Source organism: Eupeodes corollae, chromosome 3 (assembly GCF_945859685.1).
Source record: "Eupeodes corollae chromosome 3, idEupCoro1.1, whole genome shotgun sequence".
Classification (NCBI taxonomy): domain Eukaryota; kingdom Metazoa; phylum Arthropoda; class Insecta; order Diptera; family Syrphidae; genus Eupeodes; species Eupeodes corollae.
This window is the reverse complement of record NC_079149.1, coordinates 82,310,623-82,454,801: the sequence shown is the minus strand read 5'-3', so window position 1 is coordinate 82,454,801 and position 144,179 is coordinate 82,310,623. Positions and strand designations below refer to the sequence as shown.

Below are 144,179 nucleotides of genomic sequence, written 5' to 3'. Positions count from 1 at the left end.
ATAGTTGAGTGTTCTGTACACCGATCAGTAAAAGGATCCTCTTGCTTCACTTTCATACTCATTCCTGCAGTTTATATCTGTGTTGTAAATGGTCTCGTAGAGTCTTTGTTTCCAGTTATTGGGAGGCTCTTGGTCTAGGCTTAGATCGAAATTATACAAACGTGCATGATCGAGCCACTGATCATACCATAAAACTTTTCTGCTCACTGTTATCATCATGATCTTCTTCGGAAGTTGACCTTTATAATGTAATTAGACTGTTTTAATGTAGGTATAACGGTGATAATCCAGTTTCCAGGTTCAACGCATAGTTTGGTGTGTTCGATGGTAGACTTTATTAATATGTGCGATTAAAGAAATTAGAAATTTTCAACATTTGACAAAATGTAAAACAAGAACTTGATAGGTAATGAGGAAGTTTTGTTTATAATATTTCAAATGAATTTCTAAATTTATTACTATTAAAGTAAAGACAAATTAAAATATTTGGGTTCATTGCCTACCTTTAACGGGTGTTTTGTTTTAGGCGTATGGTTTTCAATCTGAAAATAAATTTTTGAGTTGGTCGTTTTGATAGTTGTCACTCGATTTATGCTATGTTTGGTTTGCCATTTTTTAGTAAATATAGTTACTCCTGAAACAATCAATTTGTTGAAGTAATCTGTCGGTAGCATTGCTCGTGCGATTTAACACAACTGAACTACTTTTTTATTGGCTTTTGTGAAATTCCTCGTCTACGCAAATAAGCCCGAGATGATTTGCTCATTGAAAGAGAAAATTCGATACGTTATTGCACATTACTTACTTACTTAAGGTGGCGCTACAGTCCTGTGTGAACTATGGCTTCACCCAACAAACTTCTCCATCTAGCTCGGTCCCTCCAGTTTCGCGCTTCAAGTTGGGTTAGGTCACTTTCCACTTGTGTGCGCCACTTGATGCGCTCTACGTGACCCAGCCATCTTAGTCGTTGGACTTTAACTCTTCTTGCTAAGTCTACGTCGCTGTACAGCCCGTACAGCTCGTCGTTCCATCTTCTCCTCCACTCCCCTCGATGCATACGGAACCGTATATCACATGAAGAACTTTTCTCTCGAACCGACCCAAGGTGCTTTCATCTGCTTTTGTCATAGTCCATGCTTCTGCTCCGTATAGCAGGACGGGGATGATGAGGGTTATAGCGACACTATGGACCCTCGAGAGCGGACTTTACCACTCAATTGCTTTCTTAGCCCAAAGAAACAACTGTTTGCAAGAGCTATTCTGCGTTTAATCGCAGGTTTTCTGCGTTTACAGCGGAGCCTAGGCAGACGAAGTTCTTGATGGTGACGTTTTGACCAAGACGTCGGTGTTGTATGTCCTTTCTTGACGACAGCATGTACTTTGTTTTGCAATCATTAACTGTTAAACCAATTTTTGTTACCTCTGCCTCAATACCGATTATGTCAATGTCATCACCATATGCTAGTAATTTGACAAAGTTTTGAAAGATAGTGAATCTAGTGGACGTGTGAGCTCTGCACTATTCTTTCAAGTACGATGCTAAAAAAATGTCATGACAGCGCATCACCTTGTCTAAAACCTTTTTTGACATCGAAAGGTTCTGTTAAGTTGTTTCCAGCCTTTATGGAGCAGCGTGAATTCTCCATGGTCATCCTGCATAAACGGACGATTTTGGCAGGGATGCCAAAACTAGACATGGCTCTATGCAGCTCGTCGATTTGGTGTTCTTGGGTTTTTTTTCTAGGATCTGCCGTAATGTGAATATTTGTTTGACTGTGGATTTTCCTGGACTAAAACCACACTGTTAAGCACCTATCAGGTTGTTGACGATGGGCTTCAGACGTTCACACATTAGCAGAGAAGATTTTATAGGCGAAGTTCGCCTATCGTGTTCGAAAATTTGGACTATCTCTCTTCTTAACATCATTTACTTATATTTAATACCTAAGTACCCTTTAGACTTACATTTAAAATATTGTTTACAACAAAAACTTATTAAGTATTTACAGTAAAATCTTATTTAATAAGTTACTGAGTGAAGGACCGCTAAAGGAAAGAAAGCTTAGGTGATTTCTGAAAAATTAAATTCACAAAAGACAATCGTTTTATGTAAGCTATCATAGGTTCAATCATATCTTTAAGGATTAAAGATATTTTATAATATAAAGTGAGTAGGTACCTAGGTATTAAAGAGTTTTGCAAATTTGTATCCTTAATTTTGGTAGGCCAACAGAAATTAAACTCAACATTTACACACAACTTGGCTAAGTTAGTAGACAACGAAAGACAATTGATGAAACAAATTTCAAGTTGAGATCGTAACAACAAAAAAAGTAAACAAAGAATGTTTACATGAAGTTAAGTCTTCTTTTGTCGATTGCTTATGCCTAAAAGGGTGGCCGAAATATGAGCGACTTATGTTAAAAACGTAGAACTCATTAATGTACAGTGTATCATTTTCATATTCGTACCCCTTCAATAAAAATTTTGAATGTTTTCCTCATCCAAAATGGCTTCAAATACAAAAATAATAACAATATGATATATCTTATAGATAACTTCTATATTTGGTACAATTCATTTTTCTTTAAAAATTTAAAGAAAAGAAAAAACTACAAACTACAGCAATACTGGGTCAATTTCGTAAACGTACCCAGTTTTAATCAGTCAACAAATTTGGCTTTAATATTTTTTTGCCATAACCTTTGGAAGTATTTACAGCTAACAGTCGTCTTGGCATTGACTTTACCAATTTTTCAGTTGTTTCCGAAGTTATTCGTGTCTATTCATAGAGAATTTTCTCCATAATGTCGTTTTTGTTCTTAATGTTGCATTTGCGGATTCTGCGGTCCAGTTCGTCCCATAAATCCCTTACTGCAATCAAAGAGAAGCAACATTCGGGTTGCATTCGCCTTATCTTTTGGGTCGTTATCCTGATAAAAAGTAAATCTGTTTTCTAGACCCATTTGCGCAGCATTATCTTATAAATTCGTCTTCAGGACATCGATTTAGATCTAATTCCTTCAATTATGTGCAGTTTCCCAACTCCAGCTGCTGAAAAAATAACACACAATTAGCTTCCCACCACCATGTTTAACGGTTCCTCGAGTGTTTTGCGGAAGGTATTCAGTATTGGGCTTACCCAAACAAACCAAACCATTTGTCTGCCATCCGATCCATAAATATTGAACTTTGACTCATCTGTGAAAATAACAGTTTTCCAGAATTCAAAGTGTTTTGTTTGATATTCTTTGGCGAATAGAGCCGTTTAAGTCTGTTGACATGGCTAAAAAATGGTTTTTTGGGCGATACTCTTCCGTTGAAACCATGTTCCCGTATGCAATTCCCCAACGTTTCAGTGAAAAATTATTTTCCAGGGATTGGTGAAGATTCTGTACCAATTTTGGTGCACTTATCTTTGGATTTTAATTATCCTCTTGCCATGCGTGTTGAAAATACTTCTTGTCGTATTGCGAGGCGAGTTTTTAATCCTTTTTTCCTTCATAAACCGGTTAACAATACTTTAAACCGCTGATTTAGCTCGATCAACTAAAGATAAAATCTGTTTATATGATTTACCTTCTTGGTGGTATTTTACAATGAGGTCTTGAAGTTTCACTTGCTTCTCCTTTGTTGTTAAATTCTGAGACAAATTGTATAAAACGCTTTTACAAGTTCTAAATAACTTTAGAATACTTTAAATAATAGCACATGAATTGACAAAACGCATTTGATTAAAAATGCAGGAAAAATTAAAGCTGCTTGGCAACTTAGAACGAAGCGCACGAATACGAAATTGATCTTGTTTTGCAGTAGTTTTTATCACTTTAGCATTTACTTAGTAAATAATTTTTATTAACTAAGAAAATTTGATAAAATATACCAACCCTTGGTTTCCTAGTGGTTTCATGACGATAACTAAGTGTTCTGTAAAAATGTAATTGACACCTTCGGCAGGAAAAAAACGTTAAAATTCTACGCGATGTTTTGTTGGACCTTCCCAATTGAAAAGAAAGACCATTTGGAAAGTGCCCGTACAGATTCCAAGTTTTGATACTTTACTGAATAACATATATCGAAAAACACATCTTCCATAACGAACAAATCTCCGTTCCTCGAAACAGGCTACTGGCCTAAAAACATTTTTTCATTTCGAGTGTTTGCTTTTTGTGACCAATTTTTATTTTACCCACATTTCTATCTAGTACGTTGCACTGATGTCAGATCCTTGTATTTTTGAAAGATCCTATTTCTGTAAAGGTTTCTTAATTTTGTATATCAATTGTATTGTATTTTTGTATTACCATAACTAAATTCCCACATTTTTTTATTGTAACTGCATTGTTTATTTAAACATTTCTATTTTTCTTAGCTTAACGTTTGAAGACACTGGAGGCGAAATTTACCAACAACGAGTTACTTATACAAAATCAATTCAACACAACCATGAATCTTCTCATGGACTGGCATCTTCAACAACTGTTGTAACCTCCCAACATCATCGTAACGATATGAACTCAAGTGCTGGCAGCACTGAGCAAAATAACGCAGGATCTAAAAGTTCTGCACCAAAAAATATCTTAGAAAGTGAAAAGCGCATACGAAGGGAAATTGCAAATAGCAATGAAAGAAGGCGCATGCAGAGCATAAACGCTGGATTTCAAAACTTGAGAGCATTGCTACCCAGACATGAAGGAGAAAAACTTAGTAAAGTAAGTTCATATTGAAACATTTTTACAAACAGTTAACTTTACAAATTATTGATTTATCATCCATCGAATTTGTAATAATCAGGGTCTTTAATTTATTATTAGTCAAATAATCACAATGTCCTAACAGACTGACAGAACTGAATAAATTAAATGAATACAATTTAATATATTTCTTAAGGTTAATTAAATTTTGTAAAATCATTGTTCTAAGTCAAAATTCTTATGAAATATTAAGAGTGAAATAAACGAGCTTAGGTTTGTCCTTGTTCGTTTACAATATTGATGAACTTGGGTAATATCAGTCAGTTTATAATGTACTTACATTGGACATACAGTTACTCACAAAATGATAGAAATAAGTCATATTAAAATACTTATAGTTGTAAGATGTAAACGATAACACTAATTTAATTGACTGCAATGTTTTGTTGCTGTTAAAATTGGGCTAGGAAATCATGTGTTAACTATGGTATCAATAGTATCAAGGAAGCAAAGAAGTTGAGTAAAAACAAACACGCAAATGTATAACACTCAGGTTTGTTATATTAATGAATTTAGTTAATTATTTAACACATCTTTTGTATAATATGGTTAGAAAAGGTAAAAGCTCTTCTTTTGGAAAAACTCAAAAGGAAATTGCAGAATTGTTAAGTATTCCAAAAAAGAAAATAGAATTCGGGGGTCAGAAAACGAAAATCGAAAAGAATTCAGCCCGAGTTTCTTAAAAACCATGAAAACATCTTAAAGAAAATGGTCAGAAAAAAATGTTGATGAAATTGGATCTTAAGCAACATATTTTTTTTGGAAGAATTGAATAAAATTAGTTTTTCAACAACACAAAGCTTGGTTTATTCAATGTAAAAAATGGAAATCCAACGAAGTGAAGGGATTTTATAAAAATCCAAGGAATAAATGATGAAAGGAAACGCTTTTACTTTTAATTACAAAATACTTTTAATTGAATATAAAATAATAGAGAGAAGTCTAGAACAATCCAAAAGCGAGAAGCGCCAAAAAGGGAATGAAACAATTCAAAATGTAAGAATACTAAATGGTGTGTTTAGATAAAAGAGATACAAGGCATGTTCAGATAATAGATACAGAACTGAATTTTAAGGTTGATTTGCAGTTCATAATTTCAACACCCTTTCTTGAACAAAAATCTATAATTTAAACAATTCCAAAATTATTTTTACAAAAATTAAATTTGTTACCACATAATGGTTTCGTTAAGGAGTCTGCGACCATTTGCTCCGTTGGAGTGTACTGCACAACGATGTTCTCATTTTCAATGTGATCTCGAAGAAAATGGTGACGAATGTCGATGTGTTTTGTGCGCGGACGAAATCCAGCTGTTGATGCAAGATCCACTGCGCCTTTGTTGTCACAGAATATAAGAGTCGGTTAAGATATAATTGATGAATCGATTTCAGCTGCCAAGCTTCGAACCCAAAGCACTTCTTGACAAGCTGCTGATAGTGTCATTTATTCGGCTTCGGTTGTCGACAACGCCACAGTCCTGCCGCCTTGCATTTTCAATATGTAGCCACTAACTGAACGCCTATCATCAACTTCGTTTGCCCAATCTGCATCGCTATATGCCAATAACTCGGAGTCATCATTTTTGGAGAATTCGATTTTAGCATTGATTGTGCCCTTTAAATAACGCATGATCCTTTTTACAGCCTTCCAATGTGCCTGACCTGGATTCGACAAATATTTACTTACAACACCCACTGCGTGAGCTATGTCTGGCCTCGTTGCTTGTGAAGCATAAAGAAGACTTCCCACTGCTTCTCTATATGGGATATCTTGCATCTTAACACTTTCTTCTTCATTTTTCGGAGATATGTCTGAAGTTAATTTTTGATTAGAATCCAAAGGAGTCGTCACTGGATTGCAATCGGTCATTTTAAGCTTTTCGATAACTGCAGTCAAGTAATCGGATTGGTCTATCCAAAATTTTCCTCTAACTCGATCCCTCGTAATCCTCATACCCAAGCATAATGAAATTTCGCCGAGATCTTTCATCTTGAATGCTGCCCATCAGCTTATCCTTGGTATGCTTCATTTGATTGATATCGTCAGCGAGAATTAATAGGTCATCAACATAGACCGCAACTATTTGAATATTTTTACTTGATGTGTTGATATAAACACATTGATCTGTACGCGTCTGCATATAACCTATAGACTTAAGAACGGAGTCTATCTTCTTGTTCCAGGATCTGCTACCTTGTTTGAGACCATACATTGCCTTGTTCAACCTGCAAACTTTATTTTTCTGAGATTCTACGACGAAAGATTCAGGCTTCTTGATGTAGAGATCCTCATCTAAATCCCCGTGTAGAAATGCATTCTTTACATCCATCTGGTGAACGTGGAAATCATATCTAACAGAAAGAGCAAATAATAATCTGATTGTGTTATTTCTTACCGCAGGCGCATAAGTTTCTTGGAAATCAATGCCTTCGACTTGTCCACATCCTTTCGCTACCAACCTAGCCTTGAACTTCTTAACTTGTTTGTCATCTCCGGGTTTGGTTTTAAATACCCATTTTGCGTTGAGTATCTTTCTATTCGGCGGAGGATCTACCAAGGTCAATGTATTATTTTCAAGCATTGCGTCATACTCATCTTGCATAGCTGTCTTCCAACATGACGCATTCGGTCCACTTAGAGCATCTTCAACGGAGATAGGATCGACACGATCATTTGTCACAGTAAAATAAGTGATGTAATCGGGAAATGTCCTGGGTTTTTGTGGTCTTCTTGATCGCCTCTGTGGATTTTCTTCTTCTGCTGGTTCGCTTATTTCGACTATGGTTCGGTCTTGATCATCACTGTCTTCTTCAGGCGAACTGTCCCTATCTTGCTTCAAATCATCTGTACTGGCTGGTTCGATAATGTCATCTGGTACTATCATCTCACTGTTCACAGTCTGTACACACCAACACCTTCTTCGTAATGAAGCTCCACCTACTTGTCCGTTTTGTAAGGCTCCCATCGACATCATTCATATTTTGAACAACTGCCCAGCTAGAGCAACTAATACAAACGCTACACCAAATTTTTCCGTCTACGAAGCCCTATAACACCCTAGTCAAGAAAATATTCAAAATATGCATAATTTATTCATTAAATTAAAAATTGACATTTAACTTTATCATAACTAACTTTTAAGTTTACCTCAGAGCAGGAAGTTTTGTAACTTGTGGTATTGGTTTCGATCCCTGTACTGCCTTTTGCGAGGAATCGACAAATTAATTTTAATTTAATTTTAAAAATTACTTAGTAGTAATTTTCCTTATTTTTTTCTTTTCATACAACCAAAGGAAAGGTTTTGTTTCATTTTAATTGTTTCTTAAAAGTTTTAGAATAAATAACTATTTAAAATAAAAAGAAAAACATGTCTTGTACGTGTTTTCTTCTTCGATTTAATGTTTAAGTCAGGAAAGAAATTTAGACCGATAAGTTTGTGAGTAACTGTAGGTAGAAACATTTTTTAAATTGTTTTCATAAAAGAAATTGCTTTGATGAAATTATTTGCTAAAAACAAAACTTAAACATTATTTTTCTTTTTAGGCTGCCATTCTCCAACAAACTTCCCAGTACATATGCGATCTGGAAAATCAGAAGACTCAACTCCTAGCCCAGAACAGTCAATTGAAACGTACGCTTGGCCAACATGAATTGTCTCTCAGTGGATATGGAAGTGGTAATGGTCCATCTAACACCGAAGAAGGTTGCAGTGCTATTAAAAAACGTAAGCTTACTGATAATGTAATATCGCTGCAACAGATTTCTGATTCCTCTGACGAAGGTCTTGGATCAGTCTCGCCGGAGCCAACTACACTTCTCCAGACTGGTACTAACCCATCAAGTGCAGTACCTTTAGGTTTGGCAAAGGCGGCACATGGAAACGCCTACATAACGCATAGTGCAAAAGAGTTGCTTGAATTGAAGAAACAATTAGAAAAGGAACGCCGATTTCGGGCAGTAATAGAAGAAGAACTTCGTTTGATTAAAAGACAATTATATAACGACAATTTTATCACAAGAGAGGTCATCGAGCATACAGACAATGTCCATGAGGAAAACGGTACGATCTCGTACGTAGCACTGAATGAAAAAAATGAACCATCAGAAGTTGTGGTATGCTCTTCAATTGAAGAAGTAAACGACGATTGCACCGAAATCATAAGTGATGAAAATATCCACGAAGAAATTATTGTGGCACATGAAGAAGACATTAAGTACGACACTTCTGCATTGCAGCCAATACTGCAAGCGGCAATCAAAGCTCAACCAAAAGTCGAAGTTGAACGAATCAATGAGACTGTTATGAAAATCAACACCACAGAGAGAGATCTCCAGCCATCTCAGAAAAAAGGCAGTGGAAATTCTATTGGATTAACACGATCGCGGCAAAACCTTGAGACGATAGTTGAGGCCATTCGACATCTAGAAGGTGACCATCTGTTCGGTGAAAGCGCTGCACATCAAAAAAAAGCACAAAAATCACAAGAATCTCCTTTGGCATTGACTACTAAACAATTAGTATCTACTGTATCTTCTGCTGTTCAGCCACACCACCAACAACAACAGCAGCGCAAAACAATTGCCGAATTAAGTCCGTTCCTACAGATAAAGAATCCAAAAATGGGGTCAACTAACATCGTAACTATCGTAAGAGGAGGACGATCAATTTCATTAACTCCAAGCTGTGGAGGAGATAACTCCTTGTCGATATCAAGCGTGACAAATCCATCCACCCAGAATATCAGTACAGCAAATAACATGCCTTCTAGTAATAACAGCAGCAATAGTAATGCTAATAGTACGAGCAACATTATCCCAGCGAATAGTGCTGTCATACCAACGGCAATAGTCAAAGTTCAACCAACTTTGCCGACAGCCACATCATCTCTACCCATTGCTACACCCCCATCACATATCACAATAACAACAGCATCACTTAAACAATGTCGACCGGGTGTCATAGTTGCAAAGCAAATATCTTGATTGCATTGCAGTAGTAGGAGTCATATGAATAAAAACAGTATGATGAGTACCACCACTAATAAAGATACTAGAAGTAAAGCTGGAGTTAGCAATAATATTAGTAATATAAATAAATATAAAAATAAAAATATTAGAGATAATATATCAAGCAAAATCCACAGTTATAATAAAGTCAGTGATGTAAAAACTACAACTACAACTACGCATGCAAACAAAATCAATGGCAACGCTACACGTGAATGTAAAGTTATTAATAAAAGTTATGATTATGATACTACTTATACAAAAAGTAAGGAACATCAACCTGTCGACGGAGGGGATGGTGATGACTTTAATGTTGAAGGCAGCAGCAGCGGCGGCGGAAACAATATAATCAAGCTTATTCCTTCTCCGCCAATAAGTATATCTTCAAATACTAATAACTATAATTTTACTCTATCAACCAGCAACATAGCATCATTTAGATCGTCCTTCATTTCAAATTCGTCGACATCCAAATCGCAACAACATCAACAGTATATACAACTCAATAGTAACAATAAATCAAAGAAGTCACATCAATTCCCGATTCCATTAAAACTTTGAAGATCCAGACAAAATAAATAAATAAATTAAAAAAATAAAAATAAAATAAAATAAACGCAGAAGGGTTTTTTACGTATTCTATAAATATTATATTTATTTTAAGAATTGTAAAATGATTCAATCTTTAAAAAACAAAAACTCACATTTAAGAGGTATACAAAAATTAAATAAAGTTTAAACAAATTTGTTTTTGTTGAGAAGTACAAACTATTTTTCTTTCTATCAATATTTTTGGATTGAATTAATTTGAATGTGTTGGTACCATATTAGGACAATTATTAATTGGGTTAATACAACAAACCGTACCACTCCCTCGAATTAAATGTTTACGAAAAGTATAATATTTGTTGCCATTCTGGAAATAAGCCCATGTGAACAATTTATTGTAAAAATTAGTTTCAATTGGAGCTATCAAACCTACTGTCAAAATTTAGCTAATGTATTGCTAATAGTATGCATGTAATAGTAACTTAGGGAACAAAGCTCTCGTTATGAAAACTGCTACAAATAATAGCAGCTTATATTTATCTACTTTCTAGGAATATGCCTTGAAAGATAAACAAAAAGCTTTTGATTTTTTGTAGTTAATTATACTCCTGTCCTTTTAAATAAAGGATAATTGGATTTGACAGCGAGTTATGGCCTGCATACACAGGATCAATTATCGATTTTTAACTAACAGCTCTATTACGGTTGTCAATTATCAATACGCTAGTTGACATTTTTCAATGAAATTGATGAATTGGTATTATCGTTGTCAGCAATGAAACTTTTTGATAAACTGAACGCTCTTCAGAAATTAGATCTATTGTGAATGATTAAAATTGACAGTCTTGGTATTATGGTTGTCAAAAAATTTGTTAATTATCAAATTATCAGTCAATCACAAATTCCTTGTTGATAAAATATTTTACGGACCGCGAAAGCCAAAAGCATGTCTACTATTGAACTATTTTTCGCTGAAAATGAAATTGAAGAAGAAAATACTTTGGAGCAAGCAAATATTCGAAGAAAACTAAGCGATGCTTCAAATCCGATGGATTTAGCTGAACATATGTATGTAGATAAAAGATCTTTTTTAGTTACATTACAAAATCTGATTTGGCTCACTTTTAGATTCATTCAAAACTTTCGAAAGAAGCCTTCCTTAATGTATTTTTAGTTATGAACGACGAGTTAAAACCAACGAAAAGACAACAATCCATCCCAAACATACTAAAATTTGCAGCTGTTATTGGTCCGAATAAAGATTCACAATAGATTTTTGATCTTTGTTCACAATGGATCAAAAAATGATCAACTCGCGTTCATAATACCAATTTATCAATTAATTGACAAAATGTTTCAATTGTCAATTAATTGATCTTTGACAACCGTAATAAGGCTGTAAGATTCTGTATCTCTTTAAAAAAAGGACTTTCATTTTTATTTTTATAAATTACTATGTGCAAACCTTGCTTTATGCATTTTAAAGATTAGACTAAGGTAACACAAAGCTACAAGTACTAGTAATACAAGTGAAACATATACATAATATTAAAAATGTAGCAAGATTTCTTTCTACAACTAAATAAAATCAACAATTTTAAAGATAATTCAAAACTTGTAGAAATGAGAAGGTGTATTTAAATAAACAAAAATTTAAACTGGATCGAATAATATTATTAAGTCGAACCGCATTAAGTTTTGTTTTGTAAATCAATCAGGATTAGAGTGGTGCCTTTAAGTCTTCATTTTAAGCTGAGTGTCTACATGCGTAGTAAAATATCTGTTTTCTACAACTGTTTTTTTTGTGTGTTAGTATTACAAGTGCCTAAAAGCACTATTGGCTAGGCGCCACAGACTATTCAATATTTTATACAATAATTTAATTAAGAGCTGATGCTTGTTTGTTTAAAATTCAATTCTATAGTTGGTGCACAAGGGATTACATTCCTGTATTTATTGCTGTTTATCAGCTTCGGGATCCCTTTCCCTGTATTTCGACGGTAATTTTTCATATTTTTACTTGCGACATATAGGAAATATATGGCAAGTATTGCATTCGAAAAAATTCGAACTAGAGATTGTAATTAAACATGACATTTCAACGGTAGAAAAGTCGAAAAAAGGGGGCCTTCCGATTCCGTCCGTCTGTCTTTCTTTCGTCGCCTTTAAAATTTGGAAATTAAGGTTTTGAACAGATTCTTGTTGACATTTCTTTAAGAATACTGATAACAGTATTCCATATACAATTTTTTGTTGATTTTTTTTTTAAATTTTTACTAACAGTTATAATTTTAATTGGTCTTCTCTTAAAATAAAGAAAATGTTTTTGTATTGCTCCAGAAGGGTACTTCATTGAACTGTTATTTCGTTTTAAGTTTCCTCAAAAACCAAGGAATTGATTTCAAAAATGATTTTTTCTGCACAAGCTCATATCGAAAATGTTATTGTTTTTTTTTAATTTGATTTAAAAAAATATATTAAATTTTATTTTCGAAATTCAATATATAGTAAATAAATAAATTGGGTGGCGCAACAGTCCATTGAGAACTAGGGCCTAGTGACTTACAACTCTCAACCATTCCCGTGTGCGAGTAATGTTGTCAGGAATGGAACTGTAGGTCCCAGCATTTTTTCATGACAAGAGTTACTCTTGGAGAATTTGTCAATTCTTCGCAAGAGGCAGTACCCGTGAAAAGACTTTAGATGGCATAGGCAGGGATCGAACCCAAGACCTCTGGCATGACAGTCCAACGCAGTAACCATCATGCCCCAGGTACTATATATTTAATATATAGTATTTGGTCTTTATATTCCACAAAGCCGGCAGAGTTGCAAACAGGTTGACATTTTCTAAAATAATACCCTTATTATGGTTGGTGAATCGAAAGTTCGAAGTGAGGTATTTTCATTAGAAAACTAACACATTCGACATACCATGGTTGGCCAACTTTATAATTCGAGTTCGAAATTCAGTGCTACCATACAAAAACAAATAATAGGCATAAATAAACGTCAATCATGAAATTCCAATAAAACTGTAGGGTTCATTAATTGATAATTTTAATATTTAATTAAAATGAAAAATAAACCAAAATGGTAAGCAACATAGATTCGTTTTTTTTTGAGAAAATGAAAATTACAGAAAAAAAATTAAGAATGCTTCGACTGCGTAAGAATATTCGAGACAACTCTTCTTTCTTGGAACTCCCTATTCATCTCTATGTACAACAAATATTTTGTACCTACCGGAAGTTCTTTAAATTCTAATTAATTCCTTAAGTTACAGATCATATTTTCGGCTGAATAAGGAAATGTTTGTATTCGTATTAAACAAGTTGGAAGGCCAATTTAAAAATACAAGTACCTCCTTAAACCCTGCTATACTAAAATTAGCTTCTGCCCTAAGATTTTTTTGCTAGTGGGAGTTATCAGAGCAGCATATAAAAGATTTTCACTAAGGCCTGTATTAAAAGAAGTTGTATGTGCATTGAAAACAAATTATGTCCAGCCTGGATCAGTCTCAACATGTCATCCATAGAGAAACAAGATACACGAAATAATATTTTTAACGGCCAGGTTACCAGGAGTAATAGAATGTGTTGACGGAACCCATATAGGAATCGTTGCTCCGATTGAGTTGCGACATCAGTATCTTAGCAGAAAATGATATTACAGTTTAAACGAAATGAGTTTTTTCCCCGAGAGAAGCTTTCGGTTTTTAAGGCGTGTGACCATAAAATGTATATTCGTTATGTTGACAATAGATATTCTGGATCAACCCATGATACCTTTTTATGGAATTCCAGTAATCTTAAGTCAGTTCTTGAAACGTGGTACCAAACAGGAGAACATTCAATGTTCCTTGGTAGTATAAATATCTTTATTTAGTCGTTCAATAGTTATTCTTTTCCAGTTGAGGGTTGTAGCAAATTGGTACCAATATTCTATTGATTTTTTTTAAGAACCAAACTCGTCAACACCCCTCGCTGCATTCGGGTTCGATTCCATCAGTTCGACTAACTTTTCGTACTGATTTTTATAAGTTCTCTTGCAGCTGAATAAATATACATTGATTCATGTTATTTTATAAAAGAAATGTAATATGTATATGAACTTACATTGTTTTATTTTCCGACATTTCTTTTACATAAGATTCGACCATTTCTCACACAATATAAACGTTCTACAAATAATAACACGAATGACGCTAAATCAACGAACATTCTATTGCGACAATAGAGTGCCATACATCTTCGACATAACATGACATGTATGACATTTAAGGCGAATCATAATTTCTCAATTCGCCAACGGTAATACAAATTTCTCACACTCACACGTGTATTCAATCGACTCGCCTATGGTAATAGGGGTATAAATGTTCTTTTAACCTCTTCAAATTTCAAAATTAAATTAAGCCCCAAATCTACACTAAATATTATTATAACACCATATCATCAAGCAGTAAGAAGATTCCTCGACGCCTTCCCAACAACACCGATACAAAATTTGATTCCCGAGGATGGACTCCCAACCGCAGAACATCGAGTTAATGAACTAACATTTGAATTAACCTCAAAACTGGTCTTCTCTAGTAACTAAGTTATTGATGCCAAAATTGCACAGACAATAAATCAAAAATGCATGAAACGAATTCCATCAACTCTTAAAATAGTATTGAACAAAACTAGTTCAAGTTTTCCCACCTGTTTTTAGGGCCTAAGCGTTTGGTATCCTGCAGTCAATTACAACAGCGAAAATACTATGAAATACTATGATCTGCCTTCACAGTATATCCGTTTTTCCTGCTATATCCAATCCAAATAACAACGATGACCTAATAATTGAAATAAGGGACCATACCATTAAGTTCCCAAACATAAAATTAATGTTGGTTCCCGGCCATACTGATATACATATGTGGCAACGAAGAAGCAGACCGTGCAACTAGGTCAACGAAAGATTCAACCGTATACAATTGCAATATCTTTACTAAACGTGACAGAACAAATTTCACACGAAATTTAATGGAAACGAAACAGCTAAACAGCGATAAATCTCATTTTCAATACCCTAACATCCCACACAAGAACATCTTCTTAAAAAACAAAACCCTCCCGTATTCTTCTGACATTCAATTTACAACATTCGTTAAAAAACTGTACCGAAACAAAAAAAGAAATAAATGCAATTTCAAAAAACTTAAATATAATAGAACTTCAAATTTAAAAAATATCCAAATAATAAATTAACTCATATGTAATCTCCAATATAATTATGTTAAATATCAGAGCTAATAGTCCTCGCACTCGCAGCTAGGTTCTATACAAACAAATTGTAACTACCAGATAGCTTTTAAGTATATGCTAATAAATAATAATAATTATAAAGCGTTCCCTCTATATCAATATTATTGAACAATATATTGCGCAATATTGTTGACTGGTCCCCCACACTAAACAATATTTCGCACAATAAAGCATTTGACAGTTCTTTATTTGTGCTTCAACATCATCCTCGATGATATGGCAAAGTTTCATAAACTTCGATTAATTCCACTATGAATCTGCGTTCCTCTTTTTTATTGTTATTGTTTGCCATTTTGACATTTAATTTAGAGAGATTATGGCTATGAAAATTCAAAACAAATGATAAAATATTGTACAAACACATCCACAGACTATACAATAAATTTGGTTGCACAATAAATATCAAAAGGATTTTGATTTTGTACAATCCTATTGCATAACCCTTCAATATGAGCCCTAGACTCTCAATAATATTGTGCAATATCAAATATTGCACATTAATATTGATAGTCTAGGGACCGCTTAATAAATTAACAAGTATTTGGCAATTGTACCCAAAGACGATACAACATTCTATATTGTGCAATAAACATCAGTTGCAAACATGAGTTGTTAAATACGGTGATACTAGTGTTGTCCATATTTAAACTTTTAGAAGCATGACTGAATTTAGTATGTGGACATAATCCACAGCGCACAGTTTATCTTTTATTCAAAATATTGGACCTACACCAGAGGCCGGAAAAACATCCCAAATCATTATTTCCCCTTCTTCTTTGTCGATTTTTTCCCACACATTTTTCTATCGGAGGCAAACATATTGGTCTTCATTTCATCCGACAACAAAACGTTATTCCAAATAGAACAATGCAGGTGTTTGTTTGCAAAAGCAAGTCTTTGCATATTGTTTTTTTCTTTCTAAAATACGGCACTTTTCTTAGATTTCTTCTTGGAAGACTTGTTTCTATTAGTCGGTTTCTTATTGTTATAGCAGTCACTTGTCCGTTTAATTAATTTTTGAGTTCGCTTGAAGAACGAAGTGATTTTTTCTTGCATATTTTTACCAACAGTGTATCAAAACGCGAAGAAGTTTTTCAGGGCTGTTGCGTGGCAAGAGGAGGTGTGGAGGTGGTTGAAGTGGAAGGGTAGAATATGGATTAGGTAGGAAAAAGAGATAGGAAGATTCGGAATAGGTTAAGTGAGATTGTTGAGCTCCGGAGGACGTGGCCGGCTTGCGGTGCACGGCGTCAGCTCGTCGGACTGGGGGAGATCTTGCCCCCGAAACTTAACCTCGCCTGCAAGTAAAAACATATATCAAGCCAAGGAATAAGGAAAAGGAATAAGGGCCAGTTATAGCTATCATTGAAATCGATCCGGATACATTTTTGAATTGATATTTAACGATGTTTCCTTTTGATTAGAAATGAAAATTATATACTGATCAATTGGAAATTACCCAAAGAATTTGTTTTTTCAGGAAAAATTATTGCGCATTTGTTTTTCTAAAAATTTATTTTTCTATTTTCCGGACGGAAATTCATTTTCCTGAACAGCGGATACTTCCACTAATTGTGTTCCACTAATTTGTGTTCCAATTTTACACAATTCCAATGACAGATTTATAAGGGTAATAGTCACGAACCGAAACCTGTAAGGACGATCAGTGGAACATCGTAGTAGAACCACAGTCGATGTTGAGAATATGGAAAGATCCCTACTTTACTCAACCTAGGCGACGCAGATGAACAATTCCGCCTACCCGACCTAGACGAAGTAAAGATAGCTTTATTTAAACTGAAGTCAAACAAAACTGGTGGAGCTGACGGCATCGCTGCCGAACTATTAAAAGCAGCAGGCGATGACTTGGTAGGGAGCATGCACCAATTCATCTGCGAAAGAAAGCATGCCCAAATTGCACCAACTACAGAGGCATAAGTCTGCTGTATTATGTAAACGTCTGAAGATGTTCGTCAACAACCTGATTGGTCCTTATCAGTGTGGATTCAGACCAGGAAAGTCCACTATTGACCAAATATTCACACTACGGTAGATCTAGGAAAAAATCCAGGAGCTTCAAATCGATACCCACCATTTCTTTATCGATTTTAAAGCCGCGTATGACGGCATCCATAGGGAAGAGCTCTAAAGAGCAATGTCTAGTTTTGGCATCAAGGTCGGAACAGATCTCACCGATGCATTTGATGTCAAAAAAGGTTTTAGACAAGGCGATGCTCTGTCATTCGGAGTCTTCAATATCGTACTGTAAAGAATTTGCAAAACTCAACCGTCAATACTAGAGGCACAATCTTCCAAAGGTCCATCCAATTACTCGAATGCGCTTAAGATATTGACATAATTGGAAGATCAAAGCGTGATATCAGTGGAGCGTTTTTGAGCATTGACGGAAGCGAAGAAGATGGGTTTAGTGGTCAATGAGGGCAAGACCAAGTATGCGATGTCATCAAAAAAGAACATTTAACAACGACGTCTTGGACAAAATGTCACCATGGATAGGTATAACTTCGAGGTAGTTAAGGACTTTGTCTACCTAAGCACCGCTATTAACACAGACAATGACACCAGTGCTAAGATCAAACGAACAATAACACTTGTAAATCGCTGCTTCTTTGGACTTAGAAGGCAATTGAGTAGTAAAGTTCTCTCTCGAGCATCTAAAATTACCATCTATAAGACACTCATCATCCCGGTTTTTGTCGCTGAGGCCTGGACCCTGTCAAAACTGTACGGGCTGTATAACAACACTGACCTAGATAGCAGAATTAAAGTCCAACGGCTTAGATGGCTGGGTCATGTAGAGCGAATGGACATCAACGCTACAGACCGGAAGGTCTTCGAATCTAATCAGTAGAGGAAGACCGCGACTCAGGTGGTGCACGCAGTTGGGTGAAGACCTCAACCAACTTGGCATGCGAAACTGGAGACAGCTTGCTAGGGACCGAGCTGGCTGGAGACGCATGTTGGTTGAGGCCCAGGTCCACCCCGGATTGTAGCGCCACCTTAAGTAAGTATGTAATGACAGATTTCTGTCAGTAAAAGTATTTCGGTGGATTTCATTCAGCATTTTTTTTTTAATGACAGACATTTTTAATGATAGCTATTAACGACCTGTCAAGAAAATTCCAGTGTTTTTTTTTCAATGATGAAAACCAATGATAGCTTTAATTGTCTCTTAAGAGGCCGGTTCACAGTTTCACCGAAAAATGCTTACTGACAGAAATCTATTTTTGATAAGACTTTTTACTTGCAATACAGTTTGCTTTCATTTAAATGCTACCTATGAGTGACATGACTCCTCATGTACTTTAAAGTGTAAACGATTGTATGGGACAAATCTTCTTTTGCACTCGTATAGTTAGCAGAACACTTAAAGAACTCGGCATTTGCAAAACCACTGGAGCAGTTAGCATCCACACTATTGTTCTAAAGAGGTGCTCTTCAACGCTGGAAAGCCAGTGCGTAAGCTTTTCCATCTGCCTTATACTCTATAGATGGCCTTCGTAGAGATAGATCCACTGGTGGTTTATTTCACCGAACAGTGAAACAAATCTTTACATCGTTTTGGACAAAGCAAGGCTATTTCACCTGATATATCAAAGGCATTGGATGGATTTTGGTATCAAGCTCTCTTATCGAAAATGCGCGCATTTTGTTTCGATGATTTTTTTCTCGTTGGATTAGAAATTGCCTTTCTGACCGTTCAATACAAGTAGTATTGGATGGGTTCAAATCTTATATTCACAAAATAAATACTTGTGTGTCCAGAGCTTCGTTTTGTCTCCAAAACTCTTCCTTCTTTCTTTGTATGATCTTTTGTCTGAAGTATCTAACCTACTTAATTATTTCACAATTACGGTACACTCAGTTTTTTATGTGAACTATAAATGGATTCCATCTCTGACAACAGTACTCGCACACAGGAATGATTGAGAGTTGTAAGTCAGCTCTTCAGTTCTCAACGGACTGTTCCCAGTTCTCAACGGACTGTTGCGCCACACAATTTATTTTTATTTTTTTACCAATGGCATGATTGTTTGATACGTTCATTCCATTTTGGGGAATCAAAAATCGTGTAGAATTTTGTGCTTCGAAAATTTTCGCAGGAGCCTTACCCTCTCCTAGGTTAAATTAGTTTTGGAATCCTTAAAATTCTGTTCTCAGATTTCTCACAACAAAAGTAAAAAAATTGTATGACAAATTGTGTTTTATATCTGAGAATATGAAAACCTCTGAGATCTCAAAAATATTATTTTGACATCGGCAACGGCCTAGTCACTAATAAAGCTTCGGTTCCCATCATCACCGTAATCAAGCATCAGTGAGCGTGGTTAGTAGAAAGATGGGGGACAGTCTCGAAACCTACCGAGTGCTGTTGTCATGTGTTTCTTTCTTTCTGTTGTTCTTTCTCTTCTGTCCTTCTGTCTTGTATTAATGTCTTGTGTTGCTATCACCTTGCATAGCCTAGTTGCTCAAGGTGCTGTGTTTTCTACTCTGCGCATTTATGTGCACATAAGTGTGGAATGTAATGTAATTATTTTGACAATTTATTATCTTCCCAGATTTCTGACAGCAAAAGTGAGAAATGTGTATAAGATATTTTGTTTATATTTCCGAAAATACGGAAATCTTTGGAATATAAAGTGACCAAAGGCCGATTACAGACTTCGATAAATAAACCACTTTTGAATTCGATGTATTATTTTTTACATTTTCACTGTGGTAGGAAAAAATTGACATTTGATTTAAGCATCTTGCACATGAGCTACAAACTACGAACGAACTGTGGATGTTCGCATATTTTGACTTTTCTTCCACATAAGCTTTATTTCTTTTCGCGGACAGCGACGAATTGTCAATTTATAATCACCTTTTTCAACAAACCAAACAAGATTGGTATAATTTTGAGGTTAAGTTGAGCACGAACAATTTATTCGTTGCAGTGTGGATGGTATGTGGAACGCAAATAGAGTTTAACAGTTCGTAGCAACCACACTGCAATTCGTCACTATCCAATTGTTTTTACAAAATTATCTTGTTTTAGAGAACAAAATGCAATTCCTAACATAAGTGTCAATTGGTGAAATGAAATGTGTAAAATCCCGTTTGTTCGTCGATTTTGACATTTCTTTCTCATGAGAGTTTCTAATTCGTCGCGAATGAAGTTTGACTTTGACAAATGTTTTTTTTTGTGTTTATCATTATTGTGCTTTTTTTTTTAAACAAACGATTGAGAAAATGCGGTCGAAGCTATATTTGTTTAAAAAAAAGTTATTGGTGTCCTTGTTAATAAACAAAACAAGAAAAACATTTCATTTGCATCCATTTAATGCCTTTACCTTTTTACAAGGAGCCACAGCCGAACACCATTCACCACCGAAACCAAAACAAAAATTAAATTATGTAGGTTAAGTACGTGCGATTATTTTAAGGGTCTTGAACATGAGAGCGAACAACGAATGGACGAACAAACGTGATTTTAAATATTTCAAAAAGTCAATTTCAAACAAAACGCATTTAAATTACGCAATGAAATTTACTATTATTTTAGGATAATAAAATTTGCATTTTGTTCTCTATAATAAGACAATTTTGTAAAAACAGTTTGGTAGTAACGAATTGCAGTGTGTTTGCTACGAACTTTCAATCTCTATTCGCGTTCCACATACAATCCACACTACAACAAATTCGTTGCGAGTGTGGATAATGTGGAACACGAATAAAGTCTGACAGTTCGTATCAACTACAATTTTTTTCGCTACGAATAGATATCTTTTCTTAATATATGACTAAGTTTTTGTTAAGAATTTGTGTGGAAATATGTCTTCAAACGTTTATAAACTCACATTTTGTAAATTATTCGTCGTACGTTGGTTGGTCGCGCTCACCTGAATACTGCCTGAATGTCATTCTACAAAGTGAGAGTTTCGATTTTTCAAAACAACAGCGACAGAGATATATTGCTTTTCGTTAACTAGCTCTATTATCTATTGGAAGGCTTACTTTCTCTTTGTCATCTTTTAAATCTACATTGAATGGTTTCTTTGTCTTTTTATTTATGGCGTTACTCATGTTAAAAATAAACTTGAATCTTCTTATGTGTGTAAAATCAATCGTGAAAAATTTAATATTATAAATTTTTGTTTTAAAAGTTCATAGTTCAAGTGAAGTATTCTATAGAATTTTATAAATTTTACGCTTCAATTTAATTTCAAAAGAGTTTATATAAAAATCACAAATATGAATAAATACGACCTTTTTTTAGAACATTTATAACTAAGAGCGAATGAAGTGTAGAAGGATCCATTAGAAATTAAGTGGATTATTATTTCTCATAATAGTCTTCATCAAAACAAACAAATTAAAAAAAGAAAAAACAATTCAAGTCAAATAACTCTGTGGTGTGAATTATTTTTAGCAAATGAACTTGTAGCAAAATATACTCTTTTATAATAAACAAATAACGACGCGTTTTACTTACATACTTAAATACCTATACCAAATATTCGAAAAAGAGAATTTTCAATTGATTATTCCCAAACAAGAATAGGTACATAAATATATTGAAAAGAAAATATCACTACAGTGTGATGTACGATATTCTACAAATTGGAAAAACAAGTGAAATTAAAGCCACTGCGAAAAAAAGAATTATAGTGCATCCATCTACGATGTTCAGAAACTTTTGCGGACCCAACAGAATAAATAGTTACTGCAGACAAAGTATCCCTGCAATAATTTCAGCTGCTGTCCTCACGACGAGACAAACCAGAAGTTTAGTTTGAATTTTGTTTCTCCATTTGTTTTGTGCCGATTAAAATCGAGGAAAGTTTAGATTTATTTTGAAGATAAAAAGTAAAATTCTACTAATTCTACTTTCGTGCATCACAAAAAGTTTCAAGTAAATACTAAATATACCTAATTTACGATCAAAAACGTTTTCCCCAAAAGAATATTGTTCGTAAGAGATTCTATTCATATCAAGGGAGGACTTTTGTCTTTGTTTGTTGTTTTAAGTGCGAGAAATCAAATAATCGTATTTGATCGTGTTTGTCTTTCTATAGAATAATTGAAAGGAAACAAGTAAATATGAAATTACTTGAGAGCTCACGGTTTGAGGCAATCAATAATGCCCTATCAATACAAACTGGGGACAGTACTATTTTTGGACGCATAGAGAGCTACTCTTGCAAAATGGTGGCAGCGGATAAGACTTTGTATAAGCGGTTCACTTCCGAAATTCATGGAATCGGTCCGCATGATTTGCAAGCTTTGTCGCCGCCTCAGACTATAGCAGACTTATCGCCGAATTTCAATAGGAATAGCAGCCAGTCAGGAGATGAAGGCATAATTTTGTGTGACACCATCTCAAGGAAGACTCTGTTTCATTTAATTGCAACTTTAAATGCTGCTTTTGAGCCTGATTACGATTTTACTGACGCAAAGGTAAATGATACACATTTATTAAACCAAATCATTTTTCTTTATTATTTTTGAAAAAGTGTATAATAAATAAAATATTTAGTTTTTTTTTTCAAATTCAGTTATTTTATATTATTTGTATGTTCAGTCCTTGTCTAGCTTTACAGTCGCATTCCTACGTCCTTATTTTGGTGAACTTTTGTTAAAGTCTAAAATACAATAAATGGAATTAACTAGTTTTGAATCCAAAAGTTTGTCACACGAAGGTACAAGGAGAGCAATGGTACACCTAAAGGTGCGTGTCCTTTTTAGATTACTTCTGCTAGTTAAATCTCGAGAGCAACTCTTTTTTTTTGTTTTGTTCCTACTATACATAAATGATGTATGCAAAGTTTTGAAGCATTGTAAAATAGTCATGTTTGCCGATGATGCCCTAATATACATCGTGGGTAGAGATGTGTCAGCTTTAACTCAGCAACTACAAGAAGATCTCGACAGCATAAGCATCTGGTTCAAAGCTAACAAGCTGAAGACAAATGTTCAAAAAACGAAGGCGATGATATTTAAAACGCAGTGCAATATAGACTTAAGTATAGACAATGAAAACATAGAACAAGTAGATCAAATAAAATACTTAGGTGTGATAATAGATCAGAATTTAAAGTTCGATAAACATGTGGACTATATTGTTAAAAAAATATCCAAAAAAGTGCAATTTTTTCGAAGAATCAAAAGTAAATTAGATTTCAATGCATCTATTAGAGTATATAATGTTATAATAAAACCACATTTTGAATATTGTTCATCTGTATTATTTCTGTTAAGTCAAAGTAACATATATAGACTGCAAAAACTCCAAAACAAATCAATGCGAATAATATTAAATTGTAATCGTTATACAAGTATTTTAAATATGTTAAATCGACTAGAGTGGTTAAGCGTTAAACAACAGTTAGTAGTAGATGTTCTATTGTTTGTTCAAAAAATGAGAATGGGAGATTTGCCTAGCTATTTTAGTGATTTAGTTAGATATGTGGGTGAAGTCCAACCATATCAATTGCGAAATGTAAATAATTTGCGACTTCCTAATTATAGAAACACAATAACACAAAACAGTGTAATATACAAAGGCTTTCAAATTTTTAATTCCTTGCCAGAACATGTTAAACTGGAAACAAATTTTAATATATATAAGTGCAATGTAAATGAATTTGTCAAAACTAATTTTTAAGATATATAATAATTGTATTATAAAGTAGCTTAATTTATTTACTATAAATGCTAAATAAAATCAAATCAAATCAAATCAAAATCAAACTCTCGGGAGACAGTCCATTTGAGAACCAAATTTTAGAAGTTTTTCTATCGCAAGCTCTCTGCTAGAATATTCATAGTTTTCTTGCTGAGAGTACTCTCATAATCGTGTCCACTTGATAGATTTCTCCTGCTAGCATATTATCAGTTGGCCATGTATTCTATCCACACTGATAACTTCCCACCCCGTCTGTCGATTTGCCTTGCTTAAAAGGTCTGTAGGTTTTCGTGTTTTGTTAAAAAAAAAATGTCAGTTGAATTATTTAAAAATTACCAACAACATTTTGCATTTGATGTAATAGTTCGATTTCAAAACCATTTTTTGTAAACGAGATTTTTAGCCCAAAAACAATTTTTACCAATTTTAGTTGCATTTGATTTTATTTCTTAAATAAATAAATACAAATTGGATGAATGAATCTAATTTAAAGTCAATATCTTCTATTGTTCACGAGATATCGAGAACCGAATATCAATTTTTACCAAATTTGCGTACTATTTTTTGTAGATTTTATTTTTTACGAAATTTTTATAAAAAAAAACTACAGGGGTGGAATCGGCTAAGGTGATTGTTAGTAAATGACAATCGAAATTATCGAATTCGATCTACATAAGGTGATAGTCAAATTGATACCTAAAAAGCTATCGCAAAAAATGTGATAGACGTTTTCAAACAAATTTGTTGATTCCGAATAGAGCTACCAGACGCTTTCACAAAGGACTGGAAAATTTTCGTAGTTCACTTTGTTTCTTTTAAAAAACACATTCCTGTGACCGACAAAGCTTACGACATTCGACATTCAAAAAATTGATAGTCAACAATCACCTTAGCCGATTCCACCCCAGAATATCGATAACAATATTTTCTGTGAAATAAAAAAAGTTTGAAGACAATAATTTTGATATATGTCGAAAGTAAATTTTTACCAAGTTTTAAATAAAATAAGATAAAATAAGTTGGAAGCCATAATCTCAAATTTTTGAAGAGTTATTCAAGTCAAAATTCAATTTTTAACAACTTAGAGCATTGTTTTTTTAGGTTTTTAGTTTTTATAAACAACTGTCAATTCGATTTTTCTCAAAATTTGTTAAAAACGTTATTCTTCGTTGCACAAAATTGTTTTGGAGATAAAATCATTTTTTATTCGTACAATTTTCGAGGTGACAATTTTTTTTTCAGTTTTTTTTTTTTTTTGATTTATATAAAAAGCTGTTAATTGGATTTTTTTCATAAAATATATAATATAAAATTTAATTCAAATCTCTAGCGTTTTTGGTTCGTGAGATATTTGGGGTTAACCAACATTTTCAACTTTTTTTTAACTGCTATTGTAAAAAAACCACCCACTCAATTTTCTTGAGATCCCTTTCCACATCTTTCTGCATTATTATCTGTATAACAACATTTATTTGAAGTCCATATACTTTACTAGTTCTTGAGCTATAGACGTCGAAATACCTCGAGAATGTAGGAAATGTACGTACAGACGCATGCACAGACATCTTTCTAAAAATCTTTCATTTCGACTCTAGGGATCTTGAAACGTCGAGAAATGTCAAAATTTTCAATTTGACAAATCGGACCAATTATAATAACTTCTTATGGGAAGTTAAAAATGTGTATTCAAATCAAATTTATATAAAAAAAAGACATAGTTTCCACTGCTTCGCCATGTTTACTCTCGACAGCTAATCGCAAAATACGAACTGTGTTTGTTGGTATTCTGCGAGCTTATCTCGGATAGTGGTAAACACAATATGTGTGCACTTGCGAGTGACTTTCAAAAAAAACGAATGTCGAGAGTAATTAGTCAACTCTCCGCGAGCTACTCTTCAGAATATGTCCACTTGCGAGATCTCTTTCAAGAGCAGCTTGAGAGGGACTCGCAGCACGCTTACTCTCAAATGGACACGCACCTTAAGAAAGAATTAACACACTCTACAATAAGAGGATGAACAGTTTCGATGGTTTTCAATATTCCATTAATTCTTTTCTATTTGAAAAAAGATTGAAGTGCATTTGAAAGTTCACGGAAACAGGATTAGTTGGCCAGTTTCCAAATTGTCAACTATAAATAAAAAGCCAATTTTAAATTGAATTTTAGACACTCAGTGTTTTTTTAGTATTATTATCAATATTCCTCAATTTTTTTAACAATAAACTGAAAATAAAGTGTTCAACATTGTTGTTTTTACTTTTGCTGGAAAAAAAAACTTAAAAACTTAAAAATGATTCTTGGGAACATTGCGATACCTATGTAGAGACATGGACATTAAAATAGACACAGAGACAGTTGCTAAGAGTAAACCCAAATTAAAACAACAACATACATTAGAAGTAGTTTTAACTGTTATCAAAAAAAGTTAGAATTTCTTATGCAAAAAACATGGGTTTTATTTTTTTTGCTTGTTGATTGTTTGAAGATGATCGTTTCTTATTCAAGGCTGAGTTTTTGATGGACATTAAAATAGAAACGCATTGGAACACAGAGCTTAATATATTTCAATAATATTACAATTAATTCTAAGGAAAATATGGGTCGCGGTATGCATTGTTCCCTAGAAGAGAAAGCTATCATTTTAGTTCTAAAAGGTCAGGAAAATAGCCGGAATAATGAAAGATAATTTGCGCCTCAAAAAAAGATCCTTACAAGTCTTTAAGGGAAATAAAAAACGAACTACAGCTTTCAATAACTTCCATAACTGTTCGTAGAAGACTTGTTGAAGCTAACTTGCTTAGAAGAATCGCAAGAATGGTGCCCTTTCTAAAGAAAACAAAAAATAACAACGCGGTTTAAATTCGCCCACGTTATTCTTGACAGTAAATTAACGTTCTGTGACCATTATATCTTTATAGTTAAAAAAGCTAACAAAGTTCTAGGTTTTATTAAACGTTTTTCTCGTGACTTTCGTGTCCCATACGTCTTAAAACTTCTTTATGTATCATTTGTAAGGCCAATACTTGAATACGGCTGTGTTATATGGGCACCATACTATTCAGTCCATATTGACAGACTTGAAAGTATCCAAAAAAGATGTATGCGTTTTTATCTTCGTTTTCTTCCGTTTTCCCAAATATTTACACCACCTCCTTATTCTCAGAGACTTTTGCTAATAAACCTCCCTACACTTTCACAACATAGACAATATCCCCAATTTTGTTTTATTTTAAAATTAATTAATGGTTCTATTATATCCGCAACAGCTCCGAATCGTCTAAATTTTAGCTATAGTCAAACTAGCATAAGAAGACAGATACCTTTATGTCCGATCTTTAGCAGAACTAACTATTGTATGAATAGCCCTTTAAATCAATTGATTTCAGTCTTCAATAAATTTTATAATTTAATTTCATCTGTTAATGACAATGTTAAAAGTAAACATTTTAAAGAAAGCTTTTTTAATTTGTTATAGTATTTGTTTATTTCTATATTAATTAAAATTTTAAATTAAAAATTATGTAAATAGCTATAAGTTTATATTAACGTTAGATAATTAACGGATTAAATAAATAAATCATTTTGATTGGAGTGGGCCACAAGGAGGCACAGTTTTTTGTGGATGGATGAAACAAAGATAAATTTGTTCGGAAGTGATGGCAGACAAACCGTTAGAAGGCTTAATTCAAAAGAACTTAATCCAAATACATCCAGAAAACGGTCAAGAATTGTGGCGGTAGTATCATACTTTGGGGTTGATTTTTTTTTTGGTATGACGTTGGACCAAAACATTTGAAGGATACGTTGCTGCCTTATGCGGATGAAAACCTGCATCTCAAATGTGATCTACAGCAGGACAACGGCCCTAAGCACACATTCAAATGTGCTCAAAAGTATTTTAAGGACCAAAAAATCAGCGTATTGGAGTGGCCATCATAATTGCCTGACCTAAATCCCATACAACATTTTGGGGGAGATTTAAAATGTGCGGTTGGGAAACATTTAACAAAAAATAAAGCCCAACTGTGGAGGATGGTTCAACAGGAGTGGTACAATATTTCAATTGACAGATGCCGCCGATTATTTGAATCAATATTCAACAGATGTCACACTGAAATTAATACTAAGGGTCAAACTACCAGATCTTAAAATAATTTTTAATCTATTTTAATGTCCACGAAATTTGCTCCTTTTTTATACAATTATGAATTTAAAATAAATTAAATTACATTTTAATGAGTAATTTTAGTTTGAAAGAAAAAAATGAAGACCAAACTTGAAAAAAAAAATCGTTTTTAAGTCAATAAAAACTTGAAATTTTAAAACTCTGTTTGGTGTTTCTATTTTAACACTGGAGTACACGCGCCCTATTTTTGTACACCAATGCACGCGTGGCCTACTATGGTAGACCATTTAATAATGTTAATAATTTTTTATTTTGAAAACATATAAATGAAAAAAATATTTGTACGTAATATTCATTTAGACTTAAACATTTAATAATCATAATTAATGAATTTTAAGTTGTAGTGTAAAGAAAAAAAATAATTATTTCAATACAAAAAAAAAATAACAAAAATGGCAGTTCAGAGATCAATAGGTCAATTTTTTTTTGTTAATTGTTAAAAATATATACAAAAATTAATTTTCGTAGCATCGAAAACACACTACAGCCTGGTGGTCGGTACAAATCCATTTGTGGCAAGTCTTGCATCATTTTTTGGTGGATCTATTTCGGGCCCTGGAACATTCAGCGCATCTGCCCACTCGCCCCATCTTCGGTGCCAGCTAGTGCTGTACCTGTTCAGATTTCCCTAAAAGCATCCCAATTCTAGTTCTTAGTTGCCTAGGAACTGTTTCAATCGATAGCCGGTTATTTAGTAACGGTTTTATCAGATTTTATGACAAGTCCTGCAAAAAGGTACGCCTCAAAATTTTTTCATGGCTCACGTTCATTTGGTTGATAACAAGAGCGTTGACACCAGCAATATTCATCAAATCAAAAAATACTGTAAGTGGCCATAGGCGGCAGTTCCGTATAACACTGTACTGCTTGCACATTTTATCAACAACGTCAACACCACACTTCGTACGATTATAAAAAAGTAATTATTTCTGGTTTGCATTCTTCATGCGTATCGGGATCAATTGCTGCATCGTAATGCATTGTTAAGAGTAATGTGACCGACTTGTTTCTTTTTGCGACATATGAAACAAGTGTCACGTCTTTCTGAAATCCAAAAATTGAACTCTTGATTTCTCTAGCTTTAGAAGCCTTAAATTCCTTAGGTATTGCAGGTCTATTAGATTTCATTGTACCCACAACTGTGATTTTCTTCTGCAACAATTCCTTAGCTAGAGGTAGGTTCGTAAAATAATTATCCATTGTAACATTACAACTCAAACCGAAAAGTGGATCCAGAAGTCTATGGACAACATCATTCACCCTGTTGGACTTTTGAAACGGACCTTCAGGCTGTGCTCCAACGTAGATTTCAAAGTTGTTAAATATGGAAGCTTTGTATCCACTACCATGAAGATTTTTATTCCGAATTTATCTGGTTTGTTGGGTATATACACGATAAATCCGCAACGACCTCGAAAACCCACAAGTTGTACATCCAACGTCAAATAGTCACTGGGAACGAAATTATTGCAGCAATTTACAGTGAACAAATCTACAACTTTTCTTATTGGGGCCAATTTATCAAATTCTCGGCGTTGAGCTCTGTCAGTGACGTCATCAAATCTTATAGTTCTCAAAAGAAAACGAAATCTATTTATTGACATCGCCGTGTATACTATTTCTAATGCCGTGCCTTGAAAAATCTTTTAGGTTCCGACGCCCATTTCTGGATACTCCAATTACATACAACAACCCCAGAAAAGCTCTCATTCCAATAGAGTCGGTGGGTTTAGCATCCCGGTCTCTTTGTTGTTTTTTATCTTGCCAATATATATATTAGTGCAACTTACAAGAATATCCATAATGTCCTGTGTAAAAAATAATTCAAAACTCGACACCGTATCCTTGGCTTTCCTAGCTGCTTCTCCTTTTGGGCCTGATCGTATTACCCGAATGTTATGGGCTCGAGTTCTAGTAGCTGGTGGTACATTTTTTGACCAAATTGTACCATTTGGACATTTGTAGACTGATGGTCTTCTACCAAACAATTCCGCGAGCGGTATATTCGTCAGAGTCGTCCAATCCACTTTCGAATTCTTGAATGTCCACCTCACGCTCACGAACCAAGATTTCAAAATCTGGTAACGGTCCTAGTTCCTCTTCTTCACTGTCAATTGGATCATCGAAGACATCATCTGTCTCCATCTCCAAAAGCCATCTATCTAGGTCTTAATTACTCATGATGAAAAACTTTTATTTTTTAAAAAAAAACAGAAACAGAAATCAAAACAAATTGGTACACGAATACTCGAGCGGACTACTATGGTAGACAATTGACTTTGGCATTTAATTACATAACAATGCAATCGCGAACACATGAAGTGAGATACTGACCTGTTGACAAATTTAGTTAATAAGACTTATCTGAATTGACACTAATCTGACATAAAAAACTTTTAAGTTATGAGACAAATTTTACTGTGGTGTACTATAGTAGGCCACGCGTGCACTCCAGTGTTAATGTTATCTAAACTGAGATAAACCTTTGGTAGAAACATAGCAAATCTAATTATCTTTTCTATTGTTTTCTTTAGCAAAATAAGCCCAGTTAGTCCATTTTCACTAGCAAAACTAAATAATATCAACAGTAATAGATTGATTTTTTTCCAATGGAAAGAACACATGATTCCAAATGCCCATGCCCAACGAACACAGCCATCGAGATACAAATGCAATATCAATCGTACCAACATAGAAGAACGAAATCCATAAGATCCATTCGAGACTCGTGTTAATGTCGAAAACCCACCCGTAGTAAGATTCTACTTTAACTTTTATCGGTAGTATTCATACTGCGGATATTGTTTTTGTTATTCGTGTAAAATGCTACTATACTATTGATATATTTGTATTATAATAAATTATAATAATCATTATATTTTCAATAAAATGACATAATTTTCTTTTAATTTCTTTACAGTCACATGAATTCAGCAAAGAACCATCTGTTCACTGGGTCATGAATTCAGTGCATTCAAATTTGTCTGCACTTGCTGGAGATCAATATCAATTGCTCCGTCAGTCGTTATGGTCGGCTATTGATGACGAGATCAATATAGCAGAATGTGACATTTACAGCTATAACCCGGATTTAAGCTCTGATCCATTTGGAGAACCTGGCTGCTTGTGGTCCTTTAATTACTTCTTTTATAATAAGAAACTAAAGAGGATAGTATTCTTCACATGCCGCGCTGTTAAGTAAGTAAATATATATTTTTATACCAAACATTATTTTGAATGCATTTAAATTATTTATGTTTTTATTTGTTAAATATTGCAAGTGGTCATTTCTAAAGAACTCCTAAAAAAATGCATATAAACACAAAAATTTATCGCCCAAAAGTCTTCGAAAATGCCTAGACCAATTTTTGAGGATGTTTTTTATTAAGAGACAAAAAAGCTTATTTGTAAACTCGGTCATCTACAAATACTTAAGATACCATAACCTATTTAAATCATAAAACCTCTAAACTTAAATTGATCACTGTAGGTATTGCAATTAGAGGTCCAGGTTCTATCTTCCATTTGTTGAATTTTCCATCATTTTGACCTAATGGTTTAATAGTACATAAAATTGTGAACAGGAACTAAAAGAAAAAACTAAACCATTTTCGGCAGTAACTGACAACGCCAAAATCAGCAGCATGTACTATCAAATCGTTAAATAGCCTACGGGCAAAAGCCAATAAAATCTATGCTAACTTGACCAATCACCCTCATGATGTAATTGATTTCACTGAGGCATGGCTATGTTAATCAATTCTTGATTCTAAACTTTGTGATAGCAACAACCAAATTTAGCGCCTTGATCGTAATTCTAACTTTGATTACAAAATTCGGTAATGTCCACTCTCCTCGATGACTTCGCACAATCTTCACTTGAAATATTATGCATAATGTCTTATGGTTTCCTATACGTAGTGACCAAATGCACCCGGTATTGTTCCAACCGTTGACATAACTAAAAACATTGATCAAGTTGGCTTACTCGTCAACTATCAATCAGAATCTTTGAACTCATTTGATTTGCCAGAAAGGAAAGTCATGATACTAGCAGCAAAAAATTTACTTTACCGTTTAATCGAAACAACCAATCTGAAATCGATATTGACGTCAGAAATAGTACCCGGAGTTTGTTGGAAAATCTATCCATAGTATAGTAGGATTTTACACGAATAACAAAAACAATATTCATAGCATGAATAAAACCCATAAAAGTTTGAGTAGAATATTACTATGGATGGGGTTTTATACGAGTCTCTAATGGATCTTATGTGATTTCGTTCTCAAATTTTGGTCAGATTGATATTGCATTTGTATCTCGATGGCTGTGTACGTTGAGTAGTTGTTCATTTGGAATCATGAGTGTTTTCCATTGGGGAAACAAATCTATTACTGTTTTAGTAATAATTATTTAGTTTTGTTAGTGAAAATGGGCTTATTTTGCAAGGGAAAACAATAGAAAAGATGATAAAGTTTTGCTATGTTTCCACCAAACGTTTATCTCAGTTTAGATTTAATCTTTCTGGTGTTTCCACCGCACAAAATTTAAAAATGATTAAGTATGACAGCAATTTCTAAAATGCAAATGGTTTTTCCATGTTTTCGATGTGTGAAGTGCAAGTGAGATAGTTTGATTCGTGTTAAACAATGAAGAACTAAATAGTTCAGCACCATATAAGAATCTGCTACCAACTCCATGTCCATTTTTTTTTGTAATTTGATTAAAACAAAACTATATTTTTTTTTACACAAACATGCTATTTGCAACAGACCATAGTGCATTATCTGTAAAACCAACTTCTCCACACAGGTTTTTCTTCTCAAATTTTGACTCGACTCCGATCTCCGACTGGAATCAAGCTCATTTCAACTCGATTCAGTTATATAAATAATTGAGACGAGCTTCAAGCTCGCTTCAATAACACATGTTTATGTAGTAGTCTACGAACAAACCCCCTCCTTGAAGCAATTGTTAAATTAACTTTTTTAAATGAAATCTCAATTTCCAAATATTTTCTTACCATTTATTTTTGAAAATTGTCCATTTTATTAGTTTTAGTTAGTTTTTTTTGGTAAGTTAATTTTAATATTTAATTTTCAAAAAAACTCAATGTGTGTGTTTTTTTTTATTATTATTCTGACAGATCTTCTTTCAGTTGTACCAATTTTTAAATACAAAAATCTGGCTACTGCGGATCGTTTTGTTGGCAATTTTTCACTGTACTATATATGGAATACCAAACAAATGCACTTAGTAGCGCCAGATATTCTCGCAATGAAAAATGAAACTACAACAGTCAAAATATTGAAATTGTAAGGTCGTAGAAATATCTAGGTCTGTTGATGATCCCAACCCTTAATATAAAGTTATCAACCCAGTTAAAGTTATCAAAGGCGAAAATGCAAGGAAAGTTGGCCATAGTTGATCAAACTACGAGCAACTGAGTCTATTTCTGCGAATATTCGAAATTCTATGATGTTGAAAGGTTTTTGAGTTTCAAAGGTTTTGAGCCTATCAATAAATCCTTTTTGGTATTTTTATGTTTCGAGATTTGCAAAAGTTTTCGATTGCAATGCAATTCGTGGTAGGGCTGACTTTCTTTAAGGAATTTTCAATAGCCTTCGAATACACCTAATTACATGCTTTATTTGGAAACATCAGTTTGACCATTATTTCTTTAATTGAATTTTAATAATGTAGCGAACATCTTATAGATAGAAGACGAAGGCTTACCCAAGCTGAACCTAAAAAGCATAATTTTATCAAGAGAGTATCTTGCTAGAAAGTGGGAGGAATTGTGAACTGAATGTAGGGAAAATGTGCACATTCACTTGAGGAGCTGATTTCAGAATCTATTGGAAGGAGCAAGTTGCTCCAAATATAGTAGTTGTTTATAGGAAGAGCAATTTTCATAACACAGGATGGTTTTACAGCCAGAATGAAACGTACGTAATTCCTAAACCGATTTCCTCTTAGCATGGTAACGGTTGGTAGATGTCGACCATCTCGTTGCAAAATATCTCATTCTCGGATAATTCCCAGTTAGATACTTTGCCAAAACATCTACGGATAAAAAGTAGACTGCCAATCGATTCTAATGTAAGGTTTGGTTAAAGTGGCTGTTCGTAATGAAGTAGTACACAATAAGGCCAGTTTAATGCCCATTTTTATATCAAATGAGGTTTTCTTTTAAGCTTAATAAAACCAGTTTTAGTCCCCTACGAAACATGAAAGACTGATTATGTTAATTTGATTGAGGTCGTTAAGATCGTTATAGAAAAATTCTCCTGGGTAAGTCCTAGGCAAGCACATTGAACGCTTTTTAAATTTAGTGAAGGAAAAATGTTTTCCGTGATCTGACACGTGGTGATGTTATTCCACCTGATCTTTGCCTTCTTCATAGAGTCTTGTATCAGCAATAGTTTAGATGTAGCGATTGGTATGCCAGCACTAGCAATAGCTTACATGTAGTTATTGGTATGCCAACATTAGCCAAACGTGTAAGAATGGGTTGTCTTCACTACTTCTGCGAGTTCATCTGCCTTACAACGTCCTGGAATGTCTATGGAACCAAAGCAAAGGTGAATGTTAAATTTGTTTGCTATCGCCATAAGATATGATCGTTAGTTGTGGACTGTTATAGAGTTTGTAGAAACAGAGATAATATTTTATGTTAATGTTAAGTTTAAACAAATTGAAATAAACATAAATACGGTGGCGCAACAATCCGTAAAGAACCAGGGCCTAGTGTGCGAGTAATTACAGGGATTGAGGAGACCTGCAGTTTATATGCCGAATCCGAACGGCTAATTTCGGAAAGTACTTTTTCATGACAAGAATTACTCTTGGAGAATTGGTCAATTCTTCGCAAAAGGCAGTACCCGTGAATATAAAAACTTTAGGTGGCACAGGCAGGGATCAAACCCAAGAACTCTGGCATGACAGTCCAACGCATTAACCATCATGCCACGAGTACTACAAAAACAAATTGAAATACTATTTTGAAGATTTCGGCTACTAAAGGACAAGATTAAAGGATAAATATATGGGAGGAAATTAGTTGAGCTCTCGCATTCCAATGACACCAACTGACGTAGCATTTGAATTTTAACATGTCCTGTGGATAAATAAATCCCAGTGTCAGTCGTTAAGTTTTTACGCCGGTTATCTGGAAATGTAAAGTTGCATGTTGCCTGGGGCCCTACTATGTTACTCGATTCTACAATGAAATTGCTCGAATTCTAAAAATTGGTACTATGTATCTATTTGACTACTTTCGAACCAACGAGAATCGAATAGTTCTAGTAGTGCCAACTACATATTATATTCTTATGAACTTTCGAATAAACGAGGAACTACGTAACTCGAAAACAGAATTAAAAACAAGGCAAAATCGAAAATAATCTCATCAATAATTAAATGTGTTTGCGAGCGAAGTTTTTTTGTCAAAGTGTAAGTAAAATGTTGAATATGATTCCACCAGGAGTTCATAATTTTTGTCAAAAATAGCGTTTGGACTTTCGTTACTCTTCTTCATTCATTCATGACTCTTTCGATTGAAGTCAAAACTTCGGAAAGTATTTTTGACATGGTTTGCTGTGCAATTCCAGCGTTCTTGTCACCGATTTGGTTTTGGTAACCTCCTGTTGCCGAAAAATTCAATGCTGCTGATAACATAATGATAATCGGAACAGCATTTTGTCGGCAAGTAGTCATGTCGGATGATCTGGTGTTAAGTAAGAACATAAATCCGTCTTTAGAAAGCTCCTAACAAAACTAAAACATATTATTATATTTTTTATAAGAATGCGTTCAAATATTCAACCATTTATATTTGTACAAACTTTTTCTCACTCAGCATTATTTCACTTATTCTTCTGCGTTCAAATTGCTCGTACCGTTCTTTTTTTCTTTGAAAACTGAACCAAATTCCAACGTTGTCCATTTTTGTAAAAATTATTATTGTCCAAAAATTTGATGTTTTATTTTTAAAAATGTCAAACAACTCGATACTCTTGAACGTACATTTTTTTTTGAAAACAAGTTGGTATAACCGTCGTCCAATTCTACTTTCATACGTAGTACAATTTGAAAGTAGAATCGTAAATGAGTTTCGAATAGAATCAAAAGTAGAATCGAGTTACATAGTAGAGCCCTTGATCTTACAACAAATAAACAAAAAGTATTGTGTACTTTTCAAAAGAATATTAAGTTTAGTTGTTTATACAAAAAATATTTTTCTAAGCTAACGATTTAAATGTATAATTGTTTTTTTTTTGCTTTTTTTTCTTTTCAGTTCATTGCACAGCGCAGATACTTCTGACTTTTCCATGGAAGAAGATGGATATTAGTAATATCATTGCCGAAAATATAAAAGGAAAATAACTTACTGGGACTTTCGTTTCAGTTAGAATCAATATCATAATAAATTTTTTATTTCAACAAGTTTGAATACTTTTTTTTTCTAGTTATATTTTCTGCACAATAATGTTAGATTTTAATTGAACTTAAAAAGCAAAGTTAAAGGCACATGCAGAAATTTGTTCTTGCGTGAATAATGAATTTTTAAATAAACTTCGTAAGGCCTTTTGTTTGTTGTTTGTAAACAAAACACATCCTCCCTGTTTCTTATCATTACATATTATAATATTGAATAATCAAATAATTATTATGAATGAAAATCTGAGGAAAACAAACAGAAATTAAAATAATTAATTGTTTAGTATTCATAAACATAATTGTCATTATTTAATCATTAACATTTCATACATTATAAAAGATTTTGGTTTTGGTAGTTACAAATCAAAAAGAATCAATCTTATAATATTTACATCATCATCAAAAAAACGTGTAATGTTAATTCTTTTTCTTTCTTTGCTGCAATGGGTGATGTTTCACCAAAAAAGCGAACTTATTAATGTAAAGTTATAAAATATCTTAATAAAAAATATTAATAGATGAAAATAATAATAAACTTTGCTCTGGGAATATCACAAAAATGTGAAGTTGTTTTCAGTTTAAAAAGAAATCATGTTTTTAAAAGTTACTTAAGGAATCGTAACAGAAGACATTTTGATTTTGACATAAAATAAAATATATTATTGAAGATTTTTCTATGCAAAAAACAATTCCGAACGCAGATTTTATATCGATAACAATAAAGATATTTAATATTGGGTATTTAAAGCATAATGAGCATTTTGGCGTGGAACCAACAGATTTGAAATACATAAATACCGAATGCCAGAAATTTCAAAACCTCCGGAGATCAGAAATAATGCTCCTCTTATACGTTTTGATAAATAAAAGCTCTAAGAAATATTAATTTCTTCGTTTAACGGTAAGTGTTTAACTTAAAGTTTATATCAATAATGTCCATCATCAATCTAAGCCTACCCCAAAAATAAAATAACTTTTGTTATATAATAATTCTCTAAAAGCAATTTCAAAAAAAAATATTTTTAAAAAATGAATGTTCAAAACAATCCAGAAAATACTCGTATGTACATAGATTCAACCGTGCGTTGGATCCTGCTGTTTCGATTTGTTGGTTAATTGTTAATGATAGTCAAATCAATAATCTAAGTTTTTCGACCTCAAGCAAAAAAATGTTAGTGCTTGCAAAAAGTGGACGAATGGACATATAAGTAAAAACAAAACAAAAGCAGAGAGTTTACCCTGATGGAAACCATAAAACTGTACCATTGGAAAAAAGGTTATATTAATCTTAATCAAATTTAAAGTCGGCTTATTTTAATCCGGAAGATAATATTTTTTCAAACGTTTTTATAAGTTGTTGTTATAAATAAATAATTTTTCGACGACCAACGAACGCAAGTTGCCAAAAAATCGTGATTATCCGCTATTTTTCCAGTTGTCGGCGAATTATGGAAAATGGCTCTGATCGGAAGAGATTTTGTATTCTTGTTGACGGAATTGGAAAATTAATATTAAAATTTGTCCTATCACGTAATAGATTCATGTGAAATTTTGTTTTCCGAGCCCATAAAGTTAAAAGAAAACAAACGTTTTTTTCTCACCAGTTCTTGAAATTGCGTGAAGTAAATTCAAGTTCCTGGGGCCCTACTCTGTAATGCGTTTCGATAGCAAATATTATGTACTCTCTATTTCTAATGCGGCTAAGAAATCTAGTACTTACGGAATGACAAATCCGCATTAGGATTTTTCGAACCTCATAAAGCGTTTCCGAATGTCATTAGCGTTCGAAAACGAAAATTTTGTTTCTACACCAAGAGAGGTAACGAATTGCAATTCGAAGGTCGTTTTTAAAGGACACAAAAGGAAAATTGTGTTATGTTAAGTGAAATAGATAAAATATAAGAAAGGAAATAATAATTTTATTTAAGCAAATAAACCCCATTGCAGGGAATCATCAGCGAAAAATGTGCATACCAAACAAAAATAATTTGAAATTATTGTGGATTAGTATGACTTGAAGGAAAAAAAAGTATAACTTCGCAAAAGACAAATTTCAACCCAAAAACGAAATGACAATGAAAAAAATCAGCTTAAACTTTCAAAGCTTGAATAAAAGAGAGAGTTGTGGCAATTGCAAAGCAGTTAAGTGTAAAAAAAGTTATTACGACAATTCTCAAGTGATAATAATGACTGATTTTAACCTCGTCTTCTTTGACAAATCTCATAAGGAATACTTCAAGACTCGGCAAATCTATTCTATAAATAGAAAAAGTACTAGAACTCATACACGAATCGAATATACATATTCATAATGGTGGAAAAATATCTAGAGAATTTAGTTGTGAAGCAGGTGTCCCTCAAGGATGTGTTCTAAGCCCTATCATGTTTGCACTGTATATGAACGATGTCGAAAACAGTATACCTGGGGGAGTTCAGTTCGGGGATATTACACTTAAAGTCTTGTTTTATGCTGACGATTTAGTGATTTTATCAGACAGTCCGCTTACTCTACAGCTCCAGATAAACAAGCTGAAAGAGTTTTGTGATCAATGGGATCTTAGAATAAATACCAATAAATTCAAAATAATGGTTTTTAGATCTCGAAATAGATCAACTGGCTATGGGCGGAATTGGACTTTAGATGGTGAGATAATTGAGGTCGTTAATGAATTTAAGTATCTTGGGTATACAATGCCATATAATCTTAAAATTCAAACCTTTATAAAAGAAAAAACAACCGCTGCCAAAATTGCAATAAATACAATGTGGTCCAAGTTCTTCGCAAATAAACTCGTAGATCCAATCTCAAAATTCAAAGCCACCGTGAATACTTGTTTTTGCTATGGTAATGAAGTATATGGTTTCGAACAGTTGGAGGAAATAGAAAATATACAGTTATTTTTTCAAGCGAATTTTTAGGTTACCTATTAACACTCCTAATTATGCTATCTACCTAGAGACAGGCCTACCTCAAATTTTCTTGAAAAACTTAAAGACTAACGCCGATTTTATGATCAGAGTTATGAAGCGATCTGACCAAAACTTGCAAAAAAGACTCCTTAAAATTTGTTTTAGTTGTGGATATAGTCCGGTCAAAAATTGGTATGATCTTGCTGTAGCACATAACCTTTCAATATCATTGCCAGTGGACAATGTGGAAGCAATAAAAAATGCAGTATATGAATGTATCTCTGTTATAGATGACTCGATGTATAGGTTTTGTGTTGCGAGAGGGACTGCATCAACATCCAGGAATATATACAGACAACTTAATCTGAAACTTGGTGAAAGAAACTATTTTAGAGAAGAGTTTACAGTTTCTGAAATGAGCTTGATCTTCAAGATAAGAACGGAAATGCTCGATTTGAATTATAGACCACATAGAACAGACTTAAACCCTGTGTGCTCTCTTTGCAACCTTGGTCAAAACGAAGATGTTTTGCATTTTTTAGCACTTTGTCCAATATTACAGGAAATCCGAAGGCTCTACTCTTATTCTAGTTTTCTTTCCCAAGAGGAATGTGTAAGTGTACTAAACGGAGATCGTGGCTGGAAGCCTCTTATACGCTATGTCTCACATGCACGAAAATATCGAAACGAGTGTTTGAGTTTGTTTTGAGTTGTAAGACGATGTTAATGTGATTATATCTTCTCCTTTCTTTTTTTTTTGTTTTTGACCAAATTAAAAGTCCTTAAAATTAAAAAAAAAAACTTGAGAAATATACAGTTCTTTTCCTATTTTTTGCTTTTTTCCCACTTACAAACCATTATCTGTTTTAGCTAAACTAAAAGCCCATTACCAATATTTTTCTTTTTTTCCTTAATTTTTTTGTTTTGACTAAATTAAAAGTCACATTTTTTATTAAACATATAAATACCTGTTATTGCTTTTTTATACTATATATATTTCAAAATATACTTTATTGGTGAACATTATTCCATATGGTTCAATGTTTTCTTTTTTTTTCTTTGTTTTGACTAAACTTAAAGTCACATTATGAAAATAATTATTTAAAAAAAAATTGTTTTCTTTAATATTTATATTTTACATTTTCTTTTTTTTTAACTATGAAACTTATTTTGTGAAATATTCTCTCTTTTTACTCAAATTGTACTTTTTTTTTGGTTATTTATTTAATACGTTTTTTTTCCCGGCAGACGGCTTATAAAGCCATGCTTTGTATATCTTTTATCATGAAATATTGTACTTATAAGAAAATTCAAAAAATAAAGAACTTATCTATCTATCTATCTATCTATACATAAGAATCGGATTGGCTTTCGAAACGCATTACAGAGTAGGGCCCCTGGTATTTTTTTTAAATTTAAGGCAATCATTTATGGAAATTCAATTATAGGTAAATTTTAACGACTTATATTTGGAAAAAAATCAATCTTAGCGGTTTAGTTTCTTTTTCACCAGAACGGCTCTATTTTGAATCAGCCATTGAAAACAAATTTTTTGAACTTATTGATGATCTCTCCGTGCCCTGATGGCTCTGCCATTTTCCTAAAAAAAATGTTCCACTTCACTTTCGGCTCCTCTATCTAAAAATTTGTATTTATCGTCATCTCAAGGAACATTACAAAAAGAGACCGAAAGGGGAGGTGATAAACTATCGACCAATTGCTAAACTTTACAATATCCCAAACATTTTTGAAAGCATTTTATATGAACTCCTCAGTTTCCGTTGCAGATCTCAAATTACTTCAGGACATCATGGCATCATTAAAAATAGGTCTACCAACAAAAACCTTGTAGATTTCGTTTCATTCACTCTGAGAGCCTTAGAAAACGGGAATGAAGTTTATATTGTCTCTACTGAACTCAAAAAAGCGTTTGACAAAATTTCTCACAATCTTATAGTCTTAAAATCCTCTTCCATAGATTTTGAACCTCTTTTCCTGAAATGGATTACTTCTTACTTTGGAAATCGTGAATATTATGTCCGATTTATATCCAATCGCTCCCCGTCATTTCTATCTTCATAATCATCCAATACATATAGCAGAAAACATAAGGGATCTCGGCCTTTTATGTGACGTGAATTAAAATTCTACTTCACACTGGGCCAAATCTGAATTGAGTGTTGTTTAAATATTACCCATAGAATTTTCTATTATTTACGTGACTCTATCGTTTTACATGATGAGGTTGTCCGACCTCTACTTGAATATCCGTAGCAGTTTTGGTCTCCATATCAAGGTATACACAAGAATAGAGAGCATCCAACTAAGATTTCTTTGTTTTGCACTTCAATACCTTCCTTCGGAAAATTCCTTTTAGCTTTCCCCCTTATCGTGATCGCCTCCGTCTTTTAAACCTCAACTCATTGCAGGAACGTAGAGAAGTTGCTGATATACTTTTTATCCTTCGGCTTTCCTCTGGCTCAGTTGACTCTTTTTATAACTCGATTTATTTTAACACTACACCCCCAACTTGATAAATCCTCGCCTCTTCTATTTACCAATTCATCCATTGCCTTGACGAACCTCTGACCCGTATGCTTTGGTTGCCCAATTCGTCAATCCAAATTTATTTGATTTCTACATCAGCACCTATAACCTCGAACTCGTTTTGACCCATCCCCACTCATAGTTATAAGTTTAAATTTAAGTTAGTTTTTAAGTTATACTTATAGCTTTAATTAAGCGAAATAAATTAAGGTTTATCCCCTATAAAATAAAAAAAGAAAAATTTGTTTAGGAAATAAATGTTCTTGTCTGTAGTTCATGCAATTATCGAGATCATGGCAAGAAAACTAAGAAAAAGAAAATTAGTGGCCAGTATTACCCCGCTGCTGGTAAAAGTTAGGGATGGACCGCAATGGCACATTTATAGATCGATCATTTCTGAGAAAAATTCTTTGCTGTGCGCGAAAGCTTTGAGGATTGATAGAATATATTTAGGTACTAAGTTTGAATAATTAAGGACTGACATTTTAAAAAAAGCAACCTAAATGAAAAATTTCTAAACGTATTGACTCACTTGACAACTGTTTACTCCTACAAGATGATCTAAATAGTTTTCACGAATGGTGTTTTATAAATAAGCTTTCACTAAACATAGACAAATGATAATCAATGTTTTGAATTTCAGTTGTCAATTAGACTCTTCTTATTTGACTAAACTCTACTTTCTCTGCCCAAGGTATTATTCTTGACTCAAAATTAACTTTTACAAATCATTATGACCATTTTATTCAGTCCATATAAACAGAATAGCGGGATGTCAATGGGGCTTTTGTGAGTATTGAGGCAGAGGCGGCAAAAATGGGTTTAACGGTTAATGAGGGCAAAACAAAGTACATGCTGTCATCAAGAAAGAACATACAAAACCGACGTCTTGGTCGACAGACGTAATTTTTAGGTAGTCAAGGACTTTGTCTACCTAGGCTCCGCTGTAAACACAGAAAACAATACCAGCGCTGAGATCAAACGCAGAATAACACTTGCCAACAGCTGTTTCTTTGGACTAAGAAAGCGGTAAAGTACTCTCTCGAGGAACCAAAGTGTCGCTATATAAGACCCTCATCATCTCCGTCCTGCAATACGGTGCAGAAGCATGCACTATGATAAAAGCGGATGAAAGCACCTTGGGTCGCTTCGAGAGAAAAGTTCTTCGTGTGATCTACGGTCCCGTATGCATCGAAGGGGAGTGGAGGAGAAGATGGAACGACGAGCTGTAAGGGCTGTACAGCGACGTAGACTTAGCCAGAAGGGTAAAAGTCCAACGACTAAGATGGCTGGGTCACGTAGAGCGCATGCTCCGGCCCCTTAAAGTCTTTGAATCTACAACCACAGGACAGCGCAGTAGAGGAAGACCGCGGATCAGGTGGCGCGCACAAGTGGAAAGTGACCTCACCCAACTTGGAGTGCGAAATTGGAGACATCTAACTAGGGACCGAGCTAGATGGAGAAGTTTGTTGGGTAAGGCCCTTGTTCACACAGGACTGTTGCGCCACCTTAAGTTAAGTTAAAGTAAACATTTAAAGTAAATTTGTCAATACTTCAGTTTAGTTTTTTTTGTAAATTGCTTAAAGCATTGTAAATCTATAAATCTAAGAATAAATGTAATATTAGTTTTAAGATTTGATTAACGAATTCAATATTCAGTGAAGTCTCTGAGTTTATTGAACATGCCATACTATATATTGTGTACCCATGGCATGATTTTAATGCGAGAGGTCTTGGGTTCGATCCCTGCCTATGCCATGCCACCTAAAGTTTTTTTCATGAGTACTGCCTCTTGCGAGGAATTGACAAATTCTCCAAGAGTAATTCTTGTCATGAAAAGTGCTTTCTCAAATTTGCCGTTCGGATTAGGCTTAAAACTGTAGGTCCCTTCCATCCCTGACAACAGCACTCGCACACAGGAATGGTTGAGAGTTGTCAGTCACTAGGCCCTAGTTCTCAAACGGACTGTTGTGCCACGCAATTTACTTATATTATCTACATTTGATTCTTTTCGTAAGTTATTTGCGATTCCATTTTCAACAGGGACTATCGATGAAAGTAGAACAGAATGACTGTTGTGCGGAAGAGGTAAATACATGCATTCTTTTTTTCGAATTGAAAAAGTTATTTAATAGTTAATTATTTATAAAAACATAGTGTCGCGATTTGGATGGAAGATAATAAGAAGCAAGAAAAAGTTTGAGTTTTAGTTCAAAAGATAGACTATACATTTCCGGATTTTTGTCTTGCTTTAAGTATTTTGAGATAACTCTTAGATAATTTCAAATTTATTACACAAGAACTTTTAATTGTCATGCCTTAGTATTCAAAAAATAAAATATTTATATGTTTAGTTGCTTAAATTGTGAAAACTTCTAATTCGCAAATGTTGAAATTAATTGTTTGACACTGTGTAACGACCTATTTGCCTTTTCTTGGTCCTGGCTGGCAATTTATTGAACCCTTAGCTCAGTGGTGGGTGCGTTTCTTGGACCCTTCAATGTCGCTACAAAAAAAATATTGCCAGACTCTGCATCCTGGTGTTGATGATGCGCGAAACATCACCCCCCCCCCCCTTTGAATGGCTTCTTTCTGTATCAAGCCATCACCCTTCTCATCATCACCCTCTCATCCTTTATACTAAACAAAATTTACTCCATGATTATTTAATTATAGTTCATAAATAAAAAGAATTGTACGCCTTAAGTTCAGACATTTCGATAATTTTAATTAGAAAATTTTCATTTTATAAAACTAGATCATATTTTAAGTAATTTATTCGAATTTAAATTACAAATACAAATCTCATTTAATTAATTTAATGAATTTTAAGTAAGCAAAATAGTAAAACAAATAATTCACGCTCTATTGGCAACGCGAAGCCTAAAATCTTAAGATTTATAATTCAAAAAGTATAACCGCGTGTTCGGCTTATTACAATGCTTCTGATTTTAATTCCTTTTTTTTTTGCTTTCTTTTAACTTTCACTTGTGTCAATAATCCTCTTTTCAAGCCCACCCCTTTAATTAGCGTAAGTATTAAAAGAATATTTTTTTTTGTATATATTCAAATATGTATAAGCACAGGTTAAATAACCATCAAATTAATTAAGAAGATACGTACAAACTCACCCTTTTATATCTCGAGAAGTGGCCACTGCTGTTGAATAGAAGGAATCTTTGTGCCCTGTGCAATCTTTATATGCACTCGATGTTGTTTTCTTTTCTTTTTTCTTTGTTGCAGATATTTAGGCACATACTTATGTCCTATTTATATTTCACTTCCGCGAATTAATTTTAACTTATAGATCGGTTCGCGTGGTGATACTTAGAATTAACACATTAATTTTTCGTACTCTGAATTACCAAGTTAAAAATTTTGAATTGATGACAAAAAGAAATGAATTTACGTTAAATAAAAACAAATTTGATTATTGGTTTTGGTGGGGACTAGAACCCTGGATCTCTGCTTTGAGCCCTTGAATTGAGCAGCGGCTTAAACATCTTAACTACGGCGGCTGTATAATTTTGGGAAGCCAAACTCAGCACTTATGTGACCTTCTAAATCCCTACAAGTGCTATACTAAGGCTGGATATGGAGCGAAATTCCTGCACTGCTCGAACTGTCATTCGGATGGCTGCTTTTTTTTTAGTCACCTGTTAATTTTTATACTGTTTTTTTTTTTTTGTTGGGTTAATAATTTTTCCGGGAACCGGGATGCATATATCGGGCAGTCGTTATTTCCGACTGCCAATTTAAATTCAAGAATTTTATTTAAAATTACTTATATGCAAGTTTTGGATTGCAACTCACTTCTTTGTTAAACTTTTCGGGATTTTTCCCGAGGAAATTTTCTTTGTTTCCAATAAAATATTCGTTTGGAAAATAGGTATTACGTAAGCCGAACGTTTAATCGCTTTAACTGCTTAGAAGTTAATAAATTATCTACCCACGCCTTTGTACTTAATTTCTCTTTCCTTAAGGGGGTATTCTCGTCTAGAGACATGAATTTTAGGTAATTTTTGAAGTGCTGTAGAAAAAAAGCAAGCAACAATTTTACCATCAATTTTTTTTATACATTATTTATTCACATTCTTCTTCTAATTTGATATTTGATATTTATTTTAATCAATAAATATCAAATATCAAATTAGAAGCATACAAAAAAAATAAAAAAAAATAAAAATTCCGTTAGTTATCAGCTGATGGAGTGGTGCGTCTCAAAAATTTGGTGCGTGACCATACCCACGATTTTAACTCTCCTAGAAATCAGAAATCAAAAACTAAAAAAGATTATTAATCTACAATAATGTCGCAATGTCTGGAACTACGGAAAAGTTACAAACATTTTTTTTTTACAAAATGTCGACTGCCTAAAAAAAAAAATGTACCACTTTTTTGAACATTCTTCCATTTGTTAAAAATAGTGAAAATGAAAATTTGGGGATGTCCGTAGTTTCGGACGAAGACAAGTCCCTAAAGAAGACTCTCTTAAAATTTCAAATAAATCGGTTCGGCAGAACCTGAGAAATCGTGGGTATCAGATTCAAAAAGACAGTTCTGAGAAAAACGCGTTTAAAGTACCCCATTATGTCTTTGTTCTATTAGTTGCAGCCCAACCGATTTGGATTGCTGCTCAGGAAAATACTTATTTCTCCAACAATAATTTGAATTTGTGAAAATCCTCTCGTAGACATATTCTTAAATAGTTAAACTATGAAAATAAAAAAATCGATTTTTTATTTCTAGACCAGAATACCCCCTTAAGCTTTGCAGCCATTCTTTCGTTTTTAGTATTTGTTTCAAGAATTATGAAGTAACGATATTGCGAATTCAAGCAATTTATTTGTAGAATCGAGTTAAATGGTCGAGTTGAAGGTCCCAGGCTAATAATATCGAAAATAATCAAGTGGGCAAAATCATTAGCAACTTCGTTCTGATGTTTTGTTTTTGATACGAAACCAGCATTCATCTTCTATAGGGAAAGAAAACACAATAACTTTTTACATTATCCGTATGTATGTATAATTTGTTGTTCTTTCAGTTTTCATTGCACTAGATACTTCCATATTTTAAAATTTTTTTTGAAATAAACGTTAGGTCTTCAGTCTTTCTTGCTCGCAATAATTCATTGTAGATTTCTTTTAAAACATTCAACCGAGTTAGAACTTGTGTATGATTCGATGGAATATGATCCCACTTTTGAAGCTGCTGACTTATTTCATTACTGATCATTCCACGAACTTTACCAATACAACTTTGAAAAGCAAAACTTAGCTGTGGAATAAATAAATTATGTAACATTTTAAATTACTGTTGATGTATTTACCTTGGTTAGCTTACAAGCATTTATCAATGATTGTAGCTGTAGTTCGGGATTCAAGTTCGATAAAATAAAACTAAAAACGTTTTTTACAGTTATTTGTAAAGATGAAATAAAGACATGAGAATCTCCTGATCTGCAATGGGATTCAGAAAAATTGTATTAAGCCAAGCAGATATGAAGAGTAAAATAAATAAAATATACCTGTTTTTAGGAAAAACGATGAGCTTTGGAAGCTTATCCATGGTGTACTCCCAACACATATCATTGGCACTTGCATCGATTCTATAAAATCTTACATTTATTGCTTTAATCATATAAGAAGTATGAAGCAGTGTCTGAGACATTATATTACATAAAGGGCATAGAGGAGAATAAAATAATACCACTGATGTCTGAAAAGAGTTGATATTAGCCTAACTATTTAATATTTGTTTTATGAAACAAACGACTTACAACACTTGTCCTGTTTATAACTTTTGAAAACTGGTGGGAGTTTATTTCTTTTATGCTTATCGATAAACTATCCGATGAGTAATTTTTGTATTCAGGTTGTTTGACGGACCTAGTGTGACGGCTAAGTTTTCCCTGATAAAAATCACTTACAAATTCCAAAGCGGTTTTAGTAGACAGATGACCCTTTTGCATGTGAAGTGTTTCCCTCTAAATTGAAAAATTAAATGTTTTTAAAATGTTGTTTGTTAAATTTAAATTTAAGTCATACATACATCATTATCAATGATGAATAGTTTCGATGGGGGAAAAGACGAATGTTCTGGTATCCTTAAATTTCCAATAAAATTATTTAAATATTCCTTGTGTACCATCGTGTCCAACATCAGGAATTTTAAAGTAAGATTGTTTTTGTAGTCGAAAACTGATAATTCAAAAGAACTCTATAAAAAAAGGATTCAGAAAAAAAGACAAAATTAGTAAATCTAGTTATGAAAAGAAAGACTTGCAATTAAACGGTTGACAAATTTTAAGCTCTAATAAAGATGAAGTTCTGGATGCTCGTATAACAGGGAAATAAATTTGAGTGTCTTTAAACAAGTTTAAAGGTGGAAAAGCACCAGGATCTTATAGAATCATGGAGGTTTTTTTTTTAAATATGGAACAGTATTCGTATCAATTCTAAAGAATCGCCTAACAGTTCGGATTAGCCATAACAAAATTCTTAAGGAATTTCAAGCGGGGTTCCGAAGCAGCTATTAAACCAAAGACAACATTTTTGTCTTGAAAAGCATTGCGAGAACACTCTTGCAGAGTTAACAGAAGCTACCTACGCCACCTACAGTACTATCGGTAGAAGAGCCATGTTTTCCAATCTGTCCAACAGGGTAATATCAACAAATTTAAGCAAAAACCGTATGAAAGAAAGATAACTGCGGTATGAAATGGTTAGGAAAGCTCGGATTGGTTTGAAACAACATGGGTGAAAAACAAGGATATCCCTTGAGACCGTATCTGTTTTCCCTGTTTGATGAACCGCCTTGTTATATACTGCGAACACTGGAATTTAACGGTTTATTTAAATAAATGGAAGGCCATGGTGTTTAAAAATGGTGTGGCATACTGGCCAGTAATACAAAATGGTATTTCACCAGCGAACCAATTGAAGTGAAACCCATTTTAAGGAGAAACTGTTAAAAGCTAAGAGCGCAATAAGCGCTTCTTCGAAAAAATGCTTTGCAAACAATCTTGTTTCCCATAACGTAAAATACAACGTTTTCACTTTAATTTCAATTCAAACTTTATTTTCATAACTTACACAGTAAGATACAATATCTCAAAACTTCAGTAGCCGAATCTTTAATGCTGTATGCAGCGCAAAACTGTGGATATGAAAATGTTGAGAAACTATTAGGGCAACGGCCTAGTCACTGATAAAGCTTCGGTTCACATCGATCACCAAAATCAAGCATCAGTAAGCGTGGTTAGTAGACAGATGGTGGACCGTCTTGAAACCTACCGCGTGCTGTTGTCATGTGTTCTTTCTCTTCAGTCCTGTGTTGTTATCACCTTACATAGTCTAGTCGCTCAAGGTGTTGTGTTCTCTACTCTGTACATTTATGTGCTGAGTAGTGTTCTATGGTTCTATGTCAAAATTTATTTATTTATTTATTTATTTATCTACAAGCTTAAAGCTAATAGATTTGATCTTAAAAATTAAAATATTACAAAATTATATTAAAAAGTAAACAATAAAAGTAAATTGGCCTTAAACAAATCCCTACAATTACTTAATTCAATAAATTGACAAACTTCATTGAATTGCCTTATCGATCTACAAATCGGCTCATTAATACCGTAGCTTGTTCTGTGAAAAGATTCAAACAGAAATTTTCTACCACGCAAAGCTCTTGACGGAACATAAATTGGTACAATTAAAAGCAAAGATGAACAACGTACGTGGTAACATAAAATTTCCCTCACAAGCATTATACCATGAATTTTTCTTCTTGATTCAGGAGACTTGATACCTAGAAAAAGGCATGTCCACTTCATCTTATAAAATATGAATCTAGTAAACCGTCTCTGAACCGTTTCTAAACGATCAGAGCAGGTCTTAAAACCCGGATTCCAAATGACATTTGCATATTCCAATATAGATCTCACAAGAGATATATATAAGCATAGTAATGCGTAAGGATCACTGAAATCAACCCAATTACGTTTTATAAATCCTACAGTTAAGTTAGCTCTTCCAATTACATAATCCATGTGACTTTTAAAGGAATAATTTTTGTCCAATAAAACACCTAAATCTTTTATGTTTTCTACACAAGATAATACATTAGAATCGATCGTGTAGTCAAAGCTAATGTGGATATAGGACCTATAGAAGGAGATAGCATTGCATTTTTTTATATTTAATTTTAAACAATTTAATTTACACCATTCGGAGACATGGTAAAGGTCGTCCTGTAGCAGCTTGCAATCATGGAGGCAATTGATTTTTAAGAAGAGTTTCAAATCATCAGCGTAAAGGAGGTATTGAGAATATTTTATCATTGTAGTTATATCATTTATAAAAATATTAAAGAGGAGCGGACCCAAATGACTTCCTTGAGGAACACCTGAGCTGCATTGAATAGATCTCGAAAAAGTGTTATTTATTATGACTTTTTGAGATCTTCCCATTAGATAAGACGACAGCCAATCAAGAAGGGTAGAATGTAAACCATAAAGTTTTAATTTGTGTATTAAAGTGGAATGATCCACCGAATCAAAAGCTTTACTGAAATCGGTATATATCGCATCTACTTGATTCTTACTTTCAAACGAATTTAACACATAATTTGAGAAAAGAGCTAAATTAGTTATTATAGAACGACCGGAAACAAAGCCACGTTGTCGGTCAGAAATATGCTTTCGGGTTATGATTTTTTACAAGGTGCTCAAACAATTTAGGGATGGCAGACAACTTGGAAATACTACGATAGTTCTCAATTTTTTTTTAGGTCCAGATTTATGAATTGGCACAAGATAAGATATTTTCCATTCACTAAGAAATATACCCTGAGATAGAGATTGATTAAATATGCAATACAAAGGATAGCATAGGGACTTAGCACAATTTTTTAAGAAAAAAGCGGGTATACCATCAGCTCCAGGTATAGTTTTGGGCTTTATAGACGGAATCCTGAATATATTTCTTATAAACTGAGTTGTAATCCCCCGATATCAACGCTACAGGTTGAATTATCTAAAAGTGTACTATAACTGTAATTTCTGGCAGGTGAGTAAACGGATTGAAAAAAGTCAGCAAATAAACAAAGTATTGATGATGTGTCTGATGCTTCAGTGTCCCCAAATGTCATGTGCTTTGGGTAGCCTGACGTATTTCTTTTCACATTTATATATGCCCAAAACGAAGAAGTATTTGTCTTAATGTTAGTCACAATATTCATTATATAACACTTGTGAAGGAATTTATTAAGAACAAACAAATCTTTGCGCAGTTTGCTAAAATTAGCGTAGTCTAAATTATCATTAGTTCGCTTAAATTTGTCAAAAGCTTTACGTTTTAAATTTTTCAGATTAATTATTTGCTTGTTGTACCACGGGAGCTTTTGTTGAATATGTTTGGATCTTCTCGAAGACGGAACGAATCTACTTAAACTGTCGAAAATAATAGACACGAAACGCGAATACTTTTGTTCAAGATTCAGATTGACAAAATTATTAACCAATCATAATTTTCAAGAAAATTGTTAAGTTCAGTGAAGTTTGCCTTTTTAAAGTTAAAGAAGCTAGAACATTGCATTGATTCATTTGATAAATACGTGTACAGTTTAAATTCAATAAATAGTTCCTTATGGTGAAGAAAAGATGTTTGCAACTACCGAAAAACACATCAAATTATATGGTCACCATTGAAACCGGACTGTGTCCGCTCTTTAAGCATGCCTAATCAAAGATTGAAAAAAGTTATAGCTCTATATACTATTCAAAAAGAGAGTCATTGGTTTAAGAAGTTAAAGGAACTGGATAAATATTTTGATATGAATTTTACTCTCATCGTGCAGTCATGCAATGATAGAGATGTCAAAAATGCACTCTTTGATCTCTTCATAGACGAAAAATTTATCCATCAAGCGACTTCATCTGTAGCCACATACAACGTTCTTCAACACAAAGAAAGAAATTATTTCAGGATTGATTCTAATAAAAATTAATATCGGCTATATTAAAGATAAGATGAGAGTTGGTAACATTGAACTTCATGACGCACCGAGATGATCTTTTAATAATTTGCACGCTTTGCAACGTGTGGGTGAGAGAAGACATTATGCATTTCACAGGAATGTGCCCAATACTGTATAACCTTTTCATGAAGCCTCTTAATACCACCCTAGCAAACGAATTTTGTTCCTGTTTTATATTTCTCCCTTTCTTTTCCTATGTACAAAATTGTATCTTTCTTTCTTAACTTCTAAAATACCATTAAATGCGAGTAAATTGTGTCAAGCGGACAGACGGCAAAGCCATGTCTAAGAGATTTGTTATCTAAATAATTGTTAAATGATATTTCGGAATTGAAATAGAACTAATCTAATCCATGTAAATCAAAAATAAATTTTGCGATTAAAATTACTTTATTGGTAATTTTCATTTTAAAAACATCTTAAAATAAATTAACTTTTGTACCCACTTTTTTCAAATCGATTTAGTGGATCAAGTGCCCACAATTAAAACATAGGCTGAGTAATCGCACGATTTATTGCCCTTGACATGCTGAGAAACATAGTCATCAGACTATGTTTAAAATGAGTTCATAAAAGAAAACGTTGACAGAATGAGAAATTTAAACTATTTGTTATAAGCTTTTCTTTCAATTTGTATTTCATTGAAAAATGAAAATACTTTAAAACGTATATTTCTGAGAGTAAAAATGGGCAGAAATAAGAAAATGTTTTTTTTATTATGAAAACCTTTAGAACGATGTTAATAAAGTATCGAGGATTTTAGGATGTATGCATGTTCGAAACTATTTTCGGATAACAAAAAGTAAAAAAACAATATTATATTACGAGTTACAATTATTCAGTTGATATAAAATGTCGATAAGATCAAGTTACATTTAGTTGGGCTAATCTTTCAAAAGTAATATACCAAGAAGAAAACAAAGCTTATAAAAAGATATGACCGACGTAACAAACAAAAATTAAATTACACTATACAACTGGTAGTAAAGCTTTCTGAAAAATTGTAAGAACCCTGAACGGACAAGGTTATGGATCGTCCATATAAGTAGATGCTTCAATTCTGGCTGAGTACTCCAAAAATCTTCAGGAATAACATCCTGTTCCATATACTGAAGAAAGTAAATCCAACTAACTATAGAGGAATATCTTTTCTTGACGCTTTAGATCTTTAAGGGAGTGTTATTGGAAAGACTGATTAATTGGGTAGATGATAATAATCTATTCAGTGAATACCAAGCTGGATTCCGTAAGTTCTACTCACAGTAGACAACACCTTTATCCTGACAAGTACTGCAAACTCATTTAGAAAACAGAAAAAACGTGTATGCCTTCTTTGTATACTTCAAACCATTGATAGAAAATATTATTTTACAAACTCTCGAATTAGGGTAGGTCTACGAAGATGCTCTACGAAGATGCTTAAAAAACTGCAACAGGTTTATCATGAAAACAGCTTATCCTTATGGGATGGTAATATATATCAAAATGGATTTAAACAGAAACAGATGTAAAACAAGAATGCTTTCTTAGTCCACTCTTTTTCCCCACTAAAGAAATGAAGAATTAGAAATGGTTAAACAAAACAGTAGCTGGGCGTCCTGCTAACACTCCAAATTTCATAAGTGGTCGAACCGCAACTACTTATTTGGCTTGCTTTTCTTAACAGTGTTTTAACGCAGTAGAAAAGCATTCTCAAATAGATGTCAGGCACTTCCCGCCAATTTATCGTAAGCGACAAAATAAATTTTATCGTAAACGACAAATCAAAAGCTGTGGTTCATACCGATTTTGTAAAAGCATTCAGTAGAGTAAATCACCTCATTTTAATTAAATATTAAAAAGTTATGGTTTTAATGGAAACCTACTAAACTGGTTCAACTCCTATCTCACTGGAAGGAAACAAATTGTTAGGATTGGTTATTGGTCTCCTATATTCTTTCAAAAGCTAACTCTATGTTAGGTTTCCTTAAACGGAATTCTTCTGATTTTAAGGACCCATACACATACACACTGAAGCTATTTTTTGTTCACTTGTTAGACCATTACTGGAGTATTGTTCTGCCATTTGGAATCCTGATACTAAAAAGATGATAACAAGAATTGAAAATATACAAACGAATTTTGTGAGATTTGCATTAAATGCTTACTCAAATCTTGATTATAAATCAAGGGATGCAAACTCTTGAATCAAGGCGTAGAATATTTAGTATTATGTTTATTCGTGATATTCTTTCAAATGATATTGATTGCGAGTATTTTCTTTCTTTGATTAATATTTATGCACCTAGTCGATCTTTAAGAACGAGAAATTTCACATTTGAATATCCTCATTCTACAAATTATGGCCAGCGTGGACCTATTTCCCATTGTTGTAAATTGTTTAATATGTACTATAATGAACTAGATACGAGTATATCTTACAAGAAATGAATTTAAAAATTCATTATTAACATTATTGCATAATAACTTCTCTTAATTGTTCTTATTTATGTAAATTAATATATTTATTAATATTAATAATAACAATGAAATTGTATACATTCTATAAGCAAATCTGTGGATTAAGCATCGTAGATTGAATAAATAAATTTCCTTTAAGACCAACTTGGACGAAAATTTCAATGGTTTATTTTTGTCATTGAAATGCCACAGGCTTATAGGTTTGCCATGTTAAGGATTTTTTGAACAAACAAAAAACCTATTAAAATTAAGTAATCATTTGCTTTTTTGTTAAAATTGAAATCTCGTTTTTAATGGAATCAGTCAGTCTTGAAAGAGACCCGTTCTATAGAAAGAGCTAGTTTTTGAAAAAGGAGGAAAGTCGAATTTGAATGAGTTTAATTGTTTTTGTTTCGCATTTCCATCCATCTTAAAATACTTTCGAAATCATTTAACTTAAATCAATAAGAAAATCGAGTTTAATTTGTTTACCATTTTTTGATTTCGAGTGAAATTCACACATTTAGGAAATTCACACATTTAGGTTGGATTAGGTTAATGTAAAGTGGCTGCAGATTCAGAATCCACGCACTTAGGACAAAAGAAAAGGTCTATTGTGATACCACATGAATCTAGAGAGATGGTACTAGTCGAACCATTTTGAGCTTATTATAAGGCGAAGAAGATATTTGATATCCTTTTGGATATTGAAAGAGTAAGGCAAGTGCATAGAAGGTGAGAGATTGTTTCCTATTCTTCCTCGTCCATACAGCTCCTGCAGAGATCGTTTGAGGCTACACCAAGTCGTATTGCGTGTTTGCCTATAAGACAGTGTCCCGTAAGGACACCTATTAGGGAGCTAATATAAAGTTCGGTATACCTATCTTCTCCCTTTCAGGTGAAATAGGTATGACGGTTCCATTTTTAGCGAGTTTATCGGCTCTACATCCTGTGAAGTCTCTGTGGCCCGGTACCCAACAGAGGTGAATGTTAATTTGCTGCGACATCTTCATAAGAGACGATCGACAATCGAGGACCGTTTGAGATTTGGTTGAGACACCGTCAAGAGATTTAATAGCAGCCTGAATGTCAGAGAAGATGCGGATATCAGAAGTTGATATCACGTTTTCTCTTAGCCAAGAGAGAGCCTCTTTGATTCCTGAAATGGAATGAAAACCTGGAAGTTTTTTTCCAAATAGCGGTTTGTACTTTGGTATAGAACCAAAGAGGTTCAAAATAATGGAATGCCCCACATTGTTGTTGGTCCATTGAGATGAGGCTTCGAGTCTTATAGCTGTACTCGCTACCACTTGTTTGCTAAAAATGTCAAGAGGTGTCAGATGGAGGAGAGTGTCTAACGCTGCTGGGAGTGTGGTTCTCAATGCCCCTTATGCAGAGACATGTAGTGTGTTGGACTCTGCTGAGTTTGTCGTAGTATGTGACTTTCTCCAGTGCAGTCCACCATACTGCAACCCCGTACATAAGTATTGGTCGGATGACCGATGTGTATAGCCAATAGGTTATGCGAGGTTGAAAACTCCATTTGGTTCCTTTGGCTTTCTTGCAAAGGAAAAGAGCTTAAAATTAGTGGTACACCTTTTATGGAAGGAGGTACAATTAATGGGATTTTGTATTTTCGTGTAAAAAGGACGAGGTCTGTTTTTTGAGGATTAATACTAAGTCTGCAGAGATCAGACAATCTAGTGAACATATTAAGTGCGATTTGGAGGAGGTCTCTTAGTGTATTAGGATGTTCACCTTTGACGCGTGTGCGATAGCAACATCAGCGGCATACGCAACTACTCTGTAGCCACTATGTTCCACTGGAGAGGGGACAGAACACCACCTTGTGGAGTGCCTATACCGACAGACCTTTTCGTACAAAAATCCCCCATCTTAGAGTTGATTGCCTTGTAGCATTAGATTAATCAACTCGCAGAGTGAGTATTCGACGTTTAGGGTCGTCATAACAGAAATGATAGTGGATGTGTCAACATTGTTGAAAGCGCCCTCAATATCCAGGAAGGCCACGATAGTCTCTTATCAAAGCGGCATGTGTATACTTTCCGGACATTTTTTTTAAGGAAGTAATGGTCTCCAAAATACCAGAAATATCTTAAACTTGTATATACATATGTATTTAGAAAGAATAATACTAATACTTACAATGGGTTCAACTACATCTTTTTCAAAAGATTGATTCATATTCACACATTGTTTCTGGATAAAGCGCCTCAGAATCTCATAAGGAGCTGCATAATCAATTGTACTATCTGTGTTCCGTTCACAAAATTTCACGTTGTCTGTATTAACTACACCAATCCGCTGATGATAATTGGAAGAAATCTGCTTAGATGAATTAACCGTTTCCGAACTCATTCCAAATAAACTGTCACCCCAACTTCGACCATCGAACATTTCAGATTGAAAATCTTTATTCTGCACTTTTTTCAGAGAGTCGCAAACATTTGTGAGTCGTCTGAACATCGCTGGATATTCTGTAGATTGAACCAAATAAATTTGATTTCTTAAGGTTATCATTTTGTATACCTTTTTTTATTTCAAAAATATATTCGTTTAAGACTGAGTTGTTGAGATCGGTTCTGTAGTTATTATATGAATAAATTAATTGTTTCATCTGGAAAAAAGGTATGTTTTTAATTATAAATTGTTGTTGTATTTGTTATAAATTGAAACAGCTTACAATTAAGTAATTATTACTTGGTGATACTCTTGGTGCGAACATCACGACAACGGGACCTTTTTGCAGATATTTATGTATTGTTGCAGATTTCATGTTGGGTAAACTTACCCAAATCGTAGCGTCAGCTAGTTGGTGTTTCAAAAAATTAATTAAATTTGTTGATGTCCATTTACTCTTGCTATAGATCTAAATAAACTTTTGTCAGTTAGTTAGGTTGTAAATTTAATTATGATTAAACTTTTCATACAATTGTATCATTTGGAGTGAACAACTTTATCACAGGTGCTTGAATGGGTTCTGAATTTTGAAACATTGAAGTATTCTCCCCGACGTAAACAGCGAATTTAATATTTTGATTAGCGTCGTTTTCTAACCATTTCATAGAAGTTTGAAAGAATATTTGATATTCTTTTGTATTAGTTGAGTTAAATATGCCAAAAATAACACCGTCATTGAAAATGCGGAGTTGAGTTAATTCTCTTATGTTATGAATTCTTACAAAAGGATTTAACAATCTGTCAATGAATTTCGAAAGCGAGCTAAAGTTCCAGTCCCCGTTGTATTGCACAGATAAAGCATTAGGTAGGTAAGCCATTAAAACAGGCCATTTATAAACATTGGAATAGAGTGTGCGGCAGCCACTATTCGGTTGCCAGCAATTTACAGCAGCAAAATATACCTGAAATAATATAAATATATATGTAATGGTTAATATACACATAACGTTTCAAAAGAAAGATCAAGATTTATTAACGACTTTTATTTTGAATACATTAAGTTTCTATAAAGAGAAAAAGAGATGTATCCATTTTATTGCATGGTCTTGGCGATGCAAAACGGAAGGGGTTAAGTATGTATGTAACACTGAATTTGAATATCGACTTTAATATTTTCTATCATATCTGGTTTTAAAAATATACCCCTTTAAAAATGCTAAACACGACTAAAAACCGTGGTTTTAACGCTAAGATAAAGGAAATATCCCTCAACAATGAATTATATAATTATTTTGAAATGCAAAGATCATTATCTGCTTAAAAAGACGAGAGCTCTTTGAGTAGAAGAGGCGAGAGGAACACCGACTTCTCAGAAGGAAAAAGAGAGGGCTTGAGAAGCGTTCGGTCGAAGATGTTGAGAGGTTTAAAAGCAGGAATGAAGTTCAAAAGTTTTATGAACAGGTGAAACGAAATTCACAGTTACATAAACCTAGAACCGAAGGCTGCAAACACGAAAGTAGAAACTTCATAGTGGAACCGCAGTCAATGCTGAAGATATGGAAGGACCTCTTCTGCAGACTGTATAACGGCGATGACGAACAGAATTCCACTGTCAGGCAGGATGATCCATTCAACATAGACGACGAAAGCCAACAATCCCGTCCTCCCGACTTAGACAAAGTAAAAATTGCCATATCTCAGCTGAAGTGTAATAAAGCGGATAGCTTGAATGCCGAGCTCTTTAAAGCAGCTGGAGATAAGTTAGATAGGCGCATGCACCAACTTATCTGTAAGATATGGTCGGAAGAAAGCATGCCCGATGAACGGAACCTCAATATTGTTTGCCCGATCCTGAAAAAAGGAGACTCTCCTAACTGCCCGAACTATAGAGGAATCAGTCTACTTAACATTGCCTATAAAAATTTTCTCTGTCGTAATATGTAAACGTCTAAAGCCCATCGTCAGCAACCTGATAGGTCCTTATCAGTGTGGTTTTAGACCAGGAAAGTCCACAGTTGATCAAATATTCACATTTAGGCAGATCCTGGAAAAAACTCAAGAACACCAAATCGACACCCACCATCGATTTCAAGGCCGCATATGACAGCATCTACAGGGACGAGCTGTATAGAGCCATGTCTAGTTTTGGCATCACTGCCAAACTCGTCCGTTTGTGCAGGATGACCATGGAGAATTCACGCTGCTCCATAAAAGTTGGAAACAACTTAACAGAACCTTTCGATGTCAAAAAAGGTTTTAGACAAGATGATGCGTTGCCATGTGATTTTTTTAACATCGTGCTTGAAAGAATAGTGCAGAGCTCACACGTCAACACTAGAGGCACTATCTTTCAAAAGTCTGTCCAATTACTGGCATATGCTGATGACATTGACATAATCGGAAGAACTCAGCGTGATGTCAATGGGGCTTTTGTGAGTATTGAGGCACAGGCGGCAAAAATGGGTTTAACGGTTAATGAGGGCAAAACAAAGTACATGCTGTCGTCTAGAAAGGACATACAACACCGACGTTTTGGTCAAAACGTCACAATCGACAGACGTACCTTTGAGGTAGTCAAGGACTTCGTCTACCTAGGCTCCACTGTAAACGCTGAAAACAACACCAGCGCTGAGATCAAACGCAGAATAACTCTTGCTAACCGCTGTTTCTTTGGACTAAGAAAGCAATTGAGTAGTAATGTCCTCTCTCGAGGGACCAAAGTGTTGCTATATAAGACCCTTATCATCCCCGTCCTGCTATACGGTGCAGAAGCATGGACCATGACAAAAGCGGATGAAAGCACCTTGGGTCGCTTCGAGAGAAAAGTTCTTCGTGTGATCTACGGTCCCGTATGCATCGAAGGGGAGTGGAGGAGAAGATGGAACGACGAACTGTACGGGCTGTACAGCGACGTAGACTTAGCAAGAAGAGTAAAAGTCCAACGACTAAGATGGCTGGGTCACGTAGAGCGCATGGAAACCAATGCTCCGGCCCGGAAAGTCTTCGAATCCGCACCCACAGGACAGCGCAGTAGAGGAAGACCGCGGATCAGGTGGCGCGCACAAGTGGAAGGTGACCTCACCCAACTTGGAGCGCGAAACTGGAGACATCTAGCTAGGGACCGAGCTAGATGGAGAAGTTTGTTGGGTGAGGCCCTAGTTCACACAGGACTGTAGCGCCACCTTAAGTAAGTAAGTAAGTAAATATGGGTATTAAGGACAGATTTGTGTTATGGATAGCTTAATATTTCAAAGTGAATGTTTTCTATTAACTTGGATGTACCTCAGGGTAGCAACCTTAGTCCTTAAATAATCGTAATATTTAAAATGATCTTCCATCCGACCTTGTTAATTTTACGAGTATGTCCCTTATATATTCCGATGATGTATAGTTTGTTCATACAATTATCTCGATTGTTATTTTTTACTAAAAGGCCTTAAGTGTCTGGGAATGGTCCAATGTTAATGGTCGCATTCACAAAGCTAGTGGCTACGTAGTCAAGGGATTCTGATTGGCTAAATCTAACTACAAAAGTAGTTGAAATTTCCCCTCCGACGTAGTTTAAAAAATTCAGCTACAAAGTTAGTGGAGAATGATTTTGACGTTTCACAATCAGCTGCTCGGTAAACCACACGAATTCAAAATGAAATAAATCGTTCAGTATTTAAATACAAAAATAAATCATTAAAATTGTGTCTCAAATTTGATTTTATCGAACTTAAAAACACGAAAGATAAGTTTAAGTTATCAAATCAAAAGTGTTTCTCTATTTGCATTTGTCAATAATATGACAGTTTCAGATTGACTAGCTTTGTAGTGTAGTTTTGCATTCACGAAGCTAGTTGGATTTTGACTACGTAGCCACTAGCTTTGTGACCAATGGTTTAGTTTTAGATATGAATAAGTGTAAAACAATGTATTTTATATGAAAGAAAATGTGTTTGCCATTCTACCAAGGCTCTTTATGTCTCATTTTTAAGGTTTGCCTTAGAGTATGGTTACGTTAAATGGGCACCATATTATCGCCACCTTATGTCCAACGTATTCAAATTATAAATCTTCCATTTTTAACTTCTCAGAGAACGTAGGTATCTACAATTTTTGTTATAATCGAAATAATCAATGGGACAATTTTACATCCAATGATCCGCTGTTGATTGAATTTCATTGCTAGTTCGAATAGTTTTAGAATGCAGTTGCCAATTTGTTACACTTTCAGTAGATCACACTATGGTGATAATAGTCCTTTAAATCATTTAATTAATATTCCTCTCTTGGTTAATCAAGTCTGTTTCTCCGGTAAGTTTAGGTACATTCCATAGACAGGCACCTATATTAACCTTTGGGTGGCATACGGGTTCTCTTGCACACTCACCCAGAGCTAAATTGGTGAATAAAACAATTTAAGTAAAATGAAGTACAACACGAACGCAGAACTCCCAAAAACATGCACTGGACATTGCTTTTAGTAATAAACCTAAACCAAATTGTCTTGTCCGTTCTGAATTATAAGAACAATAAATCCCATTTATCAGAATAACCAATAAGATCAATTTAAATATGGTTGAAATTGTATACTTAAGATTCATTACATAATACCTAGTATAAATGCTTACCTCTTGGCTATACATATTAGCTACGGAGTTGTAGACTTTCTTTGCATTCAAGCTTTCAGCGCACCAAGGTGCGTAAAAATATATGAGTGACAGCTCAGACACAGCTACTTTTGATTGTACATCTGCTAAATTACCGTACGGCCATTCTTGTACTATTGAATATCGCGAGAAAATAGGTTTCGGAGAAGTTGTCCCTCCAATGACCGGTTCTCTAAGACAAGACAAAAATAGTAGCACCATTAAATTTAAGTCATTTATAAATGACAAAACAAAAACTTACTTGTTGAGCAGAGTTGCATACGTGGTTAGAATGATTGCAATAAAGCCCAAGCATTCTTTACTGTATTGAAGAAGCATAATAATTTTGAAATTGTTAAATATTTCCGTAATCTTATTAATTGATAAACACGAATTATCTGGATCAGAATTAGAATCAGAGGTGGATGGATTGGAGATCAAACATTCTGCTTGGTCATTACCACATGTAGCGAATGATTGATTTTCAGTCAAATTCTTTAGGCTTTTATCGACTATCGACTTCTCAAATGATGGAGGATCGTGTTGTCGTCCAATTGCATCTCCAAATTCTTTAATTGTTTCCATTTACACAGAGGCGAAGAACCTATATCGATACATTTCAAGAGTTAGTACAAATACAAACTCTACTCAATATGATTTAATTTTTGTTTACCAAGTAACTTCATGTTATCAACCTAAACTGCGAACATGACAACTAAAATCATTTAATTTAGTCAAACAATTTTATATTTTCATTTCCAAATATAAATATAAAAGTCCTTCAAATATGTGTTTTATAGTGACTCTTTATAATTACAAATTAGAATATTGATTAAAACAAATCAAATTAAATTTAGTAGAAAATAGCTAACAGTAACTTTCAAACACATTCTATATTACGATACTCTACTCCGTTAAAATACAATGATGTGGAATCATATGTTTAATCCAAATAGTGAACCCCGGCTGTCGGCTTTGACACCAACGCAAAAACAGCTGATGGAATAATGAAAGGAGAAGTTTTCTATTCTCTTTCTTATGTGTCAGTTAAGAGCTTTGCACATGATGGTTGAAACACAAAAACGCTTCGGCTACGCCTGACGTTTCCGAGTTCAGCCATAAAGGTATTCAATGCATGCTATCATAATGAATTTTAAGAATCTTGCACATGAGCTAGGAACCAACTTTGGATAATAGCATATTTTTACTTTTCTTTCACATGAGCTTTATTTCTATTGGCCGACAGTGACGAATTGTCAATTTATAACTTACCGTTTCAAAAAAAAAACAAAACAAGAGTGGTATAATTTTGAGGTTAAGTTTAGCGCGAAAAATGTATTCGTTGCAGTGTGGATGGTATGTGGAACACGAATAGAGGTTGACAGTTCGTAGCAACCACACTGCAATTCGTTACTACCAAATTATTTTAACAAAATTGTCTTCTTTTAGAGAACAAAATGCAAATTTTATTGTCCTAAAATTAGTGTCAATCGGTTTCTTATAATTTAAATGTGTTTTTGTTTGAAATTGCCTTTTGGAAATGTGTAAAATCACGTTTGTTCGTCCATTCGTTCATTCGATGTTCGCTTTCATGTGCAAGGCACTTTATGGCTGAATCTTAAACACGCTTCACCTTCGGCTTCACCTGACGTTTTCGAGTTCAGCCATAGGAATTCAATACATGTTATCACAATGGAGCTTCGACCTCACGTTTTGTTTGACAATCGTAAGAAAAAGAACGTTATGTCACTCTAAACGGAAGCTCTAGTTCAATTATCTGAACATTTCCTTTGTCCGACAGGTCAACGGCTGTAAAAAAATGTCAACAAACAAAATAAATTTGCTTTTGGAGAGATTCCCATTGGTTATTATAAGCTGTGTAAGCTACTTCCCCGATGAATTTAATTTTTTCGATTTCAAAACTCATATTTTTTTATTTTGAGAAAAAAAATGACAGAAGTGGCATTTTAGAAATGTCATATTCAAACAATTGCGCGAACAGTTTATTCGTTGCAGTGTAGATGGTATGTGGAACGCGAATAGAGTTTTACAGTTCGTAGCAACCTCAGTGCATTTCGTTACTAAATTGTTACAAATTGTTTAGAAAAATGTCTAATTTTAGAGAACAAAATGAAGGTTTTAATATAATTACATTTGTGCCAATTGGTTTCTTATAATTTCAATGTGTTGTTGATTTCATATTTTGGAACAAACTTTTTCTCCTTAAAGCGTTTCATTTTCTTTGTATTCACAAATGTCATTTTTACTTTTAATGATTACCTCTTACTTAAAATGCTTGATTTGAATAAAAAAGGATTAACATGTAACTGCATGAATATAAAAAAGGATTTACATGTAACTGCATAATGCAAAAAGTCTAGAATGGCAGTTACATATGTATGTCAAAACTCAAAAGTTAGAGAGAATCTACCGGTAGTAGCTCATTTAATGATCAACGCTTACCTATAATTCTTGGTTTATATAAAAGTGGATTTGCATGTATCTGCATAATGCTAGCCGTCTAAAATGGTAGTTCCGTATGTATGTCAAATACACCGTTAGTAGTTCATTTTTACTTCCTGTAAAGATCTAATGCTTTTTAACATCAAAATATTTCCGAAATCTTCACGAATATGTAATGAAATATATTTATAAAAAAACATAGCAAAATCTACATAAATATTAACAGACAACCAACAAAGAAAAGAGTTGGCTATAATTTGGTACACAATATTTTTTCTAGTCTCAGAATGATAGTTAGTACGTATTTATTTATTTATAATAAGAACAGCAATAGGAATTTCCCATAATGCATTTTGGTCTTTTCTCTCACATACATTCGTTATATGCTTAGCATCCTTTTTTTTTTGCAAAAATGGAATAAAGATGGAAGTAAATCAACCATCACGAAATGCTTGATTTAAGTTAGAAAATAAAAACTTTCAATGAAAGATATAACCAATCTATATGAAAAACCGTATCAATAAAATCCATTAGTAAAAATTTATTTACTCACTGGAATTTTTTCGGAGTACTCTGGATAGATGGATGAAGGTTTTTGTTTTCACCAAGTTCAAGCAGAAAAATAAAAAACTTAAATACATTAATAACAATTTAATAGCCCTATTTTTATTTATTTATTCAGTTCTGATTGTGTCGTCAATCTGTCATATAAGGTTTTTCCTGAATTTGCTCTGACTTTTTTAATGAACCAGCATCTGCAGCTATGGAGAAAAGGAAATTGGAACAGTGACTAAATGAGCACAAACATTTCATTTTTATATCTGCAGTTTGGGACTTCCTTTAATCTGCATTTACAAAAATGTTAGCGGTTTTGGTTAAATACTCTATACAACTACTGAGATTTCAATATTTTTCATTTTATTTTCTGAACTTGCAAGTGCATAATGTTCATTATAAATCTGTCAAAACTAAGCAGGTTGATTTAAGAGTTCTATAAAGAATGCTGTAAGATAAGTTGACAAAACTCAATGTTAATTTGAACAAAAATTGTTTATTCAATAAACATATATTTGTATATTATAAAGTTACATTGATTTCTCGTTTTTAATTGTTTATTTAGGTTTTATTCTTGTACTATGATCGTTTATGTATTGTGAATATTCGCGGCGTCCGATTACGTGGGCTTCGATTTGATGACTGACTTTTATTTCTCTATTTCATTCTTACAAATACTTCGTAATTGGAAATTGGGACAGCAATTTGTATATTTGTATAATGGTGTTATTACGATAAAACCAATGACTGTTCGTTTTGACTTTTTTATATTCAGTTATATTGTTAATAAATTATTACCTATGTTCCTCAAATTAAAAATGAATAATTAGATTTTTCTCAATAACTTTTCTGTTCATAGAAATCTATTTCAAATTTGGAGTCTTGTATTTGAGATATCGAAATATCCAGAAAGAACTTTCCAAGTACATCAAATGAAATTTAGTTGGTAATAACTTTTTATTTGTAACTTTCCAAATTCTGACAATTTTGACCAAGTTGGCTTAATACTTTTAAATTCTGCCAAATTTTTCAAAATTTTAAAAAGTAAAAATAAGAAGTTTTCAACAATTAAAAATTTCCAAATGTCTACCAAATTATTTATATCAAAAAAAAGATATTCCTTGCTTAGTGTTAAAAGTCTTTTGCAGTCAGATATAAATGAAATGATTTTTAAAATATACATAAATACAAATACATGTTATATTATCTGCAAAATTTGGGAACCTTGTTCTGTCAAGAAATACATTGTGATTTTTGTGTTTCTTTTTATTTCGTGTAGTGCTTTAATAAAATATGTATTGAATAGTTATTTCTGAAAGTACTTAGAAACCGAAAGAGACAAACTATCAAAAAATTAGTTCTATCATCAAAAAAGACAGTACGTAACCTCGCAAAAAGCACTATATGAAAATTCCAGACTTTAAAGTACTATTCACATGAGCACTACTAACGACCAATGAATGCATGAATAATCGTCGATTTTGACATTTCTTTCACATGAGAGTTTTTAATTCGTCGCGAATGAACCAAAACAAAAATAATTTTTTTAGGTTAAGTACGCGCGATTACTTTATTCGTTGCGAGTGAGGATATTATGAAACGCGAATAAAGTTTGAAGTATGCGTCATAAATCAAATAGAAACTATATTGCTATCGTTTTGTTAAGAATTTGTGTGAAAATATGTCTTCAAACGTATAAAAACTCACATTTTGTAATTCATTCGTCGTTCGTTGGTTGTGAATACTACTTAATGGATGTTTACCTCCAAAGCCCTTTTGTTGACATAACGCAATACGTATACGAAAATTATGAAACATTTTTCTTCCCTTTGCGTTTGCTTTAAAGAACTATTTCTGTTTTCCTTGCTAATAATGTAATCAGACACAATGCCGATGAAAAGATTTAATGACAATTTTTGGCATATTTTTACGCAAAAATAGAATCAACTCCTCAGTATAACATGTCCAAATGGAATCAACTCGTGAATCAGTTGTTAAGTTAGTTTGTAGGCAAAACAAGGTGGCTACAAAGGATTGTTATCTTCGCATATTGTATTTAACAGCTTAACAGTTAAAAAAAGATAGGTATTTATATTTTAGCTCAGCCAAAATAAAGGCTAGGTTAGGTTGAAGTGACTGTTTGTTGGCAAGTCCAACACACTTAGATAAAAGTATGGTCCGTTGTGATACCACATGGATCAGTTGATCAGATTAACTCGTCGAACCAATTGCAGCTCCGAATGAAGCGTAGGAGACGAATAATGTCAGATTTTCGCTGGTATCGTTGAAGTAGTAGTCTCCTCCTCCTCCTCGTAAATGCAACTCCTACAAAAATCATTTGCAGGGGCTCCAAGTCGAATAGTATGCCTTCCTATTAAGCAGTGCCCAGTCAGGACACCTATAACGTAGCTAATGTGCAATCTACTCAGAGAGATTAATTGTTTTGAGCGCCTGGCGCTAAGATTAGGCCTAATTAGTTCTTTCGCTAAACAGGTGGTGGTGTAATTCCACCTGAAGTTTGTTTTCTCTAAGGTAAAGCATGAGCTTTAGCATGAGTTTACAAGTAGCTATGCTAGCATTGTGAGCCAGCAGAGGTTAAGTTGTTCCACTTTTTGCAAGTTCTTCAGCTTTGCAATTTTCTGGAATGTCTCTATAGCCCGGAACCCAGAAAAGGTGAATGTTGAACTGTGTAGCCATCTCCGTAAGAGATGATCGACAATTTAGGACTGTTAGTGAGTTAGTGGAGACAGATTCTAAGGATTTTAACGCAGCTTGGCTATCCGAGAAGATGCGTGTATCATTAGTTGATATAACGTTTTCTCTAAGCAACGATAGGACTTCTTTTATAGCCAGGATTTCAGCTTGGAACAAGCTACAATGATCGGGAAGAAGACTAGATTGAACAGAACATCAAGTGAGGCGGAGGGGGTAGAGCGAAGTGCTTGTCCCATACACAGGCAGGCAGCCAAAATAAAACACATTCTAAATAAAATCTGGTTATTTTCAAAGTGATATTATCCGTATTTGAGTAAAGATAAAATGTCTTAACAAGAATAAAAAAATATGTCTAAACAAAAATAAACAATTACATACAAATCAGAATCACTCGTAAGAAACTTTTATTCTATAATATACTTTAAACTTTCAAAGAAGCAATATGTCATCATGGATCATTCGTAAAGCTAAGTTCTATTGTGGGGTTTTCCATGGGTAAAATAAACCAATATATATCTTGATCTAGATTTGTCAAAACACAAATTTCTACTTTTTTGTATTCAATGGGGGCAAAATATATTGATTTAAGATCAAATTTGGAGACATGGATTTTTCAGCACATTTACCTCTCGTTGCACAAACAATTATACACAAAATGTTTAGCTCGGAATTTGACAGCTTTACCACACTCAATAGCACGGGCAAGTAATTACACAAATATAAATAAAAATGACAAGGAAATATATCCAATTGCGTTCCATTTCCAATCAAATTTTGAAGGAGATCTTAATTTATCCATTCAAAACCTCATTTGAACATTATAATCCATTGTTTTAGTAAAAATGTCGTTCATTTAAAAAAAAATCGGAATTGCGTAATATTGGATCATCAGTCGGACGATTTGTTTTTGAACATAAAATATCAGCTGTTCAGAAAAATGAATTTCCGTCCGGAACATAGAACTATTAAATCTTAGGGGCTGGTTATAGATATCAATAAAATCCATCAGTCAAATTTGAAACAGGATTAATCTTAAATGTTTACTGATGAACGTTAATAGCAATCAGTAAATTTACGTTATTAATTAAATGTTACTTTGAGGCTTCGCGCTCAAACAGTTTTTGACTGTTGCTTTCATCAGTAAAATTTTTAATTATGTGATCGGAACATTACAAATTTGGAACACCAACAATAAAACGGAATGGAATTTGTTTTGGCTTTTGACAGTCAGTGGTTCAGTAAAATAAAATTCATCAATAAAAATTAAAATGGATTTATAATTAAATAAAACTTTAAACGCATTGTTTCTTTTTGAAAAACATATTTGAATACAGGATTAATCTTATTGCATCAATGTTTTGCTTCAAATAAATCTGTAACATGTTCAAAAACTAAAAACAAAGTTTTTACTGATGGATTTTAATGATAGCTATAACCGTCCTCTTAAAGAAAAAAAAAACTGCAAAATTAAACATATATTCTCGAAAAAAATTCTTTGTGTGATTTCCGATCGATCAGCATATAACTTTTATTTCTAATAAGAGTGAAATACAGTCAAATATCCACTCAAAAATTGTTTATTTCAATGATTGCTATAACTAGACCCTTATTCTAGTTCCTAATTTACAACTGCAGCTTCATCATTGTGTTTAGCCATTAATTCTTACCACAGATCAAATATAAAGTTTATCTTTGCCTGGAATTATAGCAGCGCGTTTGACATCTCGGATATATAATTTATCTATGAAACAATTGAAACTTCGGTTCGATTTCCAATTTTCGCAGGGGTGCCTACCATTCTTCCCATAAAAGTTTTGTAATTACACTAGCTCGCTCGGCAGATAAAAATATCTTTTTTGTTTTTAACCCTGGCTGCTTGAAGAGGCAATCTTTCCTTAGTGCTTTCTTTGGTAAATATTTTAATACCTTTGTATGACGGCAATAAAAAGAAAAATTCAAGTAAAATCATAGAATCTTAATACTGTGCTATGCGATTCGTGGTTGTAAAATATGAATTTGAATAAATATTAATTTAAAATATAGGTATTTTGCTAACTTTGCAATTGCTTGAATATAATACAAAAGAAAAATCGATTTGGCTAGAGAATAATAATTTAAGTTGCAATATTAGATCAGCAAGAGCGTAAGCGTATAGCATTAGCTTAGCGTTTTTATTTTTATTATAAAGAAGAAAATCTCAAATGTGTATAATTGAGTATTGGTTTTTTCAATTTTTGTATTGCTTTGATGACGGTTTCTTTCGTTTTTATTGCTCTCTCGGTATTTAGTTCTCATCTGAATCAGTATTGAAAGCAGACAAAATAAGCAAAGATGGAGGCGAAATATATGGGGCTTATGTTATTTATCTCTACATTGGTTGTGGTGATAAATTGCCAAACTGCTGGTAAGTTCTTTTTTACGTTAACTTTTTTTTTATTGAATTACACTTTTACATATACATCATAGATAATAATTTTTCACACCTTATAAATTGATTTCATTTGCTGGGGCCAACCAACCTTCATAAATTACGATGATTTCACTTCACTGCAATGTCCTTGTACATACATATTTAAATAAAGTGTGCACTTGTAGGAAGTTTTTTTCTTTTTTTTTTCTTGTTTCGAACACATGCTCTGTCTGCCTCTGTTCTTTGCTGTGCTTCTTATATTATATAGTTATAATTTGAATTTGGATAATAATTCCTCCTTGCGTTTTTCTCCTTGATTATTATTTATTAATTGTAAAAGTATCGTTATGTTATGATAGCGAAGCGAAACTATTTTCGCAGCCGTAAGAAAATCATATTGGTGTGATTTTCCATTTTCATTTCTGCCATAACCTATTGGCGATGGAAAATGGTGCGGGTTTTCCATTATAAAAAAAAGTTTGAGGTGAGGTCAAGATTTTTGTAATTTTATTTATGAGATACCTACCTATGCAATAAGATTTATTATTGTTAACTATACCTACACATGTTTTCATAAAATAATACCCCAATTTAAAGGAAAAAATCTCTGTTCTCTTTTACTTTGTATATATAAGTAGATATACATTTATATATAATACCTATGTACATATCTAATTTTTAATCGAATGTACAAAAATTAAAATGGGTTTTCAAAAGAAAAATTTATAACTTGGTCTTGTGATATCACTGAAAGCTAAAGTTTAAGATTTTGCGAGTATTCATTCTTGATTCACACAAATTTGTCAAGAGTTACTAATATATAAAATGACATCACTAAAATGTAAGGTGTATCTACTGCAAAAAGGCATAATCAAATACATAAATATTGTGTAGAGTAAATGTTTAATATTCGCCCAACTAACGTCATTTCTAACGTTGGAAAACCTTTTAGGGTTTTGTGCTCACACCCTTAATTAAACATGTTGGCGCGATATCATATTGATAACTTATTTATTTGGTTACACTGCGCTTCGATGTATAAACTAAGTTGTGATTAGAAACTTTCGGCATTTTCTTTTGTTATGTCATAGGTATTTTGTTGAAAAATTGAAACTTCAGTTCTAATGATAAAAATAACTAAGTTACTATAAAGAAAATATATTTTATATGATTGTGTTTCATACCCTACTTAAAGATTTCTAGTGATAAAACTAAAGCAATGTTGTAAAATAATGAAAATGGTTATTGATGTTTATAAACAGGTCAATTTAATTGCATACTTGTTCCTCACCTTTAATCTTTTAAATTAAGACGTCAACAATGTTCTAAGCCTGAATATGAATACAAAACAATTTAGAATCTTGGTTATGTTAAAATAATATTGATATAAGTAAAAAAAATTGCTCAATAAATGAAGTTATGGTTGCGAGTATATTTTTTAAGACATTTAACGTTTCATTGGATACAAATATTTATTGTGTAACTATTAAAACTTTCTCAATAGAAATACAAAAAAACGATTGTCCTGAAATAATTGTGAATAATTTGATTGGGCATCCAAATGTCATATATGAACCTTAATAACAAACAGTCAATGAAAAAATTATTAAGTTGTTGCGTAAGAGTTAAAAACCCTCTATTATCTAACATGGAGTAAATAAAGCTAAAGATTTAAATTCTTTCCTTTATTTAGCTATTTTAAATTGAAGTGATTCAAAGTATCATTCACATTTTGTATCAATCTCAAATTCGCGAAATTGATGTATAAATGCTCGTGTTTGAATTTGATATGTCTACCATGTTTGGTAAAACGAACTCCAAGACTTATTTTGTTGTGACCTATATTCCTTTTGCATCAATCACCACACTTCAGCTCAATCACAATTGTATTTTTATTTAGTTGAGTTTTGTCCTGAATTTAATTTTTTCTATCGCTGGAAAAAATAATCTGTATATTTCTTTGTTAAATTTTTGGTCAGAAATTGTTTTTGTTTACATTGTTGCCTAAGAAAGTTATTTACAGTGGTCGGCAATAACTATTTTGACAGAGTGAATATCTTGTTATTTTGATATTTAAAAGATTTTTTTTGGCAAAATTGAAATAGGATTTGATCTTAGGCAATAAAAAGGATAATTTGATGGCACAGTTATTTTATTATAATTAGATTAATTTTAGATTAATTAGTTAATAAAAATAAAAATATCTTTTTGTTATTGCATAATTATTTTGCCAGTTTTATTTTAACTTAAAAAAAACACAATTTGTAGAACTTAAAACTAAATTATTGATAAATTAGTAAAAAATGTAGCCTCCTTTAGCATCTATGACTTTTTGAAATCGGCTTGGAACTGATTCTACAAGTTTCTGGCATATTTCTTGATGTATTTCTTCCCAAATAGTTTTCACCTCAAAAATAGTCTCATCCTTCCTGCGACTCAATGATGAATTCCTATTTCCTTTTATTTAAGCCCATACATTTCCTATGACATTAAAGTCAGCGCTTTGGGGTTGCCAGATGAGGATTTCCAACCCAATGTCATTCGGAAACTTGGTGATCATTTTGCTTTTGTGGCAAGGGGCATTATTTTGTTGAAAAATGAAAGAATTCCCAATGAGTCTATCGCTAGATGGAAATGCGTTCTCATTTAACACATCTAAATATTTGCTTTAGTTCATGGAGCCATCGACCATCTATGACCGCTTGCAGAAATGCATCCCCAAAACTTTACTGATCCACTACCATGGGACATGGTCTGCAAGACTGGAGCAAACTTTGTATGCATTTCTTCCTGCAATCGAACAGATTTATTCTTTTTAGGTGATCCATGAAACTCAGTACATAAAACTTTGTTCCAGAATCTTTTTATTTTGTTCTTAGAAGTTATAAATGGTATCTTTCTTACCGTATACGTTCCAAAATTATATTCTTTCAGACGTTTGCAAATTGTTCATTCGCTACAGGAGGGATTTCATTTCAAGCTCCAAGCTTTTAGGGGTTAATGGAGGATTTTTGGTGAATTCTCTCAAAATGTGCCTGTCTTCTTTTAGAGTAGTTTTTCGTTTTCTACAGAATTCGTCTTGTGACAATAGATGCTCTAACCTCAATACTTAGTTCTGCCGTTATAACCATTTTTTAAGCACAAATCGAATCGAATCCAATGAATTCAACTCTTTGATATATGCTTTAAATTTGTAAATAAAATTATTTTAACTTACCAAGAATACAGAAGAACATCCGTCAAAATAGTTTGGTCACTCAGAAAATAGCACTTTAAATACAAAAGGAGCAGCCTTGCAGCAGAACACCATCCAAATGACTGAGTTTTACCATCACGTGCATGATCTATTATAATAATAATACTTATTAAATTGTTATCGATTTGCTCTATTCAAACTTTAAACGTTATAAATTATTATCACAACAGCGAGAGATGTACATCTGTCAAAATAGTTATACCGACCACTGTATAATGAAAATTTAAATTTTGCAAATGGCCATGGATTTTATATATATAACTAAAGTAGTAACTTTGTTCGATAGGTGGAAAAACGAATTTTGTTTATAATTTCGTGATGAGTAGCATAGTTAGTTTTTTATGTTTTTCACAACTTTTTATGCGTGTAAATGATGCTATCCATTTGTGAATTTATAACGCCCAAAACAACAAACACGTCATCAACATAGCCTAACCAAATACGTAAAAGTAAACCTTTTTTCTTTTAACCTTAGATTTTCAAACTTGTTTCAAAATAGATGGTGTAGAATGTTGATGTATTTATTGTTTTTATTTTACATGAATGGGATATCAAATGAAATAACTAATTCGAGTTCTTATGCAAACATGCATATGTGTATAAAGAGTATATATTTTACTAAGCGAATTACACTTGGTTTTTTAACTGATTATGTACGTTACCCAAAATAAAACGACATAGTAATGATTAGGGCTAGGATGTTCGTGTACTTAAAAATACGAAATATGTGCTTAAAATATGCACTTAAAAATGTAAAATAAGCACTAAAAATATGCATTTAAAACAATATGCCTTGTGAACCATTACTTTGGAAAAAAAAAACATTGTATTGTTGTTTTATAAAAAAATACTCAATCTTTATTCGAGGAACACAAAATTATATTAATAAAAACAGAGAAATCAAATTTCATTTAAAACAAAAAAAAATATTCAAAATAACACACAATTCATTGTTTAACTAAATCTAATTTTCACACTTTTCGTATGCTTTATTCGCATAAATCATGAAGTTTTTTCGCAAATTTCCGAACGTGAGGCTTTGAAGGTTCAGTCCCTGAAATATTTTGTACATATAAAACAATCGCTCCACATCAACAGATATCAATGGGGCATTCTTTAGGGAACATATTTCTTGAGCTGTTATGTCCTCAATATAATCTTCCTCGGAGCAACTCAGACAAAAAAAACCCTGCATATATTTTTCATTTTTAAAAAAACATAATTTTTCTTCGAAACATAATGCAGTTTTTCTTTAATCGCTGCCCAAAAGACCCTTGAACAACTGTTTCAATGAGATCCACTTGTATTTTTAGGGAATTTTTTCCCTCGAGCTGTACATTTATATCGCACAAGAAAGTATAATTCGAATTTATGAAAATAATTCCACTCTTTAAAGAAGGTTTCTTCAATGCCTCTTTTATATTTTTAATTGCAACGGCATTGAGCCCATATACAACATCTTCAAATTCTTCTTAGTTCTTAGCGTAGTAAGCTACAGCTTCCAACCAAGTTCCCCACCTATTGACAATTGGCTGTGGAGCAAGAGGATTCAAGGGATACCTTGTATTGAAATGCTCAACGCGAGTTAGTGCTTTTAAAGATATTTTTTTTTCACTCGAGATTAAAAGATGTACAAACAGAAGTATTTTGTTTCTTTTTATGCCAAAATAATTGACAGTTTTGTCAAAAATTTGGGCAATCGTGAAATGGTTTGTTTTCTCCAACACGTCAACATTTAGCAATATTTTTTGCGTAAATCTTCGTTTTGGTGTTGCACACCCGCAAAACGTCCTTGAATGTCCAGACAGGTTCCAAAATTACTTTGTTTCTTTTGAAACGAAAGGAGTTGCTGCGACTTCGTAGAATTCGAAAGTTTTGATAGAACGTCTCATAGATTTAAGGTGTTGGTCAACTAAGAACTCTTTATCATAGGAGACACCTTTGCTACAAGTTTTGCAGAAAAGAATTTGTCCATCATTTGTGAAAGTTTGCGGGTTGTCCGAAACATATTTCATTCAGAACTGGACTTACAGACGTCTTTGCATTGTTCTAACTACAAATCTCTTATTTCTTACAATTCCACTCGAAAGCAAATATTAAATTTAAAACTATTCAAAAGAAAAATTCTGTTTTCAACGAAAGATCATCGACAATGTACATAAATTAAAATCCAGAAACTTAATAATAGAAAAAACAGAACGTTTTGTCAAATGAAACTCGAAATATAGAAGGACCACAAAATTACAGCTATTTCAGCCTACTCACCCAGACAAAATAATTAAAAAAAAGTTTCCCACTGGAACTTATCAGAGTATGAAGTTAAAGACACAAATTTTTGTATGATTGCTTCGATTTTGGGAAATATGTAACAATATGCATTTATTATTGAAAATATGCAATTAAAAGTTAAATATGCATTTATCATAAGGTATACAAAAATATGCACTAACGATTAAATTCCATTTTAAAGTAAATTTAATGAATCGTGCTTGTTTCTTTCCTGTGCTTCTAAATTTTCTCAAAAAAAAAAATATCCATTTGCATGGAAATCCTAGCCTTAGTTATGATTTTGGTGGATTTTTTAAACTTACTGAAGTTAAAGAGTCGAATTTATTAAATATCGAAACACCTTGTTTTGTATACATTTGTAAGGCCATCGACATTATTTCCCGAAGAACGCATCTGCAATTAAAAAAAAATGTGTTTTCTGTGTACTTATTTCAACATCTAACTTCTCAAAACCTTATGACCTCGTTAGTAAAAGTGACATTACCTTACATATTCCCATTGGATTATAGTTCTATTTTCAACTAACTTTCTATTAATATGTTAACGAATTTAACCGCGAATTAATTAAAAGGGAAACAAATTACTTAAACTAAAAAAAAAACATACGCAAAAAACAATGTACACATCACGTGCAATTATTTCTGTTTATACCTAATGAATATAAACATATATAGATTTGTACATACATACATGCATATGTATGTGTTACATCGAGAGTAAGTAATTAAAACATTAAAATAAAAGGTAGATTATATTTTTCATGACGTGTTTTACTCTTGGTTGTAAAGGATATTGTTGAATTTGAGTAAACAGAATGGCGTCATATTTGCATGATATCAGTATGAATCATTTTCTTATTTCCATTGTGGAAACAATTGTTTTTGTATATCATTATATTAACCGAGATGTGATGTACATACATATATGTATATAGATGAAATAAAATGGACTCAAGTCAATAGCTTAATAATATAAATAATATTATGGCTTTCGAATGTAGCTTGGGTCTTTGTTCTGTTTTTATTATTATTATTTTTTGTTTACAATCGAAAATGTGTGATTTTAATTGTTGAACCAATAGAAGTTAATATCTTGGTTTTCATAGTTTTTGTGTACATGTCATCGGTATTTGAACTGTTCGTTCTCTCTTCGTGTATTGCATTCAAATTTATTTTATCGCCATCGCAGTCATAAGATATTTTGTTTTTACCCTATTTCAATTTTTCTGCCCACATTTATTTTTTGTCGTCAGATTAAAATTTTTTCCTGGCGAAAATATTCCTACTCTTACAAGAATTTACATAAAGAGCTGTTAAGTTGTTTAAGCATAAGAATAAAGTGTATTGTTGATTTATTTTTTTTCCGGTTACTTAAAAGTTCTCATTTAATTCATGAAACAAAGGTGTAAACGTTTAAGTTTATTAAAAGATATTAACTTATACATGTTTAACTTCAAGTCCAAAAAAGCTATTTTAAAATGTCTATTTACATTTACAAGCTCAGAATATTCGATACATTATATTATAATTTTATCCATTATTGATGAAGAGTCTTATACAAATACCTTTAAACGACGAAAGCCTTTATCGTCAAAAATTCAAATAACAAAAGCGTAGAAGAAATTAAGAGATTTGGCATGAAAAATGTTGTGTAGTCTTTTGACTGTAGACTGTTCAAAATTCTATGAATTGTGAAAATCTAAACAACAGTTTTTATACAGCATGGAAAATTATTTTAAATAAAACATAAAACATAAAAAGGGCTTTGGTGTTGAAAATGTTTTTAAGTAAAACTCCTTAAGATTCATTAAAATTTAATTTTTAGTAAGAATGGAATTTAATTTACTGCTAATTACCTAAGCAGTAATCAAAAACAAAATAAAGCGAGCAAAATAATAGCAGTGATTTTCTTTTTCTATTAAATTAAAATAAAACAAGGGAACAAAAAGTTCTTTTTAACAGTATTTTATTTAATAAAATGGTAGCATGACCATTATTTTTTACAACTGCTTCACAGCGACGTTTCATTGACTCCAAAAGTCCTTGACATCTTGATGGTGTTATTGATTGCCAAGCCTGCTCAGCAACGATCCATAACTCTCTGTTGTCTTGAATACTTCTTTTTTAATATCTGCCCATAGATTCTCTATGGGATTGAGGTCAGGAGACTGTGCAGGCCACTCCATCACCTCAATCCTATTATTTTGGAACCATTGCCTGGCTTGTCTGCTGGTATGCTTTGGTATTATCCTGTTGGAAGATCCATTTGAGCGGCATTTCGTATTCGGCATATGGCAGCATGGTGTTTTGAAGGATATAAACGTAAGAGTTCTGATTCATTATGCTTTTGATCCAGTATAATGGGCCAACTCCATAATAGAAGAAGCATCCCCAAATCATTATACTGGATCCCCCATGCTTAATTGTTTTTGTGGTGTATCTGGGGTTATATTCCATGTTCGGGGGTCTTCTCACAAACTGCCCAGATCCTTTACCACCATAGACCAGCAACTTCAGGAGCCTATCCTAAATGCATTCGCACACAAACTTCATTCTTTTAACTATATGGTTCTTTAAAAGTGGAACCTTTCTTGGACAGCGAGCATTTAGGTTATGCTCCCTCAGTATTCTCTGCACGGTATATACACCGCACAGACCTTCAAGCTCTTCTACAATCTCTGTAGCTGCTGCTGTAGGATTATTTCTTGAAAAGCGAACCACATGTTTTTTAAAGGATGGTGTTAGAGATTGTTTCCTTCCCCTTTTATAGGTTTTGCCTTCCAAAAAAAAGTTTTTTTTATAATTTCCCGCATCTCCAATTTGCAGCGCTTGCCTCGACCCACTTTTAATTCATAAATTCAATAATTTACAACTTTAATAGAAATATAAAATAGAATAACAGGACTTACTTTTTATCACTTTTGAAATCAAAAGTTAAATTAAATTGAAACACAATTATTTAAATTAAATTTGTCATTCACTGCTATTATTTCGCTCGCCTAAAATAATGAATCACACTACACAAAGCGCCATTTAAACAAAGCAGTGAGAATTTATTGTTAAATTATCACTTGGACCTGTAAACATAATTACTCTGAGTACCAAAATACAGTAGAGATGCGAAAAAGTGGCTGTGTTATTGATTTATGAAAAATTATAGGTTCTTGCCTATTACATTGCTATCATTTTGCTCGTTACTGTATGTGTAATACTCGTATAGTATGATGTTTGAAAAGATTATAAGTTGTACAGAGTATTGCGTAAACTGTATTGAAAAAATAAAAATGATTGCAATGTTACTAAAATGCCCCTCTTTAAAAGATGTAGAATTTTTTGTATGCTTTTTAATTTGTATTTTTGTTAACTTAGAAATGAAAACTATGAAAAATACTTGTAACAAAATTTCATGCTATGACAGTGCGCTTAGTCTGTGATGGATGCGGTTTCCAAAACAAAAACTCTGCTGATTTGATCTGATTGGTATGACTTTTTATTGGCTTTTTATAAAAGCTCCACAAAATATAGGAGCTCCGAGATCTGTTTGAAAAAAAAAAACTGATTTCAAGGATGGAGCCACCGATAATAGAAAAGGGAGTAAATATTAGAGCGGAATATGTGAAACACGTCTTCAATTTGTTAACTAAACACTATGGAGAAGACTGGAGGTCCATAGAAGAGCTTTAGTTCTATAAAAATATAGAAGACGTTTATGATTTAGGGCTCATAGTGGTCAATGACTACCCTCTATGTGAGCCTCAACCAGTTTTTGACGAAATTCGTGTTTGAAAAATTTAATAATATTTGCATTCCAACCCACATTTCCTCTGACCTGTATTTTAAGTATTGTTACTTAAATAAAAAAATAAAAATGAAGTTTTACCTTCATAAAATTAAGTTTTAATTTGCAACAATTTTGTATTTTAGATTGAAATCCAGAGGTAATTTTCAAACCCCATTTTATCCATATTTCTTTTTGGTACCACTCGAAAACTAAAACCCTCAGATCACGATTTCTAAACATTTACTGTGGAGGATCTCAATTCAATTCCTTTAGGAGATATAAGTTTTTCTTGATTTACTCGAAATCACTAAAAGTGGATAAAATGGGTTTTGATTTTGATCAACACAAATATAGTTTAAAAAGAAGAGATTTTTTATATGAAACGGATTTCTACCAATATCTCCTTTTTAAAGTCGCTTACAAATATGTTTAAGCACAGTTTTGGTTGCCGTAGTGAAAATTGTTGCTGTAACTTTACAATTATACAATTTAGTTATTTGAATATTGTCATACCTATCTCTTTTACATATGAATATACATATTTTATTAATTTGTACAAGGGGTTTATTAAAGTTAATTGATTGCAGAATAGAATCATTGTGGAACTATCAGTGAGCAAAATCGGTTTTGATTTGAATTGAAAAAGGAGCAGTTATTTCAATAATTCATTGTTGTTATATTATATTCAATTCTTTCTTTATTTTTTCAATTCGTTTTCCACAATAATATATTTAGGAAATTATTACAAAGCATAACAGATTCACCAAGGAAATATAAAATAATCTGTGATTTTAAGTTTTGTCAAGACAGAAAAAATCAATGTTTGAAACTTTTTGTATATACAAATTAAAGAAACATTTACATATATTTTATAATCTAAATATACTTATAGTTTAGCTAAAACAAAAATATATTTTTTTTTATATTTTAACGGTTAGATGATTAGTGGTGTCTTCTTGCTTTAAAATATGTAAAAAATATGTGCAGTGAGTCTATTAATATTCGTTTTTGTATGTTTCTTTCCATAAAAACACTTTACTTTTCACTTTAAACTTTAAAAAAGTTAAAACTCAGTTTTTCTTTAAAATATTTTGTATTTAATAATTCCAATATACATACATTTTTTAATTAAAATAACAAATTAACAAAATAAAATAAATAAAGTATACGACAACTCAAAAAATAACACTTCATTAATATTCACTTTTTTTATACTTATATTAACTTTTTAATTAATCTTTCTTACCATTGATTTTAATATTTTGTTGGATACCCTTGATTGGATAAAACTCCGTCCAGTCGCTTGGGCATATTTTTTTATTATTTTTTGAAGGTATTCAATCATATTTTGCTGCATTCTTCTTGAAGCCGTTGCTTTAGTGCACTTATTGACGGGATGGGGTTTTCGCGAACTCGACGGTCCAATTCATCCCACAAATGTTCGATTGGGTTAAGGTCTGGAGATTGGGGAGGTGTTTGGATAACTTTTGGATAGTTAACAACAACAACTTGTGCTTTGGGTCGTTGTCCTGGTAAAATTTGAAATTGCTTAAAATGCCTCTCAGCACTTTGCCTTAAATTTTGTTTTATAATCCTCAAATACGGGGACCGGCAAGAAATCTCCCGTATTTTTAGACGTTTATATTTAAAGCTATTAATAGATAAAATGGTATTTCGGGTATAAATAGATAAAGATCTACGTGCCATTTTTTAGTAATCATAATGGCGTGGGCCTTATGTGACAGTTTGGTGTGCTGTTGCTGAATTTGGTGTGTTTAGTCCGTATTTTTTCGAAGAAAATGGGCAAAAAGTAACAATTAATGGAGATCGCTACTGTCACATAAACGAGACCTTCCTTTAACCAAATTTAAATCAGTTTACTAGGAACCACAAAGAATTCTGGTACCAATTTAATAAATTCAAGCAAATTTTTCTTTTAAATTGTTTATTTATTTGTCATTGCCTTTTAAAATATGGGAGATCTTTTTGCCGGACCCTGTAGTATTCCTTATTCAATATACCTTTAAAGAATACCAAGTAAATACCCACGCCTCTTTCCGAAATGCACCCCCAAACGATGATGTGAACGCCTCCATGCTTCATTGTTGGCTTTGTGTTCCTGCTTTTAAACTCTTCATTTGGTTTACGCCACAGTATAACTCTTTCATCCGAACCTTACTCCGAACTTACTCTCGTAACCAAATATTACATCATCCTACCAAGTTGCATCCTTATTTTGTGCTCCCTCGCAAATTTGAACCGAATTTGCCTGTTGCGCATATTGATAAATGGCTTTTTTCGGGAAACATTTGTCTTTATGGTTCGGCGTACCGTTGATGCAGATATTTTCTTTTTGCATTCCATTAACACTTCTTACACAATTGGTGCGCTTAAATGAGCATTTGCTTTAATTTTTCTTACTAAAAGCCATTCTTCTTGAAGCCGTTAACTTTTATGGTGGACAAATCTGATTCTTTGGTTCGATCCTTCCTTCCCTTTTATACCTTCGAACAATGTCACCGACAGTGTTTGGATTCATGTCTAAAATATCAGCAATTTTTTTTATATGTTTATTATGGTAAAAAATAACAAGGTTTCTTTTTTCAAGGCTTGTATTTTTTCCAACAAAATGTATAATATTGTCATTCTGCTAATTGGTTGCAAAGCGAAAAAACAGGATTTAAATAAGGTCTACAATTCAATTCTAGTGTTTTAGTTTTGACTTTGAAAATCAATCTGGTTTCTGAAACTGAAATAATTATTTTCACCTAATTGTCGATAAACACTCCTTGATGTTGAAAGAGCAACTTTATCCAAACAATTCTGATATAACCTCTGGTCTATGCGAGCTATGCAGTCGTAAAAAGACATTTTTAATTCCTCATTATTATCGGTTCGCAATTTGATCGGAAACTCGTTCAAAACATCTAGATCATACTAGTTTTTGATTTTGCTGTAACCGCTATCAAGACTTATCCTTAGAATTTTTTTTTAAGGTTTAGGTCTGATCGACTCATTAAAAAGTAAGATTAGCCAGACTCCGTATGAATGGCATAATTAGGGGTGTTCGTAGGTAGCCTGAAAATATATTTGGACATTTTCTGGTTCTTTTAAATGCTCATAACCGTTGAAGACTTTAATTTGGAAACTGTGCCAACATAGTTTTTACTAATAAAAATAGACCACATACTGTTTAAAGCAAATTTTTTTGAAAACTTTCGTTTCTTTCTTTCTTCAACATGTGCATGAACATTTATGTAAGTTATATGTAAATATATAAGGTACATATTAACAATCATCCACAACTTCGATTACATAGTTGCCAAGAGTCCAGTTGCGACGATAATTTTAGACTTCGAGGTATTTATTTTGAGATCCCAACTTTCACAGTACTCATGTAGCTTATTAATTTGAATCTAATAGAGTAAACAGGTTTTCTAAAAATAACGAGATCGTCTGCATAAAGAAGGACCTTTATTTATCCGTCGACTAACGCAACCTCTCCTGGAATGTGATTTTCAACATCGTTAATAAATAAGAAAAATAACAAAGTACTTAAAACACAGCCTTTACGAACACCGGTTAGACATTTGAAGTCTCTCGATTTGTTTGAGCCATCTTGGACAAATTCTCAAGCATCTTATAGAATTCAATTGATGGTTCTATTACTGAAAACTCTATTAAATATGTCGAATGCAGCTTTTAAGTTAACAAAAAAGTTGTATAGACATTTCTTTGTATGAATAAATCGCTTCTGTACTTTACACAAAGTTTTGCTCAATAGTTGAAAGGTTTGAACATAATCCAACTTTGTAGCAACTGATCATATTGTTTTGTTTAACCCAATTCGTTAGCCTAACATAAATTAATTGCAAGAACAATTATTTTCTCAATAAGTTTAACACACTTATACCCGTATAGTTTTCTGTCTGATCCCAGTTAATAAATAATAAATTGGGTGGCGTAACAGTCCTTTGGGAACCAGGGCCCAGTGACTTATAACTCTCAACCATTCCTGTGTGTGAGTACGGTTGTCAGGAATGGAAGGGACGTACAATTTTTTAGGCCGAATCCGAACGGCTAATTTGAGAAAGCACTTTTTCATGACAAGAATTACTCTTGAAGGATTTGTCAATTCCTCGCAAGAGGCAGTCCCCGCGAAAATTATTTTTTTTAAATTAAGGTGGCACAGACAGGGATTGAACTCAAGACCCCTTGCAGACCTTGTCTGATCGCAGTTACCTTTTTTTTAAAAACAGCTGAAATGTTGGAGCATCTAACTTTTCCAGGAACTGTCTCCTCACTATTATATTCTATTAAAGAAACTTAATATGTTTTCCTGTGGGTTGTACCTGTTTATATTATATAACCTTTTATATTAAATAAACGCTGTTAAGTTAATAAAATTAATTTTTGAACGAAATTTTGAACTACAACAAAAATAAACTAACAGATGGCAGCTTAATCCAATGTATGGTTCACGGATCATAACACAAATAAGGAAACAAATATTTTATCAAAATAAATAATACGAGTATTAAGAAGCTACAAAACAATTGAAAAGTAAAAAAAAATTGATAATATTACGTTTTAAACACAATTTTCTTAAGATAAAAGCTATTATCTATTAGCTATGACTATTTGTTATTGTTTACTGTTTGCAATAAAAGTTCATTGAACCATTAATGGTTTTGGATTTAATTATAATTACTCTAGTTTGATAAGGTCTTTGTGTAGCAGCGCAGCGTACGACTTCGTAGAGGCTTTCGGATAAACAAGTGTGTTTTGTTTTTTTTTTAATTGATCAGTTTAATTTATTATACATAATACAGCTTTCATTTCATTATCCAAATATACACTATTCAAATCAGCATTTAAAAACAACTTTTATTTAAATATCAACTAGCTGAGCTGACAAGCTTTGTGTTGTCATATAAATAATTTCTAGAGAATATTTGAATAGAAATAAAAAAAAAATAATGTAAGTCTGTAATTATGTGGTATATAAGTGGGAGAGTTAAAGAGGACTGTAAACAGCGACAAAATATTAAAATAACAAATGAACAAACAAATGTTTGATGAGTTCAAAAACTCAGTTTACAGCTTCGGAACATCACAAACTGTTTCAATAGATTTGTATGACTCCAAGTCTCCTGGTTTTATCTTTAATTAATTTAATTCATTGATTTCCAAATGTTTGTTCTGCTAAAATTGCTATTTCTGCCAGCCACCCATGGTTTGTATATTGTCTGAGTACATCGGAAATATCTGGTCAATAAGAGCATCTTGTGAATGAACAATCTTGGAGAAATCGACCGGTAATTTTATGCATCCAGTTTCATCTGTAGTAATTTTTCCGTCAGTCGTCTATATCTAACAGTTGTTTTAAGAATGTTTAAGCGGATGGATCTTGAGGCATTTGGACGCGCATATTTTCTTTCAGTTGAACTTTTTCAACACTACGTCAGTGGCACGCGTTTATCTCATTAGCTTACGATGAACGTGGAAAGACGGGAAGTGTTTGTCTGAAATCACCTGGAAGAAGTAACAGAGTGCCGCAAAATAGTCCGTCGTTGTTTTGTATAGATATCTTTCAATGTCCTGTTCAACGCCTTAAGCGAATGTTTGTGTGCCATCCCAGATTTTACACTGTTTCAGCACTGTGACCATGGATGATTGTTTTTTTTTTGTATATTTCACAACGCGTCTAGGTTATTTTGAATAATTAGTGGCAGTTTGAATACTGAGTTGTTCTGGCTCCATCCAATAAAGTTGCCGCAATCCCAGAAGATGCAACAGACAATGCGGTACCATTATTAGATCGTATTTAAGCAAGAGTTAGGGAAATAAGGAATGTTTTTCCAATTGCACCAGGTGCATCCAAAAAAAAAGAATCCATCTTTCCCTGCCTTAACTGGGAGCATGATGTGGTCATAAATGGTTCTTTATTCTTCATTATTGGCACATTGCGAGCAAAAATCGCTGCCATTTCTACAGTATTGTATTATAGTTCTCCATTTAATTCACTGTCTATTAAATCAGATGCATTTCGATTTGGTGAATGCATACCGAAATGACTAAGTGGTAAGTTGGCAATGATAACTCACAGATTCTCAATAGCAATCAATGCTTTATTGTACATAGCCTCACTGAGTACTATCGTAAGATCGTTGCACCATGTACGTTGTTGATGCAATTAAACAATAACACTTAGGAATATAAAAAAATAGACAAAAACCTATTCTCAGACCAAACGAATGTGTGTGCAAAATTTCATTGAAATTGGTTAAGCCGTTTCGGAGGAGTATGGCAACTAACACTGTGACAGGAGAATTTGATACATTAGATTTTGTTATACATATATTCGTACAAAAATATTTATTTTGAAGAATTTAAAGTGTACCTATAGGAGAATTTTAGGTCATTAAAAAAATGTTTTAGGAATCATTTTCAGCTACCATTTGTCTTTATAATTCGATTCCATACCTACTCCAATAGATTAAGGTAACATTTTCTATTGGAATGGACCACTCCTTATCTTCAGTCAGTCTTTCAACATTTTTTTTTAAATATACTACACTTCCATTTTTTAAATATATTTATTTTATTTATTAATTTTCTGAAATAAACATTAGTTTTTGGAGATATTCATTTAATTTCTTATACTTCTTCAAGTTGATAGAGTTTTATTTTTTATGAGCAATTAAAAGGCATACGTGTACCTTTATTTATTTTAATCAATTAACATGATTTATTTATTCGTCTTAAAAGTTATACACTCCATTCAGACTAATAAATATACATAACATAAAATTAAAATACATAATTTACTTATAGCATTACAACAAATGTACTAATTTATGTTTCAAAAAATTTCTATTAATATTAAAATCAATTGCAAAATCATATTCATTAAAATCTATACAAGCTCTTGTGATAGGATTATACTTAGCATAGCTAGTACTGTGGTAAGGAACATTTAAAAAATCACAGTCACGAGGTCGCAAGTTTCTAGAAGGCGCATAAATAAAAAACATAGATAACAAAACTGGACGGTCAATATTAAAATTCAAGACATCAAAAGCAAAAAGTATTGAGTTTAATTTTCTTCTCTGAGAAAGAGCTTTTAGATCAATTAAAATACGCCTCGTCTCATACGATGGAACATTTGAATAAACATAATATATTTTTCGTAAGGCAAACTTTGTGAACCTTTTTTGAACTTTTTCTATACGACAAATGCTAGACGCGGTAGAGGGGCTCCATATAACAGTACTAGAATGAAGAGCTTTTAATGTATAGGGGTCTTCGAAATCTGAATTTCGAAAAGCAACCCCTAACATAGAGTTTGCTTTTGCATGGTCTATGTGATTTGAGAAATTCATTTTAGAATCGAAGATTACGCCTAGATCCTTATCCTTATCAAGTCTTTGTGAAATGTCGTTTTCAAATTTATAATTATAATATAATGCACTGTGATTTCTAGAAAATTTCACAACGCTACATTTCTTGTTGTTAAAATAAAGTCCATTGATATTACACCATTTAATTAAATTATTTAAATCAATTTGAACTTTTTATGCATCGTTAAGTGAATTTATGAATATATTCAAATCGTCAGCAAATAGAAGACATTTAGAAAAAGTAAGATGTAATGGTAAGTCGTTAATAAAAATGGTCCAAGGTGACTACCTTGAGGAACACCCGAAAAATTTATCATTTCCTTAGATAAGGCATTATGAATTTTTACCTACTAAATAGCTCTTTATCGACATTACGAGCTGAGAGTGAAACCATATACATATCTCTAGTTTTTTTTTAATAGAACACTATTATGAACACGGTCCAAAGTCTTTGATAAATCAATGTAAATAGTGTCAACTTTAGAACGCTTTTCCATTTATGATATTGAAATTGATTTATTGATTTATTTATGATGATTTATTGATATTTTTCTTTCATTTGACAATAATTTTAATCTGCAACAAATGAATGAACAAAGTAGTAGATAGATGAATTAAAAAGTGGCATGTTTTTTTATCACAACTGTTTGAAATTGTTGCTATATCAAAAAAAAAACTGGAGTGTCATTGTTATATTTATTGTTGTTAAGTATTGTGTAGGAACGACAAATGGTAGAAATTGTTGACTTGTCAAATTTGGAGGCGCAACAAGCCCTAGAGAACTACGGCCAGACGACATAAAGGACTTAAAAGTTAGGCCAGTTTCTAGTATCTGATTGGCTAGTTGCCAAAAAATAACCTTCCAATTAAGGCAACTTTAATGGAAAGTTGACTGGAAAGTTAGTCAAGAAAAATCACCCTAACTATCAAGTCAAGTCTACTTCTATCAAAATGACAGCTGATCATGTTTTTTCATTGAACTGAAAGCTAAACTTTATTACTCAATGATTTATTTATTTTCTGCACAACTTCATTTAATGCTTTCTGTAAAAGTGTTACTTGTCAATTTGGAAAAGAAATAACTAATATTTCTTTACAATACAAAATACAAATTGTGATGGACTTGAAGCTTGCCTGCGGAGTGTTTTGTAGACAATAATTTGTTGGTACTTTTTAAAATATAAACTAGTAAAAGTTCTGAATTTGAAATTCATGACAGTTGAGAAACTAACTAAGTGCCATGGTCAAAATGTACGTTCATAGAATGAAGTTGACTGCAAATGAAGTCCCTTATGTTGTCTGAATCTGCCCACTCTCAACTTTCCTTGTATGCGAATCATTTTAAAATGGGGTAGACCTAAAGCTTTCGAGCCGAATCCGAATGACAAGAATTACCAACATCAAAATAAAAAAAAATATATGTATTTATTTCAGACGCAAATAAAAAACGAAATAAAAATTGTAGCTACTCTTTCCTTGCTTTGAACTTATGATACAAATTTATGTGATAAATAATAATACATTTCCATACATTTGTTTTAGCAAAAAGATGTAAAGCAACAATAGGAATTAATGAAAAACATTAGTTTATTTATTAATAAAAAATAGTGATCATTCATTTTGACAGTTTAACACTTTCAGCTCAGCTCCCGAGTTGAGTTGTCGATTTTTATGAATCGTAACTCTTTGACATTTCAATAATGAGTTTTGGAACGATGTGTTATAAATCGTAACAAGTTCAGGGGTGTCATTCCGTAATTTCCGAAACGATAATCGTCAAAACGATTATCATTAACGATATCGTCAATAATTTGCTTCACGTAACTTTATCACTATCGTCTCGTTCAATCGTTTTCAGTACAAGTTCGTTGAGTATATCCCAAATGTCAAAATGAACTCAACGAAAGATAACGCTTGTTCAATAACTTGAAAATGTTAATAAACTTGATTTTCCTCTATGGGAAACTTGAAAATTTGCAAAAAACGTGTTGTTAATAAACATACCAATTATTTTGTGATGTTTGTTGTTATTGTCACTTTTTGTGTTTTCATTTGTTGCCGCCGAAGATAAAACAATAATATGAAAATGTTTGTTCAATGTCTTATATTTGTGTAATGTTTCCAAAACTAATTTGGATTAGTGCTTTGTGCAAGGGCGATACAAAAATCGTTGCCTGTGGAATATACCAATGTTTCTACGCCCCAAAGTTTGAATAGTTATATATATACATTATGAATGTAGAACGACAACCGTCTGGAAAATTTATTGTTTATAATATCATTATAAAGTCCTCTTTTGCAAATCCTGAACTACAATTGTTTTATTTATTTAACAGCAATTAAGAGAGATTCCTAATGTTTTGTATATAAAAAAATGCGTAACCGAATTCATTGTATTTTTTTGATTTTTTATTTTCATTTTGTAACAAAACTAAACTACACCGAAACTATTTTGCTTCAATTTGCTTAGTTGTCAATGGAAATTAATAGCAGACGATACCTACTTAGCTATCGTACTTTGACGATTATCGTCTTACGTGAAGAAAGACTATCGTCGAAACGATATAGTCTAGCGATTATCGTTTTACGAAATGACCCCCCAGGTGACATAAGGGACTTGAAAGTTAGGCAAGTTTCTAGTATCTGATTGGCCAGCTGCCAAAAATTTGCCTTCCAATTAAAGTACCTTCATTGAAAAGTTGACTGGAAAGTTAGTCAGGAAAAATCTCCCTAACTATCAAGTGAAGTATACTTCTGTCAAAAATACAGTTTATTATGAAGGAAATTCAACTGAAAGCTGAACTCTGTTGGGCTATGATTTATTTATTTTCTGCACAGCTTCATTTAATATGTTGTGTAAAAAGGTTCCTTGTTAGTTTGGAAAAGAAATACTTAATATTTCTTTACAATACAAAATACGAATCATGATGGACTTGTAGCTTTCCTTATGAATGTTTTATACTAAATAATGTTTTTGTTAGTAATTTTACTATAAACTTAAAGTAGATGTTTGTGAAGTAAAGTTCTGAATTTGAAACTCATGACTAACTAAACTGAATAGGTCTACAAAAAAGTTTACTATAAAAATTCTAAATTTTAAAAGATTTTCGCGTAAGATGATATATTTTCTGAAGTTATTTAGATGGATGCAGTATTAACACTGATCAAATTAAACACCTCAGGCGCTTTAAGCATCTCATACACATTATAATAAGCTCATACAACATACACAGTTATTAAAGTTAGGGAGAAAATAAGTTCGAGGGAGCTCACACCAACGCCAATGTGCCACGAGCGACGTTGCGAATTGCTTGATACAAGTAAATTGCCCGCGCACTTTCTCGTTGTCGCACGTGATCTCGATAATAATAATGAAAATAGATGTTTCTAATATACATATGTATAGCACAAAAATAATTTAGTAATTTTTATTGTCTACACTTATATTATAAAGAGGAACGATTTGTTTACATAATTGGAACGAATCAACTGAAAAACTACTAATAATACGTTTTTTTCTATTTTTTTTTCTATAAGTACAATGTTCACCCGTATAAAGACGAGGCGGGTTGATTGTTTTGACTCAAAACTTTCAAAATAGTGTTTTGTATGCTTAGGACAAAAAAGGTGGGCTGGATAAATTAATTGGTTCTAGAAAAACCCTTAAGTTGAAAATAAATTTTTACCAATCCGGAAAGAATTGCAACAACATCTTGCATTGTCTTTTTTCAGGGAATTTAATGCTTCGAAAACCCAATGCTGTATTGTATCTTTAAAGCGAAATATACCGCCCCTTGCCATTATCCATTGATGGCACTTGCATCAGTGAGAATGAACATCTCGATATTCTCGGTATTTGTGTCACCAACATCCTCTTGTGGAACGATCACATACGCGATGTCGCCAAAAATACCGCAAGGTGTTTCCTTAGGCGATGCAAGAAATGTTTCACACCTTATAATCTGGCTATTATCTTCAAGATTTATATACATCCAAAGCTTAAGTATAACTCCCATCTCTGGGCTGGTGCTCCTGAAACTTACTTAAGCCTCATTAAATTAATAGGTGATAATATAATCATAAGTTCATTTACTTCGCTTAAATATCGTCGTAAGGTTTCTTGTCTCACCCTCTTTTACTGTTATTTTTACGATGTATGCTCTAGTGAAATAGCCAGCTGCATTCCTCCCCTTAAACAGTTCAACCGTAATACTCGCGCTTCTAGGAATGCTCATCAGTATACCCTCTAGTCGAACTTCAGCCGTACTGTCAAACACAGAGATTCGATCTTTAGCCGTACTACGCGGATGTGGAATGCCTTACCACACTCTGCCTTTTCAAGTCATTGCAATATTCAGGAATTCAAAACCAATGTGCACCGACATCTCCTTTTCAACCCTCTTCCTAGTGCTGTCACTGCCTCTGCATAATAAGGGTAGTATATCCCCTTGAGTGTCTGCTTATTATAAACAAAAATTATTGGTCAAAAGTTTGGTCTTTTCAAAGTTCATCAACTCAAGAGCTTAACATTCAAACTTATAAACGCTTACTTTGATGGTGAATAACTTCACATTTACTAAGAAATCGATTAAATTGGAGATGATTTAAAACTTGTATCGTTTAATTGATTTGTTTGCAGAGTAATTGATTGCCAGTAAATTTTCTCAAATCAAAACCTACATCAAAAATATTACTCACGATCGTATTCCGATCATTTTTCCATGAAATTGGACTCATACAGTTACACTTTAGAATGATACCAAATTAAACTGCTTTATTGGCTTAAACTGCTTTTTGATATTAACTTTCGAGTTGGACACTTTACTTTCAAATGATAGTACAAGGCATATTATTCATTTAATTTATTTCATACATTCATGTAAATATTTAAATTAGTTGTTAGTTGCCTTGATCATTTTTACCGCGGCATGTTTTTTTTACTGACGGTTTTTTAATTCAAGTATTTACTTTGATTAAAAAAAAAAAAAACAAAGCTAAAAAATAAACAAAAAATCATCATCCCCAAAAATATGAATACGCTTAGAAATTGGATAATTCATTTATAAGCATAGTGACATTTCCTATCAATTGTTCACTAGAAGGAAGAAAAAAGTTAATTTACATTTCGCTTTTATAAAACGTTTATTGTTTATGTTAAACGCTATTTTATTGTTGAAAACTTAATGCCAGTATTTATTTAAATCTGTATGATTACAAAAACAATTCTGAAACAAATGTGAGTGCCCTTAGAGAATTTATTGGATCAAGAAATAGAAACAGCTATTTACTATGGAGATTCATATGTTAATATCGGTGATCCATTTAAAATAACTTGCATTATACCAATTTCCGAGCCAATTAATTGGGTAAAAGATGGTGAGCCCATAACTAATCATAATTTACGTCACTGGCGAGATAATCACTCTTTTATAACATCGGAAAGCGCTATTGATGGTAAGTATACTGCAGGAAAAAAAAGGTGTTACCAAATCTGCGTTCAATTTTGATTATAAAGTTGTTTTTAAATCGAATTATAACACTTGACCGAGGTGCGGTGTGATTTATTGGCAGAAAATTTAACAATTTTGTTGTTGAACGCAGATAAAAGATAAATCCAAACTAAGTTTTTTATCACTGGTAAAATGCTAATGTTTATTTTAAAGGTGAAAGACACAAAATCGAAGCCCATTTGAGCGTTCGTCACGCATTAAAAGCACACCAGGGCAAATATCAGTGTAACACACTACATTCAAGCTATCACCTGCTCAAGTTGCGAAAAAGTGAAAGCCCATTCACGAAACCTCAGTTGGTCGATTCTTCTGAAGAAATGTACTTTTCTACCCAATTACCAGATATGTATCTACCGAGCGTCGGCAATACAGTTCACCAGAGCATACTACTACCGCCTCACACATCAGCCCCGTCCATCTCCACTCAAAAATACGATATGCCTTCCCAAAAAGTTACCACTGTCTATTCCAATGCCACGCACTTTAATAATAATATGTATACACTGCCAGATGAAGTTCAGTCCTCAAATAGTGAAAGAAGCTTCACCACAACTACTGGCCGCAAAGAACACCTTAATGTGTTCGATAAAAGTAACATAACTGGCATTTTGCTAGTTCATCCATCTTCTTTTCCAGTCAGTCCAGAATATATTCAAATGATAACTGGCAGAATGATAGAACAATCAACATCAACTGAACCAATAACCATTAGGCAAAGTTATCTTCCGGTCCTGCCAGGAGTTACATCATATGATAATCCAACTACCACCTTTACTACTGCTACTACTAATAACATTTTATCCCAACCATTTTTAAAGAAGGGTGAGATTTAAAACACAAAAAACAAAAAAATAGAAGATCATTTTTCAAAACCTCGTGTTTTTGTTTTCCTTTATGCAGTTATATTCAATAGTTCGAATTTTGTTTCCATTTTTTTTTATAAAATAGTTACAAAGGGAATGTCCATTTTACTATGGATCCTAAGCCAAGAGTTTACACGAACACGTTTGGTACCTAATGAAAATTCGAGGTTGTTAGATGAATGCGATATTTTCAAAAATCATTCAAGTTAACTCCAAGTTTTTTTGAGCTATAACTTAGGCATTGCAAAAGGACTGTTTCTGTTTTTGGCGGAAATAACTGGCTATATTTTGTGACATAAAGCAGATGGGAAAATAATGTTGACATCGAATTTGTATTTACTCTATGATAAAGCCTTAATTATACTTTTATATTGTAAACATTTTAAGATAATATAGATGCAGTTTCATGAAAGATACCTTCTTTTTATGTTGCTCAAAATTAGTGATGAGTTAGTTAGAAAAAACTTTATTTGAAAAATGGTTTTAAAATTAAAAATTATCATATTATATTCACAAGTTAAATATGGTTTGGCCAGTGGCCATCTACGGATTAGTGAAGACATACTTTCTTTTGGCATCAATTTTTATTGATACAACATAATTTAATTTCAATAATTTATTGAATATCTTGTAAAAAATATATTAAAAGGCTAAATACACAAATTAAAAAGGCATTGAAATTGTCATGTGCGATACGCACATTTCACAATTGAATTCCCACAACATTTTTAAATAAAAATATATTCTTTTACATTATTTATGGTACAAACGTTTTCAAAGAGAGAAGGCATGTTTCTTTTTTGAAATTGATTTGTTGTGGATTAATAAAAGTACACGGTTCAAAGGTTAATTTATTGTTATTTGAATTAAATGATACTAGAATCCATGTCCTGATATAAGGAAATTAATCCTGACGGACAAAATTCGTGAAGATCATGTATCCAAACAATGAATGTTGTACAAAATCTGGGAACACAGGATCGTCATATAAGATTCTGGGAGATAGAAGATACTTCAAAAATTAGTATGACCATGGAATGCGCACATTTTAACAATCACTGCTAAAAAGCCGTGCAAAATATCTCCACGGCTTGATTTATCGCAATAAGTTGGAAACAAAATAACATGCGATTATATAGATGTTTGAGGATGAATGAAATCCTTCAAAAGTTGTTCGTTCTCCAAGCAATTTCAAAGAAATGGTTACCTGCTTTATTACCAAAACTAGGCACCATTCTTCATCATTATAAAGTTAAACCAGTTGATACAATTCAATTTTACAATATTCAAAGCATAAAATAAGTGTTCATATATGCGTTTCGCCCCGGTGTAATGGTTGGGTTCATCAGAACATGACCATTGCAAGGCAATAAAATAGCTACAATTTATCTTCAAGACTTGTAGCAACTGTATAATTCGCAGTTGCTCTATGTAGCTCGGATTATATGGAATCTCGAATTATTCGGGAAAATATGCGTCAAGAAAAGGTATAATGGTCATCTTCTGATGAGCCCAACCATTACACCGGGGCGAAACGCATATATGAACACTTATGCTGGTTATTTTTTAAATCATATTTATCAAAACTAAACAGTGTTCAGGAAAATCATTTCGACTGTTTACCGTCAGAAAAATTCTTTTTCAATTGAATTGCTGTTCAACCACTCAGCGTTTATTTGATATGATATATGCAACCAAAGCCATGTTTTAAAACTCTTGCACGCAGAGTCGTAAAGTCTTGAAGAATATGTTAAAAAGCAATAAAATAAATATTTAATGCAATACTTGTATGTGCCTATAAGAGCCAGGTCATAAATAGAAGTTTTTGAAGCATAAGATAAATCATAGACTTAAAATCCTGAATCCACTCGAAATGATACAAAAATAAAACATAAATTAATAATGAAATTTGTATTCTAAAGCTATAAAAATAACATTCTTCGAGTACCAATATTATTTTCCTTGCTGCTTTCTGTCACAAAATATGGATAGTTATTTTGGTCTGACAGAAGAAAGGCCCTTTTTAGATTGTCGATTTGAATTAATTCAAATCATCCAGGAACGATGATCATTATCCAGGATGATGAAAAAAAAAGCATTCCTATAGCAAGCTGAAACCTCACTTTCCATTTGATACCAAACTAATTTGTATATACCCTTGGCAAGAAATGTTCAATTCCCTTCCACTTAAAGAGCTACTTAAGACATTATTTTGTAATAATTAAATTTACTTTAAAGTTGTTGTTTTAGTCCATGTTGATTTTTAGTTGTTGTTAGTTTTCTTAGATGCATACATTCTTAAAACTTTTTATTATTTTACAAGCGCTAATTTTTGCTTTCACTACATCGAATTTTTGTTTTTAGTGAACAAATTTATAATATTAATATTGATAAAAAAGTATTCAGAGGTCACTATTCCAAAGTTTTGTAAAGTTTAATTGATACATAATTGAATTCATGGTTTTAATTTAGAGAGATATTGTAATATGAATATTTGTAAATAATAAATACAAAAGATATATTAAGGTTGCTGCATATGATCTTTTAAATATGTGAATTTTTGTTTTTCGATCATCAGTAAAAAGCCAATTAAAAATTCGAATTGTAAAAACAAACCATGTTATTTTTTATTTTTATTTACTCGAATAAAATCTTATTAACAATTAAACATTTGTTTGAATTTTGTGTTGATACGAAGCAACCTACATGTAATAGTACGAAACAGAAATTGACTTTTCAAGTGGTATCACAATGTGCCTTTTCTTTTGGCCTAAGTGTGTTTCTTAATCCGCAGCCACTTTAACCTAACCTAACCTACCCTTCGTCATCTGAATGCTTCATAATAGTGCTCTCTTAAGATGCCTCCCTTTAAAATGTATACATAAAGTTTGTATATATTTCCTTGAAGGAATTCCCTTGCCAAATAATTTAGAACAAGATCTTACGATTTTTAATAAACTCGAAATTTTTAATGATCTTTAAACTTTTAACGGTTTATATACACTGCCCGACAACCGATTAGCGCCCCCTATGCTTCTTATCTTTGAAGCTTAATATCAGCCAATCAAATGAAACATTTGAAACGAACTTTTTGCCCATGAAAGTTTGTAACATTATCCTCGAAAATAAATGAAAGTTTCGGTACGATCTCAATAAATAACATTTTAACAAAATTTTAAAGAATTAAATGAGAAAAATCATCTTTTTTTTCCGGACATTTGATTAGAACCCCCACTTGAAAATGCCAAATAACATAAGAAAATGGGCAGAGAATACTTCCAATTTTTTTTTAATTTGAATTCCTTATATTTACAACTTAACTATGACCTCGTACAGCATGTTGGGTAAAGAATCATATAATTTCTTTATATAGTCCAGAGAAATAGTCTGCCAGGCACTTTTTATTCCTTCAATGAGTTCCGCTTCAGTTGGATATTGCCTTCCAGACTCGTAAACCTTGCGTGCTAGCCACTCCCAAACATTTTCCATTATGTTAAGGTCGGGCGAGTATGGCGGCCATATCAGAAAGGGTACTTTTTGGAGCTCAATCCAATACTTTACGACCTTACAGGTGTGGATAGGGGCGTTATCGTGTTGGAACTTCCATTCTAAGGGCCCAAAAATATCCTTGATTGCAGGGAACGCCGTTCTTAGTATACCAATGTAAGCTGTGGCATTCATACGACGAGTAAGGAATTGTAATTCAATGGTGCCATAGTACGTTATAGCTCCCCATACCATGCACCACCAGCACAGCTGTGCAGTCGATCTAAAGTATGCTCTTCCTTTCGAAGGTCATGAAAGTAAACAACTCTTTGCATAGTCCGCACGCATGCTTTTACACCGGTTTTTTCTCTAATCTTGGCTGCAGAGTCGTGTGAATTCGATGCGTGCCTCAAAATAATTCGCTTGTCAGCTGTTGTAATGACAGAAGATGGCCGGCCCTTCATATTTTTTCCATAGCTATGCTCATTTCTTAAGAAGGAGGAAATAACTTCGCGGCTGCGGTTAATTTTTTTTGGAAATTTGATGGATTGATTGACCACACTCACTATAAGCCTTTATTTTGGCCCTTTCGGCTTCATTTAACTGTTTTGCTTTCCCCATTTTTACTAAATTTAATTGAAAATTATTCAAAATAAACTAATAATAACTTAAAAAAGAAAAACACGACTACTTACATGCAACAACTTTTAGAAAAGCGCATTTACACTGAAAGATTAGAGGGGGCACTAATCGGTTGTCGGGCAGTGTATGTATATACAACATATATTTTTTTGTTTAATTCCTTGGCTTGTATAAATCAATCTTCTAACTCTGTTCCTATTTTATATACAACTACCTTAAAACATTGTATTCTTAAAATTCTAATAAAACACATACAAGTTAACATAATTGTCTTCAACTTCAAAATCCATCCTTTACGAAATCAGGCTTCGACGAACTATATAATTAAATATAACTGAAACAGGTATTATATTGTATTACCCTTGTAACGATTTTGATAATTTCCTCAACTTACATCTTCTCTTTTACGAATTACTTATTGTACTAATATTTTGCATTTATTCAAAATTATGAAAAAATAAGGTCAGGATTTGACTTTTTATTGTTCTCCAAAATTAACTCACAAGAGATTCACGAATATATTTTTATACTTTTTTTTTAAATTATAAGAACTCATTGTACCATTTTAAACGCAAGTAAATTGTAGATACTCATTTTCGAAACACCATAATTATCACAAATTGAAGACTATCATGATATTAATAAATCATGCAAACTATTTCGTTTCTTATTATATTCTACACACATTTTGGTTATTGTTTAAACAATGTTTTGCTAAAGACTATCTTTTTAATTAAGTTAATTAAAATGTACTTATTGACTTTATTTATTTACAGAGCCTGAATTACTGCTGCCGAATTACGACAACAAAGAACATAAGGTAAAAGCGTTCGACATCAAAGGACCTCTTGTTCTCAGTTGTAACATTACAAAAGAAGGAGACTATGATCTCACTTGGTAAGTCAAATTCTTTTTTTCTTTTATTACTTATTTAAAGGACTTCTGAAGAGTGAACTATTCGATTTTAGGAAGACAGGTGATTCTGTATCATGAACAATCCCATTTTTTGTGTTCCTATCCTAAACACTAAAATTAACGTACGATCATATTTGATCAGTCAGATCGATAAACTTAACTTAATCTAACATAGGTTAGGTTAGGTTAGTAGCTGTCCAGTTTAATGGCCACATGAATCTTGAGGCTTCCTCCTAAGCTCAATGGAACCAGTTTGAGTCTCTTACGAAACGTGAGAGGCTGATTATGCTGATATGATTTAGATCGTTAAAGAAGAATTCTCCTAGGGAATTCTTGCGTTTTCGAGCCAGAGCACAGCATGTGCAGAGAAGATGAAGAACTGTTTCCTCCCCCTCCTCGTCCATACAGCTTCTGCAAAAGTCATTTGAGAATACGCCTAGTCTCGTGGCGTGCTTTCCTATTAGATGCGATCTGCTTAGAGAGAGCAAGCACCTTGAACGTTTTAAATCCTGTGTTGGCCAGATGTTTTTTGTGACTTGACACGTGGTAATGTTGTTCCACCTGGTGCCTGTCCTCCTCACAGCGTCTTGCATTAGCAACAGTTTACAAGTAGCGATTGGTATGCCAGTACGTTCCAAACGTGGTAGGATGGGCTGTACTGTACTGTTCCTGGCGAGGTCGTCTGCCTATGGCCCGTCACCCAGCAAAGGTGAATATTAAACTGTTGTGCCATTAGAGATGAGGCCAGAGATTTGATAGCGGCCTGGCTATCTGAAAAAATACGGATATCAGATGTTGATATCACGTTTTCTTTAAGCCAGGACAAGACTTCCTTTATCGCCAAAAGATTTCCTTCATTAGCCCAAAATGTGATAATCTATTTAAATGCTCGCACTGAAATGTTCGAATAAATAAATAATTGTGTGGCTTACAATTTTCAAACATTTGCGATTACTGTTGTCAGGGATGGAGGGGACCTACAGTTCCGAATCCGAACGGCAAATTTGAGAAAGCACAAAAATTACTCTTGGATAATTTGTCAATTCCTCGCAAGAGGCAGTACCCATGAAAAAACTTTAGATGGCGAAGGCAGGGATGGAATCCAAGATCTCTGGCATGACAGTCCAACGCACATTCTACCATCATGCCACGGGTACTACTAAATATTCGAATACATAGTTAAAAATATTTGTTTCTCGTGTAAAAGTCTTCTAGATAGTTTTTAGGTTATGAGTCGGACTTTTAGCTGTCACAAGGACGCCAATCTCCTGATTTCTTTGGTGCAATGCCAAATGGTGCTTACCGCGAGATATTCTAGTAACGGCCAACACAAGTTTTATCATTTTATCAAACTCTTTTTGTGTAATCTTTAATCGACCAGGCCTTACTCGGAACTGTTGGACAAAAGATGTTTTATGTGGTGTTCAGTAAAATATTAATTAAAGAGTCATGAGTTTTTCGGTGTCAACTTCGACTTCGTTTGCGCTATTGTTATCTTCCAACTCCAGCAAAACCGGTGCTTTTATGACCCGTTTTTACTTCAGGTGGACAAGTATACGACAAAATGACTCAAAAAGAGATACCAAATTATAGGAGTGTAAAATCGTTACGAAATCCCATTTTAATGATTAAGGTAACCATTAGTTTTGTTTAAATGTTCCAAAAATACATAAGGTAGATATATAAACGAGACTAGGTATGGTTTTCAATTATGGAACATTTAAAATAATAGCATACATAGTAAACTATAAACACCATTAGCTTCATAAAAACGAAACACTGATGTTTCTACAAATGAGGTTAATACATTCATTATCTTCAATAGTAGAAAATATTTTTAATTTTATCAAAGAATGTCATTAAATTTACGGAGTTTATATTCCTTCAAAGAGTTATTGCCAAAATACAACAAAATAAAACGCACGCAAAATGTTCAATAATTCTTAATCATGAAAAGCCAATAAAATAAAAAAACTGTATTGATGGTTTATCATCAACAATGATTTTCTACGTAAGAAAGTCATGTTTTGAGTGGTAACAAACTTCCTATAAATAGAAAACTGTTAAAATTCAAGTACTTAAATCATCACTGGAAAATACTTAATATTAAATTGCATTAAAAAAAGTTAAAAAATCTGACTTAAGGTGCGTGTCCATTTGAGAGTACTTCTGCTAGTTAACTCTCGAGAGCAACTCTCGGGAGACTGTCCATTTGGGAGCCAAACACAACTAAACCGCGCAAACCCCAGTTTGCGCAGTTATTTTGTGTCGTGAATTTGCGGCCTTAGTGAAATTGAATTTTTGATACAAAACGTTGGGCCCATAATTTTTAAAAAAGAAACCCAATTAAGGGAAGCCATACCAGTACGCGAGCGTATACTGGTAACACTTAGATTTTTAGCATCCGGTAAGCATATGAATCGCAAATCATTTTCGAAGGAAAAACTAAAAGTTAATTGTATGATCTGTGCAGGCAATACGGCAGCCTTCAGTACCTTTTTCGGATTCCAGTTGTTGTGGCTGCAAGGAAAAAAATGAAAGATTAGCATATTTTTCATGCTGTTTTATTTGGGAAATAAAAATCAAAAAAAATACACAAATACTGGTGTCGTTCTCCACTTCCATTCTTCGGATGATTCTGTTTACAAAACAGAAGTGTTCTGCTCTTCTTGGTCAGTCAGTCCAACGGAATGGTTTCAGAAGACGTCTGGGCTCTTCCGAAGGTTTTCTGGACGACCAAGGGAAAGCCACCTGCAAAATAAAAGAATTTTTATGTGGCAAAACCATTGAGTAAAAATACAAAATACTTAGCTTCGGCTTGGGAGGTTCCTTCTTTCCGTGCTGGAGCTGTCCGTCTGGGTGGTTTGTGTTTTTTGCATCCTTCTTCCTGGTTTCTATGTTTTTATATTGTTTTTTTTATGTTTTTATATTTTTTGTCCGATATTTACTCGGGAATGAACAATAATATAACGCGCGAATATGATAAACGTGTTGCAATTTGTAAATAAATAATTTCGATTTTTGGTTCTGTCAAAGTTAAATGTAAAAGTTGACAGATGACAGCTCACTTCGTATCCCACTGTAGCAAGGGATATTTTTGCTTATCCAAGACACGACCCAGGATAGAAGAAGGGGGGTTGTTATTTACTGGCCAGATTTGAATATTTACGAGAAAGACCGTTGCGCTTCTCAGCCGATAGTGCGGGCCAATAGTAATAAAGAATCGTTACATAATAATGATGAGGTGATGGGCTAGGTGGAAAGGTTAATAGATCGCACGGTAGATCGACAGTTTTTACCATCTTCATCGGTTCGATCAGTAATAGACCAAAGCTAGCGAATCACTAGTCAAGTGAAAGGTAGTAAGGGCGGTCATTGTGCTGCATGGAACTTGTTAACGAATAGTTTGTGCCGGTACAACAATTAAAAAAATCGAAATTGTGTTCGTGGTTACAAAAAACCGAAGAATAGCTTGGTTCCACATTTGTTTTATTTATCTAACTAAAAGCGCGTAAAGGTGAGTGCGAAAAAAATGCAAAATTAGTGCAAATTAGTGATTTTTTTGTTTTTGATAAAATTAGGGTGAATTTTTGGGTGGACGCAATCAATGTAGAACCGAAAGACAAAACACAATCGGCCGCATAAATTGGTGCCTAACTGTTGGAGGAGGGCCAAAAAAAGCCCCGAAGTTAAATCTGACCCGTGAAGCACCCGGGTCTACAAGTAACCCTATCTTATTAAAAAAAGAAATCATATTGGTAGTACCTATAGTGACTAATTGGGCAGCTCAAATAAGCCTTTTCGAACACTCTGAGCGCCCCGAAAATTCACCCGCGCTGCGGATTTTCGCCTCCGCCAAAAAAAAAATAAAGAATTTAGTATACGCATGCAGAAAAAAGATCCATTATTGCTCAAGAAAACAGAAGTGCCGTCCGATAGTCCGTAGTGAAGCCCCGGCGTTATACATATCACCGGCAGGCACGACGCGCCAGAGCACGCATGGAAGAACGACGTTTTTGTTTGGTCATATCCATTACCATGGCTACTTATTTAAATAATTATAATTAATTCATTTATTTATTCAAAACTTTACTTATTTATTACCTTTTTTTATTATATTCTTCAATTATTTGCTTAATATTCAATCCTTATTCCTTTTTTTTTGTTGTTATAATTTTTTTTTTGTTTGATAGTTATTCTCACTGTGGTTTTAGTATCTTAAACTCAGTTCAGAATTATTTTTTTGTTGTTTCAATTTAATTCTTATTCCGACTTGCCATAGGGAGTGTTTGCTAACGTGGGGTAGGTTTCAACGGTATAGGCGAAGAATTCCAAAGCAGCGCGACGGCGACGACAGCGCGCGCTTAACGCAACATTTTGCTCATCCCCTCGTATACACCCGCATAAGAGCTCTGTGTAGGTAGGAACGGCGGATCGTAAGTCAAGCCTTTATTGGGCAATATTAAGACCCCCACTTTATCGAACCGACTCTTAGGTAGAGGTTGAGATATACATATATTTCATTTTTAATTAGAGTAAATTTATTAGCATTAAAGTTATTTCTAGTTAAATTCGTTTTTTTCTTATTAGTATGATTTTGTTAGAGTAAACTATTCTGTTTCCTTGGATGCTTTTTTTTTGAAGAAATAAATTGTATGTTAATCCCAAATTGATCCTAGAATGTCTATTCAGTTGCGATTCTGTTCCTTTTTCTTTGTTCATGTCTGAGATATTTGTTATCATGAAGTGGTGAGTCAATTGTAAGGAGGTGCGGTAAGGTAAGCGGTTTTTCGAAGGGGTAGTATGTGAGTCCACCACTGACTTGTCTCCAGATTTGGGGAATCCGAGATTCCGGCCGAATGGATTCCAGGCTGGGAGGGAACAGGCCAAACCGTGACGTCATCAACGGCGTCCGAGGAAAGCGAACCAGTGGTGGTGGTGTATAACTATTTTTGAAATCTAGTGTACTAGGCATGATCTATGTTTTTGGAAAGAGGTGAGGTCCAGCTACGGTGGCAAGACCCCCCCATCCGACGAGTATAGCTGAGCAACGCAAGCATGCCGCAGCTACCGTAGCGGACATTCCTTCCCTTCCCCGATTCCGCCCTAGTCCTTCTCCTGAAGATTCCTTCCTCGCCCGTCCCTCTCCTACCCATACCCTCCCTGTTGCCTCGTTTCAAATGGCGCCCAACGTTTTGCCCAAGTCATTCCCTTTTGTTCTGACGGTTGACTTCAAAGTAGCTCGTATGTCTTGACCGGTATGGCTCATAAGCATGACCGGTTAACTGCGACGGTCTGGTTTGACGGCGACAGTCAGAACATATCAGTGTAGTCCTTGATTGCTTCCGCGGAAGAGTCGAGAGTCTTGGATGACTTTTATTTTAGAGATCATAATCATTAAGTGGAAACGCGCCAAGATTCTTGTACTGTGGCGCGAAAGTAATGTGCATGTGCCCTGTTTCGATAGAGGTCGTTCTCAGCTTGGAGACAAATCGTAAGTCTTGATGCGGATAGCTCTTAAGCAAGCCACTTCAATTGCGACGATGCGTTTCCTTGCAGGCAGCGATGCCTATCGAAAATCGTGTTGATGTATTGTCCAAATTGTTTCTTTGGTAGTTCGCTTTTCTCGGATAAGAATTTACAAATTATAAATCTAGAAAATTAAGCAAGTCAGCAAGGTGGAACAACATAATGGAAATAGACAGCAGCCCTTTTCGAAAGCCAGCTGCCTAAAACACCTCCGTATGTTATATAGAAAAAACAATCAAAAAGGTATTGCAGAGATTCACCCCATTAATGAGGATTAGGAATTAGAAGAGTAAAGTGTCAACAGAATTTGATAAAGGTGTTGGTAAATTTTGTTAGAAATAAGTCGTTAAGATAGAAGATAGTTTAGTTTGTTATTTATATACATTGTTTTGGTAATTTTCTATTAATACCAAGTAATTAAGACCTTATTACTTAGTGCGTCACCTCATCAGTACCTAGGATATCAGTCTAACAAAGATAAAAAGTGAAGGTGGAGGAGCTCGTATCAGTTGGCGAAGAGGAAGAGAAGACGGGGAGGGCAAGAAAAGACAGGTGGGGAAATAGACCAGTCACTAGATCCCTATTAAAACAAGGTGCGAATAGCAGGAGAGAGATGCCCGTCTCACACTCCCCGACAAAAGAGGACGAAAAGGGTGCTCAAAGCTCGAAACAATCGAGGTCTGAACAACCGGAACGACCCCCGAGCGCAGAAGAAGGTCTGGGTCAAAGTCATTCGGGTAGTGGTATTTCCTCTGGGAGTCAGATAACTTCGATTCAAACCCCTTCTTTCAGCAATATTAGCCCTCTGGGAAACCAGAATTCTGCAAATAATCATCCTCTGAAGCAAATTCTAGAAATAATAGGAGTCCAAACTACCCGGGCTACCGAACAGAATTTAAATAACATGGACGAACAATCCGGCTGGGCTGAGAGACCAGAGGAAGGGGCTGGAATCTCGCGTGAAATCAGGGCGGCAATAAATTTAGCTGTTGCGGAATCGGTGAAAACCGAGCTTCAAAAGGGACTGGCCGAGTTCTTTAGGGAACACAATATCCCTTCACGGGTAACTCAATCTGAGGAAAATAGGGCTCCTGAAGTCCACCCCGCACCAGCGATTAATCCACCAAACGATGGTCGATTATTCAACCAGCCACCACCGCCGATACGTGACCGACCACCCCAGCTGGATCATCATGCAAGACCCTTTGTCCCAGTAGGTAACCCAGGTTTAGGTTTAGGGATGGGAGGGAGTCAACCAAGGACTTCATTTTGGGGTGGACCTATACCTAATCCAGGAGGCCCCCCGCCTAATTGGTTTTCTCCCGTTAGTTTTTCAAATGGCGTGAATCGTCCAGCTATCCGAGTGGATAAATGGGGCATAGTGTTCGATGGGAAGTCGGAATCCCTCACGGTAGAAGATTTCATCGGACGGGTGGAAATGTTACAGGCAAGCCATAACTGCTCCTGGACTGAGGTATTAAGAGACTTTCATCTCTTCCTCGCCCACGATGCCAAACAGTGGTACTGGCAGTACCAGATGGAGAATTCCACTCGTCGTCCCGATTGGCCAATGCTGCGAGAAGCCTTGAAGCGTCAATTTAGAAACCCCAAAACGGATTGGGACATCATGCGCGAGATAGGGGCTAGGCAGCAAGGATTGAGAGAGTCCAGCGACGATTTTTTCGCGGCAATTAGCAAATTGCGTTACCAACTTAGAACACCTGTGAATGAGACGGATCTGGTGAGAGTGGTCAAAGGCAATCTGAATGAAAGGGTAAGAAACTTAGTCTATCCTCAAGCCATCTATTCGATGGATCACTTGAGGATAGCCTGCAAAGAGGTGGAATATGTGTTCTATAAGGAGGATAGGGAAAATAAAAGATTTCCGAAGCCACCGGTTCGATTTGCCAATGAACTCGATGCGGATGTGACGCATGGAGAATATTTAGAGGCATTCCAGCAACAGAGTCTTCGTCCAAAACAAAATCGAGGGTACGGAGACGCTAAGTCGTGGGTGTGCTGGAACTGCAAGGTGCGAGGTCACTCGTTCGTAGACTGCCCATCCTCAGTCAGGAACATTTTTTGTTATAGGTGCGGTCAGGAAGGAGTGATTACTCCAAAGTGTCCGGTATGCAACCCGGAAAACTCGATTCGGAACGCGAGGAACCAGGGGGATACGCGTTCGGCCGAGACTCCCCCACCGACTGTCAATCCCCAATAAGAAAATCAAATAAAGGCAATTGCCAAATTCAAATACTAGTAAGAGAACAACCAAATATAAATATTAACCCCAAAAATGACGTAATTAACCGGAAATGGAAACCCCTCCACGTAAGAATAAAAGAATATCGAGAAGCAAGAGATCGTATCTTCGGTAGTAACACCGCAGGGCCGACTAAAAGAATCCTCAAGGCTAGAGAAAGGTTTAAGAATAGGAAATTAATTAGAAAAAGCATAGCGTCGACAGTAGTGGATACTAATTCCGACCCCCGACCGTATGCTAAAGTTGGGATCGCTAACAAGGAGGTGCTAGGCCTACTTGATAGCGGGGCTAGCGTTAGTATCCTAGGGAAGGGTTGCCTGAAATTTATAGAAGAAATTGGATTAAAAGTACAACCTTATAAGTCGGGCGTTAGGACGGCTGACGGTAGGAACCAAGATATAGTCGGTAAGGTCCACACGTTATTAAGGTACAAGCAACAGAATCACCCATTAACGCTGTACTTAGTTCCAAACCTCGATCAGGAGTTATATTTAGGTATCGATTTTTGGAAGGCCTTTAAAATTGCCCCAAATTTGGTGAGTGCTCTGTCGGGACCAGAGGTAGAAGCCGATTTAAAAAATGCTCATGATCTTTCTTTCGATCAACGGTCTGATTTGGAGGCAGTCAAGAGGAAATTCTTAGATTTTGATCGCCATGGCCTGGGGAAAACTTCGTTGGCAGAGCATTCAATAGATACGGGAGACTCGGTTCCAGTGAAGCAGAGGCACTACCCCGTCTCTCCAGCGGTGCAAGCCAATCTGTACCAGGAAATAGACCGGATGCTGAAGCTTGGAGTTATCGAGGAGAGCGAGAGCCCTTGGTGCTCACCAGTTGTCCTTATTAAGAAGCCAGGCCCAAACGGTACCATTAAATACCGTTTCTGCCTGGATTCGCGTAAGGTCAACGCGGTCACCAAAAAGGACGCTTACCCTCTCCCCCATATTGACGGGCTTCTTAGCCGGCTATCTGATACCTACTTTATAAGTAGCGTTGACTTAAAGGAAGCATTCTGGCAAATCCCGTTGGAGAAACGGAGTAGGGAGAAAACTGCTTTCGTGGTGCCAGGGAGACCCTTGTACCAGTTCACGGTCATGCCATTTGGGCTGTGTAACGCTGCCCAAAGGTTATGCCGTTTAATGGACAAGGTAATCCCGGGGCGACTGCGGGAGCGAGTTTTTGTGTATTTGGATGATTTGCTCGTGGTTTCTCCAGACTTCGAGACGCATATCGCTTTGCTGGAGGAAGTAGCCGACTGTCTAAAGAAAGCAAATCTCACCATCAACGTTAAGAAGTCCAAATTTTGCTTCAAAGAGCTGAAGTATTTGGGCTATATCGTTGGTGGTGGGAAGTTAAGGACCGATCCGGAGAAAATAGAAGCGGTTGTCAATTTTCCGTTGCCTAAAAATCCGAGACAAGTCAGGCGGTTGCTTGGTCTAGCGGGGTGGTATCGAAGGTTCATCAAGAATTTTTCCAGCTTGACGGCTCCACTGACGGATACGTTGAAGAGCAAAAATACTAAGTTCATCATGACCGATGAAGCGAAAACCGCATTCGAGGAGCTTAAAAAGGCGTTAGTTTCATCTCCGATTTTAGTTAGACCCGATTTTTCTAGGAGATTTTTCATTCAGTGTGACGCGTCGGATACCGGGATCGGCGCGGTCCTATTTCAAAAATATGAGGATGGCCAAGAATGTCCAATTTCCTATTTCTCCCAAAAATTAAATCCTTGCCAGCGGAACTATAGCGTCACCGAAAGAGAGTGTATGGCGGCCGTCATGGCGATAAAAAAATTCCGGCCCTATGTTGAAGGCATGGAATTCACTGTCATAACCGACCATTCAAGTCTCAAATGGCTGATGTCCATGAAGGACTTGAGTGGGCGGTTGGCTCGGTGGAGCCTAGATTTGCAATCCTATATCTTCGACATAGAGCACCGGAAGGGGTCGCTGAACGTCGTTCCCGACACTCTCTCTCGGGCGCACGCAGACGAATTAACGTTGGAATGGGTAGCCCCTCTCATAGATTTAGAATCGGCTGAATTCAAGTCGGAGGAGTATAAAGAGCTGGTAGAAACCGTTGGAAAACACGCCGAAGCGTTTCCGGACTTGAAGACAGAAGATGGTTTTCTGTATAAGCGCACCATCCCTCAATCTACTCAGATCCCTCTTTCCGATCACACTTGGTGTTTATGGGTTCCTTCGACATTAACTGAAGACCTAGTCAGGAAGGCCCATAATCCCCCTAATTCCGGTCATGGAGGAATCGCCAAAACTCTCCATCGAATTCGACAACATTTCTTCTGGCCGAACATGACTGTCCAGGTCCGTCAGTTCGTGATTAATTGTGAGGTGTGTAAACTGTCTAAGTCTTCAAATCAAGTGTCCCGACCACCTATATGTACGAGCTATCTGTCTGAACGTCCGTTCCAAAAACTGTATGTAGATTTTATTGGACCTTACCCCAGATCAAAAAATGGTAATACGTGTGTCTTCGTTGTCCTCGACCATATGTCAAAGTATGTTTTTTTGAAAGCCTTACGCGCGGCAAATTCGAAAAGTATCATAAAATACCTCAGGGAAGACATCTTCAACACGTTTGGGGTACCCCAAGTACTCCATTCAGACAACGGAAAGCAATTCGTCTCGAAGGAGTTTCAGAACTTCCTACAACTATATGGGATACGGCATTTTAAGACCGCCAATTATTCGCCCCAGTCCAACGCGTCCGAGCGTGTAAATAGGACCTTGCTTGCAGCTATAAGGTCGTACCTGAAGGAAGACCAAAGGGACTGGGATGCCCACCTAAGCGAAATAGCTGCAGCGTTGCGGAGTTCGGTACACACGGCGATAGGGGTGTCCCCTTACTTTGCCGTATTTGGGATGAATATGCTAACCCATGGCAGCAGTTACGAGTTGGTACAAAAATTGAACGTGCTTGAAGACGGCGAGATAGCAGTACTTCCTCGAAGTAATCGACTACAGCTTCTTAGGAGCCGACTCAAAGAGTCTATCCAAGAAGCCAATGAGAAGAGCGCACGGGTGTACAACACTCGTTCCCGCAGCGTGCGATATTTGCCAGGCCAAGAAATTTACAAGCGAAACTTCATCTTAAGCGATGCTTCCAAGAGAATAGCCGCAAAATTGTGCCCTAAATATGTTAAATGTCGGATTGTGAAGTCAGTGGGTAAAAGTCTATACGAGTTGGAAAATCTAGCAGGGAAGAAAATTGGCATATTTCATGCCAAAGACTTAAAGCAGTGAGAAAATGTCGAAAAGAAAAAGAGATAAACGGTAAAAATCAAAAAAGGAAAACGGTCTTGAACAGTCCAAAACGTATTAATTAATGAATCACGCAAATCTTGTCAAAGATCATGAATATCACATTACATAGGCATTTTTTCTTTGAACTTTTACATAACGTTAAGTTCAGGAATTACACTGGTGATAACCCTCTATCTAAAGACTGAACTAATTGTTAATAATCTGTGATCAAATTAGTACATAATGTAGATTTCCTTGGAATTCAACATTCCCAACCATGATATCTTCACAAGATTGATTTTTCGTGTCTTATTTATTTCTTCTTCCTTTAAACTGTGATATTTTCTTAAGACTGATTTTTTTTTAAATTATTTTTTTCATCTTCCTGCGAACATCTGTGATATAGGCTTAGCCAACACGTGTAATGTCCATTTCATGTTATTTATTGATTCAAACGGGCTTCTATCTATCTTTGATCCCGCGCGGTATCTTTAATTCAATTTAAAATTTGAACCTCTAAAATTAGGCCCCAAACATGCAAATCGCAACTCGGCACAACGACATTCACGACAAAAAAACACGAAAGTTAAAACGTCTGAAATTGCTATCGGTTTTGTCTTTATTGCTTCAGGAAGCTATTTAGTCGAGTGTATGCGAACTTATACTAAAATTACGTACTAGACTTAAACTCGATGATCTTATAACTAAAACCTTAAAATTATTGGGATACTTAAGTCTAGGAATGTCTTAATCACAACCTCACCTCGATGAATAGCACCGTCTTTCTTGAAATTACGTATGCCCGGCTTTGGGGCGTGAGTTCTTCCCCACTTTGGACTGCAACGTTTGTTTAGGGAGCAGCCTTCACCGTCTCTGTTCTTCCAGTAGCTGGTACCAGATCCGGAGTTTTGTTGTGGCTGCAAGGAAAAAAATGAAAGATTAGCATATTTTTCATGCTGTTTTATTTGGGAAATAAAAATCAAAAAAAATACACAAATACTGGTGTCGTTCTCCACTTCCATTCTTCGGATGATTCTGTTTACAAAACAGAAGTGTTCTGCTCTTCTTGGTCAGTCAGTCCAACGGAATGGTTTCAGAAGACGTCTGGGCTCTTCCGAAGGTTTTCTGGACGACCAAGGGAAAGCCACCTGCAAAATAAAAGAATTTTTATGTGGCAAAACCATTGAGTAAAAATACAAAATACTTAGCTTCGGCTTGGGAGGTTCCTTCTTTCCGTGCTGGAGCTGTCCGTCTGGGTGGTTTGTGTTTTTTGCATCCTTCTTCCTGGTTTCTATGTTTTTATATTGTTTTTTTTATGTTTTTATATTTTTTGTCCGATATTTACTCGGGAATGAACAATAATATAACGCGCGAATATGATAAACGTGTTGCAATTTGTAAATAAATAATTTCGATTTTTGGTTCTGTCAAAGTTAAATGTAAAAGTTGACAGATGACAGCTCACTTCGTATCCCACTGTAGCAAGGGATATTTTTGCTTATCCAAGACACGACCCAGGATAGAAGAAGGGGGGTTGTTATTTACTGGCCAGATTTGAATATTTACGAGAAAGACCGTTGCGCTTCTCAGCCGATAGTGCGGGCCAATAGTAATAAAGAATCGTTACATAATAATGATGAGGTGATGGGCTAGGTGGAAAGGTTAATAGATCGCACGGTAGATCGACAGTTTTTACCATCTTCATCGGTTCGATCAGTAATAGACCAAAGCTAGCGAATCACTAGTCAAGTGAAAGGTAGTAAGGGCGGTCATTGTGCTGCATGGAACTTGTTAACGAATAGTTTGTGCCGGTACAACAATTAAAAAAATCGAAATTGTGTTCGTGGTTACAAAAAACCGAAGAATAGCTTGGTTCCACATTTGTTTTATTTATCTAACTAAAAGCGCGTAAAGGTGAGTGCGAAAAAAATGCAAAATTAGTGCAAATTAGTGATTTTTTTGTTTTTGATAAAATTAGGGTGAATTTTTGGGTGGACGCAATCAATGTAGAACCGAAAGACAAAACACAATCGGCCGCATAAATTGGTGCCTAACTGTTGGAGGAGGGCCAAAAAAAGCCCCGAAGTTAAATCTGACCCGTGAAGCACCCGGGTCTACAAGTAACCCTATCTTATTAAAAAAAGAAATCATATTGGTAGTACCTATAGTGACTAATTGGGCAGCTCAAATAAGCCTTTTCGAACACTCTGAGCGCCCCGAAAATTCACCCGCGCTGCGGATTTTCGCCTCCGCCAAAAAAAAAATAAAGAATTTAGTATACGCATGCAGAAAAAAGATCCATTATTGCTCAAGAAAACAGAAGTGCCGTCCGATAGTCCGTAGTGAAGCCCCGGCGTTATACATATCACCGGCAGGCACGACGCGCCAGAGCACGCATGGAAGAACGACGTTTTTGTTTGGTCATATCCATTACCATGGCTACTTATTTAAATAATTATAATTAATTCATTTATTTATTCAAAACTTTACTTATTTATTACCTTTTTTTATTATATTCTTCAATTATTTGCTTAATATTCAATCCTTATTCCTTTTTTTTTGTTGTTATAATTTTTTTTTTGTTTGATAGTTATTCTCACTGTGGTTTTAGTATCTTAAACTCAGTTCAGAATTATTTTTTTGTTGTTTCAATTTAATTCTTATTCCGACTTGCCATAGGGAGTGTTTGCTAACGTGGGGTAGGTTTCAACGGTATAGGCGAAGAATTCCAAAGCAGCGCGACGGCGACGACAGCGCGCGCTTAACGCAACATTTTGCTCATCCCCTCGTATACACCCGCATAAGAGCTCTGTGTAGGTAGGAACGGCGGATCGTAAGTCAAGCCTTTATTGGGCAATATTAAGACCCCCACTTTATCGAACCGACTCTTAGGTAGAGGTTGAGATATACATATATTTCATTTTTAATTAGAGTAAATTTATTAGCATTAAAGTTATTTCTAGTTAAATTCGTTTTTTTCTTATTAGTATGATTTTGTTAGAGTAAACTATTCTGTTTCCTTGGATGCTTTTTTTTTGAAGAAATAAATTGTATGTTAATCCCAAATTGATCCTAGAATGTCTATTCAGTTGCGATTCTGTTCCTTTTTCTTTGTTCATGTCTGAGATATTTGTTATCATGAAGTGGTGAGTCAATTGTAAGGAGGTGCGGTAAGGTAAGCGGTTTTTCGAAGGGGTAGTATGTGAGTCCACCACTGACTTGTCTCCAGATTTGGGGAATCCGAGATTCCGGCCGAATGGATTCCAGGCTGGGAGGGAACAGGCCAAACCGTGACGTCATCAACGGCGTCCGAGGAAAGCGAACCAGTGGTGGTGGTGTATAACTATTTTTGAAATCTAGTGTACTAGGCATGATCTATGTTTTTGGAAAGAGGTGAGGTCCAGCTACGGTGGCAAGACCCCCCCATCCGACGAGTATAGCTGAGCAACGCAAGCATGCCGCAGCTACCGTAGCGGACATTCCTTCCCTTCCCCGATTCCGCCCTAGTCCTTCTCCTGAAGATTCCTTCCTCGCCCGTCCCTCTCCTACCCATACCCTCCCTGTTGCCTCGTTTCACAGTATGTACAATAGGAAGAATTGTGAGAGTCGTCTGTCCAGCAACTTTCAACAGTTTAGAAGACAAGTCGAGAGCAATTAATCAACTCTCCGCGAGCTAATCTCCAGACTATGTCCACTTGCGAGATTGCTCTCGAGATCAGCTTGAGAGCGACTCGTAGCCCGTTTATTCTCAAATGGACACCCACCTTTACATCGTATTTCATTTAAAGATTAAATGGCTTCTATAATTGGACAAAAACTTCAAATTCCTATTTGAAAACATTACCTCTTTTTCAGTTAATGGCCGCTGAAGAGGAAGCAAGTATTTTAATTGTATCACCTGACAAAAGGTATCACAGTAGCAATGGGGCGAAGGGTATAAACAGATGATCTGTTGTCTTGAAACTAACTACGTGTACAGTGTCTTAAAAATGTATTAAAAAGCCAAACAATTAAATTAAAGTGCAACCATGTTCTAGTTTTGTATAATAGAATGCCACTTTTAAAATCATTCCCATGTAGCTTAACTATTTACCATCACTTTTATGAACCAAACTATTTTTATTAAAAATATACTAATATAATTCTTTTTTTTATTTTATAGGGAAAAGAATGGCACTGATGTCTCGAAAGTTCCTTCTTTACAAGGTCGTTATAGAATTATCAAACCTGAAAGAAAGTTTGTGATTGAAAGAACAGAAGAAAAAGATGCTGGTACTTACAGTTGTGTGGTAAATGGCGAAAAAAAAGATTTCAGAGTTGCAGGTAAGGTCAAATTTTAATAATTGTAACTCCGTTTTAAATTTAAATGTTGTTCCCTTAAAATAATAGAAAAAATTTCATTAAATTATAATATTCTGTCAACGATTACTTTTGTCCCTGATTTTTTTTAAACTTTTATTAACAAAATCAAAGATCATCTAGTTCGTTAAACCGAGTGTAATTAAATTGGGATCTGAATTGAAAATCAAATGTTTTCAGTGGAATAAAATAAATATAAATAAATAAAAAAAACTCCTCAAACATCTCACACATAATCGAACACTCACTGCTTTTGCACTGTAGTAACATCTGTAAAAAATGTGCGTAACACTACGTCTTCGTCGGTTCCGACGCTTTTTTTCTATGACACTCCCTATGTAAGTTCGATTAAAAGCCAATTTGCTTGCAGCACAGTTTGCTGTTAATTCGATGCTGCCAGAGTGACATGACTCCGCCTGTATTTGAAAGCGTAAACGATTCTATGGGACGAATCTTCGTTCGCACTTGTTCAGTTACTAGGGTACTTAAAAATCTTGACATTCACAAATCCGCTGGCCCGGATAATGTTCTGAAGAGGTGTTCTTTTACGCTGGCAAAACCACTGCGTAAGCTTTTCCATCTGTCCTATTCTACAGGTCTCTTTCCGAGTGGATGGAAAACTGCATTTGTCCAGCCTGTCCCTAAAAAATGTGAATCCTCCTCACCATCTAATTATCGTCCAATTGCACTTACATCCCTTCTTGCCAAGGTCATGGAAATGCTGATCAATCAAAGAATTATCTTGAAGAACGAAAGCTTCTTAATGACCGGCAGTATGGCTTTCGTTGCAATAGGTCCACAGGTGATCTTATGGTTTATCTCACCGAACAGTGGAACAAATCTTTACATCGTTTTGGAGAAAGTAAGATTATTGCACTTGATATTTCAAAAGCATTTAATAGAGTTTGGCATCAAGCTGTCTTATCGAAAATGTGTGCATTTGTTATTGATGAATCCTTTTATCGTTCGGTTAGAAATCACAAATATTCACAAAATAAACGCTGGTGTGCCCTAGGGCTCCGTTTTGTCTCCGACGCTCTTCCTCATTTTTATAAATGATCTTTTGTCTGAAATTTCTAACCCACTAAATTGTTTCGCGGATGACAGTACCCTCAGCTTTTCATATTCGTTTTTATCATCCTTGTTCTTCGGATGTGAACTACCAAGGGCAGTGTATGATAAGCTCATTATATTCTGATCTTGACAGCATTGTTCAATGTGGAATCAAAAACCGTGTACAATTTAATGCTTCAAAAACTCAATGCTGTCTACTGTCGCAAAAGTGTAACCCTCCCCCAATGCCATTATCCATGAGTGGTACTTGCATCGAGGAGACTGAACAGCTATCAGTCCTAGGTATGTGCATTACAAACCACTTGTTGTGGAGTGATCACATATTTGACATTGCCAAAAATACTGCGAAGTGTTCAAAAGAGAGCTTTTAAAATGATAGGTGACCGTTGTCTAACTGAAACTTTTGCATCTCTCGAGCACCGTCGTAAGGTTTCATGTCTCCCATTATTTTATCGCTACTTCCATAAACAATGCTCTAATGAAATAGCCAGTTGTACAGCCAGAAAAGCCAAAAAACCATTCTTATTTTCGGATTCTCTAAATACATTTTTGAAAGCGATCTCAAGTAAAGAAGTCAGCAACGAAACTGTCAGAAGAAGAATCATCAATATCGAAGTAATGACCGAAATGGGCGTTCAGCAGAACTACATATTTTTGTTTTAAGCCTAGTACATACTTCCTCGTGAAGTGAACGTTCGCCAGTGGAGAAAGTGAACTTTTGACATTGCTCACTGGTACACACTTGTGAGTACACGTTGTGAACATCGTCAACTTCATCAGTTGAATCTTCAAATAGGTATTCTATTTCATATGACACCATTTTAACTTTTGTTTTAGAACAACGCGCAAGCAGCCATAAACTTTAAAATGCGGAAACCAAATGTCAAAGCTTCACCAACAGTTCCCGTACATTTTGCACGTGAATTGCCCGTGAACGAAAACTCTCCACTTTGTTCTCCACTCAGCTTCACGAGCAAGTTCACGGGTGAACCAAAAACTGAAATTTGTATGGGTTCACGAGATGGTTCACAAGTATGTACTAGGCTTTATTAGTTACCCGTTAGACATTAGACAATATTATAAGCTTGGTGTCATCCACAAGCGGAAGCAAACTTCGACTTTAAGGGGATGTACCATGGCGTTGTGTCGGTCATGGAATGAGGACGTGTTGCAATTTCTAGTGTTTGGAACACACACATTTTCTGTGAGGTAAAACTGATCAAATGATTAACATCATTATTCTGAAACAATATTTGGGTCCATTGTCATTGAGCTCTTCCAGGACAACTACCCAAAGAATACATCTAGTACAGCAGGGTTGTGATTATTGTGTATGATGTCGAGTTGCCCAAAAGAACTTAAGAAATATTAAAGACCTTTAAGAAAAATGGCAACAAATAATTTCTGAAGTATGCTTAAAAATTGTCTCTTAAATACCTTAATGTTATGGGAAAACCATTTAATCGAAAGGATACGTAACTAAGTACTAAATATTAAGTGTCCGGTTATGCGCCAGGTGCTCAATTTTTGAAATGTGTTTAATATTGATTTGCTGTTCATTGGCTTAAATTGTAGTGTTGGCCTATTTAAAAAACAGTTTTTAAATGTCATATATTAAATTGTTATAAAATTTTACACTACATACATTTTCTTGGAGAAAATCTCTTGAAGTGATTTCAAAAAGGATTCGATTTCATTGTATGTATATATATACAGTGGCCGACAAAAGTCTACGTACGACCACTTTTTTGCCATTTTATAAAACAAAAGTTTTAAATATAAAAATAATGATACAGTTTATTTTTAAATCTATTTTTGTTATTCCTACACAAAAAAAAAAACAAACTTGGATTTTTTTACTTTAAAATATTTTAACTAAAAACAATTAAAAAACACTGACAAAAATGTACATACGACCGACAGCACCGTTTTTGTTGTTGACTACTAAACGAGAAGTACTGTTATTTATTTATTTTTTTCGTTTCTTATATTACCAAAGCATTGTACAAAGTAATATACAGCCGAAATTTGGTTAAAAAAATAAAAACGAAGGAAAATCTTGATGTAGCAAAGCTATTAAATTAAGGCTACAGTTCAAACCATATTTACTAACTTTAATAATACTGGTACAGTTGAAAATAAGCCGCGTAGTGGAAAAAGTTCAATGGAAGAGAAATAAGCTTTATCTTAAAAGAAATTAAGAAAAACCCAAAAGTTAATGCCACAACATTGGCCCAAGACCTCGCGACAAGATTGGAAACTATTGTGCATCCACGCACTATAAAGAACTACAAAGAACCTTAAATAAAAATAATTACCACAGCAGAACTCCTAGAAGGAAACCCTTTATAAGCGATAAAAATCGAAAACTTCGTTTGGAATTCGCCCAAAAGCATATTGAAAAGGACTTGGACTTCTGGAAGCTAGTTTTGTTTACTGATGAATCGAAGTACAACATAATTGGAAATGATGGGAGAGAAAAAGTGTGGCGCAAACAAAACACAGCCATGGATCCGAAGAACTTAGTCTCTACTGTTAAGCACGGTGGTTGCAACGTCATGGTTTGGGGTGCTGTCGCTGCGTCTGGAGTAGGAAAATTAGTGTTTATTGAGGGTAACATGGATCCCTTTCACTACAAATCCATTTTAAAATAAAATTTTAAACCATCAGTTGATGCTGATGATGATGGTCACAGTTGGATCTTTCAACAAGATAACGATCCCAAGCACACGGTTCAGATTGTGAAAGATTGGCTGCTATACCATGCTCCTCGACAACTGTACACACCGCATAACAGCCCGGACTTGAATGTTATAGAACACGTTTGGGAAATTCTAGAGCAAAAAATCCGAAAACATAATATTAGCAGTGCTCCAATGCTTAAGGAGAAGCTCCAGGAAGAATGGCAAAATAATATACCCACTGAGCTCGAACATTTAGGTTCTTCGATGCCCAGACGACTACTGGCAGTTATAGATGCCTGTGGTGGCCCAACAAAATATTGATTTTTTTGTATTTTTTGTAAATAAAATTTTAAGTTTATAATGCATTCACTTGTTTTTTTTGTGTGTAATTTTATTAAAAAAATATTTTAAACAAAACTGTATGATTACATTTGCTTACATTGGTTTCCAACTCCTCATGATGGGAAAATAGTGGTCGTACCTAGACTTTTGTCGGCCGCTGTATATATTATATATCACTTCAGTCAATAAACAAGTTTTTTGACTGTCATAATTTCATTAATTTCTTGTGTTTTTGCTTGTTCTGCGCTTTTCAATAAAATACACAATATTTGTGTTTCTTTGCGGAAGTCCGTTCTCAAATATCAGTTGAAAAAGACTGATATCGTATCCTCCTAATTAAAGTCGAAAAAGTATCTTGAAAGTTTATAAGGAATTCCAAATGTTATAAGCAAGTAGTAGAAGGTGTCGTTTTCTCCGAACCAAAGTCTTTTTAAAAAATTAATTAAGCTTCATTTTCCATAATTTAACATTCGTATTGAAAATTTAATGGAATTTAAGTTAAACGGTTTGAAGTTTTGAAAATACTATTATATATATTTATTCTATTCCTTTAAACTTTTTCCTCATAGCGTTCTATAAACTTCACTTGAGCCAATTTGGAAAAGGTTTTCAAAAAATTCTTTTACGCTTTGTTTAAGCAACAATCAATTTAGAAAATGTGTGATTTTGAAAAATAAATATAAGTAAAGTGTATCAATTTCATATTCGTACCCCTTTAATAAGTTTAAATGTTTTCCTCATCCAAAATGACTTCAGTTACAAAAGTTTTAATAACAAAGTGCAAATTATGTTAGTTCATGGTTGATATATTTTATAGAATTTCTTTAGTTGGTACAATTCATTTTTCTTGAAAAATTTAATGAAAAGAAAAAAATCCAGTAATATTGGGTCAATTTTGTATTCGAACCCTGTTTTAATCAGTCAAAAAATGTGGCTTTAATATTTTGTAGCATAACTTTTGGAAGTAATTACAGCTTTTAATCGTCTTGGCATTGACCTTACCAATTTTTCAGTTGTTTCAGAGGTTATTTGTGTCCATTCACACCTTAATGATTTTGGGGGGGTTTCCAAAACCTTACTGCAATTAAAGAGAAGCCACATTTGGGTTGCATTCGCCTTATGCTTTGGGTCGTTATCCTGATAAAAATTAAAGTTGTTTTCTAGACCCATTGGTGCAGCACTATCTTTTAAATTCGTCTTCAGGATATCGATGTAGATCTTGTGATCCATAATTCCTCCAATTATGTGCAGTTTTCTAAGTCTAGCTGCTGAAAAAAAACCCACACCATTACCGTCCCACGACCATGTTTAACGGTTCCTCGATTGTTTTGCGGGAGGTATTCAGAATTTGGCTTACACCAAACCAATTGTCTGCCATCTGAGCCATGAATATTGAAATTTTCATCTGTGAAAATAACCGTTTTTCAGAAGTCAAAGTCTTTTGGTTGATATTCTTTGGCGAATACAAGCCATTTAAGTCTATTTTCATGACTAATGAATTGTTTTTTGCGAGATACTCTTCCGTTAAAACCATGTTTCCGTACAGAAATCCGCAACGTTTCAGTGAAAATTTGTTTTTCCATTGATTGGCGAAGATTCTGTGCCAACTTTGGTGCACTTATCTTTGGATTTTTATTTTTTTTTCACGCACAATTATTCTCTTGTCCTGTGTGTTGAAAATACTTGTCGTATTGCGAGGCAAGTTTTTAATCCCTTGACAAACCGGCTTTACCTTCTTTGTTGTATTTTACGATGAGGAAGTTGTACTTATATGAAATTGGTACACTACATATACAATAAATAAACAGCGAAAATGCAAATAACAAAAAAATATAATTGTATTCCTTTTTACAGCGAAAATTGTCGTCCGTGTGCCTTCCAATAGCGGTGTTGTTGAAGGAGAAAAACTATCAATCCATTGTGTTGTCGCTGGAACTGATCCTCAGTTATACTGGCAAATGGGTAAGAACGTCACAAAACTATGATTTGTTAGAAAAATAATAAAAAATGTATTTATTGCAGGAAACCTTACAATTTATAACTCATCGGGTAGATACGAACTTAAAGAAGATGAAAATAAAGTTCAAAACGCAGTACTTACAATGGACAATGTAAGTTTAAATGACAGAGGAGACTACAAATGCCTTGGTCGCAACATAATCAACGATTTGGGCATTGCAGATCCTGCAGAAGATATAAGCTTCGTCCGAGTCAAGGGTAAGTTATTTGAACGATTGAATTTTAATTAATTTAGATTATTTTTGAGCAGCTATTCAAACAGAAAAATGTTGTACAAATGATTTCGAGTAAATTTTACTCGAGGTGACGTAGCAGTGCCGTTTTTGCGTCTTAACAGTGCTCACAATTAAATTGAGTGGTACACACTGAATTGAATGACTGCGGTATTGCGGTTTAAAAACCTCTCAGGTTTTTGCCGGACCGCTGTGTCTCTAAGCACTTGATTGCGTCCTTCGATATATTTTTAGTTATACTGCATTTAATATGGACACGTTTCTTTAAAATAGAACTTAGTTTCGCTACAAGAAACACGGGAACTTCAATTTGAGTTCCACGAAAACAATTGAATTGAATTAAACAATTGTATGAATTGTATTCTGGGTTCAAAAATGAAGCGTTTTCTATAAAATTTAATTAATTTCAAAATAAAAAAAAAAAGTTTTCACGTAACAGCTCGTCGTCGATAGGATTGAAACAAATGTATCTTGGGTTTTATGAATAGGATCTTCAATCGTTGTAACAGAGCATCAATTTCTGCTTATGTTTAAATATTTATTTAACAAAAAAGAACATTTTTTTAGTTTTCTTTAGAGTCGCGAACTTTTGCATTCAATACATGACGCACACAAAATTACCCTTTTTGTAGAAAAAAGACGCATTTCAATATTTTTTAATGTACGTTTAAGAAATTTCTTTCTTCGTTATGATTAACTAAAACTAGAGTTCACGTATGTATTAACTATTTTCCTTTCTTTCTTGTTCTCGTGTCCATTTAAATTTATAAAGCTTTTAAATACGTCAAGAATAACCTGGTGTGCATTGGCTTAACGTAGACATATTTCTCATATTACATAAAATAAAGTATAATTATTACTGTCTGCCATGTTTTTTTGTGGCTAGTCAGGGTAGCCTAAATCCCAAGTTACAGTTTTGCGAAAAATGGACTCGGGAAGTTTTCATAAAACAACGATATTAGCCTATTTTCTATTAACTGATCTATTATAGAAAAAAAAAACAAAAATTATAATTAATTTATTTAATTTCTTCGTTACAGGAAAGTTCGCTGCTCTCTGGCCCTTTTTAGGTATTTGTGCTGAAGTCATTATTCTCTGCACAATTATTTTAATTTACGAGAAGAGGCGCAATAAGACAGAACTAGAAGAAAGTGATACTGATCCAAACACTGAACAATAATAGTGTACGGCAAGATCAGTCGTTGGAATTAAAAATAAAATTGTTTTCAATAAAAAAGAATGTCATTTATTAATAAAACAACAATAAGCAATTAATTATTTATTATTTTTAAACCTGTTAAACTCACAATGTTATACATATTCTATTTTTGAAATATAAGAAAGTGCCGAATGAAAAAACCTCCAGTTGCCATATTTCATATAAAAATTAAAAAAAATAGAATCAGTTATGTGGTATTTATTTACTATAATTCTAATTACCACACTTTTATTAAGATTTATTGGCCAATAAAAATAAACAAAAAACTCACGATTTCATTTTAAAATCAACGTAAAAAAAACTTGTCTGAAGTTTGTCAATGATGACAATCTAACAACAATTCCGGCTATGGACTGAGGCAGATTAAAATATTATTTTAGCGATGCAAAATGTCACCATGAAAGTGAAATTGCCGATTACCGAATCATTTACAGACTTAAGGAATTTACTAAACACAAAGGCGTGCTTTGAATTTCTGAAATGTTGAAAAGTTCCGAAAGTAACTCATGTACTCATGTGTATCCGAGCTACTAGCTGTAGTCTAGATTTATGACACAACTGCAACCAATTTTCTCGCTTTCGGAACTTACAAACAACGTCAGTTAAAGAACTAAAAAAATAGTTTTGAATTTCCAATCTAATAGTTTGTATTTTTTTCTTGTTTTCTTTCAGTCACGATTGTATACTAAGAATATTTTATCATTTCTGTTTTACTTTTATAATTAAAATCGACTAAAATATAACAGAAAATATTTAAAACAAATCTGATTACTAAGGTTTTCGAGAAATGAGGTGGTTAGCAACACTAATCGCCATGACTATTGACGAAGAAAAAACTATGATGGATTGTTTATACTTCTTATTATTAATTAATATTTCTTTCACGAAATGAAATTATAAACTTATAACTACTTGGTATGAAAATCTTCAAAACAGGTTTTTCCTTTGCGAATGCAAAGGGGAACTTTGCACATATTGCACTGCCATATTGTCCTCACTGCATTTACTTTTTTGCTACATTTGCAGCATCTTCTCGAAGTACTTCTGTTGCGGCTTAGCAGTAAAATTCCAAATTTTTAGCTGGTTAATTTTCTTTATTAAAGAACTTATAAATAGTGCTTTAAATTTCTGAAAAATATATAAATTATATTCAATGAAATTAAAATTGTAATTATAATATAGCTACGTTTTAGTCCTTTTGCTAAGAGCGCAGATTTTATAAGAAAGATTTGAAGGTTAAGTTCAAATGTGCGAATTAAATTACTTCATAAATAGCGATAGCATTACAAATATATATGTTCTACTCTTTCTTTTTAAGTTCGAATTGAACGTGGGGCATTGCCAGGTGCGGCAACAACTTCTTTCTGGTTGATGTTGACTGCATTCTAGAAGAATTTCCTCTGCGACTGTAGGCTTGTGGAGTTTGATAAATGCAGGTCCAAGAGATGAGGACCTGCAACTTCGTTTTCTGTGTTCTATAGCAGGCCTTTGCTTCTGTCTGACATATTCCGGCGCCAGAAGATCCTGGTATACGCTTCGTCTGAAGTCTTTCAGAGTTAATGGGTTTAGGTCCGCGCGAGAAGAGGCCTGCAGTTCCTTATAAATTAAAAAGGCATTGACCACACAACAATCAAGGAAATGAAAAAAAATCCTGTGCCACCACTTGTGTGATTTTCTATCAACTGCATAACTTCCTTTGAGCTGGTCAAATTTATCGACAAAATTCATATTCGCGTTGTAGTCTTTAACGGCTTCTGGACAGGAAACCCCGTTATAGGTACCATCGCGCTCTCTACGGTTAACTTTACCAACCTTCTTAGGATCATGATAGTTTGACAACATAAATACTGATCTCTTGTCTTTCCATTTCAACAAACTAACTTATGCGGTAATCGTGTTCGCCTCTGCGTAAATGCCTGTCTTCTTTTAGCTTCGGCAAGAACCTTCTATTTGAATTCACCGTTCCACAGGCGAAAATTTTGTCTTCTTGTAATCTTGTAAAGGGTAACTTTTGAAATAATTGTCAAAATACACTTTATGATTTTTTCCTTTCAAATTTTCACAAAATTTCGTTACAAATTTACCGCCTAAGTCAGTTTCAATTTTAGATCCCTGCTTGCCAGTATAAAAATCGAAATCAAGGCAGTAACCTGACTGCACACATCATCCATACCTTGTACCCCCGTTTTGTCGGTTTTTTTGGCATTTATTGCTTCAAAAAGTTCCTTCCCTTGAACTTAATCATACTCTCATCAAGAGCAATTCTTTCTGATGGCTTGTAATTATTTCGAAAATTAGTTCGTAAAATGTCCAGTAGAGGTCTAATTTTATACAGTTTGTCGAAATTTGGGCAGTTTCTGTCAGGCATTACGCTACTGCCATTCACGTGCAAATAATTCAGAAGCCAACTGAATCTATTTATGTAAGCTCATAAACTTCGAGACATAGCTGTCATGAAAATCAGGTGCTGAAGACCAGTAATAATTGTAGCTTGGCATTTTTTGTATACCCATCACCAAGTTCAACGCAATCTTTGTATATGAAAACATATACAAAGACGCAATGAAAACGGCAAGCTCTTCAGTTGTAGTGGGTGTATAAGGTTTTCTAGATTGAGTTGCATAAAAGTTAGTTTGAAAACATAAAATGTTCTGTCCAAAATAGCCGAAATAGTGAGAGGGGCAACATTCTCCATGCCCAGAATTTCATCAGATATTCCCACACTTTCCGAAAACTCATCAGGTGTGTCCATTCTATAATTTGTCTTCCACTTTGGAGCTAGTGTCATTGGTCTATTTGATAAAGTTTGATAAAGGGAGGTCATCATCGGAATCAAAGTCATAATTGGGAACTTTTCCTATCAAATCCACTAACAAAAGTGGACTTAGCTGATCGTCTCTTTCTTTTCCGTCATCCTGGTCATTACAAAAACTATCGTTTCCTGAAGGAATATCTTCCAACAAATATTCGAAAGTTTCTCTTCCTTGTAGCCGGCGGCGCGACATACTGTAAAAAATCAAAAACAGCAATTATATTTACATGTATAAATTTCATTTGGACTGTGACTAGGAACACACAACATTCATGGTGGTTAGTTTAGTAACCACCATATTTTCTCCATCAGTACACAGTGAAAACACAAAAGTAACATTTTTTCTATGTAAACACGTATAAAATATATTTATGAGAAAACATTGAGTACAAAAAAAAATAAAAAAAAGATCTTACTTTTCCAATTCACAATTTTCTTTTCGAACACGCGTATAAAATCACTTTATCACCAAATTGAACCGAACGCAAAATAACAGTTTTGCATTTAATTTGCCGCAAATCTGTCGAATCCTGTCAAGCATGGTTCGAAAATTCATCACACTTTAAAAAATTGTCGCTAGAAGCTGTAAAACTCAAAATAAAAATTCTGAAAGAGGTGGTTAGTGACAATAACCACCCAGGCTGAAAGAGTTAAAAATGGTCATAATTCCTTAGATTTCTACGTTTCAAGATTTTTAACACTAAGTCATATTTGCTTTTAATGATTTTGTCATGTCCTCCGTACTCCAAACAAATCACGGTTTAATATTGTTTTTATGTGGTTTTCTATATTATACACGCTTATTTGGTGATTCGTTTTCGATCGAAAGTTATTAGAATTCAAAATGATTTTATTTTGAGATTCGAAAAATTCGAAAGTTTGCTGATTTAATCGAAAGTTTATTTTTAAAAATTACTTAATGAACTTTGACTTTCGAATTGTCATTTTTGTGTCGTTCAGAAATTTTCTGGTGAATAGCTAAAGAAACATGTAAGTTTTAACAATTTTATCAAAAGAAGATAGTCATATGTAAAAACTAAAACATTTTCGGGATTAAAGTGCGGGTTGAGAAACAACATTTTTAGCAAAATGTGTTTGTTTCGGATCAACAATTTTTTTAAGGCCCCCCTTATGAATAGCGAATCAAAGGTTCGACTAAAAGCGAATGTTTTAGCGAACTATTTGCATTGAAATAACATATATGTTAAATGTCAAATAATGTCAATTGCTTTAATTATTGTCAAATTTATTTTCTCATATTGTGATTTGCGTTCTTTAATTAATTGTCATTTGTTTATTAAAAATTAATTATAATGTTAAGCAACGTCCATTTGTTTTTTAAAGAAAATATTAAGATGGGTAGAATTAGGAGAAACATTCGATATAGATCCAATCCCTTAGAACTCCCAAATCATTTGTAAATTTTCAAAAAATATCTATTTCTATTAATTTTCGCGGGTACTGCCTCTTGCGAGGAATTGACAAATCCTTCAAGAGGAACTCTTGTCATGAAAAAGTGCTTTCTCAAAATTAGCCGTTCGGATTCGGCCTAAAATTGTAGGTCCCTTCTATTCCTGACAACAGTACTCGCACACAGGAATGGTTGAGAGTTGTAAGTCACTAGGCCCTGGTTCCCAACGGACTGTGGCGCCACCCAATTTAATTTAATTTAGTTGCAACATCAGTTCTTAGATCGAAAGGGTTTTTACAACTTAAACGCAATGCTTGTTAGCTTTGATATTTCCAAAGCAATTCAGGTAATAAACATATTTTTGTACAGGCCTGTGATCATAACATGACTATTCGTTATGTTGATGCCAGATTTCCTGGTTCGACTCATGATTCATTTGTTTGGAGTTGCAGTGAATTAAAAGACGTTTTAGAAAGGTAGTGGCGAAATGGAGAGAGGTCATTGTACTTGGGTGTGTTTCTTTTGGATGACCTAAAAGCTCCTATACCTCTAGCAATATCGGGATTGCTTTCCATCAGTTCCACAAGCTTTGCAAACTGATTTTTATTTGTTCTTGAAATAAACATTATTATTTTCGTTTTTTTTTTTATAATAATTCACAAACTACCTTTTTCTTTTATCACACATTTTTAATTAAAACAAACAAAATAAATAATAATAAATATTAGCTAATTTGTAATTCGCTAACGTTATCACTAAATATTTCGATTCGATATGATTTGACAATTTGAGCGGTTAAATTAGCGAAGTCTCGCTATTTGTAATTCGTCGATAACATAATTCGCTAAAGTTTTGACATTTAAGCCTAGTGCATACTTCCTCGTGAAGTGAACATTCGCCAGTGGAGAAAGTGAACTTTTGACATTGCTCACTGGTACACACTTGTTAGTACACGTTGTGAACATGCGGAAACCAAATGTCAAAGCTTCACCAACAGTTCCCGTACATTTTGCACGTGAATTGCCCGTGAACGAAAACTCTCCACTTTGTTCTCCACTCAGCTTCACGAGCAAGTTCACGGGTGAACCAAAAACTGAAATTTGTATGGGTTCACGAGATGGTTCACAAGTATGTACTAGGCTTTAAGCATAGTACATACTTGCATTCGTACAAAAATTTTAATCAAACATGACGTTACAATGGTAGAGAAGTCGAAAAAAGTGGGTCAACCGATTCAGTGCGTCTGTTTGTCTATCCTGGCAGTTACAGACCAAAGCCGATTCTTCTTTTTCAATTTCTTTTAAGACTAAAAATAATAGTAGTCCCCATATACACTGCGGGTCATAAGGTTAGAAGCAGGATTTTTTGAGAAGTAAAATCGATATTTCTCCCGTTACATAATGGATTAAAAAAAAATAACTATGGCACATAAAATAAACGAAAATAAAATGCAGTTATTCATATTTTGTTTAAGTTTTTTGGATTTTATTAAATATTTCATAATGTGTACTGCCACCAGCCTTTAAAATAACTTCAAAAATTCTATCTTTTAGGGATTTATAAAGAGATTCCAAGTAATCCAGTGAAATCTCAATCCAGGCCAATTTGATACCATGGGTAAGCGCTTCCTTGTCATCGTATTGCTTCCCTCCCTCATACATCTTACGTGTAAGCCAGCCCCACACATTTTCCATTATGTTAAGGTCCGGGGAATATGGTGGCCAAGGCAGCAAGTAGATGTTTTGTTTGTAATGAAGGACTTTACCTCTCGGGCTGTGTGTATCGGAGCGTCGTCCTGCTGAAAAATCCATGAAATTGGTCCAAAAAGCTCGGTAATTTTGGGGAATACTGATTCCAGCAAGGCTTTGTAGGTTTTTCCAGTCATTTTACTGTCTTGGACTACCAAGTCTATAGAGCCATAAAACGAAATTTAGCCCCAGACCATAACGCCTCCTTCTCTGCTATGGCGACGGTTTAAAAACCGCTCCGCTTTCCTCATGTCATGGAAATAATAATTTTAACCATCTGGCCCATCTAGGTTCATTTTTTTTTCGTCAGAAAAAATAACCTTCCGCCAATAATTTGTATAGTCATTGAATTCTGCACATCCCAGCTCATGTGATCTTTCGCAAAACACAAGCGTTGCTTCTTCCTTGCGTCATTAAGTGGTGTTTTTTTTTTTAAGCTTCAGTATTTTTCGCGTTTCGCGAATTGTTAAGGCAGAGGAAGTGTTTCCTTTATAATTTTTTTGATACGACGATGGATTTTTTAAATAGTTGCTGTCACAATGATCACTTCGATTTATTTTTCGGACTATAGCACGGCATTAAAGACCTTCAGAGTAATAAACATCTATTCTTGCAATTTCCTCCACTGTCAAACCATTTTTATCATTTGCCCATTTTTATTACAACTCAATAAACAACAATTAATTTATGAAATGCATCGTTTATACCGAAAATAAAATGAATAAATTACGTTCTGCCACCAATTTTTCATGGTTTAAAACGCTTATTGTCTTTATTTTATAAAATATAATTGAAAGTATATCGCATTTTCGATACATCGGTTAATTTGCACATCTCTGCCTGAAATTTATATACATCGCATTGCGTCGTCTCACAACCACAGCCCCACTGAATCGAAGAAGCTCTGCTCCGGTGCCATGACGTCCCAATTGTACAGGAGTCGCCTATCCATGGTTCTTCGTCGGACGAGGTAGATTAGGGGAACTGCCAATCTATCCTTTATCAGACCGCATCTATCTAAAAAGAGGAATGAAGCCGCTCAAGTGTGCACTCTCAAAATACTAGTCGTTCGGATAGAACGCCCCGAAAATTAAATTGTTGGTCAAAGACATATAGCTCTTGCAATGTGACCTCGAGCGAGTTTTATCACGAAATTGTCAATTCTTTTGATTCGAGCCCCGTTGTATAGGACCTCGTTGGAATAGTAATGCACATAAGAAGATTCGGCTGTTCGATATAAGCCGGTACAGCGTCTTAAACACTGCTGCTCAAACACCACAAACTTCTCCATCTGGAATGGGGCAAGGTTGAACCACACAGGACAACCATAAACGATCATTGGTCGTATAAGGGCCATGTAGCACATTACCTTCACTCTGGGGTCAAGCTGACTGCTGTAAAACAGCCGTTACGTCAGAACGAAGGCTTCTCTTGCCCTGGTCAGAGCAACATTTATATGTCTGTCGATACCGTGAAGATCAACGATGACCATCTTGCTCCAATTATTATACGTAACCCTCGTGGCCCTAGCCAACGGAGTCCGCAACAAGAATTGTCTCCGACTTCTGGATATTTATTTTCAGTTTCCAGTCGTCGCAATATCGCTAAATCTTACCGAAATCACGCTGCAAGAGAATTCTAATAACCCCAACCTTTCGGGCCGTTCTGTACGCAATTAGATCGTCGGCGTACGCAATTGCCTTTGTAGGACTACCTATCAGATCGCTGGTGTAAATGCTGAAGAGACTCGGCGAATTCACCGCTTCCTGTTGAAGACAAGTTTTTAATTAAAAATGTTGTGGTAGAAGTTACATTGCCACTTTTGACAACAAACTTTCTCCCGTTAAGCATATCATAAAGTATATACAACAATGGCTTGCTTATGCCAAGCCTGCTCAGCTTTAGGTAAACTAACCAAATCAACCAGAACAGCACCTGTGCATTGTTATTTTGATTTATTCCATTGGATATCGGAAACGAGTTTAGACGCAGCATGAATTGTGTCATGACCTGCATTGAACCCGAATTGTTTATCCGTAATTATTTTGTTGTCCGCAGCCCACTTAGTCAGTGCCCTATTGACGATCTTTTCGAAAACTTTGCTGATGCTCGGAAATTGATTTATCGACCGAAGATTTGACGGGTTGGCGTTGTCCTTTCCCTTTTTCGAGAGAGGATGAACTACAGCGGTCTTCCAATGCACTGGATAATATGCATTATTGAAGAGTGTGGTGTAAATGTCAATTGCCTCCATAGGTAAATGTCTTAGTACAACGTTGGATATACCATCGACACCTGCTGACTTTGTTTTTTTTTTTTTTAATTTAAGATGACCTGAAGCTAAACCTTCGTTACTAACAAATGACTTGCTCCCGTTTGCTCGGCCAAGGAATCGTCATTGAACCGCATGTCAGTCCAACGCACTAACCATCACGCTACGGGTACTACTGTTCAAACGCTTTAGAACAAGGTTATGAAGTTGACTGTGTATATACTGACTTTTCTAAAGCTTTTGACCAACTTAGCCACAGAATTATTTTATTTAAAGTTAAGGCTCTTGGCTTTCCACCATTTTTTTTTTAGCTTGGATCAAAACATACCTTGAAAACAAATGCTATGAGGTAAAATTTAAAAATTGTCATTCTGAACCTTTTGTTGCTCAATCTGGTGTTTCCCAGGGAAGCCATCTTGGCTCTTTTCTAGGTATCCTGTCTATTAACGAGCGACGAATCGTCATGTCTACGCTTAAGTGAAGTTCTTATTTTTGCTGATGACCTGAAAATTTGCAAGATAATAAAGTCCACTCAAGATCGTCTCCTTTCACAAGCCGACATTGATAATTCACATTTTGGTGTGGCAAAAATAGTCTTACCCTCACCCTTTTAAAATGCCCGACGATAACTTTTACTAAAAAACGAATCTGTAGTGTATTTGATTATTGTATATCAAAGCAAAAACTCTATTGCGTCTGCACTTTTAAAGATTTAGGGGTTCATTTCTGTTCCAACTTAGAATTTACACATCACATTTAACAACATTTTTAATAGATAAAAGTAGTTTAAAGCCAATATCTCCAAGTGTTGAAAAGATATTTGAGTCGAAAATGACTTTTTACCAAGTTTTATTAATTTTTTTGTTTAGGTTTTTATTTTTTGTAAAAAACTGTCAATTCGATTTTTCTAAAAAAATTTCAGAATTTTGAAAACAATATTTCTTATAAGATAAAATTAGTGGAAGCCATAATCTAAAAGATGTTAAAAACGTTATTTTTCATTACACAACATTAATTTGGAGATACAATAATTTTGTATTCGTAAAATTTTCGAGGTGACAAATTTTTTTTTCAGTTTTCTTAATTTATAAAAAAAACCGTTAAATGGATTTTTTCAAAAAATATATTTCTTTGGCATCACGTGACAACATTAAATTTAATTCAAGTCTCTAGCGTTTTTGGTTCGTAAGATATTTAGGGTTAAACAAAATGTTCACATTTTTATAAACTGCTTTGGTAAAAAAAAACCGCCCACGCAATTTTCTTGAGAGCCCTTTCTTCATCTTTCTGCTTTTTTATCTGTATAACAAAATTAATTAAAAGCCGATATCTCTTCTGGTTCTTGAGCTATGGACAACGAAAAAGAGACATCTTTCTAATCTTTTATCTCGACTCTAGGGACCTTGAAACGTCGAGAAATGTCAAAATTTTCAATTTGACAAATCGGACCCATTACAATAATTATATCGTTTATCATTTGGATCTTTCCACTGTCAACACTTGACCGTTACTGAGTTTCATGTAGCAATTGTCAAATAAAAACTGACAAATGTGTATAGATTGTATTTTTTTCCATTTTATTAAAGAAATGTCAGTATAAATTTGTGGGATAATTTCTCCAGTTATGGAAAAATATTTGACAATTTACTGTCATAACAATTTCTTTGTGAAATTACAATTGTTTGGTATTTTCCTACAATTCTACAAAGTTGTAAAATTGTTTACGGAACAGATTTTGACATTTGTCAAGATTTAAATTAACAAATTGTCACCTGTCGCAATTGTAAATGCTTATGAAATAGGAGCCTGATTCTCTCTTAGCTGTTGTCTTGTCTAATTTAAGTTTATTTTATTTAATTTAATTTTATTTTATTTATTTATCTACAAGCGAATTGGTTAACAGATGCAATTACAAAAATTTGTACTTATTTAATTAAAATATAAATTTATACAATAATTCAATTTTAAATTTATTTCGAGATAAATGAAAATCAAAAATGACACATACTTCATTGAACGAGGAAATTGCTGGTGATATTGTTAATTTTTTCCATAATTTGTTCTATGCAGTTTTTCAAAAAGGAAACAACTTGTTCTTAACTGTTTAGATGGTACATAAATGGAAATCTGAGAAAGCAAAAACAGACTTTTTATATAATATCAAAGTATATCTCTCACAAACATTACATCATGAATTTTTCTTCTAGATTCTAACGATTTTATCCCGAGCAATTGACACCTAGATTTATAGTCTGGACTAAAATTCCAACGCATTTTACGAAACACAAATTTAGTAAACCGCCTTTGGACCTGTTCAATTCTATCAGAATAAACTCTATAGCATATTCGATTGTTGACCTAACTAGTGAGGTATAAATTGTTAGTAAAACATAAGGATACGTAAAATCCTTACTATTCCTTTTAATGAAACCAACTAGGGTGTTCGCCTTAGCCACAATGAAATCTATATGCTTTTTTGGAGACAAAGTATTATCAAAAATAACGCCTAGATCTTCGATATTGTTAACTTTAGTCAAAAGATTCGATTCGATTTTATATGGAAAATTAAGAGCTAATGGAGATTTAGAAAATCTACGTCCAAATCTTGTTGAACTCTTACACAATCATCAATGGTTTTAATTTTAAAGTACAATTTTAAATCATCAGCATATATAAGATAATTTTGTATTATGTCAACTATATCATTAATATATATAAGGAAAAGTAAAGGGCCAAGATGACTCCCTTGCGGAACGCCGGAGGTACATTGTATACTTCTCGAAACTTTGTGGTCAATAATTACTCGTTGAGTTCTGGTTTCTAAATACGAAGAGATCTATTGAAGCATCTCAGAATGAAAACCAAAATATTGAAGCTTTTTCAGTAAAATAATATGATCTACGAATCAAAAGCTTTACTAAAGTCGGTGTAAATAGCATCTACTTGACATTTATTCTCCATTGCATTTAGGACATATGAAGAGAAAACAGCCAAATTAGTCACAGTAGACCGACCTGATACGAAGCCATGTTGTGACTCAGATAAGCATTCCTTTATCATCAATTCTATTTTATCTTTAACCAGACTTTCAAAAAGTTTGGGGATGGCTTAGAGCTTGCATATTCCTCTATAATTTTCTACTAGATTTTTAGAACCTGCCTTGAATATAGAAACAAGAAATGATTCTTTCCATTCTGGTAAAAAGAATCCCATGGACAATGAGTTGTTGAACAATTTCAACAGAGGCAAACAAAGAGAATCACTACAATTTTTCAAAATTGATGGTATTCCATAGGCACCGCAACTATTATTTATTTTAAGGGCGTGAAGCGCTACTGAAAGCTCATCGAAAGTTAATTCCATTGAACCAATGTCAGCTTTTTCTTCCAAGTTTGAAACAAAAGTGTTAATTGGGGGGAGTAAACAGACTCAAAAAAGTTAGCAAAAAGTTCCAAGTGAGTATCAACATTTGACGAATTGACTCCTTTATAACTAACATTTTGAGGAATCCCAGATGACTTTCTTTTGGAGTTTATGAAAGACAAAAACGATTTACTATTATTTTGTATGTTGTTTTCAATATTCACAATGTAATTTCTGTAGAGGAACTTATTTAATATTGAAAAATCTCGTCTAAGGTTACTTAAAACCGTATAATCAGTGTGGTATCATGTTATTTTAAATTTCGCTAATGCTTTATTTTTAATATTTTTAAGGTGTAAAAGCCTTTTGTTATACCATAAAGGTTTCGAAGATTTCCATTTTTGTACACGTGGGACAAATTGATTAAAGCCCATAAACAAAATTTCTGTAAAACGATTATAATCGCGTCCTAAGTCAAAAAAATTTAGTTCAATATTCCAATCAATGCCAGAAAAGAAACTTCCTAGTTCAATGAAGTTAGTTTTTGAATAATTAAATGAATTTACATAAGAATTGGCTTCGATTTGTTGGTAATCGTACATAACAATATTAATAACAATTTCTTTATGGTAAAGAGAATTATTAAGTAAAGAAAATGGAGCTTCTATAACATTTAAATTCATCAGAGCAAATAAAAACAAGATCTAATATTTTCTTTAAACAATTAGTAACAGAATTAACTTGGCAAAGGCCTAATGAGCAAATAAAATCAATAAAACAAATTTCAAAATCGCGGTTTAAATTACAAGCAATAAGAGTTTTTTCATTTTGGGACCATGTCCAAACAATATCTGATAAATTAAAATCACCAAATACACTTAAATTATCAAAAACTGAGCTTTTATAATTTATAAATTCAATATTTTGAATATGCTTTTTATAAAAACCTAAACTTATTTTTGGAGGAACATAGCTTACTTTAAAATAAAGATGGTGGTTTGCACCAGTCTTAACACGAACGCAGATTTGTTCAATATCTTTAACAGGGAGAGTAATTTCATACGTACGTAGTACGAATTCCACTAGCGTTATGGTAATATACATTTAAAGCTGAGTTAGTTTCCGTTGATTAAAGCATTTGTTTAAATAATTATTTAAAAATAGTTTATACAATTTTTCAGGTATATACATAGGTATAGAATTTTTTATTGTTTATTGTTTATTCATTCATTATTCTCTTTTACACAATAAACTAACGTATAAACATAGTTACAAAATCTTACTTTTTACAATTGAGAATAGCTAGTGACATTTTGTATTTTGCTTATAAAAGCTATAAATAGTGTTAGATGTCACTTTAAAAAAGACAAAATTAATCAAAGTGGGGTGACAGTCATTATTGTTTTTTTTTTTTTTTTTTCTTTGTTTTTTTCTTTTTTTCAAAATTAACAATAAAATTTACAAATATAATTAAAATTTTAAAGATTTTAAACTTATATTTATGCAACATAGGAGAGCAAATCTTCTATCTCATCGTGATCAAAATCAAGAAGCCATGATTTAACATTTTTTAAAAATTTACTTTGGGTTCTTATAACTCTTATATCATGAGGAAGATTATTAAAAAGTTTACAAGACACAACTGGGTAGGAGTTTCTATAATGAGTAGTGCGGAAAGCTGGAATTAAGACAACATGACGGCTAATGCTACGTAAGGATCTAAACAATGACATAGAGTGAGCAAGGCGATGAGCGTTACTAATTTTTCTTATGGCGCACTTTTGTAAGATGACGATTGGCCTTAGATTGGACATGTAGGCACCTCCCCAAACACTAATCCCATATTGCAGTTTTGAGTGGAAGATTCCATGGTAAACAGTAATGAGTGTTCTATTAGAACAACACTTTCTTAACCGATATAAACACCTAATAGAAGAGCGCAAGTACTGTTTCAAACTAGAAATGTGTTGCATCCAGCTCATGTTTTGATCGATCGTAGTACCAAGATATTTAAAGTTCCTGACCACTTCAATTTGAAAACAGTTCGAACTGCAGGCCTCATTTTCATTAAAGGTTGATTCAGACACAGATGTACAAACACAACCATTTAAGCTGAAACGCTGACAGTCAAACGAGTGGAACTTGACATCGACATATGGTGGCTCAAGTGAACCTAATCTGAAAAACATTAATTTGGTTTTTCCACTTACAATTAACTTATGTGAAGCAAACCATAATCTCAATAAGTGAATATCGTGGTTTAGTTCAGCTGTCAGATTCAGTGGGCTCGTTGAGCCATATGCGATTCCAAGATCATCTGCAAAAGCTGTAACTCTACCTGCAAACTGTAGGGAAAACAGAGAGTTAATGAAAATCAAAAACAGAACCGGTCCTAAGACTGACCCTTGGGGGACACCTAACCTTAGCACCTGGGGGCTACTTAAGAAATCACCGATTTTTACTCTTAGTTTACGGTTCTTTAAGTAAGAAGCGAACCAGTTGTATATAAAGCCACGAAAACCGACATTATATAGTTTATCCAAAAGAATATCATGAACAACCATGTCAAATGCTTTGGTAATATCCACAAAGAGACCAGCGCAAAACTTCCTTTCATCCAAGGCTTTGTTAATAAAAGAGCAAAAACATAAAAGAGCATCCTCAGTGGAACATCCTTCCCTAAACCCAAACTGAACTGGACTAAAAAAGTTAATTTTTGCTAGATGCGCGCACATTCGTTTTTTTATCATTTTTTCAAAAACCTTAGAGATTTAAGATATCAAAGAAATGGGCCTATAGTTGTTTTTCTCTTTACGATTACCCTTTTTAAACAGTGGTAATACATCTGCACATTTCAGTTGATCAGGAAAAGTTCCACTAAGAACACTTAAATTGAATAAATGTGCAAGGATTTCAGCTAAATTTGGCGCAATTTTCTTAAGTAGTACATTAGAAATGCCATCGTTACCACAAGAATTCGAGTTCTTCAGAGAGTAGATCGTACTTAAGACTTCTAACCCAGTTATTTCTTCAAAAAAGAAGCTATTTGCAGTCGTGGTACTAACATACACTTGATAACTTACACATCTGTTGCAAAGCGACCTACAGTTTGATTGGAAAGACATATCTCCTACTGAAACAAAGAATTCATTAAATGTATTAGCTACAACTACCGGGTCAAAAATGTCAACTCCTGCTTCTTTCAGCACAATGGGGTTAAATTGCTAAGGCGTGATTCTATTTTCTAAACTATTGATTATACTCCATTCCTTTTTTGGGTTTCCTTGAGCGTTTTGAAATTTTGAACAGTAGTAGTTGTCGCGTAAGGTCGAAATTTCCTTATTAGTTTTCTTACTCAATTTCTTAAACCTTTTTTTTAAGTTTGAGTTAAGTGGATGCTTAAAACATAATTTGCGCATTTTATTTTTCACTTTAATTTTTTTCAAAATAGAATTGCTTATCCATGGTTTTAATTTTACCTGGGATTTCTTTTTTGTGACTGTGAAACTAGAGCTTTTTATATGATCTTTTAAAATATTTAGAAACGAGTCATACGCTTGAGAAGCATTTTCTTCAGCATATACCTCCTCCCAAAATTCAAAACGCAGATGATTATTAAGTAAGGGATATCTTATATTATTTGATCTTATTGTTTAATTAAATTAAACAATAAGATCAAATACTGTTATATGTACCAAATACATGATGTATATATATTAAATATTTGTTACCTACTCATAATTCATAATTAATAATAATAATTCTAAATAAATTAAATTACCCAAAATTTAAATTAAATAAGTTTACTCAAACAATATTTTAAAAATATAATTTATCCATCTATTAACGTGTATCTTTTCAATGTGGATATTCCAAAATGTTTGCGATAAGTTCCGTGTTGGCATTTTATTTATTTTCACATTTAAAAGGGTCTAGCTGATCCCCTTACAGAGAACAGATTCTAATTTACTGCCATCACATGTTAAGGACAACTTAAAAATAACCATAACCAATCCTATACAAAATGAGACCACCAAACATTAAATGTGGAACATTTGATGGGTGCGACTATTCATTAAATAATTGCTTGTTGATTTGGTAAACGTATAGGGACAGGGGATTATTCGGTGGCTTATATCAAGAGAAACAAAAAGGAATAACTACAACAAAGTGCCCAACCTTATTTGTGACAGAAGTTGTGGGGAATAATTTGCAGGAGTGGCATCGAATGCATATATGTACATACATATAAAAATGTGTAGCTTTTGTACAGTGTATACATTGTACGTCTATTGCGCTATCGCTATGCAGGATATTATATAGAAGGCAGGTACAAACCTCCTTTAAATTATTTTCACAGTTTTTGAGGTTAGGTCCTAGTGGTAAGTTATATTGGATAAGGTTTGTAAATATGCTTGTTTTAAACAAGTTTGAAAAAACAGTTGCTTTTGTCTAAACAAAATAAGTTGAAGCTTTTTTAAAAACAAGCTTAATATGTTGTAGTCCGATACAAAATTGGCAGTACATAACTTATACGGAAGAACAATTTCAGAATCTGTAGTGTATCGCTTATTTAGACCCTACACCAGTTAAGTGCGTACCGTTTGGCAGTTGCATACAATCCGTAAAGGGTTGTCTTAGTACATTTGTTATCTTGTAACTTCTTTCATCTTCTGGTAAGAGCTTTTAATTTTGTTTCCTATAATTCAGTATGGTATTTCTGTGGAGCTTACAATACGAAACTAACTTATGGACAACAAAAGAGTGCGAATGAAAGGCAAACAATCATAACTTTTCTGTATTGATGATAATTTGTATCGAAAAGATTATAAGCATAGTCTTTACTAGAAGCTAAAACTAGTTAGTGGTATAGCTTATGTACACATGTGAATACAGCTTCAGATTAAGCTGAAGGGTTTGAGATGGACAGTTCTAGTTTGAGCTTCATGTTCTTATTTTGTGTTAATTTATCCACATAATTCAGTTTACTTACTTACTTAAGGTGGCGCTACAGTCCGGAGTGGACATGGGCCTCAACCATCATGCGTCTTCAGCCAGCTCGTTCCCTAGCAAGCTGTCTCTAGTTTTGCACTCCAATTTGGTTGAAGTCCTCTCCCACCTGTGTGCGCCACCTGAGTCACGGTCTTCCTCTACTGCACCGTCCCTCGGGATTGGATTCGAAAACCTTACGGGTCCGTTGATGTCCATTCGCTCTACAGGACCTAGCCATCTAAGCCGTTGGACTTTAATTCTGCTAACTAGGTCAGTGTCGCTGTACAGTCCGTACAGTTCGTCGTTATATCTTCTCCTCCATTCTCCATCTATGAATACGGGACCAAAAATCAGCTGAAGAATTGTTCTCTCGAAGCATCCTAAGACGCTCTCATCTTTCTTTGACAGGGTCCAGGCATCAGCGCCATAAATGAGAACCGGGATGATGAGTGTCTTATAGATGGTGATTTAAGATCGAGAGCGGACTTTACTTCTCAATTGTCTTTTAAGTCCAAAGAAGAAGAGATTTGCAAGATTTATTCTTCGTTTGATTTCGGCGGTGGTGTCGTTGTCTGTGTTAATAGCGGTGCCTAGGTAGACAAAGTCCTTAACTACCTCAAAGTTATAACTGTCCATGGTGACGTTTTGTCCAAGACGTCGTTGTTCAATGTCCTTTTTTGATGAGAGGATATACTTGGTCTTGCCCTCATTGACCACTAAACCCATCTTCTTCACTTCCGTCCTAATGTTCAAAAGTGCTCCACTAACATCACGCTTTGATCTTCCAATTATGTCAATAATATTTTATTGGAAGCACCTTTGGAAGAATGTGTCTCTAGTGTTGACGGTTGAGTTTTGCACAATTCTTTCCAAAACGATATTGTGTTGAACAAGTCGCATGTCAGTGCATCGCCTTGTCTAAAACCTTTTTTGACATAAAATGCATCGGTGATATCTTTTCCGACCTTGATAGAGCAGCGTGCATTCTCCATCCTCATTTTGCACAAACGGATAAGTTTGACAGGGATACCAAAGCTAGACATTGCTCGGTAGAGCTCTTCCCTATAGATGCTGTCATACTAAGCTTTAAAATCGATAAAGAGATGGTGGGTATCGATTTGAAGCTCCTGGGTTTTTTCCAAAATCTGCCGTAGTGTGAATATTTTGTCGTTGGTGGACTTTCCTGGTCTGAAGCCACACTGATAAGGACCAATCAGGTTGAGGTTGTTGACGAATGGCTTCAGACGTTCACATAATACGGCAGAGGATCTTATACGCAATGTTAAAGAGACTGATGCCTCTGTAGTTGGCGCAATTAAGAGGGTCTCCTTTCTTATGTATCGGGCACACTATGCTGAGATTCCACTCATCAGGCATGCTTTCTTCCGACCATATTTAGGAGATGAGTTGGTGCATGCTCCGCAGCAAGTCATCGCCTGCTGCTTTGTATAGTTCGGCAGCGATGCCGTCAGCTCAAGAAAATTTGTTTGACTTATGTTTAGATATAGCTATCTTCACTTCGTCAATGATCTGCGTCGTCGAGGTTGAGTGGCTCTGTCTCCCTTACAGCGGAATTCGGTTCGTCATCGCCGTTATATAATTTGGAGAAGTGGTCTTTCCATATAATCAGCATCGGCTGTGGTTCTACTACGATGTTTCCCTGATCGTCTTTACAGGCTTTGGTTCGTGGCTGGTACCCTTGGGAGTTTTTTTTTATCCTTTTGGTAAAATTTACGAACCTCATTCCTGTTGTGACATCCCTCTACCACCTTGATCGCGCCGGTGTTCCTCTCTCCTCTTCAGCTCGTAAAGCTCGTGAGCATTTCTAATCCTTTTGTGCTGCGCCGTTTTGTATGCCTCTTGTTTCGCTGCGTGCGCTTGCCGGCATTCTTCGTCAAACCAGAGATTTCGCTGTTGTGGCCGTGTGAAACCCAGCACTTTAGAGGCGGCATCTCTGATGGCTGCAAGGCAAAGTTGCCACTGGTTTTCAATGCTTAGGGCAGGCAGCATAGGACTCCTTAAGAGGTTATTAGAGACTCGATGGGAAAAGGACATGGCAGTCGCTTGAGATTGTAGACGTCTAACGTCGAATCTTCTCACTTCTCTGGAGAAGTGTAATGCGTCGTTCGCAATTTGGTCAATCTGGTTGGCGGTTGATTGATCAGGAGATTTCCATGTTCCCTTGTGGATATTGAGATGCGTGAACTGCGTACTAGCTACCAGAACGTCTCGCCGGCAGCGAATTCGACCAGCTTGAATCCGTTGTCGGAGGTGGTGTCGTGCAGGCTGTATCTCCCGATTATGCCACTAAATATGTCTTCTCTTCCTAGCTTGGCATTAAAATCTCCTAAGACAATTTTAATAACATAGCCAGGGCACTGCTTATGTGTCTTGTCCAAGAGCTCAAAGAATATGTCTTTGGTGTCTTCATCTTTCTCCTCTGTTGGGGCGTTCGCGCACATTAGGCTTATGTTAGAGAATTTAGCCTCGATTCGGATTGTCGTGATGCGCTCGCTCACACTGTTAAAACTCAAGACTTTTTACCCGAGTCTAGTTCCAACAACAAATCCACACACAAATAGACGCTGTCTTTGTTCTAGGTAGCAGTCGCCGTAGTATACATCGCAGTCTTTTAGTTTGCGTTTGCCCGGTCCGTCCCATCGCACTTCTTGGATGGCGGTAATATCTGCCTGGCAGCAAATTAGGGCTTCCGCTAATTGTTCGGCTATACGTGGTCTGTTAAGGGATCTAACATTCCACGTACAGATCCGAAGTTCGTTGGCCTTATTCCGTTTGCGTGGGTTGTCAACATTGAATCTGTCCGTATCCGAGGCTTGTTGGTGCTTAGCAACTAAAGGTATTTTTTACGTGGCCAGAAAGTCACCCGACGGCACAACCCCAAGCCTGGAGGGCCAAATCCTTAGTATAACATAATTCAGCGTAACTATAGGAAAATAAGTGAACCAAAACTATAGTGATTTCAATGAACGTATTTAATTGTTTTTTTTTTGGTTGCAGAAGACTGTCTGATTTATGCTGTCTTAAGGAAATCTACCAAAACAAATCTGTAAGCCTCCTTAAAAGGAAATAGAAAGATATTGTATAATTCCTTTTTTAAAACTGAGAAATCTTAAGAAGCATAACTGGATAATAAGCCAAATAAATAAATAAGGTTGCGTGACAGTCCGTTGGCAACTAGGGTATATAGTGATTTACAACTCACAACTATTCCTGTCTGCGAGTAATGTTGTCAAAGATGGAGGGAACTGCTAATATTAAGCAAGAGACAACAAAAATGAACAATTTATGTTAGTGTTGAGCACATCGTAACCAAAGAGTACTGAATTCAATTTTCTTCTAGATACTAAAGGTTTTAAGTCAATTAAAGCACATCTGGTCTCATAAGCTGGCATATTCGAATAATTATAAAGCTTTCGTAAAGCAAATTTTGTAAATCTCTTCTGAACCTTTTCAATCCTTAAAATAATAGGTGTCTCAAAAGAAAGTTCACATATAAATTTTTTTTTAAAGAAAAGTCTTAGCTTTATTGAAAAAATATTTATTTTATATTGAAGTACACTGTTTGGGAATTTATTTTTTAAAAATAACATCGTCCAAATGTAAACCGTTGCGCTCTCGGCATTCATTTAGTCGGGCACTAAAACTGCTCGGCCGGTAGTCTCTGTGAGGGCTGTCATTTCATGACGGATATTTTCTTTTAATTGTGCCAGGGAAGTCGGTTTATTAGCGTAAACTTTTGATTTGACATAACCCCAAAGGAAAAAATTCATAGGTGTTAAATCGGAAGAATAATTTGTTCGGAAAAATTTCTCGAACTCGAGGCCGAGATCTGTTGGACGTGTGTGAAGTTGCTCCATCCTGTTGGAACCATGTTCTTTGGTTGTAACCAGTAAGTTTTGCAGTTGGGGTACGAAAAACTCGTCTAACATCTCCACATAACGCTCTGAATTCACTGTGAGTGTGCGTCCTCTTCCATCTTCAAAAAAGTAAGGGCCGACAATTCCTCGCGCCGACATCGCTGCCCATACGGTGACTTTGGGTGAATGTAGCGGTTTCTGATGTTTTTGTTTTGGGTTGGTTGCACTCCAGTAACGACAATTTTGCTTGTTTACATGCCCATTCAGGTGAAAATGGGATTCATCGGAAAACAAGATGTTGGTGAACGTTGGAAAGCGCTCAATCATCTGATTTACTAAGGCAAGCCTCTGAATAGCATCGTGAGGCTTTAGTTCTTGTACTAACTGAATTTTGTACGGGTGCAGCTTTAAATCTTTGTGTAAAATGCGGCATAATGAAGATCTGTGCACATTTAAAGCAACAGCACGCTTCCGAATCGAGAGGATTGGATCATCTCTAATATAGACTGAGTAACACTGTCCACGTTTTCGGCTGTTCTTGATATTTTTGGCCGCCCAGATTTTGGTTTCTCCAGAGTTTACCCAGTCTCTTCAAACTTCTCAACCCATTTTGCAATGAGTCGAGTGCTAGGCGCATCATTTACATTCGCCGAATTACCGCTTGTGTAAAACTCACGTACGCACAACGCACGGTCCGCACCAGAGAAACGCCCCATAGCGACTAAATTCCCAAGAGCCAGACTACCGACTGACATACCCCCACGCCCCTTGAGATACCTTGTACTTGACTGTGTAAAGGGATTTCATTTTATGCAACAATATTCAAGTAAAGGTCTTACAAGGGATACAAAAAGAGTTTTGAAAGTATAAGGATCTTCGAATGACTTAGAAGTTCTTGAAATAAATCCTAACATGGTGTTAGCTTTTGAAATAACATTATCGATTTGAAAAGAAAAATTCATATTCGAGTCAAAAATCACACCAAGATCCTTTTGATTTGTTAGCCCCATTAAGAACTGATTCTTAATTTTGTAGTCAAACCTTATCGGATCATTTATTTTAGAAAACGTAACAACACTACATTTTTTTACAATAAAATTTAAATCATTTATGAAACAGCACTTGGTAATATTATCAATATCCAACTGAATTTTACTAGCATCTGATGAAGAACTTACACAACTAAAAATTTTGAGATCATCAGCATATAAAAGACATCTAGAACTTTTAATACAATTCGGTAAATCATTTATAAATTAAATGAAAAGGATTGGACCAGGATGACTACCTTGTGGTACACCGGACAAATACATAATTTCATTGGAAAGAACATTACCAATTTTAACATATTGTCTCCGTCCAACAAAATAGCTTCTGATCCATTTTAGGAGATTCGAGTGGAAGCCAATCAATTAAAGTCTTCTAAGAGAACATTGTGTTGTACCCGATCAAACGCCTTGGAAAAATCGGTGTAGATTACATCCACTTGAGTACGATTTTCTAAACAACCAAGACAGTAATTTGTAAAAATTGCTAAATTTGTTGCAATAGACCTACCTTTCATAAAACAATGCTGATGCAGGGAAATATGGTTTTGAACTAAACTATAAAGTTTAATTTTAACAATTGCTTCAAATAATTTGGGATAATTTGGGGATTATATGAAGCTTAGCAATAGGTTTATAAATTTCCACAGATGCTTTAGATCCAGATTTATGCAAAGGAGTTATCAGAGAATGTTTCCATGTATCTAAAAATACTCCTTGTTTCAAGGAAAAATTAAAAATAAATCAAAGTGGGATTATAAGGTGGAATATTGTCCGGTGCAGCAGAGAAACTGTTATCAAGCGACGATAAAGCATTTAATACATCAACTATCGATAAAGAAAGGTCACAAACATTAATGTTAGAATTGAAACTAAGTGTTTCAATATAATCTAAAATCAAATAAGAAAAGTTCGATTGGAAAAATAAAGCAAAGTTATTACAAATATCTTCTAAATTTTCAGAAAAAATTAAATTGTGAGAAATACTGGAAGAAATGCCAATTGATTTTCTTTTAGTATTTAGAAATAGATTGTAACCTTCGTCAAGTAGTCCTAAACCTAATCCCCAACCTAATCACCAACCTAATATCAAACCTTATCCCAAAAAAAATATTGAAACTAACTGGACCCTTAAAACACAAATCTTTCCAAACTTTTCTCTCTCCGACCAACTTTCGTCCCTTAAACGAAAAACTTCTCCCACATCTGTAAAGCCTCCACCCAAACGAGTTTCTTTTAAAACCTCTCATCCGGGTCTTGGTTTTTGCTCTCCGATGGTTGATGCTCCTGCTAAATTACCTGCTTATACAAATTTCATTCATTCTCACACTATTAACCCTACTTCTTCTTCATCAGTTTCCCAAGAACCTCAAGGATTCCTTAACCCAATGATCCCTCCAAATGTTAAATTAACTAAACATTTATCTGAGGCCAATATTAATGATCGGTATGTTATGTCCCGTC

The 144,179-nt window shown here is 34.1% G+C and overlaps 4 protein-coding genes across 5 annotated transcripts in view; 3 read left to right on the top strand and 1 right to left on the bottom strand.

The window, feature by feature from the left end:
* Positions 1-10,532, top strand: part of LOC129949587 (uncharacterized) — a 13,296-nt gene extending 2,764 nt beyond the window's left edge. The window contains exons 2-4 of one of the 2 annotated variants that reach the window (XM_056061143.1): positions 4,373-4,712; positions 8,298-8,478; positions 8,536-10,532. In XM_056061143.1, coding sequence (XP_055917118.1) covers positions 4,373-4,712; positions 8,298-8,478; positions 8,536-9,737 — 1,723 coding nt within the window. In that variant the 3' untranslated portion in view covers positions 9,738-10,532. Of the gene's footprint in view, positions 1-4,372; positions 4,713-8,297 lie in introns of both variants that reach the window. The other variant, XM_056061142.1, reaches the window with a different exon arrangement.
* Positions 10,533-21,689: 11,157 nt separating this feature from the next.
* LOC129949595 (repressor of RNA polymerase III transcription MAF1 homolog) lies at positions 21,690-36,947 on the top strand. Its single transcript, XM_056061153.1, has 3 exons — positions 21,690-23,080; positions 31,416-31,693; positions 36,796-36,947. Exons 1-3 carry the CDS (start codon positions 22,724-22,726, stop codon positions 36,848-36,850), a joined length of 690 nt encoding a protein of 229 aa, XP_055917128.1. The 5' UTR covers positions 21,690-22,723; the 3' UTR covers positions 36,851-36,947.
* Positions 36,948-47,277: 10,330 nt separating this feature from the next.
* LOC129949584 (thioredoxin domain-containing protein 11) lies at positions 47,278-62,809 on the bottom strand. Its single transcript, XM_056061135.1, has 12 exons — positions 62,598-62,809; positions 62,187-62,528; positions 61,907-62,117; positions 57,821-58,252; positions 57,574-57,759; positions 57,420-57,507; positions 57,036-57,367; positions 48,447-48,614; positions 48,175-48,381; positions 47,923-48,113; positions 47,725-47,854; positions 47,278-47,672 (listed from the first exon to the last, which is right to left on the bottom strand). The coding sequence occupies exons 2-12, from the start codon at positions 62,507-62,509 to the stop codon at positions 47,451-47,453; spliced, it is 2,490 nt and encodes an 829-aa protein (XP_055917110.1). The 5' UTR covers positions 62,510-62,528; positions 62,598-62,809; the 3' UTR covers positions 47,278-47,450.
* Positions 62,810-69,406: 6,597 nt separating this feature from the next.
* On the top strand, positions 69,407-121,339 carry LOC129949182 (titin-like). The gene is made up of 9 exons (XM_056060466.1): positions 69,407-69,567; positions 69,946-70,061; positions 92,046-92,249; positions 92,459-93,127; positions 98,073-98,193; positions 113,426-113,586; positions 119,577-119,684; positions 119,745-119,939; positions 121,015-121,339. The coding sequence occupies exons 2-9, from the start codon at positions 69,989-69,991 to the stop codon at positions 121,152-121,154; spliced, it is 1,671 nt and encodes a 556-aa protein (XP_055916441.1). The 5' UTR covers positions 69,407-69,567; positions 69,946-69,988; the 3' UTR covers positions 121,155-121,339.
* The last annotated feature ends 22,840 nt before the right edge of the window (positions 121,340-144,179 follow it).

Excerpts from the sequence above, each read along its gene's own strand:
- LOC129949182 (XM_056060466.1), top strand. The coding sequence starts at position 69,989 with ATGGAGGCGAAATATATGGGGCTTATGTTATTTATCTCTACATTGGTT. Across the intron at positions 93,128-98,072 it reads CCAACCATTTTTAAAGAAGG|AGCCTGAATTACTGCTGCCG; the intron begins GTGAGATTTAAA and ends ATTTATTTACAG. Across the intron at positions 98,194-113,425 it reads GGAGACTATGATCTCACTTG|GGAAAAGAATGGCACTGATG; the intron begins GTAAGTCAAATT and ends TTTATTTTATAG.
- LOC129949584 (XM_056061135.1), bottom strand. The coding sequence starts at position 62,509 with ATGGAAACAATTAAAGAATTTGGAGATGCAATTGGACGACAACACGAT. Across the intron at positions 48,382-48,446 it reads TATTCATCATTGATAATGAT|AGGGAAACACTTCACATGCA; the intron begins GTATGTATGACT and ends TTTTCAATTTAG. Across the intron at positions 48,114-48,174 it reads TTATAAACAGGACAAGTGTT|ACATCAGTGGTATTATTTTA; the intron begins GTAAGTCGTTTG and ends AACTCTTTTCAG.
- LOC129949595 (XM_056061153.1), top strand. The coding sequence starts at position 22,724 with ATGAAATTACTTGAGAGCTCACGGTTTGAGGCAATCAATAATGCCCTA. Across the intron at positions 23,081-31,415 it reads ACGATTTTACTGACGCAAAG|TCACATGAATTCAGCAAAGA; the intron begins GTAAATGATACA and ends ATTTCTTTACAG. Across the intron at positions 31,694-36,795 it reads TTCACATGCCGCGCTGTTAA|TTCATTGCACAGCGCAGATA; the intron begins GTAAGTAAATAT and ends TTTTCTTTTCAG.